We start from the raw sequence: 144,179 nt of genomic DNA on the forward strand, positions 1-144,179 counted from the left end.
TTAGATTAAGATATACTGAATATCATCTCATTCTTCAAATATCGATAGCGGTCTAATTCATTTGCTTTTTTTAAAAAAAAATTTAATATTTTTTTCTTGGAACTCTCACTTGTCAAAGGGGTAAATTGCACTGTTACCTCCTGAACTTTTGGCAAGTTTCACTTAACCCCCCAAACTTCTAAAATATGCATCTAACACCCTAAACTCTAATATTTCATTCCCCTTTCGTTAGTTTCTGGTTAACGGAGCTTGACAAAAAACTGACGGAATGGGTAAAATGAATGAAATATTAGAGCTTAGAGTGTTAGATGTTCATTTTAGGAGTTTGAGGGGTAAAGTGAAGCTTTCCCAAAAGTTCAGGAGGCAACAATGCAATTTACCCAAAAGGAGGAGAACTAGGTGGACTTCGAGGAGAGTTTTGACGCTGACGAAGGAGACTTGACCAAAGAAGGAGATGACTTCATGAACCAAATGTTAGATGTATGCCCTAGAAGCCAACCAGGCCGACACATATATTCTTTCTAGGATATAAATTTGTATTTGATTTTAAAATATTATGAATATATTTGGGTTTTTATTTCTATTCATGTTGTGTATGTGTCTATGAATCGTCTAAGGAATTAATAAGATGATGACATATATTCTCAAGAGTTGAGAATTTGAGACATGTGTCATTGGTGGTTAATTCCTAAATGCTCTCGATCAATGGATCATCACGGGGACGGTGATTGATCCGGAGAGATTGGTGCATAGGTCGCTTCCCTTTTGGTTAGACGGGTCTCGAGTCAACAGTGTGGGGACACTGAAGCGAATATGTAGGTGGTTGTTAGAGAACAAAGGTACCGAGCGTGACCAACGCGAGAAGTCACTTGGATGTCTATTCACTCGTCAGTGACTTACTCATGTTGCAGTAGCGTGACTGGTCCTTTGACCTGCGGTGCCTCAACTATTCACAATGAGGTTACTGTAGTTTGACTGTACATACACTTGGTCCCTAGCCATTCGGATCCTTGCAGTGCATGTTGGCTGCAGTAGGTTCATTGTAGGAATAGGGTGCACACTTAGATGGAATCTATCTTCCTTAGTAGATAGGGGTGTTAGTCCTATGTGATTTATGAAACCGAGTTTAGAAGACCTTGGCCAGGGCAGAATAAATAGCGGAAAAGGGTTTCCGATATTAGAAACTCGAGTCGAATAAATTTAACATATGACAGACGATGGGGTTTGACGAGTTATTCGATAACCTCCGTCTAGTTGGGACTCATGATAGAAGGATTGTATCACACGGTAACTACACCAAGAGGTTCAATATTCCATTCTACTGGAATGTCACTACATGCTGCTAGGCGTCACTGGTGGATTATGAGACTCATGAGAATTATCTAGATGATCGATAATTCTCATTAGGTTGAGTTGGAATTGTACCGATCCACTGAAAGGAGTTTCAGTGATATTGTTGATAGTGATCAAAATATATCTCACTACCAGATAGAATAGAACTTATAGGGTCACACACATAAGAGGTTGTGATTGATCGGATAGCTAGATCGCGATTATTGAATTGCCGGAGGACTTAATTGTCAATATGTTGATAATTAGACTAATTTGTAATTATTACAAATTAGTGGTATTAAAGTGTAAATGTTACAAGAGAGGACTTGCTAATAGTTAGTAAATTATAAGAGGACTTATGTGCAAATATTGCATTATTAATTTGATATGATCCTAATTGCGTGGTTTTTGAGATTGGATCTCAAGAGTTTTCAAAATCAAATTTGTTTGATTTCTTTTTCCGCTGCGTTTTTACCGTACGCAATTTTCTAAGGGAGAGATTTGACCTTCATGAACCAAAGGGGGAGAGATTTTAACTTCTAATAACTTTTCTAACTTGAATATTTATACATGATTCTGTTTGGAGTTGTACATGTGACTGTTGCATATTTGATTGAAAAAAGACTTCAAGACTCCAAGTCCTAAGTCATAGAGTTTGTCTTAGGAGTTTATATGTAATTTCATTTTTGTTTGGATCTTACACGAGAGAGTTTTGATGTTTTGGTGATGACATTGAACTTCATTTTTTTTTTGGTTTTTAGGTTTTGTCACGAAATTGCCAAAGGGGGGGATTGTTAGGGATTGTATTGGCAAGTTTGGTGATTTGAGTTAGAGTCTTGAAAGGTTCAGTTCGTATTGTCAACGATTGAAGAATCCGCGATTCCAAGAATAACTCAAAAACATCTTACAAAGTGGAATCACGATGCTCAGGTATGAATTAGATGTTTTCCATAGTGATTCATTTGGATTTATGACATTAGAATCATATAAGTAATGATTAGTGGATTAGAAGTGATTTTTGGAACTTATGAATCATTTATAACAATATTTTATATTGAGTTCCGGTACCAGGTTCCAGTTCCTCAAAACCGGATTGAAAAACTTGAATTTTTATACTGAGTACCGGTACCCAATACTGAGTTCTTCAAAATCCGAAAGCAACAATTCTGCAAATTGAATTGTGTACTGGTACCAGATTTAGTATCGATACTGCATCGGCCGAGTACCGATACTCAGCATTAGGAAACTCCTGTTGCATCATGGTGTACCAGTACCCACATCCGAGTACCGGTACTCAATGTATAAGTTTCCTAGTATGACTTTAATCCGACTCTAATTGATTCTAAAGTCTATAAATACAATGGTAGGGTTCTCTATGATGGTGAAGCACTAAGAATTCATGAGAGAGTAACCCTAGAGGCTAGCTTTTTCGTTCTAAACAATTTTCCACAAAATAGCCTCTTTAGGTCAATTTGAGATATTGGAATTCAATATGTATATGTCGAATTGATCTAAGTTTTGCTTAGATACTTTTCTCTGATTCTTCAACGACACTCTACGTAGGATCACCATAGAAACATGAATTTACTCTTTATAAGCAGCATCGTGGATTTGGCGTGATCAAGGCGAGTCGTGGATTCGAATCGCGAGTGCTCGAGGATTCGAGTGGCGTCCGTGGATTCGGACGTGGGGTGTGGACAACCTGATGACGTGCGCAAGATCCGTAGGATGTAAAAGAGAGGTCGAGTCCGTGGAGTCGGTAATTACCTTGTAATCTTTTTCTTTTAGTGGATTGTTTTTTTCCGTGTTGGTCCCGTGGGTTTTTCTCCAAATTGGAGTTTTTCCACTTAAATCTCGGTGTGTTATTTTATTTTCCGCAGTTACTATTATCGCATTGAGATTTGCGTTTTGGCTTACACACCTATTCACCCCCTCTAGATGTTTGAGAGTATCTAGATAGATCCTAAGGTTTTCATAACTTAACACGCGGCCGATCTGGTGCGAAACGACACAAAATCGAGCCATTAGTGGGTTAGTAGTGCGGTTTTTTGTTTTGTTGCTCATGTAATTGATACTATGACTATAAAAAATGTTGTTGAGCCTTGTTATCTGGTCTAGCCTCACGTTTTGTGCCTAACATGGCAACGAGCGCGTTGTGGGTCGTTCGAATACCGAAATAGGTATCACGAGACCCACTTTGAGCCACTTTTGGAGCTACAGCTCTAGTTTTGGTGCATTTTGTTTGCAGCTGTCCCAACACCTAAAATAAGGTGTTTAGGGATAGTGGGTAAGACTTAGAGATGTTTGATTCGACTTGAAACACTTCATGGTCGAAGTGGCATGCCAGTGTACTTATGCGGAAGTCGGCGTACTCGGGAGATCAGTAAAAATGTCCGATATTCTGTTTGTGTCGTGGCATATTGTGGGTGACCTTCTATCACCAATTGGTGATGTCGTGTGGTGTTGTTAGCACTTAGAGCTATTTACATAGCGCATGCATCGTTTGACACCAAAGTGGTGTTCGGATCATCGAAACGATACCTATAGGTTCGGTTATAGCCTTATACGGCAGTTGTCGTTCGGTTTGGCGAACACTTCATGTGTAGTTGTTCCAACACCCAAAGTAGTGCGTCTTGGAACAACAGAATTGTTGTTGTGACATATTGTTGATCGGTTCATCGTTGGGCTTAGTTCTATAAACCGGTTCGTGGGACTATTGTTCTAGTCGTGTCGTGTTATACACGTGAGTATAGGTTGAATGTGTCGGTTGGTGTAGGCGAAATGTATGATACTAATTATGACATTAGTGTTGTTTTCCTAGGCACAGGTGACTTCTAGAAGCATCGATCGAGTCGAGGACTTGGGTACTTAGTGAGGTGGGTGCTCCATTCCAAAGTTGATAAAGTTGTGCCTTACTCTGCCTTTCCCCTTGCTTGTTCTATTCTATATATTGGTTAAGTAGGATGAATTCTCTTGACTTTATATTGGTACATGCTTTCACTCTACATGCTTGTTGCTTATTATGTTGGTTATCGTATTGATTCGCAATCCCTTGATTGAGCTCTCTCATGTAGCTCGTGTGTGACATGTAGAGTAGGTGGTGATATGGTGAAATATCCACCTATTTATGATAGGATCTGATAAATCGGTGTTTACTCCTTGTTGAGTTATGACCTTGTTAGTCGGTTGATCTATCTTCAGTGAGATTGACTTAGTTGATTGGCGTTTACACCATCAGATTTGACCTCGGGGTCGGATGACATATTTCGTCATGATTGGTCTTTAGCATGCTCACCTCTGTTATTTGCATTATCTTTATCTTCCTTATGTACTCATGTAGTGTAGCATGTTAGTTGACCGGGAGAGTTTGGTTCTCAATGTCGTCGTTGACATCCCTTGAGGTTACCTCTTTGCTTCTACTGTCGCCTACGGGCAGTGATTTGACTATTGAGTCTAGATTGTTGGAGCTTTGAGCATACACATATGACCATAGCTTGTATAGCATTGAAGGAGTCTTAGATAGAGATTCTAACCCAGGGTTCTTTAGTTGCCAGTCCAGTGGGAGGTGATGTTTCATAGACAGGGCTCGTCTCTTTGAGTTCTCACCCCCAGACTTGATATACACCGCGCTTAGACAGAGTTAGCGACTTTGGGTGCGAGTTGATGTGTCCCTCCAAAGTGGTATTTGATTTCGGTCTTCGCAATCTAGTGGGAGAGCTTAGGCCGAGTCTTTATGAGTAGCCACAGCGATTGGGTATACTTTGGACTACTCACACGTCCAGTTGATGCATAGTATCTTTATTTGAGTTGTGCATGGTATCTGGTAGCTGTCTAGCTTACAGTAGCAACATCCATCATTTAGTGGGTTATGATATTTGTTATTCATCATCTTGGTACTGTGTTGGCATATGACTTTATTTACAGTAGCGGTATCCCTTTGTATGATTACTCATGACAGTTATTCGCTAATCTTTCTTGCTACTGTGGTTGATTGTGTACCTCATGGTTAGTATCCCAATTCATGTTACAGTAGCGGTATTATTTTGTATTCTAGATCATGACATTTATCTATCTATCTGTGATGCTATTGTAGTTGACTATTTTATTTTTGCTCTTATTTGTTTATCATACTCCTTTGTTTGCCAGTGAGTGCGGCTTGCCTCGTCGACTGATTGCCTCACTGGAAAACATATTTATATGTTTCTCATCCCATTGTTTTTATAGGTGCTACTGACAGTGCGAGTCAGGGCGCGGTGTGAGGATGTGGTTGTTAGCGCTTAGATAGTTCGTGCTGTGGATCTCGATTCTTAGCCTCAAATTACTCCTACTTCATTATGTTGCTATTATGTAGGAATTTACATGATTGTGGTTTGAGTTTAGTTGTATTTGAGTTTTTCCTTTGGTAGTGGTTTAGTCGATTCTGAATTATGATTTTGGATTTACTAGTAGTTGTATAATTAAACTACCTTGTTTTGATTACTTGTAGTGGTTATTTATATGTGCTTCCACGCCGTACATGTATAGAGGAGACTTTGTCCATGCGGACAACCGATACCTTGTGCCTGCGGCGGGTCTGTGCATGTCTCGGGCAAGGTTTACAAATATATATATATATTGATATATATATATATATGATATATATATATAAATATATATATATATATATATATATATATATATATGAATTGAGCTCCTATGCTTTTAAAAGTACCAAGTCATCGGTACTTGTAAGTTTTGGGCCCTTGGATTAAGTGATGTGCGGTTAGGATGATGTGGGCCCCCTAGGGTTGAGTGGGTAGTTGGTTGAATAGTATAATCTAACGGATGAAAATGATTAAAGACGTAGATCTAACGGTAAAAAATTTACAAGTACCAAGTGCTTAGTGCTTTTACAAGCACCATAGCCGGACTCATATATATATACACACTTTTCCACAAACTCTGTTTTCAAATTAGAGGATTTCTCAAAATTAGCTTTCCAAAAAGAGCCCGAGGCATGACAAAGACGATGTGGATAAACATTTTCATTATATAATTCTGAATTCATAGGAATATATTCGTCATAAAGAAAACCAGCGATAGGAAGACTACTAGGCTCTTTAATCTCCCATAAGGAAATTCTATTTCTCCATATGCTAAATGAAATGTATTCGTCTCTGAACACCATAACTCTATAAGCGCTTTAATTATGTTCATGTTTTTATGGTACTTTCCTCGGGAAGCAACAATACCACCAAAGATTCCTGCATGCTATAGTTGTGAGGTGTATCGTAACAAAATATAATTAGCCCAACTTTCAAAACCATCAATGTTGTCTCCCAGTGGCCTATCTTTACACCACCACCACCACCCCAACTTGGATGACTATTCAATATTTTGTAACTTAAGGATTCCAATGTATCCCCTTATTTCGGTAAACCTAGAGGTGGAAGAAGTATAACATCTTCCTCATCGTCAGATGTATAATAATGAGGACCAAAACGACCTAGGGCTTGTTTTTGTTTAAATATCGCCCATTCCTTAAACACGGATCTGTTGTAAGAAATAGTTGGACCCGTTCCATTATTATGAATAGGAGAAGCCCGAACTAGAGAATTACCTTTTGCTATGCCTAAGGTTTTGTCACCAGGATGAATCAAATACTCCATCTTTTATGTGAAATACAAAAAAAAAAAAAAATCACAAAAAACACTAATACTTGCTATAAAAAGAAAGGGAAGGATGACATGATTACCAAACTGAGCCTAGTGTCGAAGCAAATACGATCAGAAGAAGGATACGGCAAACTTTGTGAGGTGAAGTTCATTTTACCAATACGAACAATACTTTGTTTATTTTGCACAAGGTAGCAAGCTAAAAAAAGGTGGGGGCATTTGTTTGAGTGTAATAAAAAAAGGAGGGGGTGGGATGTGTTGAATTTAAATTTTCGAATTCAAATGTGGCTAAGTCAAAGTCAATTCAAGTCCAGTCCAATTCTGAACCTAAGCCCAAAAAGTAAACTTAGACCAAATATATCTCCATATTGGTCTTAAAGAGATGTGAGCCCTCACAATATTTACGTTTTTTTAGAGCCAGAATTCAAAAAAAAAAAAAAAGTTTAGTTGGGATTCTTCCATATCTCCTTTTTAAAAGAGATGCGGCCCCACCATGTCTCTCTTACATATCTAAGAAAGACGTGGGGTCTTTCTCTCTCAAAAAAAAAAAAAAAAAAAAACTCGGGTCCTCTCTAATCTACATCAATTAACAACACATCGGCAATCACAATAGAGGAGATTGAAGCCGATGATCTTTCGCTTGGCGCTTAGCCATCGGAGGAAGAAAAGTACGGCCTCCTTCTATCTATGCATTGAACCATGATGGCAGAGTTTTATCCGCCAGTGCTTAACCATCAGCGGAAGTAACGGCGCAACGGTAATCACGACGGAGGAGATGGAAGACGATGATCTTCCGCTTGGTGCTTAGCCATCGGCGAAAGAGAAGAACAGCCTCCACCCATCTACGCGTCGACCATAATGGCAGAGTTTTATCTGTCAGCTCTTAACCGTCAGTGGAAGTAACGACACATCAGCAATCACAACGAAGGAGATGGGAGTCGATGATCTTCTGCTTGGTGCTTAGCTGTCGGCGGAAAAGAAGAACAGCCTCTACCCATCTACGCATCGACCATAATGGCAGAGTTTTATCTGCCGGCGCTTAGCCGTCGACAGAAACAACAGCACATTGGCAATTACGACGGAGGAGATAAGAGTCCAGGATCTTCCGCTTGGCGCTTAGCCGTTAGCGGAAGAAGAGAACGACATCCACCTATCCTTGTATCAACAATAAGGGCGGAGTTTGCAGCCATTTCTGAATGCATCATCAACAACAATAGTAAAATATCGAATATGAGAGACATTTACTATAAATTGTCATTCCAATGCTCACATTAGGGAGGTGAACGTCACCTTATGTTCGCTATTTTCATGCTTGTTCATCATATATACAAGATTAGAAAGAAAGATCATGAGGTTGGACAAGTCCCCTCACATTCATGTAAATTAATTACATGTAAACTAACTATGATGAATAGAGAATGTGGCCGCAACCTTTGTTAATGAAGCTGGTGCGTTGCTGCTTCGACTTCGAGACTCCTTAACTTTGAACTCCAACACTGCTTTGTGAACTTCCATCTAATAATCATGTGCCCTATGCCGACGACCGGAGCTTTTTCATTTTCTTTTATTAAGTTTTGAATTAAGAGTTCAAAATCTAAAATTAATTTGAGCTCTTTTCAAAAGAGTGTATATAGACTTATTAATTCCACATGAGAAGAGCGTGCTTTGATTATTTTTTATAAAAAGGGTATTTTTTATTTATATATGAGAACTTATATTTGGATTTGAAACTCAAATTTAAAAAGGCTAAATTACAGAAAATTTTCCTGTCAAAATCCGATTTTTCACTCCCCCCTATTATTTAAAAACATACACTTTGTCCTCTTGTAAAATATAAAATGTAAAATGAAAAATGTTCACAGGGGGTACGGTGTGAATTGTGATGATAAAATGACCATTTTGCCCCTCACCATTTTGCCCTTCACTATGTTCACAGGAGAGAAGATTAAGGGCATTTTTGGCATAAAAAAGTATATAATAATATTTTATAAACGGAATCCTAACGGATTACTAACAGCAGAGGGCGAAGTGAACATTTTCATTTTACAAGGGGGTAAAGTGTAGGTTTTTAAATGATGGGGAGGAAAGTGAAAAATTGGGTTTTGATAGGAGGGTTTTATGTAATTTAGCCATTTAAAAATGTGATTTCGGGACATCAAAATATATATTCAAAGCCTACCATTTGAATCTCAAGTTTGAATACAGCCATAAACTAGAAAAATCGATTCGGTAGGAGCCTAATCTTAACCTTATTTTTCATTTTTAGCATTATGAATCAGCTTCAAAAAGTTTGAGCCTTATGAACCCAAAGCCCAAATACAGATAAGTCCAAATTTTAGCTGTGTGAACTCAATTCAAAACCTTAGCTACACCATATGGGCGCCTAAACAAAGCCTATAGCCACATCCGAAACTAAACCCAAACCACTAAACCCAAGCCATATAGGCCTAAATTCAGCCTAAATTCAGATTCACTGCCAATATGAACCTTAACTTGAACTGTTGTAGCCCACATTGAGTCCGAGCCCAAATATAGCTTAAATCTAACTAAGATTTAATTCCAAACCCAAACAATATGGGCCTGAAGTCCATAGCCAATCTACTATGTGAGCTCATACTGCCGCACACCTAAATCCAACCTAGACCTGAGCTATGTGGTCCAAGTTCAGCCCAAAATGTAAATCTAAGCCCGACCCAATTATATCTTTGAAAGGGTTCAAGTTCATGTTAAAGACCAAATATAAACCCAATCAAAACCTGGAATTAATCCGGATAGGCCCAAATTGAGGCCAGTCTTCAATTCCAAATCTAACACAAATTTGAGCTTGAATCACATAAAGCCTAACCCAATCTAAATTTGATGGGCCTTATGTGAAACCCAAACCGTATTAACCAAATCAAAGCCCAAACCTAACCTCAAGCCCAAATCATATCAATCAAAATCAAAATCCCAGTCTAACCCAATCAAATTATGCGCAACCTAATCTAACATCTTCTCCTACCAAGTCCTTAGAAACAAACCATTTCAGCCCAATTCTCTAGCATATAAAATCAATACAAATACATTAAAAGGCGAACCGAAAACCTTCTCTACAGCTCTTCCGTGATTTCGGAGGTGGGTCTCAAATACCTCCTCTCTTTCTCTTTTCCTCTGAGGCGTGGGTCCTCTCTTCACAGGATCCCGCCGATACCCCCAATCCCACCGTACACCAAATCGCGCGTCTGTTGCCCCAAATCACGCCGGCGAATCCCGGAAATCCCGCGCCATCTGTCGTCGCCTCAAACCGATCCGCCATCCCGTACGCGTATCCCGGAGATCGCGCCCGCCGCCGTCAGTCTCGTCGGGAAATCTCGCAAATCCCGCATATCCCGCCGGCCATACCTTCAAGTCCCGTCGAGCCCCTTAGATCCTGCCGGAAATCCCGCCACTACGAGCCATCATCGTCGTCGTCACATTTCGCGTCTCCCATTCCCGTCGTCGTACATAGATCCCACAGATCCAGCCGCGGATCGCGCCGAGCTAATCACAACCATATTCAAACTCGATCAAATTCTAAATATATGTTTAGAATTGATCAAACCATTTTTTTTATCTTAGTACACGTGACTGAGGTAAAAAATAATAAATTAGGTTTCACCTATTTAAATTAAACTAATTGGACTCTAATACATATACTTAGAGTTCAATTAAATTAATTAGACTCTACTATGTATAATTAGAGTTAATCTAAATCAAATTCGACTAATCCTAGTACATATATTTAGGACATAGCCATCCTTCCCTTTAGGGTGAACTCAAATCTGATTGCGCTCTGATATTTATAATTAGAGTCTAATCGATTCAAATCTGACTAAGTCCTAATACATATAGTTGGGGTTTAGTTACTTCTACATCTTAGGGTGGACATATTGAGCTCTAAAATATATATACTTAGAGCCCAATCAAACCTAATTGGATTAAACCTTAACATGTATACTTAGGATTTAATCAATATCAGCATCTTAAAATATATAATTAAGGTGCAATCAAAATCAAACTCAATTCAATCGTCAAGCTCCATTCGTGTACACTGGGGGTATTAACTGCGCAATAAACAATGTTATAATATCATCTTTTATTTGATTCCAGTCTATCTCATTATTAGCATTTCAGAGGTCTCTTAATCGAAAGTGCCCTAACATTTTATGGGGTAATTAACAGTGGACGCTTGCGTTTACTGAAATCTATGGATCCGCGATACTTGATACCCATACATATTTAAATACCAATTTGAATAATGAATACCACTCCAAGGAAATCAAAAAATAGATTAACTATGCAAGCTGAGTCGTTCGTGGTCACAGATAGAAACATAAGGACGCATTCCAATTTTTATAAGGGAAAATATGCGAGGCACCTATCCTTGCATTGCCAAATCTGTAACGACCCTTCAAGTTGGATGGACGCGTCAGGATACTCCATGGGGGCTGTTTTGATGCAAGATTGTCACGCCCGGGCTCCAGCGGAAGCCTACCCGATACGCACACAAACCCGCCATCTACCCAGAGTATACAAGGCGTCTACAATAAACATGTTAGAAATAGCACAAAAAATAGAAACATCTAACATGATATAAGAGCATATGACAACTACTACACTCTAAAAACAAGTAGAACAGCAAGTAAAATACTAACATAAATAACTCCCAAGATAATACATACATCCAGCATCTCAAGAAACGACTAAATACATGTGGTGGTCTCTATACAATAAGTACAAAAACCTCTCCAGCTCACTCAAAAAGAGAGGTGATCACTTAGCGGTAACTCCGGCTATGTCTAGCTAGACGTGACCCCCTTACCGCAATCCCTAGCCTCTCCCGCTGTGGATGGTTCTGTAAATAAAACAATAATAAAGAGGGCATGAGAACTATTAGTCAATAGTTTCCAGTGGGTAAGCTGCTAACGTCAGCGAATTACACCACTAGGTCCCTGAGGCATTGTAACACACTGAACCTTTGCAAATTACGAGGTTCGAGTGTTTGGCTTGTGTTCTGAGGTCGTTGACAGTGTTCCGACCTATGGCCCGTATCCCGAGATTTGTAGTATTTTATATAGCGCTAAAGTCATCAAAGAGATGGACTTAGGCTACCCTCGGATTACTCTCTGCACATGGTAAAATCGGTGACAAATCGATGGCTGCACCGGTACAGATTTTGTACCGGTACACATTGATGGTTGTACCGGTACACTTGTGCCGAATTTCAAACCCGAGCCTTGGGTTTGCATTTTCGTGGAATTTGTACCGGTACACTTGCCCGTCTACCAGTACACTTTGGCAGAATCTGAATGGTTGGGACTGCAGGGGTGTGTTTGCGATTGTGGCTTTCTATATGCGTCCCCACGTCTCTAGGGCATTTTCCTGAGCTGGGAACACAGGGAATTGAGGTAGGGGAGCTTCTCCTTGTCCCTCAATGGTGATTTTATCCCTTTCTCTTGAATTTTAGTGGATTAATCGCGCTCTTTTTCCCTCTTGGTCATTTCCACCATGGTTGAAGCTTGAGGCTTGGTTTTAAAGCTTGGTTGAGGGAAGATCTTTGAAGTTTGAGGACTTAGAGCTTGGATTAAAGTTTCCAAGAGGTTGGTAACAAGTTTCTTTTATCTAGATTCTTATTTTGATGGTTTCTTTGAGATGAAATCCTAGAATGAGATTTTAAGGTTGATTTTGGGCATTTTTTATCTAGGGCTTTTGGAGCTTAATCACTTGGTTTAGAACCTTACTTTAGATTGGATTGGAAGGGTTCTAGCTCTCTTTTGAAGCTTGAAAAGAGATTTTACTCTAGAGGTGAGTTTTCTCCACCTTAGCTTGAGTAGGTTAATGTTTGAGTTTAGGGTTGATCGTAAGGTTCGTTTAACCCTTGTTCCTACATCTTTAGGGTGCTAGGAGGCTAGTAGACACCCTCGTTGGGGCAAACGAAGGGTTGCACAAGTTTCGGTGGGTTTGACCTAGCCTATAATATGATAAATTCTCATATTTGGTAATTTATGTTTCGTAAAGTGAATTTTCTTACATATTCATGATAAATGCATTATTTGTGAATTTTAGAATGCTTAACATGCCTATATTATGTACAATGAATTTTCGGACCTCTATATAGTAGAGAACTTGCATAAAGGACTCATGCATGTGTTGGGCATTCTATTTGGACTTGGAACCTTGATTTCCGATAGTCAAAATGAGAATTGTATTATGCATTCGAATCTATACCTAGATGGGACTTAAGAGATTTGGGTAAGCCATAAAGAGGCTTTGGACTTGTATTGTTTGCAAACTACTGAGCCAATGTCATAAAGGGGCATTGAGCTTGTAATGTGCTTTGGACAAGTGAAACCTAGTGTCATAAAGCGACATTAGTATTGGAACAAGATTTGGATATAGTGTGATATAATGCCATAAAGAGGCATAGATGTACATGATGTATAATATCGTAAGCTAATATCATAAAGAGGCATTAGGCTTGGAATACATATGGACTTAGTGAAGCTAAGGTCAATGACATAGAAATTATTGAACGGTTTAACCTTCACATTAAGACATTGAACTAGATCTTTGAGATGCTAGTGACTTTTACCATGTTAGAGACATGATGATCGAACTTTTGAGACGTTGACTACGCTTGTTTACCATTTGTGCTCATTCGCACATGCTTGTGAGGGTCGCTCCCTACAAGCCGGCACTCCGGAGTTGGCCTACGTGACTTATGCTCGCTCGTGCGGTATCGAGAAACCTACGGGGTCGAGATAGATAGACTCATTCCTAGAGTGGGAATGCTGGAGCTACCACCGACACTTAGGTGGCACAAGCTGGACTATATTTATGTAGGTCCTAGAACATTATTAAACAATGACATTGAACCGGAAAATGACAATCACTACTAGATAGGATTAGTAGTTGGATTACTTTGACATGCTTATAGCATAGTGTTGAGACATGTAGTATACTTGATAATTACCTGTTGCATCAAAGTATACTTGGTTACCATGATAGAGCACAATCATCATATATTGATAGAATGGATTATGTTATCTACTTGCTTGCCACGTTGGGACATAGTAGTCATGCATTGGATATACTACAACCTGATAGAATACATGCACAATACATTGACATCTTATGGTTTATGGCATAGTAGATTTAGCAAACGTTACTTGCTCTTACACTTACAATTTATTATTATTATTATCGTCGTTTTCGTATACCCTTTTCTTTTGGGGCCTAGTGGTGTAGGGACTGAGATTTTGACAGTGCAACTAAACTCTCTGTTGACGATGTTTATGTGTGTAATTTAATTACATAAGCACTCGTCAAGTTTCAGGAGAAAATGAGCTAAAATGGAGAAGTTACGCGATTATTAGTTTTCACTTAAGTGAATAGTAACTCCGGTTTTTCGGTGAAGCCACGGAGTAGAGTTGGCTTTCGGCGCTTATCGGACTCCGTTTATAGCGATCCAATAGCTCGTTTCGATCGGGTCAGCTATTCTGGAACCAATGGCACTGACGAATTTCAGATTCAATGCACGGTTTTCGAGAAAAAGAAGTTTTACCGAAAAGAGGGTTTCCGCTCTTTGCTATTCGTGCATTTTTTAAAACTCCTCGTGCTTTGTACAAGTGACCTGGAGATAGGTGAGAGTTGTTTCTGGTACCCACTGGTGGTAGGGAATTCAAATTTGAATTTGAATTAAAGATTTAGGGTTTATGCTTTGGTATATGTGCGATATACGGATTAATTAGAGAGCGGATGGGTTCCGTCGCGAATCCGTGACCAAATCGGACGAATCAACATTGNACAAGTGGTGTATTGAGCTGAGGTCAGTAATTGTCCACTGGGAACTATAAATTATAGTTCTCACGCCCTCTGTTTTATGTCTTATTTCAGAGGCTTCCACGCGGGGAGAGGCTAGGGACCGCGGAAAGGGTTTCGCCTCGAGTTAGCTTGCTATCGAGGGACGCGTTGATAGGTGGTCCACCTCTCGTTGTTTTCTTTTTGGAGAGGTTGAGAGTTGTATCCATGTATAGAGACCACCCTTTTTGTGTACCCTTTTGGAGATGGTTATTGTATAACTCTATGTTTTACCTTTATGGTTTAGTTACGCTTTATTTACTTTTGTTATAGATGATAGATGTATACTTGCTCTGATATCTCTAGTTGTAGATCATCTTTGGCTTTATTTTTCGCTGTTGTTGTAGACGCCTTGTATGTGCTGACATATGGCGGGTCTGGGCGCGGTGCCAGGAGGGCCTCCGTCGGTCCCGGGGCGTGACAGGCATAATCAGTAAACATGCACACTATAACATGATATGAATATTAAACAATTAATGAATACTAAAACTATTGTGCCTCCAATGCAAATAATAATATGCAACAAGTATAAAACTACTCTAAATGAGTAAGCATGCTAGAACATATCCATGAATGTACACTATCTAGTAGTGATCATTTAATTAACATATTTGGTTATTTTTACCCAATTTGCAAGGACCTACACAAGGGTAGTTCGGCTTGCGCCGTGCTTAATGGTCCTGCGGTAGTATACACTCCCCACGACAATCCACTTCGGCACTCAATCCCGCACAGATGAGCATGATGTCGTGTAGGCCAACTCCGAAATGCCGACTTGTGGAGAACGACCCTCATAAGCATGTGCGAATGAACACAATGGCAAGCAAGCATGATCCACAATACAACACTCTCAATCATCATGTCTAAAACATGGTATATCCTCTAATGACCCATAGGTCGGAGTCTAAGTCCCAACGTCAAGTACTAGTTATTTAACTAGGTTATATACAATAACATGAAGTCCGTGCTAGATCTATCATATCAATGCCTATTTTTAACTTGTCTACACAAGTATGCTAAATAATATATGCTTCATGAATTTAATGCATGCTATTCTTTACTACATAGAGGTATGACTTTGCCACATAATATAAGTACATCTAATACAGCCAACAACCCATTTATAATGCTACTAGCATAATTATGCATGATTTCCAATTTTATAACAATAACAAGAACATAGGGAGAGTTCACCCATTTCGATGAGGTCAAACCCACCGAATACTCGTCGACCCCCTTCACTTGCTCGAATGAAGATGCTCTCTAGTCTTCAAGCACCCTAATAACAATTTTAAATTAATTAGGAGCTCTTATAAAGCCTCCTACCAAAACCTCAAGAATTCACCTAAAGTAGGTAGAAACATACCTTGTATAGAGCAAACTTGAATCCACACTTTACTTCAGGTTGGACACTCCAATACCAACCTAAAAGAAGGTTTAACATCACCATGTGAGTTCTACAAGCTCACTTGTACACAATCCCAACATTCCAATTCCAAACCACAACCAAAACACCTACAAAAGTAGAGAGTTAAGTAACTAACCTTTTAAAGCTCCAAACCCAGTCAATTCCTGTGTTGGGATTGAAAATTTGTCCTCAAAACACTCTCTTCTTCACTTCTACAACTCCTCCAAGAACCTTAAACCGGCTACCATGGAGAAAAGAAAAGAAAAGAGATCAATTCCATCAATTCTATCAAGTTTCCTTCAAAAGATTGAAAGAAAACCTAGAGAGAGAAAAAGAAGGGCTTATCCTGATTTTCTCAGCTTCAAGCATGAGGAAGAACGTCAGCTGGGCGGTTTGGAGGTTAATAAGGATAACTACAGCTGCAAAATTAACAAAAACTTCTTTACCAACTCAAACTGCCGCATTGAGTACTGGTACTCGGGTTGAGGTACCGGTACCCAGCACTTAAAGAGCTAAAACCTGAGCGCTGGATAGCTAGGTTTAATGCGGTGTACCGGTACTAGCTCAATGTTGTACCGGTACCCAGCTCCAATTTTTCAAACCCGAGAGCTACCAAATCTGACAACCCTCTGAGGTACCGGTACCCCAATCAGGTACCGGTACTCAACACTCAAAATCTGAAATTTACAGGTTTAGTGTAAGTAACCTATCCTGGTACTTAGAACACCTAAGTTTAATGCTTGTACACTCCCGACAATCTTCAAAATAGCTAGAATAGTTCCAATTACTATTCTAACATTAGAACCTTGCAATTTGCTAAAGTTCAGTATACTACAAAGATGGTCATCCCGTAGCGTAATGCTCCGAGATGTTCCAAAGAGCTCAAAAAAACTACTCGACCTATGACAAGGAACTTTTGTCACTGCACCAGGTGGTGACGCACAGGAGGGCCTACTTTCTAGACAAGGAAATAGTTTTGCACACAAACCACCGCCACTTCAGTACCTCCAGGCATAATCAAGATTGCAGTAGGCACACCATATGAACTGGATAATGTACTTATAGCAGTTCGATCTGGTGATCAAGTACAAGAAAGGCATCCACAACAAACTGGCTGAAATGTTATCGCAGCCACCATTGACAGCACTTTGCATGTTGGTATTTATACAAGTTCAGCCAAGTTTCTATAAGTAAGCTAGCTTGTATGCAGAAGACTTAGATTATCGAGTGGCGTTGGCTGACATCAAAGCAAGATGACTTACTGAGTTTGTTCTATAAGGCGGTTTTTATACAAGGGTGACTGCTATTTGTATCTAAAGATGGCGATAAAGTACAGTAGATTGAAGAAGCCCATACCACAAAGATGTCAGGTCACTTTACGATGAACCAAAATTTTACAGAATCTTTAGCGCTATGTCTACTAGCGATAAAGTACAGTATTTTGTTCTTATCTTTGTGATTTGTGAAGGAATGCCTTTTGTGTTGTACATCCAAGTCTGCTAATCGCAAAGTAACCCTCTATACCCCTCTTCAAGTGCCGACTCGTCCTTAGAAAAGTATCTTCACGAACTTCTTAGGAGGTCTCTTAAGGACTCGACGAGGACACAACTACCTTTACGTGGTGGTTGATAGATTCTCAAGGATGGTAGTTCTTATACCGTGTAGGAAGACAATCACAAGTGAGAAGCCGCATAGCTGATTTTCCAACACGTATGGACATATTTTGGGTTGCCAAGCTCGATTGTGTCTGACTATAACAGCCGTTTCCTAAGCATTTTTGGGTTGTCTTTGTGGTATATAATGAACACAAAGCGACAATAGAGCACAACTTTCCATCCTCAAACCAATGGTCTAACTAAAATGGTTCATCGAACAATTGTACATCTGCTGCGAGGGTACAATGCTCAACATCGTAAGACTTGGGATGAGAGTTCCCTACCCACAGTTCGCTTTCAATTAAGTTATGCATAATTCTACTGGAAGGACTTTCTTTGAGGTGTACTTGGGTTACTTGCCACAAAGCCCATTCGACTTGATATTCACGGTCGAGCAATCGCAGACCACCAAAGAGGAAAGTGAAATGGCGAAAACACTACACTTCTTGGAGGGCATTCAGAAAGCGCATAATGAGATGGAGCGATAACTTCAAAATCTCAGCAAAAAAATACAATGACCGACATCGAGTGAAGGGCAACTTCCAAGAGGGTGATCTTGTCTAGCTCTATCTCAGCAAAGAGCACTTGAAAAGCGAGGGCAAGAAACTTAAAACCATTTGCTATATATAGACCTTTCAAGATCCTATGAAAAATTAGTAAGAATGCTTGTCAATTAATGGAGCTGTTTGTCCACATAAAGATATATTTGGTTGACAATATAGAAAACATAAATTCCTTCGAGCCATCAATACTGGACAGTAAGCCTAGAGAAATATTGCCATCCGTTGAAGATCTGTGATAGAACGTGAAGAGAATCTAGCTAAGGATACTACTCTGGAATGAAAGGTCACAATGACACACAAAGATGAACGTGAATCCTTCCGTGTTGGACGGAAAGGTCAAAAGCCAAGTGCCACCAAGTAGTTCACAAGGGAACTTAGGAAAACTCAATGCCCTTACTTGCAGTTCTAGATCTACCAGGTGCTAGCTAGCTCCTTTTCAGAATTAAGGAGCCATGATCTAGGATGATCGAAATTCCGGATAAGATATCGTTTGTTCCAACCATTGTGGATAAGACGAAGGCGGTTTCAAAAGGATATGTATCAAGATGGTTTTAGTGAATTACTTCGGTTGGGATAAGGATCGAGGTGGTTTCAGCGGATTGGAAAAAAGATTAAATTGTTAAACCGACTTGGATAAGGATTAGGAGGTTAGGTGATTTTTTAAAGTATTTTGTTCTCATCTTTTTGTAAACAGGGGTCCTATTGACTCTTATAAAGGCATTCCAGTTAGATAGAAATATACAAAAAAAAATTCACCAAGTATTCTTTGTATTTTTATTTTCTAATATGGTTTTAGGTATCTACCATGAAGGAGTTGTGACATTGCTTCCTTCTTCTCAAACGGATTACAATTTCGGATTCAGATTCGGGTTTCTAAAAATCCGCCACAAATCCGACTTGTGGACATCCCTACTCTATAGTATAACGTATTTTTACTTTGCCATCCTATGGTTCAAAATGTTACACTTATTTATCCTGTGGTATAGCACATTGTAAATTGCCACCTCGTGCTTCAAAATGTTGCATTTAACTATTCTGTCGTATAGCGTGTTTCATTTTGCCACCCCCGTGGTTCAAAAAGTTATAATTAACTCCTATGTTATTTTATTTTTATTTTCATTTTAATGATCAATTAAATGGGATACCGCTCTATTATTTAAAAAAAAATTATTATACTACTCTATTTGACTATAGATTTTTTCATTGAAAAGAAAATTAAATTATAGGATAATTATGTGCAACTTTCTGAATCACATGGTAATAAAGTGAGAGTACGCTACACTACAATGGGAGCAAATTGAAGCCTTTTCTTTTTCTTTGATAAAATATAGTGTACAATGTAACAAATGGAAAAAAAAATTTTAATATATGGTGTACTGAGATGAAATTAAGCCTTCAATGTATATAAAATAAGTATCTAAAGTTTTAACATTACCATCTAATTTATTGTTGAAGTATATGCCTAAAATTTAAAGCATCGTTCGGTAATGGGTTTATCTTTTATTTATTTAGATATAACTTTTTATATTAAAAGGTAAAAAAAATCTTTTATTTATTTAGATATAACTTTTTATATTAAAAGGTAAAGAAATGGATAGTAGATTGCTTCTAAATTTTACCCAAAGTGTTTAATTACTTAGTAATTGTAATGTCCTTGAGTGTTGAAATGATTACAGTAATACTAGCTGGTCGACACATCTGTAGAGTATCGGGAATAAAAACATACTCGGAGCACTGAAACTAGCCAAAACTGAAATTTTGACAAGCTTCAGGTGCCCAGAAGATGGAACTAGGCACTCAGAATCCTAGTGTTGGACCATATTTGCTGTCACGCCTCAAGCCTCATCCTTTTGGCCGGTTCGAGAGCGTCGAACAGACGCCGAACGGACAGAGCCTCCCGTGTCCGCCCAAGGCTCAACAACAAGTATCAATAGAGTATAAAGTTTGCATAAGTGGAAGCATACACAATGGCTTGCACGAGGGCAAGCAATAGCCAATAGTGAAAGTAACAAACTACGCTTAAGAAATCAATTACAATTTTCGCATCATTTCTTTTTACATCTCATTTCTCCAAAATATAACATTGATATTAAATAAATTCTTTTACATCATTCATGTCCTTTCATTTAACAACTATAATCATCGAAATACAAAAGATGATATATCAAAAGGGTATGCAACTAGGAAATAAAACATCTCGGGCGGTCTCTACCTAGGGCGCGATGCCCTTACCGCGGTCGTCTACCGGCTCGCTCGGTCCCGGCTCTGTGGAAATAGGGGTGTGAGAACTACAACAAAGTTCCCAGTGGGTTCGGCAACCAACCACGCCGACTATCCCACTAGGTCTAATCAGGCATAATAGAATAGACGAAAGAAAGTAACCAACTAACAAATGCAACTAATATGCCTGAACAATATAAAATGCGATGCTCGATATAATGCTCATGATGAATGCAAGATTATAATTTCTTTACCCAATCTCTTGGCTAACCCGTAGGTTTCGCCATCAACAAACTCACCAACCCAAAATCCTATTAACCGGGAAGATACCCGCTACAACCCGATAGCACCATCCTCTGGAGAGATACCCGCTACGACCGAGTGATGTCGACTCCGGAACACATCGCCCAAGGGGGAGCTACCACACTCGAGCAAGGACTAAAGGTGAGTACGATCAATCCTACATTGAGGATTCCAAGTTCAATCCATTCCTTAACTTTAAGGAAGACCATGCTCAACGACCCTTAACTCTAAGGTTGAAATATCATAATGTCTCAATCATTCTTTTCTTCGCATTCTTTACTATCGCTAGTGTCATATGCACTACTAAGTTCTTGTACTCATGCCACACTTGTTTTCTAAGTGCTATATTCTTGTTCTCATGCTAAATGCCATACTTGTTTTTCTAGGTGTTCTAGACTCATCAATGTCACTCACTAGATCTATGTCCATGTGTCACTTTTGTTCACTAACCCATCTTGGTTCTTGTCACTTGTCATGCATAAATAGGGTTTATCATTCTCACATTCTTACAAGTATTTAACATGCATTTGAATTTATATCATGCTATAAAAGTTCACAATTTAACCCTATTATGAAAAATGCTCAAATATATACTTATGCTCAAAACAGGACACTTAGATATAAAAAGATTTCCGAGGTCCTTGGAATGCACCACCCACCTCGAGTGGTCGTGTGGACGCAGAATATGACGACTCCCGAACTTTACGAAAGCCGATATCGCGACCTACAACCAAAATAGTGCCACTTTAGGCCTTTTGTATATGAACCATACTTGAACATTTTCGTAACGTCGAACGGAGTTGTCCAACGCGTCGAGGACACCCCAAATTAGGTTTCTACGAGGTTAATTCGCCCTCGAAAAATCCTAGGGCAAAAGCCCCAAATTTGGTGCCCTAACAAAATCCATTGCTAAACCCTAGGTTTTGATCTCTAAAACAAGCAAAAGAGAGCTTGTCTAATCTTTAGAAGCTCATTTAGAACCATCCTATCTCTAGGGCTTAAAATGCAAATCCTAGAAATCCCCCATTAGAGCACCATGAAGAAAACTAGAGTTTCATGGTGTTCAAATCTCTACTACTCTTCTAAAGCCTCTAAAGAGATCAAAACTCCAAAATCTAAGGTTAAACTCCAAACCCTAGAGCTCTACATGCTAAAAACTTACCTTGGCCCAAGTTCTAGCAAGCTTCTTCTTATTGGAGAGCTCCTAGACCCACCAAGTCCACCAAAAATCCCTCCTCAAGCTTCTTCTTCTTCTTTTCCTTCAAGCCGTAGGTGATTTCTAGAGAGAGATGAGAGAAAATAAGAGGGAGAGGTGTGTGTGTGTGAATGGCTGTAGAGGGAGAGGGGGGTTGGGTATATAAGGTGTTGTAACATTTACAACAAGACCCCTCCACTTTATTCCTTGTGCACTGCCTAAACTGGGCATTTTTCACAGTGAGGGACCAGTCTCCCCGACCTGGACCGGTCCCCGAGAGCTTCTCCCGCGGACTGCGCAGGCTGCGCGCGATGCAACCGGTCTCCCTCGATGGAACCGGTCTCTGGGGACCGTTCTCTCCTCGCAAGGACCGGTTCCCGAGAGCCGATTTTCTAGGACTTCGCCAATTTCTCAGCCACCACGCTGCCTACGCGTTCGGGGACCGGTCTCTCCCACCAGGGACCGATCCCCGAGAGCACAAAACCTGCGTTTGCATATTTTGATTTCTAAAAGCTCTCGAAGATCCCCAGTAATGCATTTTGCATTATTTGACGCCTTCGGCCTCTCCGAAGTGTACCAACCTCGCACTTTGGTCAATTTGACCAAGATTCGAATTTAATTACCGAGGTTTCGGTATGTTACATTCTCCACCCCTTAAATTTAGCTTCGTCCGCGATATTTTAGACTTAAACTCATACCTCAATTCAGCTCGTTAAAGATGTGAGGATAATATTCTCGCATGCGCTCTCGAGCACCCAAGTGGCTTCCCGATCATCGTGATTGCACCAACGGATCTTAACATACGGAATCTCGCGATTTCGTAGTTTTCTTACTTCTCGATCAATGATATATGCCGGGAACTCCTCATAGGTATTGTCCTCTTGGATCTCGGACGATTCAAACGACAGGATATGCTCGGGGTCATGAATGTACTTGCGGAGATTCGATACGTGAAATACATCATGCACTCCTGCAAGCCTCGGTGGTAATGCTATTTTGTACGCCACCGCACCGACCCGCTCCAATACTTCGAACTGTCCGAGGTACCGAGGACTTAGCTTCCCCCGGAGCCCAAACCGTCTGATTCCCCGCATCGGCGATACTTTTAGAAAGACGTGGTCGCCAACTGCAAATTCTATGTCCTTTCTCCGTTTGTCGGCATAGCTCTTCGTCTCTAGTTTTGCAGCCCACTCTGTTGGATAGTATCCGGGAGAAACAGAGTGAAGATCCGTACTTGTTGAGGATTAGAGAGCAGCTAGACAGGGGGCAGGCTGAGGGTTTTGCTTTGGACAGTTCGGGAGTACTACGGTACAGGGACCGACTGTGTGTGCCAGTGGATTCAGATATTCGAGCAGATATTTTGAGAGAGGCGCATTGTTCTCCATATACTGTTCACCCTGGTGGAACCAAGATGTATAAGGATTTAAAGGCACAGTTCTGGTGGCATGGATTGAAGAGAGACATTGGTAGATTCGTGGCTCAGTGTTTGACTTGCCAACAGGTGAAGGCCGAGCATCAGGTACCTGCTGGCAAGCTTCAGAGTCTGCCAGTGCCCGAGTGGAAGTGGGAGAAGATCACGATGGATTTTGTTGTGGGATTGCCTAGAGTATATATATATATATATATATATATATATATTTCTTTCCTATGATGTAGGAGGGGGTGATTTTTTTCAAAGCAGGAGCTTTGAATTTTGTATGGAGTTCTGCCTCATAGCTTGTTAAGCCCTATCCTGAGGGAGTAGTGGCAGAGACCGAGGGTTCAGCGGAGGGCGAGGAGCACTAACGAGGTGACGTGAAAATGTATGCCCTACTGGGCCAACGCGTTAAGAAAGCAGAGTGCTCGTTCTTAGGCGTAGCCAGCGAGGAGCATAGAGTCCAGGAGCGGTTAGAGATCACTTCACTTCACTTAGTGCACTCTTCCTAACTTTTGTATAGAGGAGTTGCGGCTCTGCACCTTGTGTAGTACTTAGGGTCGATCAGCCCCACCGTCTCGTTAGGCCATTCGTTGACCAGGTTGAGCGAGGTTATGGAGTTTTCCCGGTTGCTTTGCACCTGACTCGAAAGGTGCGTGAGGTTTAGCCGCTTAGGGAGACCTGACGCTCTGAAATTCTTTTTGTACTAGAGGTTGGACCTTGAGATTCAGAGCAGAGGACCATAGCCGTATCGAGGAGACAGCCGAGACCCGACAGTCTTCCACAGCAGCTTGTTAAGAGTGGAAGAGGAGTCGGAGATCGTTGTTGAGTCCGGGTTCACAGGAGGAGAGTGGGTGTAGCGAGGTTTTGTTGCCCCTAGCTGTGAACGCAGGTATGTTGCGAAGTTTGCCTCGGTAGACTTACGAGCAAACTATCGACAACAACATGCGTTTGAGACGATCGGAGTTCACAGCTATGGTGGTAGGAGGTTTCAGGTCCTGTGTACGAGAGTCGTACAGGAGATCTCAGACTTACCAGGCGAGACTGACTGGTAGGCAGACACCCACTTTACGACACGACTTTACATTGACTCAGGGGTTTCGACAGACATTTGAGGAGGTCTTTACTCTGTGCTTGGAGCCCAGAGCCAGACTATGTTAGCTACGACCGTGTGGTACATCGGACTGTTAGAGTAGGTCTATTTCGACACGCTCAGAGAGTGACCTGGTCCACCAGACTTGACCATCCTTCACCCGTCTGAACCAGTCAGACAGGTGATAATGGGTTTAGCGTAGTATTGGTGGGACACNATGTCCTTGTTCTTAGGCACACACCAACGGTTTCTAAACCGGAGTGCGCCGTCGGTCCCAATGCCAAAATCATCGGGACTACCACTCTCGACTTCACCGCGCACCTTTTGGAGATACTTATCGGAAGCTTGCAGCTCTTTTATCCTCTCCAACAAGGTCGGTTGCACTACTAACGCGGCAAGTGTAGCCGGCACTCTCGGCTCCACTACTTCCAAACCAAGCCGTTGCATCTCCTTTTGCAATAATGGTTGGGGTGTAATTACCGAAGCCAAATTTTTCCCCGACTTTCTACTAAGTGCATCGGCCACGACATTGGTTTTCCCGGGTGGTAAAGTATAGTGACGTCATAATCTTTCAACAACTCTAACCACCGTCGTTGTCGCATATTTAACTCCTTCTGGGTGAACAAGTATTTAAGGCTCTTGTGATCCGTGTAGATCTTACAATGTTCCCCGTATAAGTAATGCCTCCATAATTTTAGCGCGAGTATCACTGCCGCTAGCTCAAGATCGTGGATCGGGTAGTTCTTCTCATACGTCTTCAATTGGCGTGAAGCATAAGCTATAACCCGCCCGTTTTGCATCAAGACATACCCGAGTCCTACGTAGGAAGTATCACTATAAACCACAAAGGTCTCCCCCGGCGTCGGTAGAGCAAGCACCGGGGTCGTGGTCAATCTTTCTTTTAACTCCTCAAAGCTCCGCTCGCATTCGGGGCTCCAAACATATTTCACCCCTTTGTGTGTGAGGCGCGTTAGTGGAGTAGTTATTTTAGCAAACCCCTCCACGAATCGCCGATAATAGCCCGCTAGTCTAAGGAAACTGCAGATCTCCGATACGCTTGTCGGGCGAGGCCAATCTCTAATTGCCTTAACTTTCTTTGGGTCCACCGAGATACCATCACCCGAAATTACATGGCCAAGGAAAGTGACCTCCGATAGCCAAAAGTTGCATTTTTTCAACTTGGCATATAACTTTTCTTTTCGGAGTATTTCCAACACGGTCCTCAAATGCTCCTCGTGTTCCTCCTCGGTCCGAGAATATACTAACACGTCATTAATGAATACCACGACGCACCGGTCCAATAGCGGACGGAAGACCCTATTCATTAAGTCCATAAACGCCGCTGGGGCATTAGTAAGCCCAAACGGCATCACCGTGAACTCGTAATGGCCATACCGCGTACGGTACGCCGTCTTGTGCACATCTTCGGGCCGTATCTTCAACTGATGATACCCCGATTGGAGATCAATCTTTGAATACACCCTTGACCCTTGCAATTGATCGAATAAGTCGCCAATCCTCGGCAACGGGTACTTATTCTTCACCGTAATCTTGTTCAACTCGCGATAATCCATGCAAAGTCGAAGTGTGCCATCCTTCTTCTTAACGAATAGCACCGGAGCTCCCCAGCGTGACGCGCTCAGCCTCACAAAGCCTTTGTCGAGCAAGTCTTGCAACTGTGCCTTGAGCTCCTTTAGCTCCGCCGGTGCCATTCTATACGGAGCCTTCGAAATTAGAGCCACCCCGGGTACCATGTCAATAACGAACTCGATCTCCCGGTCCGGTGGCAAACCCGGTAACTCCGTCGAAAATACGTTTGGAAATTCACACGCCACCCGAATACCACTAAGTTCCGGGCGCTCCTTCGGGGCTTCTACCACGGTCGCCAAATAGGCTTCACAACCACCTCTTATCATTTTCCTCGCCCGTGCTGCCGACACGGTCGCCGCGAAGAGCGAGCTTTTAGCTGCCCGATACACTAGCTCCTCTCGATTAGGCTCACGAAACGTGATCACCTTACTTTCGCAATCTATCGCGGCATAATACTTGGAGAGCCAATTGGTCCCCAAGATCACGTCGAAACCCCACATTCGATTCAACACCAACAAGTCGATCGGCATGACCCAATCACCTATCTGCACTGGGCACGCTACACACTCTTCGTGAACATGAAAAGTATGCTCGACCGAATTCACTGTCCAATAGTCATAATGATGCACAATCTTAATGCCATGAGTCCTAGCGAATGATGCATCTATGAATGAATGCGATGCACCAGTGTCGAATAAAGCTCTAGCTCTAGTGCCCCTGATCGAGATAATACTTGCCACGATGTCGTCGGGAACAGGAATCGGCTCCTCTTCCACCTGAGTGGCAAAAACCCGCCCACTCGGTGCCCTGATGACTCCGGCTGACGCGATGAAGACGAGCGTCCAGTCGACATAGCCGGCGGTAACCCCGCCTGCTGTCTTGGGGTATAAGGAACTGATGCCGAGGTCGTTGCAGATGAACCCCAGCTAGGGCACTCTCGCGACACATGCCCAGGTTGGCCACACTTGTAGTATTTTTCCTTCCGCTGTGGGCATGATGGCGGTTGATGGTTGCCGCCGCAAATAACACAACAAGATGGCCTCCAACCCCTCGACGTTGTTGGGGATATCGAGGGGGTTTCTTAGCATTTGGCCGGCCCCCGGTACCACCCGTTGTCCGCTTCCTGCTCTTCTCCTTAGCCTCGGCTGCGGACTCGCACTCCTCGCGTTCGTAGGCATAGCCATGCTCCGCCCACAAAGCCCGATCAAAGACCTCCGCAAAGGTCGTGAGCTTAAGGATTTGCACGGCCCTATGAATCCCCGGCACCAATCCTCCTAGGAACCAGTCCGCTCGGTCCCGGTCATCCCTAACAACATACGGGACGCAGTCAATGGATTGGGAGAACTCCTACTCGTAGTCTGCCACCGAGCGATCTCCTTGCCTCAACTTGCGGAATTTCTCTTGCAACTTACGCTTCACCGTATCGGGGAAGTAGTTGGCGAACACCGCCCTCCGAAACTCCTCCCACAACATAGGCGGAAGACCGGGCGATCGATCCCGCCTAACACGCTTCCACCACACCTTCGCCGCCTTCTCAAGGCAATGTGTGGTGAGGTACACCTTGTCCTTCTCCAAGGTATTAAGATCCTCAAAAAGTGTCTCCACGGAGTCGATCCAGGACTCCACCACCCCCCCTTCGAATGTAGGTGGGTTGAACTTCTGGAATTGAATAAGAGCCGCCAACGCGCGCTCCTGCTCCGCCTCCTCCGCCGCACTATCGGGGTTTGAGGTCCCCAACCTTGTCTGTACCATCGTAACTGGCACGGCCGCCGCGGCCACACCCTCGACCGCACTCGGCACCACTGCAGGAGGCGCAGGGTGCACGGCCTCCACCGGGGCCGCCGCCGCCGCCGCTTGCTGCCGCTCCAAGGCCTCCTGGAGCCTCTGGATCTGCTTCCCTTGACGCTGAACGGATTACTCCTGGCGCTGAACGGATTCCACCTGTTGCCGCACTACGCCAATAAGCGCGGCCATCTGCTCCCGAAGCTCCCCGTCGCCACCTGCTCCGGATTGCACGGGAGCCGTATTTGACTCCTCAGCCATAGACCTCGTCTGCGGTCGACCACGAGGCAACTTAGGTCGTCCACGAGGCGGCATTGCTTCCTGAAACGAAGCAACTCACGTTAGTTACTTAGACAACATACTCGATTATACCCAATCCGGCGAAAGCACAGTGTATTCATTTTCATTCCAAAGCGTCATGTCGTCGGCCGCCGATCACAACACAAGGAAAAGAAAACAAATAACAACTTAAGTTTAGTCCCTAATCACATTAGAGACATAATTACATCAACCCAATCCATGCCTTCGCTATAACTTGTTCAACGTCACTCACGTTTCCTACATCCTTAAGGTTTCCATTCCTAAGGGTCTCTAGGTCCATCCTATGCTTTCACTTTTTGGCTCTTTACGCTCTTAATACCATCCCTTATGCTGTTACGTCCCCTGACGCCTGATCCTGGCCGCGGTTCGAGAAGCGTCGACACAGATGAGCTCCCGAACGACAGAACCTCCCTGACCCGCTCAAATGCTCACAATAAGTAGCAATAGAGTTAAGTTTGGCATAAGCGGAAGCCATACACAAGGCTTGGCACGAGGGAATCAATAGCCAAGAGTGAAAGTAAAAACTACACTAAGAAATCATTACAATTTTCGCATCACTTTCTTTTACATCCCTATCTTTTCCAAAATATACATTATTGATTAAAATAATCTTTGTACATCATTCATGCGCTTTCATTACAACCCTATAATCATCGTAAATAACAAAAAGATAGTATATCAAAAAGGGTAGCAAACTAGACAAAATAAACATCTCGGCCGTCCTACTATTAGGCGCGAATGCCTTTAACACCCGAGCGGTCCTCTACACGGCTCGCCTGGTCCCGGCTCTGTGAAATTAGGTGTGAGAACTACAACAAAGTTTGCCCATGAGTGTTTCGGCAACCCATACCACGCGACTATCCCACTAGGTCTAATCAGGCATAAAGATAAACGAAAGAAAGTAACCAACTAACAAGTGCAACTAAATATGCCTGAACAAATAAAATGCGCATGCTCGATATAATGCTCATGATGAAATGCAAGATTTATCAATTTTTCCTTTACCAACCATCTCTGGCCTAACCCGTAGGTTTTCGCCTCAACCCCGTCACAACTCATCCAACGCAAAATCCGATTAACCAGGAGATACCCGCTACATGACCTGATAGACCGTCCTCTGGGATATACCCGCTACGACCTGAGTGATGTCGACTCCGGAGCACATCCCCGAGGGAGCTATCACCCTCGACTAAGGACTGAAGTTGAGTACGATCAATCCTACATTGAGGATTCCAAGTTCAATCCATTCCTTAACTTTAAGGAAGACTATGCTCAACGACCCTTAACTCTAAGGTTGAAATGTCATAATGTCCCAATCATTCTTTTCTTCGCATTCTTTACTATCGCTAGTGTCATATGCACTACTAAGTTCTCTGTACTCATGCCACACTTGTTTTCTAAGTGCTATGTTCTTGTTCTCATGCCAAATGCCACACTTGTTTTTCTAGATGTTCTAGACTCATCAATGTCACTCACTAGATCTATGTCCATGTGTCACTTTTGTTCACTAACTCTTCTAGGTTCTTGTCACTTGTCATGCATAAATAGGGTTTATCATTCTCACATTCTTACAAGTATTTAACATGCATTTGAATTTACATCATGCTATAAAAGTTCACAATTTAACCCTATTATGCAAAAATGCTCAAATATGTACTTATGCTCAAAACAGGACACTTAGACATAAAGGGATTTTCGAGGTCCTTGGAATGCACCACCCACCTCGAGTGGTCGTGTGGGCGCAGAATATGACGACTCCCGAACTTTACGAAAGCCGATACCGTGACCTACAACCAAAATAGTGCCACTTTAGGCCTTTTGTACATGAACCATACTTAAACATTTTCGTAACATCGAACGGAGTTGTCCAACGCGTCGAGGACACCCCCAATTAGGTTTCTACGAGGTTAATTCGCCCTCGAAAAATCCTAGGGCAAAAGTCCCTAATTTGGTGCCCTAACCAAACCCATTGCTAAACCCTAGGTTTTGATCTCTAAAACAAGCAAAAGAGAGCTTGTCTAATCTCTAGAAGCCTATTTAGAATCATCCCAACCATCTCTAGGGCTTAAAATGCAAACCCTAGAAATCCCCCATTAGAGCACCATGAAGAAAACTAGAGTTTCATGGTGTTCAAAGCTCTACTACTCTTCTAAAGCCTCTAAAGAGACCAAAACTCTAAAATCTAAGGTTAAACTCCAAATCCTAGAGCTCTACATGCTAAAAACTTATCTTGGCCCAAGTTCTAGCAAGCTCCTTCTTGTTGGAGAGCTCCTAGACCCACCAAGTCCACAAAAAATCCCTCATCAAGCTTCTTCTTCTTCTTCTCCTTCAAGCCCTAGGTGATTTCTAGAGAGAGAGAGGAGAGGAAATGAGAGGGAGAGGTGTGTGTGTGTGAATGGCTGTAGAGGGAGAGGGGGGTTGGGTATATAAGGTGTTGTAACATTTACAACAAGACCCCTCCACTTTATTCCCTGTGCACTGCCTAAACTGGGCATTTTTTGCAGTGAGGGACCGGTCTCCCCGACCTGGGACCGGTCCCCGAGAGCTTCTCCCGCGGACTGCGCAGGCTGCGCGCGATGCAACCGGTCTCCCTCGATGGAACCCGTCTCTGGGGACCGTTCTCTTCTCGCAAGGACCGGTTCCCGAGAGCCGATTTTCCAGGACTTAGCCAATTTCTCAGCCACCACGCTGCCTACGCGTTCGGGGACCGGTCTCTCCCACCAGGGACCGGTCCCCGAGAGCACAAAACCTGCAGTTTGCATATTTTGATTTCCAAAAGCTCTCGAAGATCCCCAGTAATGCATTTTGCATTATTTGATGCCTTCGGCCTCTCCGAAGTGTACCAATCTCGCACTTTGGTCAATTTGACCAAGGTTCGAATTTAATTACCGAGGTTTCGGTATGTTACATTTGCTATTGGAGTATTTTCGGGCCCTCATTTGGGCTCATAGTTATGAGCCCGAATTCGCTTGGTGGATAGCTTTGTGATTTTCAACCATTGTTGACACGTGGCAGACGACAGATTTAGATATGAGCACATAATAAGCATCTGGATCCCCTTGTGGTTGCGGAGCCCGATTCTGGGTCTGGACTGCATTTTGGGCAGATTCAGGTGTCTAGATGTTGGATTAGGGCGCCCAATTTCCAAAATTTTTGCAGTGACAGATTTAGATTCATTTATTCTTTAGGCTCATTATACCTTATCTACTCCTTTATAAAAGTTTGTAGACGTTCTCTATTGACCCTTTTTCCTTCTTCTTCACCTGGGAACATCGTTCTACAGCAAATCAATTCCCAAAACCTCTCCAAATCCTCTATTCTCCCTGCGAGCTATCAAGAACAGCAAGAACATCAACAATAATAGTTTGGCGTATTCGACTGGTTCGAAGCGTCCAATTGCTATCATGGGCTTGATTCGAGGATTTGATGGTAGAGGAGAGCTTGTTGGTCATTTCCGTCCATTTGATTTCAGGTAGTTAGCTTTTAATTGGTGAAATTGGACTTGCAAGCTGAATTTTGGAGTTTCGTATATTTTCTTAATTTTTTGATCCAATTCATGTAGCTGAGCCTTTGTGGAGTGAATTGGCTAATTTTTTTCCTTCCATTTTGTGGTTTTGGAACTACCCTTACTAGAATCACAAGTTAGTTATGCTGACTTTTGAGTAATTGGAGTGTTTTAGTACTTTTATTCTGAAATTGATGATTTTGGGCCTCCTTTTCATCATCCAAATCCTGCAGGTTGTGTTGGGGAGGATTTGATCAGTTTTTCTTATATATCCTGGGGTGTTGGTGTTGTCCACGGCTAATTGTTGAGATATGTTGGAATTAATTCCATCTGTTGTAACTAAAATGCATGTTGTAACTTGTTGTCGACCTTCATTGCTCTGGCTAAATTTTTCTATTTAGATTTCTGGATTTTTTGGGACTTCCACTTGATTCTAGGAACAGTAAGGAGTGGCCTTGAGCTATTGTTCCCCTTTTGTGGTTGGACTGACACCCGAGGTGGGGTTAATTTATCGAAATCGACGAAATTCTTATTATATTTACTAAAATTCTACGTGCATGCTATTTATTTATCAAAGTTGAATGTTTTAGCTTAGAATCACTTGATTAGCATAGGTAATGCTGAAACCTAAACCTTGTGCATGTTAAATCTGCATGTGGAAGATTTAAAATGCTGAAATTAGACCTCAACAATGTAGAAAACTTGTACTATGTCATTTTTATGCTCTGTTGGTAGTATTTAGCTTTGTTAGTTGTTTTTACCTATTTTTCACCCTAGTTAGAGGTTTGTGAGCATTTGGATTAGTGTAGGATGATTTTACGCTCGTGCTGAAGGGCCGAGTGAATTTTTACAATAGTTATTAAACCGAGTTGTATAGTAAGATGTATTAGATTTTATTGGGTTTGTTATGATTTAAAACTTGTTAAGGCTTCTTGAGAGCCCAATAATTGTTAATGGGCCGCTTGGGAGTCCAACTAAAATTTTTATGTGTGATGTTTAGTCCCACATTGGAAATCAAAAGGGTGTTTGTGATTTTTATATATTCCTTTGTTCTCAAGCTAATTACTTGGAAGAAAGTGAGAGTAATGCTCTCGTTTAAATACACGCACGCACGGCACGAGCACGAGCCGTGCGGCTAGTAGCGCGCGTGGTTTATACACCCGGTTATTTTATTTTATTTTATTTTTTCGGTTTTATCTTTATTTTAATCCTTATCTTTATCCTTATCCTAATCTTGATCATTATCTGTACACCCGGTTATTTTATTTTATTTTTTCGATTTTATCTTTTTAATTCTTATCTTTATCCTTATCTTAATCCTGATCATTATCCGTATAATCTTAGGCTTATCTTGTTCTACACGGATTTGACGCGTTGAAGCAAGATTCTCGCCTAGGTTATAAATATGGGGCGAAGTTGCACTAGTTAATTAATAACCCGAGCATACCTAAAGCCTTTCGTCTTTTTCTGCTTTCTGGATTTTCGCCGAGTTTTCTTTTACTGGATTTGAAGCTTGTTGGGTTCGTCATGCGCCACCTTGAAAGCATGCCGATGGGGTGGAACGTGGTCGTTGTATCGTTAGGAGTAATTGCTAGGAAGCCTCGCACGTGGAGGGGCAATTTCGCTTCTAGGACAGTGCTCTGCACGCTTCGATCCACAGGCCTTATCTAAATCTTTTTCTTTATAGTATTTGTTATTTAATTTCTTTTTCGGAATATTTCGAAACTTGTAATTAAATTTCCAAATTGGTTTTTAAAGAATATTGTAATAAAATATCATAAAGATTTTCCAACAAGATGCTGTCAGAGTTGATGGTGATCCAGAATCCTTGAGTTTTGCATCAGATTGTGCTTGGGACACATGCGTTACAGTTTTATGATATGATTGATTATTTACATCGACTACAGTCTGTATGAGTCAATTTGAGCTCGACAAATACTACGCTTTTTTGCTCTGCTGGGTAGCTCCCCCGAATGCCTCTCTAGAGTGAGACTTTATGCAGGCTTGACTAGGCCTTTTAGGCGATCATTTGGATTGGGTTTGAATAGTGAGTATCGGATAGTTAGTTGATGCATTCATTATATCTTGTAGTTTTATTTTGAGCTCTAGTAGTATAGAAATTTAGTAGCTGTAGATCATTTCAAGATTTTACTGCATTTGGCTCTTCTACTTACTCAGTTCTTTACTTTTCGCTTTCGTAGACATTGTGGATTGGCCGTCGGTGTTGGTAATAGTACCTATTGAGGACTATTTATTTTAGTAGTTCTCACACCCTTTATTGCTATCTTTTCTTGCAAAGACTTCCAAGCCTGTCGCTGCTATTGATCGAGGTAGGGGAGTCGCAAGTAAGATCCTTACCTGTTTCTATTAGCCAAACTAGAGGTGTACTCATAGTGGAAGTTTTTGAGAGTAGTCATTGTACATTTGTACATACTAATGTATTTACTTTCAGCTTGAGAGGTGTTATTTGTTTGTCCTTGATGGTTAGGTATTAGATGTACTATTTTCTACTTATGTATGCACAGTAGATTACTTTTTAGTTGCTAGTATTTTATTTTCAGCTCTCATACTTGCTTGTAATAGCTTTTGTATTGTATACAAGTATTTCTTTCACTTCGTGTATATAAGACTTCCTGTGCATGCGGCGGGTTTGTTGGCGAGGCCAAATTCGACTGCAATCTGTAGCATGACAATAGCGAACAAAAAACTTGAAAATAATTTTTTCGTAATTTCAAAACTTTTTTAAACAACTTGTCATTTATCATTTAGTTAGATAAATTATAAACTAATCAATTATAACAATAAAAAAAACTTCTTTCAACGCATCATATTATAAAAACTTAGTATTTAAAAAATAAAAAAAATGACAACAATGCCAAATGAGCCCTAAAAGTTTTGCTTTTGCTATCTAATCTTTTTAGAACTTATAAAATATGTAATATAACTATAATATATCATAATGTTACAAATACACTGATATTTAGTAAAAATATTCTATTATAAACTTCATCGTGCTCTAAGATTTAATTGTAGAATTAAAATTTTTATAATATAGATGCTCATTATAAAAATATCGTATATTTACGTAGTAGATAAATTATTCGCTAGAATATTAGACAGTAAAACTAAAATTTTTAAAGCTCTATATTGTTAATTTTCAGCATTTTAACCTCTTATGAGTTTTATAAATTAAACTTTTGAATGCCGCCAAATGCATTCTAAATCTTAAAATATTTGTAGGAGAATTTAAAAAATTATGGTGCATTGAATGTACGGATACGCCGGTTGCAGGCGATGATTTCTCACGGCACAACTTTTCGGACCGCTGCGCGAAAAGCGACTCCACCTTCACTTTTGCTCCCTCCTGTCCAACTCCAAAGTCCACACCAAGGAAGGGAAGGGGGACCAGCCAGGCCTCAGTCCTGAAGTTAAGCTGCAAGCTGCAGCAAGCTGCCTTCCCTCCCCATCATCTCACCAACAGCACCGTCCCCTCTCTCTCTCTCTCGCGGTACGGAGGAGGAGGAGGAGGAGGAGGAGGAGGAGGAGAGAAGGCTGCCATGGCTTCTGGGAGTTATAGAAATGGCGGCGGCGGAGGCGGAGGCGGCGCCGCTCCGAGGTTGAGTGCGAAGCTCGATCGCCAGAACTCCGGCGCCCACGCGACCCCCAAGGCCTCCTCAAAGTCCAGACCGCCCGCCACCCCTGGCGCCGCCGCTGGTGGCTTCCGTCGCAGCAGCTCCGGGCCCCTCACCTCCACCGCTGCCGGCCGGGGAGACGCCGGAGGTTATTTCCATTTCGTCTCTCTCTAATCTCCTTCTCTTAATTGTGCCCGAAATCTGACCGATCTCCACGGTCGGAGATGTGAGGGAAATAGATGTTTTTCTCTTTATGATCGTTAGATCTGATGGTTCTTGGAGGTGCATTATGCTGATGTTTTATGCTTACCAGGAAATTTAGTCGCTAATTGTTGTGGGAGATCTTGCAATGCCTAGGCTTACTAATGATGCGGAGAGGCATGAAATGCTTATGCTTTATTTACTGCACATGAACTCTCTCACACGCTAGTTAAAATACAATTTTGATGTACTTTTTCGTATCCAGTATCGATTGTAGTGTTCTCAGACTGGTGATTGATTTTGATTGAATTGATAATTTGGATACCACCGCTTTATTGCTATGAGTTTCATGCCGCAAACTTGAGTTATTTATTTGTTTTTTGATGTTAATAATGGAGGTTGCTGACTCTCTAGTTTTGTATCCATGGTAGTTCCCGGTAGAGTAAGAGTGGCTGTAAGACTTCGCCCTCGAAACGGAGAAGAGTCGGTTGCAGATGCTGACTTTGGAGATTGTGTTGAGTTGCAGCCAGAGGTCTGAACACCATCTTTCTTATATACATTTGACATGCTAATTCCGATATCAAGGTTTTAGAGCTTTCTAGTGGAAGTTCATTAGTTGTTTTTTGGCTAAACCAGCTCAAAAGGTTGAAGCTTCGCAAAAACAATTGGGAATCGGAAACTTATGAATTTGATGAGGTGCTTACAGAATTTGCCTCTCAAAAGCGAGTTTATGAAGTCGTAGCAAAACCCGTTGTTGAGGTACAATCTTGAGAAGTCTCATGCTTGATTCTGTTCATTTTCTCTCCCATCATTGGTGCAGATTAAATTATGTAAACTGGCGACTTTATGGATGTCAATTTTGCATGGATGCTTTCCTTACTCGTTAAGTTCAAACATTGGGTGCTATCTTATTTGCTTATTTAATAATTAGGCGCTTTCAAAGTTACATTGGTTATTTGATTCTCTACCTAAGAATTCAACAACATTGTCTTTCCATGATTCCATCACGAGGGGAATTGTCTGCGTTAAAACTTCAGTAACTTCTTAGCACATTTATCCAGTTATTGGATCCTTTTCTGACAAAGACACTAACCGCTCTAGTGGTGTTTCAGCAACTAGTTTTGGCTTTCTCAAAGATGTATGTAACCATAGAGTGCTTTCTTTGACCTTGTTGGACTTGCCGTTATAGGAAACTGATTTCCTATATTGTTGCATATGAAGTATTAATTTGTATTATTCAACCAACGCTGTTACAAACACTACTTGCTGTATCATTTTTTAGAAAGTGAAATTCATCACTATTCACTACGCGCTCTCTTATGAGACATCGCTAGTGACATGTTTTCAACTCATTCCTTAGTCCGTAGTATTGTGATTGTTTATGCTCAGTGGTGTCCATTGTAGCCTGAACCTTCAATTCTCAAGATGCAATAAATCAATGACAAACTGTGAACTTAGAGCAGATAAATTAAATGGTGCTGACGTCATGACTTACTATTTCAACATTGAATTTATTCATAAATAAGTTCTTACTGTCCTTAGGTCCTGTATTGTTGAGCTCTCTGTCTCTTGATTCCTTTTTTGTTGATTTCTAGGTGACATGTTTCTTTTGTCTTGAATTGGGGGAGAACTTTAGTTAGCATATAAAAGGTGGATTAAAGTGGGAAAAGAGAAAATGGCTTATAAAGTTGCAAAGAAGGTAAAACATTGGAGCTTCTATGCAAAAACACCTTGTTAACTTTGTAAGAAAAGGGCATTTCAAAATCTTCAGTTAGATGGCATGCTTAGTATCTATTGTATATAATGAATTCCCAGTCCTGTTGGCAACGTGGCGGAGAGGTGAGGGGGGAAGGGGGCGTGGGGGTTGTGGGTGGGCATGGGCCCAACCAGGGGGAGGTGGGCCTAGCCTTTTTTTATTTTTTATATTTTTTCCTTCACCAATTTAGATAGGAGAGATTGGGCTCTTTTTTTTTTTTAAAAAAATCAATCTAATTCTTCTATCCCATTTTAAAAATTTAAAATATATAATTTTTTACACGTAAATTTTAAATAATTTAGATTGTATGTATTAAATATAAATTTTGGTTTTATAATATTGATCACTTAGATATAGATTATACAATAAAAAATAAAAGATGGATTAGAGTTTAAGTTAATTATTTATTTTAATAAATTTAGTTGCGAGAATTATATGAAGTATATGAAGTAAATCTGCAAGCTAAACGATGCATTCAAATTTTGAAGTCAAAGTATTATTGACAGGCTCAAATCTAACATATAGAATGGTTGGATAGTAAAATCAAAATTTGAAAGGTTGGATAGATGATTCAAAATGGTTCATAGTTCAGAAAAGTTTTATATGATTTTATTTTGATTTTAATATCAAACTTCAATGTCATATTTATAGTCTGATGAGCGATTAATTTCACATTTAAAATCTTTTGGAATATCAAAAATATAATTGATCGACTTTTAATTTTAACAATTAGGTATTCTAAAATTTGTTAGATAGTTTAACATATTATTTCCTCAAATGAAATTACTAATTGAACAAAACTAATCGATACTCAACTTTGTCTTTATCTGGAATAATAATATTTTTGTCTTCAAATTATAAGACCCGTGACGCTATAGTCCTCGAATTTTAATGCGTTACATTTTCTTACTTAAAAGTATGGGGTGCGTAATGCTTTAAGCTCCAAACTTTTATTAGTCGCAATTTCTGGCTCGAACTATGAGGCATATGATATTCTAAACCTCAATTTTTACTGCTGCTATAAATAAAATTTATTATTTTTTATAGTTTTTCTCTTTTTTTTTTATCCTTCTTATACTGCAGCAGCTACTGCTTATTCTTCAGTTTCTTTTATTTGTATTCTTTTTTATTCTTTGACTCTTCTTTTTAATTTTTTTGCTTTTTTTAAACTTTATTTATTTATTTATTTGTTTCTACGGAATCAACCCGCTACAACGCGCGGGTGCCTTCACTAGTTTTGTATGTAATTTAGGATACGTGATAAGGTTATTTGTCATTAGCTTGTTGATTCCGCTAACTACCAACCTATTGATGACGACAAAAATACGCCTTTAATCCCAAATCTAACACAGTAACACCGTACCAATAGATAGTACACTTATTCTTCTATATTTCTTTCTTTAATATGGTGCTATGGTATTAATTTGCTTTTGTTTGATTGATTGATGATTTTATTCCATAATGTTCTAAATGTTTCTGTCCTATCCTAAATTCCTAATGTTTCCTTTTGAATTTCACTTTTGCTCCTCTAGCTTTTGATGAACTGTGATATGTTCTTGCAGAGTGTTCTAGAGGGGTACAATGGTACAGTTATGGCTTATGGGCAGACTGGTACTGGGAAGACTTTTACCCTCGGAAGGCTTGGAGAAGAAGACACTGCTGCCCGTGGAATTATGGTTCGTGCAATGGAAGATATTCTTGCAGATATATCGCCAGAGACCGATTCTGTATCAGTATCTTACTTGCAGGTTCTCTATGCTTTTTTAATTAGTGTACTAGCATATGCCACTTTATAAGTCAATAGTTGATTTTGATATTATTAGCTATCTAGATTGCAGCCACTTCATGCTGAGTATGCATCATTGCATTTGGTGTCGAGGTTTCATATTTTCTTTCTTTTTTTTTTTCTCACAGTTATATATGGAAACAATCCAAGATCTTCTTGATCCTGTAAATGATAATATTGCCATAATAGAAGACCCAAAGACAGGGGATGTTTCTTTGCCTGGTGCCACAATAGTTGAAATAAGGGATCAGAAGAGCTTTGTGGATCTTTTAACATTAGGAGAGGCTCACCGCTTTGCTGCAAACACTAAGTTAAATACAGAGTCATCTCGAAGTCACGCGATTCTCATGGTAATCATTCTTTTATGTTTGGTGTCTTTTCTTGATGGTTTTGGTTTTAATTTGATCTTCTCATTCACTCACTTTGTGCAGGTACAGGTAAGGAGAGCTGTCAAGGGTAGGCATGACACTGAGCTAAATTTTCATGGCGAAAATGGTCATACATCCCCCCTTGTGTCATCTTTTAGACCGCCAATTGTCAGGAAAGGCAAGCTTGTTGTTGTTGACCTCGCAGGATCAGAGCGAATAGATAAGTCAGGTCAGTTAGCATTGTTTGCATATTGATTTATGTATATGTATATGGGTTTTCCATGGGCAAATATCTTGCTTTTATTGTAGCTTGATACTTTCTTTATTAGAAGCATTCTTTACCTACCTAGCTAGCATGTAGCTATGCATGATATCTTTTGATGGCAGTTACATAACCTACTAATTTATCCTATTATTTGGAGCAGCTCATTTAACCAATTTTTGTTTCCTAAAACAGATTGTCACTGAAGCTAACTATCATTCATGTTAACAAAATAGATGATATAATTCCGTTTTGCATAAGTTGTACATGCTACCGCTTTATGACAGGACTCACATTGTATGGTTTTAATTAATCAGATACTTCGGTTCAAACATCTTTGATTTTATTGAGCACTATTACTCTTATGAAGCTATCTGATTCAATGTGTCTCTAGAGGCAATGCAAAGTTGTATGCATGAAGGTGCATAAATGACTATTTAGGTGGGGTGGGCTGCGCCTTTTTTGTGTTTGGTGGAGTGAAAGAGGAGGTTGCATCAGCTAACCCCCTGTCGAATCTCATGGTTGATGGCCACCATTGCTGTCTCTAAGCTCTCTCTGTTGTTTTGCCCTTTGCTTAGTTGTCTCTTACTGATGACAAGGGCTAAAATGGACAATTGACCAGCTCTCTCTTTATCCTATCATAAGCAAGGATCTTTATGACAATAGAATTCACCATACTGAAGCATGAATGTTATTTCACTTTTTCATAAAGTTTATAAATAATCCCATCACAAGCCAAGGACCTTCAAACTACATTAGTTCGCACGATTCACATTACGTATCACCTACATGTTTGCTTTGTATTCAAGTATGCTTGCCAATAATGGTAGGGTTTCTATTATCAGAATTATTGATCTTTCAGGAAGTGAGGGGCATACGTTGGAAGAGGCAAAGTCTATTAACCTATCACTAAGTGCTTTGGGAAAATGCATCAATGCACTGGCTGAAAATAGTCCACATGTTCCTATTCGTGATTCGAAGCTTACAAGATTGCTTAAAGATTCGTTTGGAGGTGAGATTTTTGGTTATTTATGAATATACTAAAATTAGTTTAGATAACATATTTGTTATTCACAGGTTTATGCTTGTAAAAAAACTTAATGACGCAGCCAAAAAATCAACTACAAAAATCAATTTTTTAAATTTATGAATTTAATATTTTTTTTAATATTTTAAGAGAGTATTTTTAGATTTTTGAGGATTTGTCAATATGAAATAAATCTATAAAAATTAGGGGTATGATTTTGGAAGCTTTCATTGAGAATTTGATATATTTGTATTAAGAAAATTTCTAAAATCTTGGGATTTGGTTAGGACAAGGAGTAGGGACAAACTTATGTAGAGATAGAGAGTTTTTGGTTAATAAAAAATTTGTTTTAGATTTGTGTGATATTTCTTAGTGTCAGTGTGGCTTGTATCTAGCCTATGTGGCTTATCCTTTGTATTCCTATTCTTCTTTCCCTCTATTCTTGTATTCTTTTTGTTTTAGCCTACATCGGTTGGTATTGGAGCATGCGAATAGCAGCCTATTCTTATTTTGGCGACGCCCAGTTGTTGTTAGAGCCTCCAAATAGCAACCTATTTCTATTTAGGCCAGCATCAAGTGGTATTAGAGCCGAAAGATCCTCCATCAGAGTCGAAAGATCCTCCATTCTTTGTATTCTCTGTTAAGAGTTGAAAGATCCTCTATCAGAGCAAGTTCTTCTTAGGCCTTTTAATTTTTTCATCATGGTGATGAGCGTAGAACTTGCTAAAAGATTGAAGAGCTTTCAAGCTGCAACTGAGGCGTGGTCCTAAAAACAAGAAACACTTAATGCGTAGATCCTTAAAAAGCTTGAGGAATTGATGTAAGCAGTTAAAGCGCTAACGGCTCAAAAAGTTCCTCTACAAGCGGAACAAAATTCCACTGCTTTGGAAGTGATAGATTCTAGTGGTTTGTAGTCTTCTACCATGCTGCAATAATCACTAATAGTGCAACAATGCAGAAAAGCGCTAGTAGAGAATTCGGGAACTCTGCCAGCTTATTGGCGATAACCACCTCAACGAATTATTGAGGCGCTCGTCGTCCCACCACCATTACTACCATTAGTACCTTTGGCTAAGGAGCCTCTTCTGCTATAAATTGAGCTTCAAAAGATACATGGTGATTGTCCTTTTCATGCTACTGCAATCTAGAAGCCATTGAGGAAGATTATTTGAGATGCTGGCATTGGACTACATCAACATATTATGCCAAAAATTCAATCTCTAACTTTACTTTTACTAATCTTGTTGATCTCAAGGACAAGATTATATGCAGTGGAAGTGAACGATGCAACCAAGAAATCAAATGCAAAAGTTCATTTTTTTTAAATTTTTGAAAATATTATTTTTGTAAATTTTATAAGAGAGCATTTTTAGATTTTTAGGATTTTTCTATATTAGACTAAATCCCTAAAAATATGGATATGATTTTGGGAGCTTTAAATGAGAATTATATATATACTAGTGTAGATACCCGCGCGTTGCAGCGGTAGATACTATTGAAGTAAAAATTTAAAATAAAATATCAACTATTAGTAGGCCAACAATAAGTATCAAGAATTGTAAACTTCTGGTATATTGAGGTGGAAACATTTGTGACCAAATAAAGACTACAATATAGACAATCATATATTAATCAACCCAATAGGAAAAATCTTTTTGCAGTAATATATAAGATATATAATTAGCAAATCTTACTCTTGAGTACACAAAAATATAATAATATATGCAATCATTCACAATAGACTATATATCTACCTACAGTGGAATTTTCTTGCCAATGTGTGAGTGGATATTGAGGTAATCAAACCAGAGATTCCCCTGTACTTCCACTTTTTCAACCTTCGTAAATAAGGCTTTTTGCTCAGGTGTCCGCTTTCAGCGTGCAACCTCAATTTAGAAATGACTTTTTGAGATTTACGCGTTGAACAATAAAGCAGTTCCGCCTGAGTTTGGAACCCAAATTCAATTTTTTAGACCTCCGAATTTGCACTTTTAGATTATTTTTAGAAAGTTTGTATTTTTTTCTATTTTTGAGTCCGGTTATTTGGTCAATTGTGGTTATGAGAGTGTGTGTGTGTGTGTGTGTGTGTGTGTGGCGTTCGACTAATGCAAGCTCTTTTCCAAGAATTGGTTGCTGTTGCTGCTGCTGCTGCTGATGATGATGATGGTGTTGCTGCTGACGCTGATGGTGCTGCTACTGCTAATGATGATGGTGGTGCTGTTAATTTCAGTGAATCTTCAAATCAATTTAGGAATTTATGGGTGTCAACAAAAAATAATGATTGGAGGCCAATTACAAAATGGCCAGTAATTGAGGGCAACAACATCAGCAAAAAAGTAGTGGCATAAGTAGCATCAGCATTTGCAGCATCACCATTAGTAGCAGCATCAACAACAGCATCAGCAACAACGTAGGGAGAAGAAACAACAGTAGTTATAGCACAATGATTAGTAGCAGAAAAATACCGAGAAGAAGAAAAGAAAAAAGAAAGAGAGCAAGAGCAAGAAACAGCAAAGCATGAGATTTAGACTACTTAATGTTGATAGATATTGATAACTTTAGTTGGTTAACTTAAAGATTATTATATAAGAAGTTATGATAGTCCGTAAAAAGGCCTTTAAAAACCACAAACAAACTACAATCCCAATTAAATAGAATCATTGATATTTACAATCCCATTAAAGAGAATCATTGATATTCATTGATATGTCCTAGTACACCTATTGATCAACCACGATAATTATAATAAATTCAAACTTATAAAATATTGAAGTATAGAAGAAGGCCTTGACTAACAAATATAACAAATAAGTTAAGTCCCCTTAATCAAATTTGTTATCTTGGAATAATCTCTAATGCTACTTCTTCTTACACTCGACTACTGTACTTTTCTGTTTCTAAGGTGTTCAACATGTGCATAGTGTTTCTATTTTGCTTTCTTTTTAATTTTTTCAGCTTGAACTTTTTTTTTGAACTTTTTTTCTAAATCTTTTCTTTTCTTTTTTCCTTTTCCACTTCACTGTTTCTTTTCTTTTTTCCTTCTCCACTTCCATCGCATCATTGTAATCCGAATGTAGCAATGTAAGTTCCATCCAGATTGAATGCAAATTATGGTGAACTCATAGAAATTTGCACTCTTTTTTTTGCATACTTTTTATTCAGCATGAAAACATCTAAGTTAGCAATGAAAAACAAAGAGAAGACAATATTAAGAAGATGCAAACAACAATCAACTCTTATATCGAAAGAAAGGGATGAAGACACAGATCACACAAAACTTAGCCAGTTCCTGACGCAAACAGAAGGAAAATCCCAAAAATAGGGAAAAGACGGGGAAACAAAGAAGGACGAAACAAAACAAGAGAAAAAAAAGGAAGAAATAAGGGAAATTTTAGTTTTGTAGTTAGAAGTGTGGTGAGTTCTGGACCACCTACTGTAGGAGAATGCCTAGGAGAAGGCACCATCACATGTTCATCGGGATTTGTCACCGATTCCTCATCCATTGGAACAATGTTGGGTCGATGAATTATTTCAAAACATTTATCAATATTTTTTCTTCATTTCTTCCAAGTCGGCAACAAATTGGTCCCTTTTTGCGACCAAAGAATTATACAACCTTTTGAGAAGGTCGTAATCCAACTTAAGCATCTCGTATTCGAACTCTTCATGTTCTGACAAATCTGATTGTCTAAACCTCTTAAATATTTCTTTCCTCCTAATTGGTGTCCTTTACTTCTAAGTCTAGCTCATTGCGAAGCCTCCCGATAACAATCCTTGCAGCATCCTCTTTGTTATGATTGGCTTCAAAGAAGGTGAGCCCCAACATGCAATGACTTCCATGATTTGGTTACATCCTCTTGTGCAATGGTGGTGCCTGTTATTGTCGACATTTGGCTGCAATCAAATGGAAGGTGAGGGAAAGTACGATGCATCACTCAGGGAAAAAGGGTGAGTGAAAGAAAATTTCAAGGGTTGGGATAAGAATTTGGAATCGAACAATATCAATCTACCATAAGGAATAGTATTTTTTGCTAACGTTTTTGACCCTTGCAAGGCAAAATCTACAGCAACGCTCTTTCATGTTGAAGTGTATTTAAGTTTTTTCTTTACCTTAATTTTTGCAATATAGTTCTGAATAACACATGTAAACGTCGAATGGCTCTAAAATTTGTCTTTGATGCAGTCAGACCAGTATTAACACTTGAAAAGCATCAGCTCTTCCCTGTTTCTATTTTTTTTATAGCTTAATAAAGATAACAACGTCATGAATTTGTACAAGAGAATTGATAAATTTGTTTCTTTTCCTTGTTTCAGGATAGGCAAAATGTGGGAAATGATGTACTTAGTGCAAAACACCGTAACCTTAAGCATATTAGTGAAGTTTAATTACCAATCATTCTAGAAATAAGAAATAGTTACAGGAGGCCTTACAGGTTAAGCATAGAGGTAAAAAAGGAGTAGAAAATAGAATGACTGCCACACGAAAAAGCCATCGGTTTCCTAAGGCAAAGACAAAAGCATTGTTATGTAAGAAAAAAAATTTCAATATATTAGGTAAGATGAAGCTAAGCAAGAGGAATACACCCATTCCTTACCGTCGTTGTACGTACAGTGTTTAATTTTGGGTTGGAGCGTTTAATTTTGGATTGCATAGATGGATTATATAGGCAAAAGCATAGCAGCGAGGAGGAGGGATGTAACAGCAAGTGGGGTAGACAAATGGGCATGGAAGGTAGAGGAATTGATCAAAAACGGATCGATCATCCATCATATGTAACGGATTAGGGTAGAAGAATGATGTGGCGAAGAAGGGAGAGGCCATACGAAACGGAGAGAGGAGAGGGAATGACGCTGGAAGAGGGGAGAGAAAACGCTCCAACGGAGAGGAGAGAGGAAACGGCAAAACGCTCCCTTTCGTGTGAAAAAACGAAGAAGAGAAAGGGACGATTCAATTCTTTGGTTTAGAGAAGAGTCAAATGGGTTTGGTTCAATTCATTTGATTGATGAGGGGGAGATGGGCAGTTTGGTTCGGTTTGGTTCATTGGCGTGGTTTGGTTCACAAAAAACGGAGAGGAATGGGCAGTTCGATTTATTGGTTCAAAGGAGGGTTAGGTGAGGGGGGAACGGATGGTTTGATTCGGTTCGGTTTGAGAGAAAAGGGTGGTTCAGTTTAAAAGAGGGGCTGGTGAAGGTGAAGGACAACTTGCCAAGTGGCAAAAATTATTTGGGATTCATATAGTTTAATAGATTTGTATAAGGAAAATTTCTAAAATCTTGGGATTTGATTGAGACTAGAATTGGGGTTTTTTCAATATAAATAAGGACAAAACTTATGTAGAGAGAGATTTTGGTTAATGAAAAATTTATTTTAGATCTGTGTGATATTTCTCTATGCTTGTAATGCATCTAACCTATGTGACTTATCCCTTTTATCTCTCAATTCTTCTTTCGTTCTCTTCTTCTATTTTTTTTGTCATCTTCTTCTGCACTGCATTATCTAGCCTGTATGGTTTATTCCTCTTATCCGTATTCTTCTTTCCCTCTTTTCATCTATTCTTTCTATTATCTTCCCTTGTGGTATATTATCTGCAGCTAAGGCACTTGCTACAGTACTTTCCAGCCTGCATCACTTAACAGCAAATATATTCATTAAATGAATTTCTGGTTTGTTTGATTTGTAAGAAATATGCAAGGTGTAAGCAAGTATATTCGGAGCTTGTAGACTAGGTATTAAGTGTTGTTAGAAAATATGCAGATTATACTTGATGCCATAGTGAAAATTTAATTGAGGATCGTCCTAGACACCTTGATCTCGTCTACGAGTACCTCTCGATCCTGTCTATTGATCAACTCCTATATATGGTACTCTTTCAAATGACCGGAACGCAATTATGTAATTGCAATGGCTATTCCTCTTACAAAGGTGGAATTATGATGGGTTTACAAGCTTGTATTTTTCACACCATCAAAAAGAAATGGACCATCCCATGTGTGTATGTCATTAATCCTCCATTCCCATCATGAGGATAACTACCAAGTAGTGGAAGGGGAAAACTACCAACTAGTGAGGTAGTGGATCCAACTCCCCATAACCGTTCCCACCGTTTTTCATAATCAACTTAATGGAGCGGGTAACAATACGAACCCCATCCAATAGGTTGCGGGTCGGTCAAATAGGGCCACGCCGAAATGGGTCATATGACTTAAGTCTAACATTCTCCTTGACCTATTTGACATGACCACAACTTATAAGTAAAACAATATACATATATATTTATATTTAAATAAACTATGGATGGGATTAGAAAGTTCATAAATCCAAATGTGGTACCACTTTAAAATGTTCACTCCAACAGTTATGAAAACTTTATACTTTGCCCCAAGTATTAATAGTATGAGTCATAGCGGCAAATACCCAAAACAGTGAGTACTTCCTTCCATGCACCACAATACTATCAACATCTTGTGCGTAGCATTTTATTGTGGAAAACTTTATGAATAGAATAATCTCAAACCTATTCAATGGTCCAAAATATTAAAATAGATAATCATAAAAACTAATGTGATCACATAAATATCATAATGTAAATCACTTACACAGAAAATGAACTGTTGAGAGCCATATTCTTTACATGTACTGCGTACACCCTGGTGCTAGCCCTTTAGTAAATGGATCTGCAAGCATATACTGTGTTCCAACATGATCTACAGATATTATATGATTATCAACTCGCTCAATCACATAGAGCTTTATATCCAGATACCGGCATGAACTAGAGCTTTTGTTGCTGTTGGCAAAAGAAACAACAGCTTCATTATCACAGTATATCTGCAGTGGCTTTTCTATAGAGTCGATGATTTTAAGGCCGGTAATAAAGTTCTTTAGCCAAATAGCCTGTGATGAAGCCTCGAGGCAGGCTATAAGCTCAGCTTCCATTGTGGATGAAGCAGTTGTCTTTTGTTTAATACTTCTCCATGTAATGGCACCCCCTGCAAGTAGGAAGATAAGACTAGTTGTCGATTTCCTACTATCTGGGCACCCCGCAAAATCTGCATCTGAGTAACCTATAACCTCGAGATGGTCAGACCTCTGATATGTGAGCATGTAATCTCGCGTTCCTTGAAGATAACGCATGACCTTTTTGGCAGCCTTCCAATGTTCTATACCGGGGTTGCTTTGAAAACGACCAAGTAACCCAACAGCATAAGAAATGTCTGGACGAGTACACGTGTGAGCATACTGCAGGCTCCTAACTGCCGAGCATACTGTATGTTCCTCATCTGCTTTCTTTCGATTTCATTCTTCGGGCACTGCTTGGAGCTAAGTTTATCTCCCTTCATAATAGGTGCAGGTCTAGAAGAGCAATTTTGCATTCCAAATCTTTCAAGGACTTTAGAGATATTAGCCTTCTGAGATAAATCGAGAATATCTTTATGTCTATCTTGATGAATCTCAATACCGAAAACGTAAGCGGCTTCACCCATATCCTTCATCTCAAAACTCGTAGAAAGAAATCTCTTTGTTTCATGCAATATCCCTAAGTCATTGCTGGCAAGCAATATATCATCGACATATAATGCCAATATTATGAACTTACTCCCACTGATTTTTAGGTATATGCACCTATCAATGTTATTTGGTGTAAACCCGTATGACAGGATAACCCTATTGAATTTAAGAAACCATTGACGGGAGGATTGTTTAAGTCCATATATTGACTTTCTCAATTTGCATACCATATGACTTTTATCATTTGCAATGAAACCCTGAGGTTGTTTCATATATACCTCTTCTTCTAGATCACCATTCAAAAAGGCCGTTTTCACATCCATTTGATGTAGCTCAAGATCATAATGACCTATAAGGGCCATAACTATTCTAAATGAGTCCTTTGAAGAAACCGGAGAAAATGTCTCATTATAGTCTATGCCCTCTCTTTGAGTGAAACCTTGAGCTACAAGTCTGGCCTTGTATCTTTCGATCTCACCTTTAGAGTTCCTCTTGGTTTTGTATATCCATCTGCATCCAATAGGTTTAACTCCTTCAGGTGGATCTACTAGATCCCAAACATGGTTTTTATCCATAGAGTCTAGCTCTTCCTTCATGGCATCAAACCACTTACATGAGTATTCACTCTCTATGGCCTGTGAAATGGAAATAGGATCATCTATGTCTTCCAAATCTTCATTCGGCTTTTGAAGATACACCTCATAATCTGAAGGGATAGCGGATTTTCTTATTCTTGTAGATCTCCACAATCTTGTACCTTGATCCGCATCTTGCGGCGGTTGAATTGATTGTGGCTCTACTGCAACAACTGGGTCAAGAATTGGTTCTAAAGCGATTGACTCTTCCACTTGAATCACACTCACAGGAATGTGTATTGGAGTTTCCATATCACCTGATGAACCTTGTGACTCCTCAAAACTAACTTCACGAGGTATGTCACTCCCATTGAAGTTGCTATTTTCAAGAAATCTAGCTTTTCCTGTTTCTATAATCTTAGGTGTATGTCCTGGGCAATAAAATCTATAACCCTTTGATCTCACTGGATAGCCAATAAAATATCCACTAGTTGTCCTAGGATCAAATGCCTTTTCATGTGGGTTATAAATCTTAGCTTTAGCAGGACAACCCCAAATGTGCATATAGTATAATGATGGTTTCCTACCTGTCCAGAGCTCATATGGAGTTTTCTGAACAGCCTTAGTAGGAGCTTTATTTAGCACGTGTGCTGTTGTCTTTAAAGCTTCACAATATTAAAGGAAGGGTAGAATGACAAAGCATAGCACGGACCATCTCTTTAAGTGTGTGATTTCATCTTTCTGCTACACCATTTTGACTAGGTGTACCAGGCATTTTCTACTGTGGTACAATACCTTCATCTCTAAGATATCGTGCTAATGGTCCTTCTCTTTGTATTTTTGTGAATCAACCACAGTACTCGCCATCTCTATCTGATCTAACTACCTTTATCACTTTACCTAACTGTTTCTCTACCTCCGTCTTATAATCTTTAAAGGCTTGAAGTACTTCTGCCTTATCAGACAATAGGTAAAGATACATGTAACGTGAATAGTCATCTATAAAGGTGACAAAGTACTTTTCACCCGTAGTACAAGGGGTGAATGGTCCACAAATATCCATGTGCACAATTTCAAGAATAGCATTGCTTCTTTTGGCACCCTTTTTGGAGACATTGGTTTGCTTTGCTTTTATACAATCAATACATGTATCAAAGTCAGTAAAGTCTAAGGGCGCTAACACCCTTTCCTTTACTAGCCTTTGAATTCTCTCCTTAGAGATATGCCCAAGTCTTTTATGCCATAGTATGGAAGATTGTTCATTTAATAAACTTCGCATGTTGCCAATTGCATGCTGGACGACCAAAGTTTCTTTAAACTGATATTTAAGATTAAGTTGATACAAGCCATCGGTTAGGTAACTGGAACCTACTATACTAGAGTTCTTATAGATAGATAAACTAAAATTTTTAAAGATAAAAGAGTAGCCAACTTTGTCTAATCTAGAAATTGAAATAAGATTTCTACTATAAGAAGGTACATAAAAGGTGTCGTCCAAATCCAGCACGTAACCCGTGTCTAGAACCAGCCTACAGGTACCAACTGCCCTCACACATGACGCCATCTTGTTGCCCGAAAAGACGTTACGTTCATATTCAGTTGGTTCCCTCTGGTTTAGAAATTCCTGCACGTTATTGGCAATGTGCATAGTAGCACCTGAATCAATCCACCAACTATAAAGAGGAACATTAACTAAATTACACTCATAAGAGACAAAAGAGGAGTTACCTTTCTTCTCCAGCCACTTTTTATACTTGACACATTCTTTCTTTGTGTGGCCCTTCTTACGGTAGAAAAAGCATTTGACTTTAAATTTACCACCAGAGTTAAATGTCCCAGCTGATGGATTAGTCTTTTGCTTCTTCATAAAAGGACCTCCCTTACCTTTTCCAACTTTGGAAGTATGGTGAGAGACCAAATGTACACTTTGCACTCTCTCTCCTTTAATTCTCTCTTTCTCTTGAACACACATTGACAATAGATCATTAATAGACCACTTCTCCTTCTGTGTGTTGTAGGAGATTTTAAAAGGACCGTACTCAGCTGGTAGGGAATTTAATATAAAGTGGACAAGAAAAGTTTCAGAAATAGTAAACTCCATCTCGTTCAACTGAAAAGCAATATCTTTCATCTCCATAATGTGCTCACGAATGCTCCCTGAGCCCGAGTATTTCATAGAAGCCATCTTAGACATTAGGGTGCTTGCTTTAGCTTTGTCAGAACTAACAAACTGATCCTCTATGGCCTTTATAAAATTTTTAGCTGTTGTGCAAATAGGAATAGAGCCACGATTATTCTTGCCAACATGAGCCTGCATAAGTAGAAGGCTAAGCCTATTCGATTTCTCCTATTTCTCATGAAAGGCCTTTTCAGCGTTAGTGCTTTTAGCATTAAGTGGAGATGGTTCATCCACTCGAAAAACCAAGTCTAAATCCATGCACCCTAATGTAAACATAATTCTTTCTTTCCATTCAGAAAAATTTGATCCATTTAAGTAAGAAATGCGATTGTCATTATCAATCACAGCAAATGTAGGAATAACTGCAAATAAATAAACATACCCACATTATGATCATAAACCATAACAGAAAATAAATCATTAATCTTTATGATTTATTTTATGAGCATGCTTAGGAGTCATTGCAGCCTCTCCTTTGGGCGAGATTGCAACACTCTAGAAGTTCTGCTCATAATTATAAAAATAGTCTCAGTATAGACTAGTAAGTCATACTTATTAATAACAAGTCCATGTTATACCTTTAGGTATAGAACACTTCATGCATTAATAAATAATCTTACTATCTATTTCTGCTTAAATTTGATAATAATAGCCCTCCTTTGGGCGGTACTATTATTCCATATTTTAAGCACAATTTTGATGTCACTAAACTTAAACGTAGCCAAAATTTCAAATTTTCATAATTAGGGTCACTTTGGTGACTACACTAATTATTCCAATTTGAAATTATTATACCTTTATAATGACATCATGATATCACACCCCTACACAATTTAGATCTATTTTTAGTCAATCAAGCCTTTTACATCACACAGTCAATATTACATCGCAATGGCAAAGTATAATTTACAACAAAATGGCTCATAATAATTACAACCCTTTTAAATTACATCAAAAATAAAGTTACAATGAACAATTGCATTTGAGCCAAAATTTTACACACATTGTGCACAAGGCATCATACAATATAGGCTTGATTGATCTTAATAGGTCTTATAGGGTGGATATAATACTTAAGCATTCAATCAAAACAACATATATCAAAAGATTACACACAGTATGCAAGATACTGATAATCTATCTAGAAAATAAAGAATGTAAATAATAGAACTATACAAGTTATTAATGGCTGCGAAAAATAGGTCTTTATTATGTTCAAGAACAGTTGGAGCATAATGTGATGATAGGTTTAGATAGTCATCACACAAATCTCACATTTGAGAAGTTTCCAACTTCGAACCTGAATAGAGATATTAATAAAATCCGTTTTATCAAAATAGATAAAACATTGCCATTTATGGGTTTTTTTTGCAAATAGCCCCCTGACAAATTTTATTTGAGAAAATAGCCCCGTCAAAAAATTATTTGCAAAAATGGCCCTGGCCCTGCCACGCCAGCGCCACGTGGGCAGGGCTGGGGCCAGGCTGTTAACTTGAACACGGCGATTAGTTCATCGTGTTTAGACACGGTGAACCAATCACCGTGTTCATAGTATTCACGCCCGCCTCAGGGCGTGAATAATACATTAGACACGGTGATTAGTTCACCGTGTCTAAACACGGTGAACCGTTCACCGCGTTTAGACACGGTGAACCAATCACCGTGTTCATTGTATTACACACGCCCGCGTCACCGTGTTCATTGTATTCACGCCCGCACTAGGGCGTGAATAATACATTAGACACGGTGATTAGTTCACCGTGTCTAAACACGGTGAACCGTTCACCGCGTTTAGACACGTGTCTAATGTATTACACACGCCCTGACGCGGGCGTGTGTAATACATTAGACACGGTGATTGGTTCACCGTGTCTAAACACGGTGAACTGTTCACCGCGTTTAGACACGGTGAACCAATCACCGTGTCCTTTACAAACACCTTCAATTGTATTGGACAAATCCAGATTAACCCAAAATCGATACAATATTCAATACAAGAATACAATACAGATACCTATCAATACACATCACAACATCACAACATCACAAATGCAATACACATCACAACATCACAAAATTAATACACATCACAACATCACAACCAATAGAATCTCAATAAATTATCAATCCCAAATAATCAAAACAGAATATACAAAATAAATGCAAGTTATACAATAATATATAAATATAATATCATGTTCTCCTCCCTCGACTCCCTCGACCACGTCGCCTACCACGTCCGCGACCACGACCAACATCATGCTCATCAAAAGGCTCCAAGATCTCCAACTGGTCTAGATGCTCTATAGCAGCACCCTCAATAACCGGCTCAATCACAGTAGTAGCATGTGCCGGTAGTATATCTGGCCGTGGAGGAGCTGAAGAGGACTGATCTGTACGGGTAGACCTCATATGTCGTCGACGCCTAAAATAAACAAGATCACCTGCTTGAGCTGGATCCTGCGGTACTGGTGCTGGTGCCGGGTCTGTAACATCAGCATAAGGTGGCTCCTCTATAGGTGATGATGGCCTCGGTGGACTATATATGGGTGCATGGCCGGACATCGATGCTCCACCATAGTCTGCTGGTCCTGGAGGTACATAGCGTGGAAGCGTAGGTAAAGTCTCCAAAACTGCTTCCATCTAATCGGTGACCTGTGATAGGGTAGTTAAGACTCCATCTCCTGAAATATTGGGCAGGACACGTCTGATCGTATAATATGATCTCTGCACGATATCGACCTGAAATAAAAGCACAATCAAAAAAGATTATACGAAACCTTCTTGTATATATAAAAATTAATATAAAAAGATATTATATATTACAATCATACCAATACTCTCTCGACGTGCCCACGTGGCTGATACGCGAGTGGTGGCCGCTGTACAGGTGTAGATATCCACCTCCTGGTGATCGTCTAATACCACTGCATGTAAACAGCGGTAGCTCGTATCGGATCTGGATCTGTCTCTGGGGCCACCTCTGCTATATCTATCAATCTATCATTCCAACGCTGAATGTATGAAGCATGGTATGCCGCCCAATCCTCATCTGCTCTACCTCGTGAATTGATGCGAGGTATGGGAAGTACTGCATCAGGTATATGCTGTAATAGCCCAAACTGTCGCAGCACACGATCGGGATGATGGAGCTCAATAATGTGGAAGCAGATTAAGGTAGTCCTCGATCGCCAAACCTGAGACCCAGCCAGACAAAAAGGTGGGAGCGTCTCTAAAACAGTGTCGTCATAAGGCCTCCATGTAATCTATTGTGAAAATTAAATATGATTAGTTATCAAAATTAAACTATATTGCGACTCGTGTTTCGAAGAAAAATTAAACTATATTGATCTCGTTTTTCGGCGCTACATTGTAAATGAACTAATTTCTTTTCATACAAACAACTAATTTCTTTTTATGGTGAAAAAAATTTTCAAACTAAAATAAAATTTCAATCCCAAAAACTTAGAATTGGATACAAAATTCGACAGATTGAGTAACTTTTATTTACCTGAGACTCTAACTGCTGATCCAGCTGATCATGATAAAACTCAATGTCAGTAGTCCTGACATTGTCCTGGAAAGCCAGCCTGGTATTCCACCTGATTCATTTATATCATATTAGTTATGAATAAATAGTATATACAAAACTTAAAATGAAAAATTACTTACCGACACCCTAGAGGCATGTCGACAAGCTCAGGCTGTGGTCCTACTACCTCAGGGCGGCCAATGTGCAGGTGGTCCCATGCCCATATCTATATAAAAATAACATTCTTGTTAGAAATGGAAACAATAACCATGACTTAAGTAGAAGTATTGTAAGGGTCCGTGTCGCAAATTGTACTTGAACTAATGTCCCAAAACAACAACACTCGACCTTTACCCTGAGGCAAGCATTTCCTAGGGCGCGATAAAGATGAGCTAGCGCGGCTCCACCCTATGCCAACCCACCACGAAGGTCAAAATTCTCTAGATGTGGCAACCATTTCAAATGCACCCTATTCCCGCTTGGATTTGGAAACAAACTACAACCTATTTGAAATAGTATATATGCTCTCGCCGTAGCTCTAACAATAGCGGGAGGTACGTCTAAGGGGATATCATGGAACTGCTGATATAACCAGTCTATCTTGATCTCACCACCCCTAATATCTTGCGGAACCACCCCGAGAAGTAACCCGCAGAGCTCTGCCCACTGATAGGATCCCCCTCTAGTCACAGCCCCACCATCGACGAGGAGTCTCGTAATAACTGCGACGTCCATCAATGTAATACTCATCTCTCCACGTCGCAAATGGAAACTCTGTGTCTCTCGCCGCCACCTCTCGACTAATGCTCCCAATAACGACTGATCGAGCTGTAGGCTGCGCAATCGTGAAACATAATAAAATCCTGCTCGTCGCAATAAGTCCAACACCGCAGGATGCTCGCACTGCCATCTGTTCAATTTACGGCCATGCTCCGTAAATTGAACAGGAGAATATCCCTGCATGATTGTGAAAGCCAGCTCAAAATTAGTACATAAGTTAAAGAAGATCTAGATAAATTTGAAATGTTTTAAAAAAATTCACTTCCTCTCTGATCAATGTAGATCTATGTCGTGGCTGCTCAGTCAGCACGGATGTATCAATAGGTCCCGGCTTGTCATGATCGTCCATCTGAAATTGGCTTAAAAAAAAAACCGAGTTAGAAACAACATGATGTAACATTAGTGCGTAAGTATAAAAGATTAAAGAAGTTAAGTGTCATATTCATATAGAAAAACCTATCGACGACGCCTCTCGGTTCTTCTTTGCTGATTTTCAGGACAAGTGCTTTTATAATGTCCAGGCTGTTTACACATACTACACTTGCCCCTTCTATTCCCACTGGCTTCATCCATAACATTACGGATACGCGTAGATCTGGGTCGTCCTTTTTTTCTTCTCCCGCGTGGTGGCACTATAGGGGAATCATATGACGCGATCCAATAACGACGATCGGGTACGGGGTAGAATTGCGGTTCATAAGCCTTACAATATGATTCGACAGTATACCAAGGAGAACATAAGCCATAATAATCTATGTTCATGTGTGATGAACTACAACATGACAAAATGTGTGAACAAGGGATTCCTGTGAGTTGCAAACACAAACATGAACATGTAGAACTGCTTCCATTGATAGTCACTTGGTATTGATCATCCCCGCCAATAAGTATGTTGAACATATGAAATGCAAATCGTTGAACGGTATATCCTCTCGCACTTCTCATCCGGCTATTGATGGTTTTTTCAACAGTCGTGACAAACTGCGTGGACATTGCAGCGCCTTCTGTCCGATGTTTTAGAAAAAATTCAACCACTCGATGAAATGTTGCCATCACAAAAGCTGTAATTGGTAAGGCGCGAACTCCCCTCAACACCCCATTTAAACTTTCCGATCGGTTAGTTGTCATAATACCAAATCGTCGACCACCATCAAAAGCTTTAGCCCAGTATGTCCTATCGTTATGAAGATTGTCAACCCAACGCCAAGCTTCTTCATCCATAGCCTTCAATTCTTCCTTTAATGCGTAATATTGCCGTTCTTCTGAAGCACTCCCAATTCGATAAAAAATTTTAAGTAAGTGTTTTCCTTTGAAATGAATATTCATATTGGCCTTCATATGTCGCAAACACCATCGATGAGCATGACCTTCAGATGGTGGGAATACAAGTGCAACGAGGTTCGCTAGGCCTTTAAAACGATCTGAAATTAGTGTAATAACTCGAGATCTTGTTATATACCTTCTTAGGCAACTTAAAAACCACTCCCAACTCGAGCCATTCTCCCCCTCACAAATTGCGAAAGCTAGCGGAAATAAACCACCATTCGCATCGACACCTGTGGCAATTAATGCGTGGCCTCCGTATTTCCCATACAGATGAGTAGCATCGATACTAAGTAATGGCCGGCAATACTCCCAACCATGAATCGACGGTCCAAAAGCCCAAAAGGCTCGTGAAAACATTCTCGTATTGCTCGCCACACTAATATACTCAATCTTTGTAATAGTTCCTGGATTTGTTGATTCCAACATAGAGAAGTATCGAGGAAGGTCGCAGTATGATTGCTCCCAACTACCGTATATAATTTGTAGTGCTTTATTCTGTGCCCGCCAAGCCTTGCTATATGATATGCTAACGTGTAACTCGCTCTGAACTCGAGCTTGAATTTCCATCGGACTCATTGTAAGCCTTGCCTTCAGTGTAGGTAGTATAAATTGACATATGAAAGATGATGTGCAGTTTCGATGTCTTGTATTTAGAATTGGAACCAAACAAGTGTGCGGACCTTTATAAGTCTTTACTTTAAAAAATGAACTACCTTTCGGTTGAGAGGCATGTAATCTCCAAGGGCAAGAATCGACCACACATCGCACAGTATATCTAGTTGTATTTGACTTAACAACTTTAAGCTGCACATTATGTGCAATGTGCCAAGCGTCCAAGGCCCTTACTAGCGATGATTTATCAGAAAAAGTCCGATTAGCCCATGCTTCATCACTTGGAGGACCCTGATCAATATTTTGTTCACTATATGCATCAACAACGCTTTGATTAATTAATTCATTACCCAGGACAAACCGTTGTCGTTGATCTTCAAATTCCACGAATTCCACCGGGTCCGGTACATCTTCGTTGTTGGCATTTGAGTTTTCAATCCATTCAACACCTTCATCTCGAATGGCGCATGCGAGGGCATTCAAGCCACCGTCATGATCAGGATCCAAAGAACACGCAACAAAGGACTCCTCGTCATCACTAGAATCAGCATCAATTCGCCCTTGATCCTCTTCATCAGTTTCACTAACATACTCCTCATCACTTCTACTTACGTCCAATAGATCAGTTGTAGTCACTCCCCGATTGGTCCATTCACGATGAGTACATGATGGATCTTCATTTTGATAAGGAGGGATAGTATTTCTTACTGGCCAAGCCGACCATTGATGAATACTAGATGGTCCTGGACCTTCATCTACATAAGGAGGGTTAGTATTTCTTACTTCCCAAGCCGGCCATTCATGAACACTAGATGATCCTGGACCTTCATCTACATAGGGAGGGCTAGTATTTCTTTCTTCCCAAGCCGGCCATTGATGAACACTACATGATGGACCTTCATTTTGATAAGGAGGGATAGTGGTTCTGACTTCCCAATCCGTCCATTCGTGAACATAAGATGATGGTCGTGGACTTTGATAAGGAGGGACAGTAGACCTGTAGAGATATATAAGATTAACTATTCACATTGATTTTTTATGTAACTAAATCATACAATCACCTACCACTCATTTTGATCAACCAACCGAGACGGATCCATCACAGCAGATGGCAATGCTGCACTAACTGGCTGAGATGGAACTCCAAACTCTCTGAAACACTTACAAGACAAAGTTATTAATTTCACGCACCTAAACTAATTGAGAAATCACGAAAAAGATTTATAAAGATCATTACTTTATACCTTGATGTACGACCTCGTTCGCGATTGGCGTAATTACTTTGATCATTGCGGGTACGACTCATTTCCATTTGATAAACGGTATTTGGATGGTCGTGTGCCGTCGATCCATCTTTCTCCACGTATAATTTTATACATCCATGGAACGGAAAAATACTCATCACGCCAGATGGTGTATTATCATTTGATACGTTAACAAATTTCCATTCGCCTCCCTTTGGACATTTCACCGTGATGCGTAGACGGTCTTCCACTCGATCATAATTAGTAACATTGTATATTTCCATCTCTAAATCCCGAAATGAGATTTATTTGCTCGAGACCGCAACAATTTCTTTACCGGCCACCAATATATCGTGGGGTATTTATTGTTCGACAAATTTCCTCCCAATGATATAGAAAGGGACATGTCGCATAGATATTAGAGTTCTAAAGTAATATGATTAAGCATGTTAAAAATTTTAAAATAAGACATATCACATTTCTAAATATTACAAAAGAGAGGGGTAAAAAAGATGGTGATTACCATTGTCAGGCACGGTCGGTGCGACTACTTTGCCAATTAAGGGAAACGCCAGGGAATGATATGTAGACACAAGAAATCAGAGAACAAACAGTGAAAGGGAGGGGGGTTGCCAGTGGAAAGGCTCTTCACTGTTGAGAGCCACTGTGGGGGAGTAGGCAATGGAAAGGCTTCTCACATGTGAGAGCTATGGAGTCCTTCTCACAGAGGGAGGTGGGAGCTTCTCAACTGTGAGAAACCTCACAGTGACTTTCGACTGTGAGGAAGCCACTGTGAGCAGTGCTGAGGGGGGGGGCGGTATGGTTTCTCACAATGAGAAGCCTCCCAGTGGTTCTCACTGTGAGGAATGCGCACTGTGAGAGATGCATTGAGCGGGGGGTGTTCTTACCGTTAGAAAGGGGGGTCTGTTTTCACAGTGGAAGAAGCCTTCACATGCTTCTTCACTGCTGAGAAGCATAGTGAGTGAATTGGGAGGGGGGCGGGGAGGGGCAAGAACCAGAGTGTTCGGGGGGGCTTCTCACTGTGAGAAGCCTTCTGACAGTGGTGGGGTGGGGGGGGAGGGGGCTTTCTCATGTGAGAGCCTCACAAGAGGCGGATGTGAGGGGAGCGGGCCAGCATCTGCGCGGCGGCGAGGTGGCAACAGAAGGGAGCGAGAGAGAGAGAGAGGCGAGGTCCCGAGATAGCTCTGTGTTTAAATGATTGGTGTCTGAATGGTCCATCCGGGTTATGTCGCATCCTTGATCGGTTCGAGCCCGCGCCGCTCTCATTGCGTATTAGAGATGATGTGAAGTCGGCGGGGCGCGAGAGAGAGAGAGATGCTTCTAGGGCTAGAGAGAGAACGAGGAAGGGAGCTACCTCGGGCAACAAAGGGCGGCGGTGTCGGCCAGAGAGAGAGAGCAAGAGGAAGAGAGCGAGAGAGAGAGAGAGAGATCGAGAGAGAGAGATCGAGAGAGAGAGAGAGATCGAGACAGACAGTTCGGGAGGGGGGGGGGTTGTGTTGAAAGAGAACACGGTGAATGGTTCACCGTGTCTAAACGCGGTGAACAATTCACCGTGTTCAGACACGGTGAACCAATCACCGTGTCTAATGTATTATTCAAGCCCTGACGTGGGCGTGAGTAATACAATGAACACGGTGATTGGTTCACTGTGTCTAAACACGGTGAACCAATCGCTGTGTTCAACTTAACCACCTGGCCCAGCCCTGCCCGCGTGGCGCTGGCGTGGCAGGGCCAGGGCCATTTTTGCAAATAATTTTTTAACGGGGCTATTTTCGCAAATTAAATTTGTCAGGGGGCTATTTGCAAAAAAAGCCCCCATTTATTATTTCTTCCAGAAGAAACAGTAAAAATTTATCATACATATGAGACCTTTAATTAATTTACATCCAAACACATGCATCCAAGATAGAACATAATATATGTTCTTCTAGTGTTGGACTAAAGCATTATTGATTAAAATGCCAAAAAAAAAAAATTAAAGTGTCGTCTCATTTAAAAAACTCATCAACTACTATGTGCAGCCATTGATATCTTATAAAAGTTCAAATAGGAAAAATAATTTCACTTTCTTTTTCTAATTCTTTCATTTTGAAGAATTTTACAGTAAACATATTAAAAGAAGAAAGTGACCGAATAAAATACCAAGACAATAACCTGGCTCTGATACCATTGTTGTTAGAAAATATGGGGATTATACCTGATTCCATGGTGAAAATATAATTGAGGATCGTCCTAGACACCTTGATCTCGTGTACGAGTACCTCTCGATTCTGTATCTTGATCAACTCCTATATATGGTACTCTTTCAAATGACCGGAACACAATTATGTAATTGCAATGGCTATTCCTCTTACAATAGTGGAATTATGATGGGTTTACAAGCTTGTATTTTTCACACCATTAAAAAGAAAAGGACCATCCCATGTATGTATATCATTAATCCTCCTTTCCCATCATGAGGATAACTACCAAGTAGTGGAAGGGGATAACTACCAACTAGTGAGGTAGTGGATCCAACTCCCCATAACTGTTCCCACCGTTTTTCATAATCAACTTAATGGAGCGGGTAACAATACTAACCCCATCCAATAGGCTGCGGGTCGGTCAAATAGGGCCACACCGAAATGGGTCATATGACTTAAGTCTAACATTAAGATCAAGGATTAAAGAGCCCATCGGCACCAGCTGTATCTACGGTGCCGTATTGTGCCAGCAAGATATTGGCACGATATAGCCCCCGTGCCAATGGCACAATGCAAAACCCTCTATTCTCAAAATTAGTAAGTAATTTTCTCAATAAAGTTCAAAATATTTGATAAAAATACATGATAAATAATTGGCATATTTTGTTGCTAAAGAACATAAATATTTCATGCCATTACGTGTCGGCGCACATATATTTTTTGTGATCGGCACGCATCGGCACGACCCTGCACACACCGTGCCGTACCATGCCGACAAGTTTTCGGCTCAATCCTGTGCCACGACACTTAAATCCTTGATTAAGATTCTAGAGATGTTTCATGATACTGTGAAATTGTAATGTTCTATATCTCTTTCCAACGTTTACAACATTGTTTTTCTATTTTTCTACTTAATTCTCCCATTAATATATTCAAGTACTCGATCCGACCCAATGGGGCCGTAAGTGGAAGCCAAAAATAAGAAAAAAAATACTCCGCCTCGATCCGCTAAGAAGTTGAGCGGGAGGCGAGTGATCCCTTTTTTTCGTTGATTGCCCCGATCCGCCAAAAACCTACTCCCGCCTTGATCCGCCAAAAACCTACTCCCGCCCTAATCCGCCCAAATAGAACGGTAAGTAGGGTAAAAAGAAAAAGATAAAATTCAACCCGCCCCAAATCCGCGCTAACCTGCCAAGGAAATAAGGGGAAGGCCCAACTCCAGCCCTAGGATTCCCCTGGTTTGCATCCCTAGGCATGACTTGTGTCCACCATGTCGTATAGTGCCAACAAGGTAATAACACGATACAACTCCTGTGTTGATGACACAACTCAAAACCATTTTTGTTCAAAATTAGCAAGTAAGAACATTAATATAGTACAAAAGCTTGATAAAAAAATATATTAAAATCAATTAGAATATACTGGTGCCAGAGAAAATAAAAACTATTGCAAAGTGTGTTGGCACATAGGTATTGTGTCGATGGCACACTTCGGCATAGCACTCATGACACTATGCCTTCTTGTGCTGGCAAGTGCTCGGCACAATCTCATACCTTGGCACTTAAATCCTTGGTTGAAATGCAATCTCCGTTGATGTGGTGAACTTGTTCCAAAAAGGTACAAAATATTCTCATTTCTATTGAAACACTTATAAAACCTCTTTATTAAGAGGAAAAATTCATGTTTTTTGAAATTTATTTTCTAGTGCATCAAGTGCCCACAAAATGGACAATGGAAATTGAACAACATGAAACTTTAGGATAGAATTCTTTAACTAATGATCAAGGGTGCTGATCTTTGTCTAGAAAATTCAAAGTACTTTCCTAAAGAAAATTCAACTATTTGGATTCTTCAACACCATTAGACAATAAAAACCTTATGTCCTCTGTTAAATTTGGTAGTTCTAACACAAATTGATCATTAGATAGACATATGTCTATTGATATTCTGTGTCATTCTTCCTTATCGTCTTCTTTACAAATTTTTCTTGTTATGCTGTTTCGTATTATGTTGGAAAATCTTGTGTGAAGCACTGCTTTCCAGAGGGGTCACCTATCCTAGAATTACTCTGGCCCTAAGCTTGCTCAACCTTTTTAACCTCTTGGGTCTAGCCACTACCCAAAATGTTATAGCCAGGTCAAGAGATTTAGCCTTGCTATACCTTATATATAGGACTATTCTAAATCTTGGGGGTGTCATATTTTCTCTCCCTTTTAAGCCCTGACATCCTCGTCATGGTTAAGCACACTCACAAATACAAGGCAATGCCAGACTCGTCTTCTTAGCCTTAGCCGATCTTGCAGGGAGCTACGCTCCACCCACAATGGTCATTAGTCGGGGAGCCGTGCTCTTGCCCGTTGTATGACTTGGCATGGCTGGTGATTTGGTCTGATACTAACTGTGACGCTCCGCTTTCCAGGGGGTCACCCATCCTAGAATTGCTCTAGCCCTGAAGCTCGCTCAACCCTTTTAATCTCATGTGTCTAGTCACTGCCCAAAATGCTATAATCAGGTTAAGAGATTTAAACCTACTATATCTTATATATAGGACTATTCCAAATCCTGAGAGTGTCACATCTTGTATGAGCGTCTTATTTAATTGATGTTTGTCATATGCATAGACCATGGAGTGACACAAATTTTAATCTGGCATGTAATCCCTGAAGGACTTTGGTACCATTTTTTGTTTCCAGTAGTTGATCTAGAGGTTAACAGCAATTGCGACTCTTGTTAATTTGAGTACTAGTAGATATTTCTTAATTTTGAGTTTGTCCCTTGTCAAGCTCATATTGTTGGTAAAGGCGGGCTTGTATGACAAAGATTATAACACATAACTTATCGTGCTCATAACTCCTGCTTCAACGTTTTGGAGGAAATAACTTGTATTTTACTTTTCTATTAGTGTTTTCTGAAGACTCTAAAAGATACTAATATGTTACAGGCACTGCAAGAACTTCATTGGTTGTGACAATTGGCCCATCTCCGCGTCATCGAGGGGAGACCGCAAGTACCATAATGTTTGGACAAAGAGTAAGTTCTAATGTGATGGTATTATCTGGTCAATATAGAAATTAATTTTACGATATAGGTTACTTCGTATTTCATTATAGTTGTTTCTTGAAGCAATGCTTTGTACATAATAGATCTAAAGACTTTGAAATTCGAAATGGTTTTCTCTACATCATTTGTTCGACTATATCTAAGTTCTCTCTGTACTCTGATATCCGCCTCTTTCGTAAGGTTAATAGAATTACAAGTTTTCACTGCAATGCAACTTACAAAAAATTTAGGTTGTTATGGTTAAACAATCCATATCCTCTATATAGTTCTTAAAAATAGTGAAGAATCCTTCATAGTACATGTATATATGAACAGTTTCCTCTTTCCTACGATTGCCCATACAGGCCATGAAGGTGGAGAATATGGTAAAACTAAAGGAGGAATTTGACTACAAAAGCTTGTGCCGGAGGCTTGATATTGAGTTAGATAAGTTAATTGCAGAAAATGAAAGGCAGCAGAAAGAATTTGAAGATGAGGTTGCGAGAATAAGGATAGAAGCTCAAAATCACGTTGCTGAGGCCGAAAGAAAGTATATAAAAGCTCTAGAGGTATGGTTTTTTCGCTTCATTTCGTTAAGCTATTCATGTGTCTTGTACATTAATTATCTAAGAATAACTCTTTTATATGTTTACAGTTAAAAAGTATCTATTAAGTCGTGATGCTTGTGGCACTATGAGTGCTTGACTTTTTGATCTACTTACGTAGATGTTATATAAGCTCTAAATTTGTTGTTTCCTAGAATCACTGCAACATTGCCTTGTCATGTAAGGTTTATTTTCTTTCTTCTGTGAAGAATTGACCATTTTCTTGTTATAGGGATAGCTAAGGGGGCGTTTGTATCCTCGTAAAACAGCTCCGAAAAAAAAATTTCGGTTGAAAAATTATTTTCCTGCTGTTTGGTTGTTGTTTGGTTGTTTGTAAAAAATTTTTGGGGAAAACTTTTTTTACAGATTCTCAGAAAACAAACCCTTTTCGTTTTCTGCTCGCATCGAGTGGAAAACGAAAACCTGGCGCTGTGAAAAATCGCGGCGCAGGAATGTTAACACGTGGTCCACGAGGTGAACTTCACCTCGTGGACCGCGTGAGGGAGAGTCCACGAGGGGTCCACGATGAAAAATCGCGGCTCATGCGCTCCTTGCATCGGGGTCACCGAGGTGAGTGGTCCACACTAGACCACTCACCTATATATATATATAATTTTATTTTATTTATAAATATATAATAATTTATTTTATAATATTAAATATATTATTATTATATATTATATTATATATTTATTATATAATATATTTTACATATATCTTGTTTATAAATATAAATTATAATAATTAAATATATTATGATAATTATTATATATTAATAATATATAATATATATATAACAGGAGAAAATATATATAATAATTTTTCATATATAGCATGATAATAATTATTATATATTAATAATATATATAATAAAAAATATATTAAATGGTTTTTTATTTTTTTTCTTTTCCTTTCAACTAAACAACTGTGATAGAAAACTATTTTTCTTTTCCTATAAAACAAACACAAATGATGTAAAACTTTTTTCCCATCGAAAGTTTTTTTTTCCACTGTAAATTTTTTTTCCGCAGTTTTACGTGGAACCAAACACACCCTAATAAATTATGTTTTCAATATGTTTATATGGCGGTGGTTGTCGTTTCAGAAATTTTCCTTTGGAGTTGTTGTTTGCTCATGGAAGCAGCATAACCATTTGTTTGACAAATATGCTACTTGCCTTTCCAAACTGCTTCCCCCAGAAAGTGAATTCTGCTTATCAGAAATCCATATTTTGACAAAACTCTATGAAATTTCATATTTTAGATTTTGTTCTTTGAAGGTTTCAAAATCTAGACAACTATACCTAGAAGTGAAATTATTGCCTGCACCCATTGTATCTTTATATCTCATGCACTGCACTACTAGTATCTTGCCATAGAGGCCGCAGAATGAGAATCTAATTCATTAGATGAGTTTGATGAAATCCAAAAGGCCTGCATATGAAAAATCATAAGTTTCAGATGCCTATTAATTGCTAACAAAATGATGACCCTTTCTATAGTGTTGAGTTTTAGTACTTCTTGATGCTTAGGTAAGAGGTTCTTAAAGCTTGCGATTTTTACCAACAGCTCTTTAGGTATTGTACATTACATTTGAAGATTAGATTTTGATATTTACATATTGATCATCAAATATTGGGTACGGTACATGACATGTAAGGATATCCTCGTGCAGGCAATAATTTCTCTACCTTGAGGGTGGAGGGGTTGATAGATTGTATATCAAGAAAACATGCTATCAGTAGTACTTGCATTCCCACAAATTTTGATACTTTATGCCACTTGGGTAGAGTCTTATACTTTCTGCCTAGAAATGCAGGGCTCAACGCAATATCAAAATAAACTACAAACTACAAATGTCAAAAGTGTTACTTAAAGTGAAAAAAGATGGGCTCACGTACAAAACTCTAAAAAGGGAAAAACTGAAGGACATTGATAGAAGGAAAACTTTTCATAACAAAGTATAATTCTTACTGACATATCATGGCATCAACTTGGGCTAGTCTTGTCCTAACACCTCTGTGATCGCACTTACAATGTATCGACTTCTTTCCGACCAAACCCTGTGATCTCTGTAAAAATCGACTCCCACCAGAATTAACCTGCTGTTTAAATTAAGGAGCAAAGATCATTCCATTCATGGTACACTTAAATCTATGAGCAAAGGTGCATGTAAAATCCAAGATGAAGGTGGCTAAAAGAAGTCTTTTGCTCAGGCGATGGAAAAGTAAAGTAGATGAGATCCAAGTGAGGAAGAAGAAAAAAATTTCACTGAAGTCTTAAAAGTTTCCGTGCTCTCGTAAGTTTTGAGAGTTTTTTGGCTCTCAAGAAACTAGATTGTGTTTAGTGAATGCCAGAAAATCTCCGGGAAAGCCTATTATATGCACTTACTTACCTCTAGATCAACAATTTATAAATGGTTTAAAATAAGGTTTTAAGTTTTCCTTAGGAGGTTGTAAAAGGTTAATATGTCAACTGGTCAATATACAAGTCTAAAAGTATGCTCAGACTGTCAAGAACACAAGGAAGATATGTCTAATTCGTATTCTTAAGCATTTGGATAGGTGAGATCGACCAATCGAATTTTAATTAATGCTCAGCTATTTTGATATTTTGTATCTTTGCTATTTTGTTTTTCTTCGTACTGCTGATACTAAGACAGTCTCATTTGTTATCTCTTTGTTGGGAAATTTATATCAGTATTTGTCATTGGGCATGTCTCTGCTGTTGTGGATTATTCTTTATCTTCATTGCACTGGCTGATAACATGTAGTTTTTCTTGCTTTTCATTTGTTTCATTCGAGACAGACAGAGAAATTAAAGTACCAGCAAGACTATATAGATTCAATTAGGAAGCTTGAGGAGAAGTGGATGGTAACCCAACAATCCAGTAGTAATAATAAGACTAAAGCTGAGCATCATCCCCAGTCAGCGGAGAAAACATGCGATAATAAGGTATATGTTGACTAATTTTTTAACTGTTGTGAGCTACACATGGCAAAGAGGTTTTATTTATTGCTCCTGCTATTTCGTTTTCGTGTTTTATATATGACTGAAAGAGAAAAAGATGTAGCTTGTCAAGATATTTAGATTCTTGTTTCTTTTTAGGATGAGAAGTTACTAGTTAGGTTTTTGAGCTGGATAATGGGCACCATCTCTGCACGTTATAGTAGCTTAAAGCCCTACATGTCAACAATCAACTTGCATATGTGTTCGATGAAGGTCTCTAAGGACATCCACTTTGAAATGATTATGCAACAATGACCTAACAATTTTTAATATGTCTGTATAGCTTAGCTTAATTGAATTGAAACGTGAACTTTCACCTAATCAAACTCATACAAATTCAAACCAAACATCAGTTGAAACTTCCAATAGACTGCTACATGGTTCCACAAAATCTAATTTTGATTTTTATTACTCTCTGTAATCAGGTTCTATCTATCAATAATTTCCTTGAAATGCAACTGCAGCTAATAATTTTTAGAATAATGTGATTGAGCAGGCGTGAGAAAAGTTTAATATGCTTGGCAAACAAGAGTATCACAAACATATAAGTTTTGATTGTTGCTGTTCAATTGTCTTTTTGGCAAGAAAGTGGCATTCCCATGTTCACAATGATTCTTATTGGGTTTCCTTGAAATTTTATGTGTTGTTGTAGACTTTTTAACAAAATAACCCTCTAAAATTTTGTAATTTGTGAAATAGCCCTGCCAAATTTATATTTGGCAAACTAACTCGCTTTTTGCCACGTAGGAGCCAGGTGGGATTTTCCCTCTAAAGACGGTGAATGGTTCACCGCCTTTAATAAGACGGTGAACAATTCACCGTCTTTGTAATATAACTATTTAAGACGGTGAATGGTTCACCGCCTCACCGTCTTTAGTGCAACCCCTTTGAAATTTTTGAAGCCTTGAGAGAATTTCTCGAAGTTCTCGACCATGCGCGATACGGTGAACGGTTCACCGTCTTTGTAAGATAATTGCCAAAGACGGTGAATCGTTCACCGCCTTTAGTGCATCCCTTACTGAGATTTTCCAAGTCCTATGATTTTGTCTAAGTCCTCGACGATGCATGAGTAATTGAAATACAAATAAGACGGTGATTAATTCACCATCTTCATAAAGACGGTGAACCATTCACCGTCTTCAAAACAACCTCTCCAAACCCTTTTTTCCTCAAGTCTTCAACAACAATTTTTACACATATAGACCAATAATTTTCACGAGAACAAAAATTTCGACAAGAACAACAATAAGACAAGAAAAACAACAAGATACAATCAATTTGGTCGGAATATCAACAAAGCACAGAAAGTTTATAAAAATATAATATTGCACATGTTATACAACGTGTTTGATCTAAATTATATAAATGTCAGTCTCGAGATCTTCCTCTCCCTCAACGTCCTCGGCCACGTCCGCGTGCATGCCCACGTCCACGTCTACGCCCACGCCCACGATCAATATTGAGCTCAACAGGAAGTACGTCATCAAGTGGCTCAATACCTGCCATCTGATCGAGATTCTCAATAATGAGGCCTTCACGATGCTCTGGAATCGTCCGAGTCTCCTCTACCACTGGTTGATCACTCTCGAGTCTCCATAGCAGCCGATGTAGATGTTGGTAGGTGCTGTGATGATGACGGGCCACGACGACGAGAATACATGGATCTAAAATATGCACACGATACTGGTGGCGGAAGCGAGTCAAACATTGAAGGGAATGTTGAAGGGGCGTCGGGCATAGCTCCAACGTCAGTGAGAGATGGAGACTGTGACACCTGATGGCTCAATGTCGAATGAGATCGAATAGGAGATGGAGACCATTACATCTGATGACCTGATGTTGAGGCGTGAGCATAATCTCAATCCTCTATATCTCTGACAATAGGTATAGCAGGAACATGCTCCAATGCCGTCTCAATATGGGTATAGATGCCCGTCAGAGTCTCTAACATCGTATGGGTCGCAGGGGGATCATCAACTAGTTGTCTGATGCTGTAGTGAGTCTGCCGTACTGCGTCCACCTGCATTATAGATAAAAACTCATTTTTTTCTATTTATATTAACTATAAGATTAAAAAAATAATTAGTATAGGGGTGATTATACCAAAGCTCTTTCGGTCTACCCATGAGGCTGGAAAGTCAACGATGCTGTTGTGGATGAGAAATCAATCTCCTCGTAATCGTCCCAATACCACTGCATATAAATGGAGGCCGCCTGTATCGAATAATTACCAACAATCGGCAGCTGGTTGAAAATATTCTGTAATCTCTCTTCCGAGCTCTCAATGTGTGCAGTGTGAAAGATGGCCCAATCCTTATTTGGCCACCCCTGAGAAGTCACACGATGGATGATCTTCACATTAATGGGTATATGCTGGAGCCTGGAGAAAACCAAACTGTCGTAGGACTCGATCCGGTGCATGCATCTCTACAATATGAAAACAAATCAATGTAGTCCTCGATCACCATACCGAACTACCCTGTACACAAAATGTCGGTAGTGCGGCTATAATAGCATCTGTGTAAGACCTCCAAATAATCTGTGAACAAGCCAATAGTTAGCTGGATGCATTAATACGTTTGTATAATATTGAAAAAGATGATTGCATTAATACGTACCTGAGACTTTCTTTGCTGATCTAACTCATTTCGAAAAAGTTCAATATCCATGGTCCTGACATTAGCTTCAAATTGTAATCCACCAGCATTTGCCCACATAAAATTTAAAAATGTGTTAGTTGCAATTATTTAAAAATCAATATGTATCAAATATATATGTCATACCGGCAACCCAAAGGGCAATCTGCTATATCGGGCATGCTCCAACGCCAGTCGGTCGCCCAATATAAATACAGTCCCACGCCCATATCTAGAAATAAATTACAAATAATTGAACACTAGAAGCTTAATCTAATAATTAAAATATTACTTATTATATCTATAATAATGTCGCAAAGCAACAACATTCGGCTTTTCCTTTTAATGAATCCGCTCTTAACTCCCGATAAAGGAAGGCCAAAGCTGCTGCACCCCATGCTAATCCGCCGCACTCATCAAAATCCTCTAAAAGTGAAAGCCACTTCAGATGAACTCTATATTCGGTAGGGTTGGAAAACAGACCACATCCAATTTGATATAACATGTAGGTACAACTACACCTGCAGGGGCATCCAAATGTATGCGGTGGTAATGCTGGTATAACCAATCTAGTCTAATCTGACCAGCTCTGATATTATCCGGCACAGCTCCTAAAAGCGCCTGACAAGTATCCGTCCACGGGTGCAGTGCAGTACTAGTCACGGGCTCACCATCCACACGAAGACCAGAAATAACCGTGACATCCTGAAGTGTAATTATTATCTCATAGTGGCGGAAGTGGAAACTCTGTGTCTCCCGCCTCTATCTCTCAACCATAGCTCCTAATAAAGCCTGATCCAGCTGCACGTGCCTAAGGCGTGATATGTAGTAGAACCCAGCCTGTCGTAGAAGATCGAGCATCGCTGGATGGTCAAGATCCCACTAGTTTAACTTGCGGCCATGCTCTGTGAACTGAACAGCATGATACCCCTATAGTAAAAGAAAAATAGTTAGATCATCATTTCTATTTATTAATACTATAATAAACTTTTACTTAAAATTTTTTGGCTCTCGTCTCACTCCTGATAAATCCAGACTTATGGAGATGCTTCTCTGTCAGGACTGACGAATCAACCGGTCTCGCATCCTCTAGATCTGCTATCTGTAATTTTAAAGGTTTTCCAATTAATAACATATTAGAAAAATACTCATTAAATATCGAAAATTTTGCAGTTACTATTATATTAGGTAACAAGTCCTATGTCGACGTTCTTGTTGTACTCTCTGTATTTTGTAGACAGGTGTTCCTATAATGGCCTTCTTGTTTACAAATGCTACATTTTTTTTATCGCCCTGCTTTTTCGTCCATTATATTACGAATACGTGTAGATTGTGGGTGACCTTTCTTCCTTCTCACGCGAGACAGTACAATTGGCGGGCCCTGGGGTCGTGACCAGTGTCGCCTATCTGAAATAGGATGGAAATGTGGTGCGTATGTCTCGTGATAACAATCAACACTATACCAATGGGAACAAAAATTATAAAAGTTTATTCTTCTCTGTGAAGTATTGCAAACTGCTAAAAAATGCGAGCAAGGTATTTCAGTTAGCTAGAATTTGCTGCAATTACAATCCGCATCTGTTCCATTCAGGAAAACCTTGTATTTGAAATCTCCAGTATTGACCTCAAATTTCACGAGCCCAAATCGATGGACAATGTGTCCCCGTGTCGTTTCCATATTCATTGTAATCCGAATTTGTATTTTAGGAGCTAACGTGCCCGTCATACTGTCACCATTTTCATGATGTTGTAAGAAATAACTATTAAGTTTGTAAAATGCCCCCGCGACAAAAGCTGTGATAGGCAGAGAACGAATTCCCTTAAGTACCCCATTTAAACTTTTTGACATATACGTGGTCATCAACCCGAAGTGTTGTGCTCCATCAAATGCCCATGCCCAATACTCTTTGTATTCTTCGAGATCATCCACCCACTTACAAGCATTCTGATCCAACGCAAGTAACTCTTCTTTAAGCTTATAATATTCTATTGATGTTGGAGCACTTCCAATAGCATAGAATTTGTTCAATAAAGAATTATTTTTAAAACGTTTATTCATATTTGCTTTCATGTGTCAAAGACACCACCGGTGTGCATGCCCTTGTCGAGGATGATATATCTCAGTCACTATTTTCTTTAAGCCACTAGATCAATCAAATGTAAAACAAACCTATCGATTGCGTGTAACATATTGATGCAGGTTCTATAAAAACCAACGCCAACTTCTACTATTTTTCCTTTTCGCAAATTGCAAATGCTAAAGGGTATATGCCATCATTTGCATCTATAGCTGTTGCTATCAATGCATGGTCCTCGTATTTGCCATACAAGTAAGTGCCATCAATGCTCACCATTGGCCGATAGCGTGCGAATCCATAAATAGAAGGGCAAAATGACCAAAAAACACGACCAAACCGACATATTCCGTCGGTTGGCCATCTATGATCAAGGCGCCATAAACTATCAGGATTACTTCTCTGCACCATAGTAAGATAACAAAACAAGTTTGTATATGACTGCTCCCAGCTCTCATAAATAATCTGTAATGCTTTTATAGGTTATGTCAACATGCAAAGTGGCCATAAATAATCTGTAATGCTTTAATAGTATGTCAACATGCAAAGTGGATTGCACCATTTCCTGTACTTCTTTTGACGTCCTTGCCTTCATTGTTGGCAGAATCTCTTGACATATGAGACTTAAAGTACAATTGTGATGCGACACATTTAACATTGGAATTACACGTGTGTTAACCTGCATATGTCTTAACTTTGAAGTATGTTGCATCTTTAGGAACCGAAGCGTGTAATCTCCAAGGACATCCCTCAACTGTGCATTTTACTATATAAGTCGTTTTTGTGGATTTCAAAACCTTTATCTGAACATTATGAGCAATGTGCCATCGATTTAGAGTGTCCACTAAAGATGCCTTATCATAAAAGATTTGACAAACCCAAGTTCCGTCAATGCTGGTAGACCGGTATTGGTCTGTCTAAAATCGAACTCAGTCGAATCCACAACATACTGATTTATCCAATTGTTATCTGCAGGAAAGTTCTCTAGATGGTCAATAAAATCAAATTCCTCATTAGGATTGTTTACATATTCGTTGTTTACATGCGGGTTGCCGTTTTTATAGTAAATAGTATACGCAAGACAATTTAACCCACTATCGCGATTATCATCAATGTTTACAGCTAGATCATTCCAATCGCCATCCTTACTGCTAAAATGATCATCATTATGAATAGGTTCATCCTCTTGATTAATGTCATTATCACCTCCTTCATCGACAATGTTAGTAGAAAATTCATTCTAATGTTCATAGGACATAGATAGCTTGCAGTAATCCCGAAACTTTACTATATTAGGTACATTTTCACAAACTATTAATAAAAAATGAATTTTCTTTATCCCCAATTATAAGGTTCCAATTGTATATGAGACATGGTAGGTTCTGCACAGGAAGTCATCGGTAGTGCATGGAATATCGTGGGTTCCACACAAGAGATTGTGGTTTGTCCACGTGAGGTCGTGAGTTGCACACGTGAGGTCGAGCGCACGTGAGGTTAAGGGTTGCGCACTTGAGGTTGAGGGTTGCTCACATGAGGTCAAGGGTTGCACGAGGGTTGCGCACATGGAGACTGACTTTGTCTGCAGTATTTATAATTTAGTATTATCAAAATATTTAATAATTAAAGAAAATACTCACCGAAATCTAGAGATGTTCACTTTGTCATCCTGATGCCATATTCGTTACCAACTCGCGGTCACCAATCGGATTGCCCGAAAAATCTACATCGATATCATTATGAAGCGGTCTTGTGTAATAGCCTTGCGATTGATATTGTGTCTCCGACGGATATAAATCTTTCTCGATATATACCAACACACATCCATAATGTTCAAACAATCCAATCATTCCCTTCAATGCTTCATCATCTATTTCGTGAAATATTCATTCGTTTCCGTAGAGTATCGAATTGTGAATTTGAGACGAAATTTTTCTCTATTACAATTTGCTAAACGATACATTCTCATCTCAAAATTAGTAAATATCGTATTTGAATGTATCGCGATCAATTTTTTTCGACCGTCGACATATTACGGACTATTTCCATCCGTAACTAACTGTCCTTTCCAATGAACACTTAGAGACATCCGATGACTAGCCATTTTAACTACATATAAAAACACTTTCAAATCTTCTCTAAAAATATTTAGTGAATATAATACAAAAAAATAATAAAGAAAAAAGGAAAGGGACCATGTCACGCCTTGGATTTCAGCGGAAGCTCACCAGTCACGTGCCCAGACCCACCGTGTATACCACAACTCAACTATACACCAGGCGTCTACAATCAATATAGTAAAAGCATTTGATTCTAACCAGGTAATCAGAGCAAAACTTAGAAGTATGAACTTATACAACCCAAAACCTTATTACAATATAACAATAAAGTACAATTACAAGATCTCAGTAAACAATACTGAACTAACTGCATAAACTTGTAAAGGTCGTCTATTTAACGTCAAGAAGGCTCTAGTTAGCCGCTGACCTCTCGCTAGTAACCCTAGCCTTTCCCGCTGTGGAAGGCTCTGTAAAAACAACAACGAAGAGGGTGTGAGAACTATTAAACAATAGTTCCCAGTGGGTAAGCCGCCATGAGTGGCGAAGTACACCACTAGGTCAACTGTGGCCAGAGTAAACAATAATAGATAAGCAAGTAATTGTAACTGAAGTAAATCAATCATGATATTTTCTCAAGATATGTATATCAACCTATAATAAGTACTAGATCATCATGATAAGTTCTATCATTCGTGTTAATTGACAATTTAACTGGTCATATAACAGATTGAATGCAAGATACTTCATTATTACAGAAATAACTGATGATGTCATGTAATTACTTCCTACACTAGCAAGAGTGTACCATACTGTCATTATGTTATTAACTAATCAAGATGTCGACCTTCTAGCTTGTTCATCACTAAGTCCACATGACCAATGACATAAAGTATTCTTACTACTATGTCCATCTAGGGTCAAAGTAACTTATCATAACCCAATTTACAATAGACTTACACAAGGTGCAGTCATAGCCGCGCCGTGCCTAATGGCCCTGTGGAAGTCAACGCTACCCACGGCAATCCACTTCGGCGCTCACTTCGTACATAAGCGAACAATCTGTCGCTAAGCTACTCCGAAGTGCTGGCTTGGGGGGCGCGACCCCCACAAGCGTGTGCGAAAGAGCACAATGGCATGCAAGCTGTAATCCATGGTACAAATATCACAACGTCATCATGTTTCTGACATGGAATCTCGACTCGACCCAAGGTTGACACTATAGTACCCAATTGTAAGCCACTATCAACTACTTGTTGACATAATTCTACCAATAGTTAGTATAACTCAGGCTAGTATATACTTTACCTCATAATGGGCTATATCCACACACACTCACATAGGGTTCTCTCACTACTCCTTATACAAAAGGAAAGTGGTTTTCTAAAGTCATACTCAATGACTCATTCTAGGTTCATATGACTCATGACACGTATTCTAAAGTTCCACATAAACCTCCACTACTTGGGGTAAATAGGTCACATGCAGATACTTTTGCTTGAGTATACAAATATACATCATGTTTATTCTAGTCTTTACACTAGATTATATTTAACCATGTACATTCTAGTTATGTCATAATGCCAAGTTCATGCTAATTTATCAGTTGAAAACAATAACTCATTGGTCAACACCAGTATATGAAACAATGTCCACTGCACTCTAACGCAGTTCCACATGAATGAATAAATAACCTCACTATATAAGATAGACTGATAGTTCTAGCATCAGATTTCGAACATGCAATTGCATACTGTATTATTCTCTCGTTGCCCAATAGAGCTAATTGATACCTTCATGAATAATGTCCCGCTTAACTTGTCGATACAAGCTACTAATATCATGCGTACATAACAATAAAGCAAGTGATCTATAAGAAATAAGCAATTTCAGAACTCTTTCTCTACTGCCTAGAGATGCTCTTATACCGATATGGTATGCAAGTGAATGCATGTCTCAATATCTTTCAGTACACATAAGCTCACATAAGTATATAATGAGTTCAACTCATAATGTCAAAGGAGACATAGAAGGGATTCACCCATTTCGGGAAGGTCAGACCCACCACTATGTCGATGACTCCTGTCGAACTCACCCTCGCAGGAAATCCGAGGCCTTTAAGTCCCCTAACATCGAATCAAAAATCAGTTAAGGGCTGAGCTCATATTCTAGTAGCAAAACTTCATATAAACACGCAATATGGACTAAATTCTCACCTAGGTTTAGTTTAAAACTAAACCTCTGCTTCAATTCAAGTTGAAGCACCTCAAGATCAGCTCAAATCAGCTCCAAAAGGTGTCAATACTCAGCTCGAGATGGTCTCAAAACCTGCTGCGAACTCATTATAAAAACTGTAGTGTAACTCTTATCAAAATATCCAAATTCGGCGAGATTCTCACCTTGTACAATGCTAAAGCTTGAATCCCTGTTTCGGTTTAGGTTAAAGCACCAAGTTTAACCTCCAAAAGCTCCTAAAAGTCAGCCGAGATCACTCCATCAATCTGTCGCAAACCTGCTGCGAATTAGCCTTAAAACAGCTTTAATACTCTTATAAATCCATTTAATATAAGCTAAAATCTCACTTAGGAGTATCCAAACTTGAATTTCTCTTCAATTCAGGTTGGAACACCTCAAAATTGATCTTCCAAAATTCACAATTCGCAGCCAAAGAGATCCAATAACTTGCTGCCATTCCTGCCACGAACATGCATCACAAACCTCTTTGTACTATTATCAACACATTGAAACTATAAAGGAGTTAAATTACTCACCTTACACAGCTCCAACCCAGGTTGGAGCGCATCAAAACCAGCTCACAAGGGTCACCAAAATTCAGTTAAAAAGTCCACATAACCTGCTGTAAGCAATTCCCAGAAGTATCACTACTACTACTACTAATACTATTACTATAGTATCAAGCTAGAGAGGGTAGTAGTTAATCACCTTCCAACACTTCAACTCAGCTTTTCTTGCTTTTAGAGATAATAAATCACCACCGAATTTCCTTCTATTGCTGCTGGAAGCATCCCCCCAAACCAGCTGGTATTAAGGAAACCAAAAACCATATCAACTTCATTATTATAGCTTAAATCTTGAGAGAAGTTGAATCCTCCATCTTACCAAGTTTCCACTCAGTTTCTTGCTAGGCTAGGGCTGCGAAATACCTCTAAAATCTCTCTCTCCAGCAGCAAAACATAGCTTCAAAGCCTTCCCAAAACTGCAACATCAGGCAAGGAGAAGAAATCAAGTTTACACCTTTGATTTCTATGTAGAGAGAGAAAAACCCTAGAGAGAGAAAGAGAAAGAACCCTTCCCTGAATTCTCCACCTCAGAAGTGATAAGGATCAGCTAGGGCTCGAGCTGGGGTGGATAAGAACGAACCTGGAGAAGGAAAAGGCTAAAACAGCCCTGCTGCCATGCAGCTGCTGCTGCTGCTGATGCTATCTATACCGGTACAGGAACTTATCTGTACCGGTACACTTACACAAATTTTGCAGGAATTAACCTTGCAATGCGCTTTTGCGCTTCCGGTCGTCCAATCACTCTCCAACTTGTCCAGAATCTCTTTACAACTCTTTAGAAAATATGGGTTAGCTCCTATTACCAATCCCCCTCTTAAACCTCATAATTAACCAAGTTCAAAAGACTACATTTGCATAATGCACTCAGCAATGCACTTTTTCACTCCGGTCATCATCATGCTTCAGTAACTTGCTGAAAGCCTCTCAACCATCCTTCAAAAGTTGTAGAATAGTTTCAATTACTATTCCAACACTTGAATTTCGCAATTTGTCAAAGTTCAGTGTGCTACAGACCACATGTAGGCTCCCCTACCCCACACAATAATCCAAAAAAGATTATTAGAAAAGTTTGTTGGATTCTTTGCTAATTGATTGCTGAACGGGAGATAAACATTTTAACATTTTAAGTTTCAACTCGTTGGGAGTTTTAACAGGGAAGAGCTCATATTTACCAAAAAGTTGCATCTGAGTAGAACTACTTCCAACAGAAGAAAAAGAGTTGGCATATTAAGAACCAGAAATTAAGGCCTTGTTTGGTATCGTCTTATCATAATGTCTAACTAAACATGAAGCAAAATCTCAAGTCTTTTACTATGATTCGAATCTTCATTATCAGGATAACATATCAGCTTATCTATGTCTTATCTATTTTCCAACTAAACCCTTCCAATGTGCTCAACATAACTCGTGCTTGATGGCTAATGGCTTAGCAGTTGGCATCCGAGGTCCCAATTTTAAAACCTAGTTTTTACATTTTTAGCCTGTTGCCATGTGGTGTGTCCACAATGCCAACAATGCGAAATAGAAGAAGAGTCCAGGAGCTACCTGCACGTCAGTTAGAGCGAGATCGGTGTACGTCGACGACGAAAAACACAGTCGCAGTCCAGGAGCTAACTACAATGTGGGCTGCAGAGGCAGGGGTGACGGCGATGGCGAGCGGCGAGCGGCGGGGGTGACGGCGGCGACCGGCGAGCGCTCCGGGAGAGGGAGGGGCAGAGAGAGAGAGAGAGAGAGAGAGAGAGAGAGAGTGAGAGAAGTTGGGAGGTGGGGTATACCTAATGAAGACGGTGAACCGTTCACCGCATTCATAAAACGGTGAACGTTTCACCGCCTCCATAATGCGGTGAAGGGTTCACCACTTTCTTAAAGCGGTGAACCGTTCACCGCCTTCTCTAGGGACTTTCCTTGTAATCAATCACGCATGGTCGAGGACTTAGAGAAAATCTCTTAAAGTGGGGTTGCACTAAAGACAGTGAATGGTTCACCGCCTTCACTAAAGCGGTGAACCATTCACCATCTTAAATAGTTATATTACAAAGACGGTGAATCGTTTACCGCTTTAGTGAAGATGGTGAACGATTCATCGTCTTCATAGGAAAAATCCCATCTAGCGTGGCAAAAAGAGAGTAGGTTTGCCAAATATAAATTTGGCAGGGTTATTTTGCAAATTACAAAATTTTAGAGGGTTATTTTGTAAAAAAAGTCCATTGTTGTTGTGTTGTTGATTGATTGTTTTTGTGAGCGTATCTATGTTACTGGTTACAATCCCCATTTGGCACTACATATAATACATGCATGCTGAATATGAGCACAAATGCATCAGAATTTAAGCTATAATCCTTATTTGATTTTAATTACTATTTCTCAATTCCTAAAAGACATTGGAAAAGTTGCAACTGAATTTGCTTCCTGTATGGTCTGTTATCCTCTGTTTCCATGCTTAAATTAATATAATATATGTATTGTTGCCTGCTGATCAGCTGTCCGAACATGTGCTTTTCCGAACATGACAGTGCACACCAATTTCCAAAGATTGGTAGTAGTTTGCATTGAACTTTGACAAACTTCCCATGAGCTCTTATTGACTTTGACTTGCGGAGCGTGGCTGACCATGTGATTGAAAGAGGTTGGATGATATTGTTGTGATAATAATATGGTCTTGCATGTAGTTTNCTTTGACTTGTGGAGCATGGCTGACCATGTGATTGAAAGAGGTTGGATGATATTGTTGTGATAATAATATGGTCTTGCATGTAGTTTATTGTGATGCAGGATAAATTAGTTTAATCCTAATCTTGCAAGCCATGAGCCCAAATTTATATAAAACTTAATTTTAGTTTTTAGAAAATTTTCAAAAAATTTTTAGATTTTTCAAAATTATGTTTAGAATTTTTTTAAATTTATTTCAGAAATTAGGAAGAAATATTAGAAAATAGCTGATGAAAAGGTAAAAATTCAGAAAGTTTGTTAAAATTTCAAGAAATAAGAGCAGAAAGTTTAAAGAGAAATAAAAGAAAAATGAAGGTGACGAAGAAAGGAGAAGATATAGAACCTTGAAGAAGAATAAATATTTGTCCGTACACACGACGAGAGGAAGAAGATGACAAGACCACAGTCAAAGCACGAAAAATTAAATTTTATTCCACCGCAATTCTCTCTCTAAAATTAGAGGCCATAATCTATATTTATAGCTGTCAAAATATATACCTACTCTAAATCAAATCCCAAGATTTTAAGGACTTCAATAATCAGAATATGACTAATCCTATCTTAAAACTTCTAAAATCATATCCCTAATTGTTAGGGATGTGTTTGATACAGAAAAATCCTAAAAATATGAAAAAAAATCTCTAAAACAAAGTAATAAAAATATAATTTGGAAAATTAGAAAAAAGATAAAATTTAAGTCCTAATCATTTTCTTGTTTGCATCATATTTGATTATTGCTTTCTGTAGAAGGGTTTGCAGTTTTTATCAGACAAGTTGATTGATCGTCCACTTACTGCTAAATTATTGATTGATATCAAGAAGATGCTCCTAACTGTTCTCCGATACACAGGCTCCAAGTGAATCTGACGCAGATGAGATTAATGAGGTCAAAAAGTTGCTCGAGAATGAAAAGTTCTTGCGGCAGTCCACAGAAGAAGAAGTTAACGACCTCAAAAACCAAGTGTTGCACTGGAAAAAGTTGGAGGTATGGTTGTTGGACAATATGTTATTAAATATTGCTTCCGCATTCTCAGACTTGATTGTCATGATGACATATAATTCTTCACTTTCCTTTAGGCAGCTGGAAGTGCTGAGGTTGCAAAGCTTCAGAAGATGCTGGACAACGAAGCCAGTCAGAAAGAGAAGCTAGAAGAAGAGATAGCGGCTTTGAAAAGTCAGTTGTTACAGTTAAGCTTTGAAGCTGATGAGGTAGGTTTTAAGAATTGTGTCAGTCTCTTCTCCCTTTTGAGCAGAACTAGACATGTGCTTTTGCACCATGTACTTGTGCATGTTTTTGTGTCGACAGTGGACAAATGATGTGCTAACATTCTCGCAAACAAGCACTTGCACAGGACTGTAACTGAAGGAACTTGAGTTTTGGACCTTACTAGCTAATTTCCACCAATATCTTGTTAAATAATGCAAAACAACCATTATTATATCTTGTTAAATAATGCAAAACAACCATTCTTCTTTTGAGGCTTAAGCTTTTACAGAATAGTAGTTGTTTCATATTCTTTATCATGGTATCATAGCTGAAGGTCCTGAGTTCGAGTCCTGCCAAGCTCCTAGTATTATTAATTTCATCCTATTTAATTCAACTCCACTTCTTGGGCCTATAAAAACCTTGAGTCCGGACATGAGGGAGAGCATTGCATATCAAATATAGAAACACCGTTGTCTAGTAGCTTAAGCATTTGGAGAATAATGGTTGTTTCGCTTTATTTAACACATGTTGTAGGGGGTTTTCTAGTGTTTACAAAATTAATAGCACAAAAGGAAATTGTTCTTTACATAGTCTGCTGTGTCAATTTAATGAGCCTTCTTTCTTAAAAAATTTTGTGAATCTCGAACCTATTGGGGATGCTTGTCCAAACAAACAGAGCAAACATATCTGCCTTGGCAATCATGTGTGGGGCTATTGTGGGTGCATGCATGTTTCTTTCTCACATTTTACACTTTTGTACTTGTATTTAAACTAGGGTAAGCTAGTGTAATCTTGTTTCTTGTTTATTGATTAGATTGAAATAAGAAACTCTGTAACTTCCTTTCATCAGACAAGGAGGAGTCTTGACAGAGGTGGATCTGGAAAAATATTCCCTGGTTTGGATTCACTGATGTCCCAAGCTAGGAATTCACAGCTTAGAGATCAGGGAAATGGACCTAAGCCTCCAGTTGCGAAACTTTTTGAGCAAGGTACTTCAGCAAACTTTTGTTACTTGAGAGCTGACATTATTGGCTTGATAGTGTTATACAGATGTACTAAATCCAAACCAATAACCATGCCGTCACCTTCCAAACATTTGGAGTCAGCTAAATGGTGGATGTTGTTATATCTAAGTTTTCCCTTAACATGGCAGTGGGATTGCAGAAGATATTATCGTTGCTTGAATCAGAGGATGCTGATGTACGTGTTCATGCAGTTAAAGTGGTCGCCAACCTGGCTGCTGAAGGTATGTTAAAGTGATTTATTCAGGTTCATCCTAGACATTTTCTCTGTATCTAAATCTTTATATTTTTTGGACAAGATGAGTTCTGGAACATAGCATAAGTTCATTGTGTATTGTGTTTATGGTACAAGATGCTTTCCACGTCTTGAATAACTGCTTAGATATGGACTCTTATTTTGTGTTTCTCTAGCCTCTACAACTGGATATCACCTAAAATGATGTATGGAAATGTATCTTTTCACTTGATAAGCTTAAACAATTGTCACATATCAAAGTAGCAATCTTAATCTGTCTAGAACCCCAAACTCCAATTTTCTTTACATTTTGTGTTGCACTAGCTTTGAGATCTGAGTTTGTTGTTTAAGTAGTATCATCAGTTTAAATTCCTATTTTGTACAAATTGTCATGAATAAATACCACCTTATGTTCAGAGGCAAATCAAGAAAAGATTGTAGAAGCTGGCGGCCTCACTTCATTGTTGGTGCTTCTGAGAAGCTCAGAGGATGAAACAATACGAAGAGTAGCAGCAGGAGCAATTGCCAACCTTGCAATGAATGGTATGCAAGAATTTGAATTCACTGGTGTTTTCATCTTGTCACTCCTGAATGTAAAACTATATTTCAAAGTCTTGACATAATAGATGCATAGGATAATTGTAAATTTGCGTTGTGTCCAAATGCTACTACTATGTTCATATTTCTTATTGTTTTTATCTGACCAGAAACCAACCAAGAGCTTATAATGAGTCAAGGCGGTATAAGTTTGTTGTCCATGACTGCAGCTGATGCTGAGGACCCCCAAACTCTACGAATGGTTGCTGGAGCCATAGCTAATCTATGTGGCAATGGTAAATGTTCCTAAATATACTGGTATTACCAATGGTGCCTGCGGATGCTACTTTATTTCAATTGCATTTCAATCTTGCCTTGTTTTTGGGAAATTCAGTTATTCTATAAAATCAATAAAGAACACTGCAAATTTCTTAGTTGTCTATTTAGTGAAAATGGCTTTTATGGAAGCATCAATTGAGGACATGAACAGAAGCCTCACAGTTTTAGGGACTTCGGGCAAAAGCAGTTTGTGTTCAGCTAACCTATTAGGGCGCGTTTGGTTTGAAGTCGGAATCGGAATCAGAATCGAAATCGAAATAAGCTGGAATCGGAATCGGAATGACTCATTACCTAATTCTGTTTGGTTCGTTACCTAAATCGGAATCGGAATAAATCATTCCCATTGTAGGTGTTTGGTTCAGGTAGATATAAAAAAACGTAATCAAATTAATATACTAACTTTATCTTTACAAAATATTAATTTAAATTCAAATAAAAAATTAAATATTAAAAATTTACATCAATCAAAATTTTGAAATAATGTCAAAATTTTAAATCAATTTTTTTTTTTTAAAATTAAACTTTAAAGTTGAGTGGATAATTCAAAATATAAAACTAAATTTCGATTTATTCAAATTCAAACTTAAAATTACAATTTAAATTTTAATTTGAATCCATAAATTTAATTTAAGTTTTAAATAAAATTCGAATAAAACTTTATATAAATTAAATTTTAATTTAAATTCAAATTTATAAGTTAGATTCAAAATACTTGATTAAATTTTAATTTTTAATTAAAATTAAAATTAAAATTTAAAATTATAAATTTAATTTCTAAATTTAAACTCATATTTTAATTAAAAAAATTGAAAAAATAAATTTAATCCAAATAAATATTCATTCCGTACGGATTCAACTTTCAATCCGGCCTCCTAAGCTGGATTGGAAAAAGAGGTGATTGGAGGATTCCCATTCCACTCGGAAATCGAAATCGGAATGGAACTCCCGCAGACCAAACACCCATAAACGAATTCACCCATTCCGATTCCGATTCCACGGTGAAAAAGAAGCGAACCAAACACGCCCTTAGTTTCTAGGTGTATAAAAATGCTCTGATGAATTACAACATTAAAAGCAAAAGGATGTCAGATTAACATGTGAAAACTACTACTCTATCTGTCTTTGATTATTTAATCAAGGTAAGTCCGTCTTTCTGAAAATAGATCATGGTAGTTATATATAGTCAAACATGGAGAATACCAGAGACCTTGGCAGCCGTAGCTTTTGCTATCCAAAATTTGAACTCATGATGGGGGCTGCTGGTGTTTTTTTATTTGCTAACATGTTTTGAGCTCTAAAACTAACTTCTATTGTGATAAGAACTAGAAACATTAGTCACTCAGAACTACCCTTTATTTCCGGTGATTTTCCAATTTAAATCTATCAAATGCTTAACGAAACGGAGTAGGAGAATCTAACATAACATAAATGGCTAAGCATCTGATTTTAGTTGTGATTTTGGAAAGAAGTTTTATGTTACTCTAGTTCTTTTTGAGTTTCGTTAATAGGAATATTTGTGCTGCCAGTTTTACACATTTGGTTACCAGGTGTTTTGGACTAAACAATAACATGCATGGCTTTGAACTATTCAATAATTGTCTTGTTTCTCTGCTAAGAAACAATGCGGACAGATTCCCTATGCTAATCAGATTTAAGGAACCATTTTTTAGGTCTATTCTTTTGTCCAATGAGTTTTTGTTTGCAACAGACAAGCTACAAGCAAGGCTAAGAGGAGAAGGTGGCGTTAAAGCATTGTTAGGAATGGTTAAGTGTGGGCACCCTGATGTCCTTGCCCAAGTTGCACGCGGCATTGCAAACTTCGCAAAATGCGAGTCTAGAGCGGCAACTCAAGGTGATACATTGCATTTGCTATTTACATAGTTCTGATTATGCAGATGTTTTTCCATAAATTACATGGGGTGAATTCTGTTTTCGTTGTTTGTAGGAAGTACTATAGTTTTGGGGGGTTGCAAGTAGAATCAGGCTTGGTCTTAATATTGGACTCATGAAACATGAGTGAACATCAGTTTCAAATCATTTTGAATGTGTATTTTGTTGATGTTGCTCTCTCACTCCGAGCCACCGGTAAGCAGTGCTCTATAAGAGTGATATATATATATATATATATATATATATATATAAGAAGATAGAATTCTTACAGGATGGTGATCAAACATGAATTAGGTCCTAAGTTTTAACCTTATATAAGAAGCAATTCGAATTCCATAATGCTATAGTCTAGAGATTGATAATTCAGAAGAATCCTTAAAGAAATTCCAGTCTAATCTAGCTGGAAAAGTGGGACTAAAGTTTCTCTCTGGCTTTTATTTGGAGTTTGTTCTTATCTGGCTTGTTGGCTTATATTCTTACTTTGAGATTAGGAAAACTCCTTTGTTCATAAGTATTAATCTTGATCTATTTGCACTCTTCAAAAAGGAGTTTCAGATGGTTGTTACTTTGTTGCGCGAGCAACATTGTGTAAGGTAGGCGAATTTTCCCGCCAACTAATTTGACAGATTTCTTTTAATCTTGTTTGGCCTCTCTCATATGATTGCCTCAATTAGAATTTCATTCTTATTTTCTAAAGACTTGGCGATAGGTGGTTCTGACGGCATAACTGTCGTGTATACCAGAGCTCCCCAATTTGATTTCTTGTCTAACCAACTCCCTATTGTTTGGGAAGGCTTGAGAGGTTGTGCTGGCGGTGATGATGAATGACTTGTTGAAAGTTTCCTTATCTAGTTGTGCTTGTGAAACCCCAGATAGTCCAATATATACGATATAATAGGGCTAAAACTCTTAACCCGGCTTAAGTATTTTGGGTAGTGGCTACGCCCAAGAGGTTAAGAGAGTTAAGCGTACTAGGACGGGAGTAGTTCTAGGATGGGTGATCCTCTGGGATGTTGGGGCGTTACAGTTGGCTTCAGAGTCAATTACCAGTCAGAAATGTGAGCTGAGTCTCGGCTGAGGCAGGATTATATAGCGGGAAGAGCGAGGCTCTCATGCTGTTGACTGTTGTGGGTGGAGCGCGGCTTCCCCACAAGGTCAGTTTAAGTTAGCGAGACGAGTCTCATATCGCCTGATACTTATGAGTTTGAGCTTGACGAGGACGTTAGGACTTAAAGGGGGGGAGAATGTGAAACCCCAGATAGTCCAATATATACGATATAATAGGGCTAAAACTTTTAACCCGGCTTAAGCATTTTGGATGATGACTAAGCTCAAGAGGTTAACAGAGTTAAGCATGCTAAGACAGGAGTAGTCCTAGGACGGGTAACCCCCTGGGAAGTTGGGGCGTCACAGTGCTCATCTTGCCTTCATGTAGAATTTTAATTATCATCTCAATTATAGACCTCTAAGTTCCTCTTAGTTTGAAATTCTTAAAACTAATTTGAATTGTCTTTTGACTTTCCTAACAACGAATATATCTGACCAAAACCTATAACAAGTCTCTTTCCAAGAAGGATCCGTAGAATTTACCTTAGAGATTAGAGAGAAAATCAAATTGCATGTTCAGCATAGTAGTTCTGTTGTGAAAACTCATAATGAATGATTGCTAGAGAAAAGTTGAATGAGAGGATATACAGATAAGTTATATATTAGAAAGCAATTGTCGTTTAAATTTGCTGTAAAGGGTCTTATTGTACTCCATGTACGAGAAACATTCTGATTGCTTTATGGTAGACATATTACATAGAAAATAGTGCAACAACTTTACATATTTTACTTGATAATATTTCCCTTTCCCTAGCATTAGCTAGTGACATGACGCTGTGCCATAATTGGATTTTTTTTTCTTTTTTTTTTCCCTGTTCAGTTTGGAATGGTTCTGCTGTGAAAGGTTTAGTAGATAGTTTGAAAAATTCGGTGTTCAGCAGAGCAATTTTGTAGACTTAAACAAACTCTTGTGGACATTGTTTCAAAGAGCTGCCACGGCGGTTGCAATGGCAGAAATGTACCTTAGCTGCTAGTAGGTAATGGCCCAAGGCACAGAGGATCAAGGCAGCCTCCATGCTTATAATAAGAGTTGCCCCACGTAATTTAATTGATCTAAATTCTAAAGATCCCTAAGGAACCATAGATAGATGTCAAACGACAGATAGATGGAGGGGGACTTCACAACTCTGACTGGAGCAAACTGATATCGATCATTGACAAGCAGACAACATCTATTCATTCACATTTTACTCTTCTAGTGAGCAGACAGCCATCACTAGTGCATGATGACTCTAGGTACCTGTGGCGCTAAGAGTGGCATGACATTTCATTTTTGCTGTCCCATTAGTTGTCATGCTGAAACCTTAATGCCCCGGCTAACCCAAAGTAGTAGTTGCAACCTGTTGGACCATACGAAGTGTACTAATACTAATGTCTTAGTCCTTATATGCCTATCTGCTCTCCCTACATTATCTTTTGTAGAATATTGGGGGTCTGACCAACTCTCCCAGATTATAACTCTCTTTTAGCCAGTGCATTCACATATATCCCAGTTTTCTCCGAGCTTACGTCATCGATCCAGAGATATGGCAGAAATCTCTGCACTATTACTAGTATTTAGTATTTACTATTTCCTACTCTCCAGTCTGAGGATAGCACCTATAGTGCATAATCAGCTGGGGTCGCACAAGTAGCCAATTAGTACTAGTTGAATGCTTAGGCCCAAATCGTTAATACTCTTCTCCTATTCCTTATATCTATCCCTTTCGCCTTATTATTGTTAGAAAATTGCGTACGGTAAAAATGCAGCAAAAAAAGAAATCAAACAAATTTGATTTTCAAAAACTCTTGAGATCCAATCTCAAAAACCACGCAATTAGGATCCCTCATGTTCTTTAAGATTAAAGGAGAAAAACAAGATCAAATATTTACCTTTTGCGCGGGTAGATCTTCATCTCAATTTGATGATCGTGGAATTGGGTTCTCTTGAAGCCGCACACGCGTCCGGCCTCTATAGGTATCCACACGAGATTGGTGATTTGATCGATGTCCTTATCGGGGTGTTAGCTCCCTTGCAAAGGACGTCCTTCTTGCTAGAAGATGGAAGAGAGAAGAAGAGAGATAACGACTAGGGTTTTCTAAAAACTCCCGTATATTATATAGAGGAATATAATTTTTTTTTAATAATATAATAACTATTAAGGATAAGTACAAATCTAGATTTAAATTTATCCTTTCCTTAATTGGTTAGATCGATCAAATTCTAATTTAATTCGACTCAAACTTTATCTTAATTTGATCATATCAAATTAATAATGCAACATTTGCACACAAGTCCTCATAATTTACTAACTATTAGTGAGTCCTCTCTTGTAACATTTACACTTTAATACCACTAATTTGTAACAATTACAAATTAGTCCAATTATCAACATATTGACAATTAGGTCATCCGACGATTCAATAATCGCGATTTAGCTATCCGATCAGTCACAACCTCTTATGTGTGTGACCCCATAGGTTCTATTCTATCTGGTAGTGAGATATATTTTGATCGCTATCAACAATATTACTGAAACTCCTTTCAGTGGATCGGAACAATTGCTACTCAGCCCAATGAGAATTATCGATCATCTAGATAATTCTCATGAGTCTCAAAATCCACCAGTGACGCCTAGCAGCATGTAGTGGCATTCCAGTAGAATGGAATACTGAACCTCTTCGTGCAATTACTGTGTGATACAGTCCTTCTATAATGAGTCCCGACTAGACGGAGGTTATGGAATAACTCGTCAAACCCCATCGTCTGTCATATGACAAATTTATTTGACTCGAGTTTCTAATATTGGAAACCCTTTCTGCTATTAACTCTGTTCTGGCCAAGGTCTTCTAAACTCGGTCTCATAAATCACATAGGACTAACGCCCCTATCTATCGAGTGAGATAGATTCTATATAAGTGCACACCCTATTCCTACAATGAACTTACTGCAGCCAACATGCACCGCAAGGACCCGAATGGCTAGGGACCAAGTGTATGTACAGTCAAACTACAATAACCTCATTGTGAATAGCCAAGGCACCGCAGGTCAAAGGACCAGTCACACTACTGCAATATTGAGTAAGTTACTGATGAGTGAGTAGACATCCAAGTGACTTCTCGCGTTGTTCACGCTCGGTACGCTTGTTCTCTAACAACCACCTGCATATTCGCTTCAGTGTCCCCACACTGTTGACTCGGGACTCGTCTACCCAAAAAGGGAAGCGACCTATGCACCAACCTCATCGGATTAATCAGTCCTCATGATGATTCATTGATCGGGAGCATTTAGGAATTAACCATCAATGACACATTTCTCAAATTCTCAACTCTTGAGAATATATATCATCATCTTATTAATTCTTTAGATGATTCATGAACACATACACAACATGAGTGTAAATAAGAACCCAAGTTTATTCATAATATTTTAAAGTCAAATACAAATTTATGTCCTAAAAAAAATACATATGTCGGCCTGGTTGGCTTCTAGGGCATACATCTAACAATTATTTGATGTGAGAAAATTGGAATGTGAAAACTAGTTTGCATTGACTTTAATTTCAAAATCTTCGCATAGTCCACCAATACGAGTATCAATTAGGGTGTCTTACGACTTGCATATTTTAGAAAATGCTAGGTTTTGATGATGATGGCAGATGCTGATTATGACAGTAATGATCCATGTTATGTCTATATATATTTTTTTCCCTCATGTTATCTTTGCATCCTTTTTCTATGATTAGCATAGAGTGATCTTGCGAAACATCTTGATGCATATTAATGTGGTTCTCTATGATGGTCACAGGAAATAAGCTAGGAAAATCTCTGTTAATTGAAGATGGAGCACTCCCTTGGATTATAAAAAATGCCAATAACGATGCTTCACCAATTAGACGCCACATTGAACTTGCGTTGTGCCACTTGGCACAGCATGGTAAGTTTGCTTTTAATATCTCACAGCTACCAATTGTAAATTTTACATGCTTCTAGTCTCATAACCTCAATTATTTCTTGCAGAAGTGAATGCAAAGGACATGATCAGCGAAGGAGCCTTGTGGGAGCTTGTTCGGATTTCACGGGACTGTTCACGAGAAGATATTAGGATGTTGGCCTACCGGACTCTGACTTCTAGTCCCACCCTCCAAGCAGAGATGAGGAGATTGCACATCGAATGTTGATGAACCAAGCTTTTCTGCAGGCTTCTTGTGTGGATAGTAAAATGCAGCTACTTGAGGTGCCATTTTGGGAAGAAATTTTGGTTGAATATTTGCAAAGGCTTGATATGCGTGGAAGGGTCTGAGTCTATCTAATCTCAGAATCGTCTGACAACGCAATGTTAATGGGCTCTACTAATTTTGATTTGAAGGGAGTTAAAAGAAATATTTCTCAACAATTCTTTTGTTCATGGCGAAACTCCCTACACAAAGGACCCGTCAACTTGCCTCTGTTGTATAAGTTTGTGTATAATGTAGAATAAGTTAAAAAGATGATGGTTAAAGACTTGTCAGAATCGGGTCATACTGATACTTATTATATAGAACTTGCTTGGCATTTTTCATGTCTCTATTTTCATGTGGGAATGTATATTAAACGTATGAGTCATATTTAAACAAGAAAGATACCTGCTTTACGTTTGAGTTTTGGCATGGAAACGAAGAGAAATGCATTATCCTGTTTCTTACTGCCCAAGCTGTTTGCACAGAGAAATTTCCTAATAAAGTGTTTTCCAGTTTTAGTGCAAATTAGATGCCAAATTTAGATTAAATTGATGGGTAAGAAATCCTTTTGTATGATTTGTTGGAGGACCCAACAACTCTTGTTTGGATTTACAATGACTTTTTATTGGATTTGGTAGCTTTAAATCCCCAGAATGGATGATCTCTTTCTATGTCTTTTCTTTCTTATTTGCAGTTGTTTTTTATTCTATGTTGCATGAGAAATGTTAGCTAAAGTGAAAACTTCGTGTTATTTGATGATTCATGGGCATAAATAAAAAATCATAGATCTTAAAAGTTAATTGTATTGGAATTCTTGTACTTTGCATGTAGTTGTTGGTTCATTTTCGCTCCTTGGTGAAACACACTTAGAAAAATGCTATGGTAGCATAGCATCAGTTAGACAAGACAACGTAACATGTAGAACTTGAACTTTTGAAAATGCCCATTATGTGTTCGATGAAATGTCAATGTTGCCAGAAAACCTTCATGTATTTTGATTGTGGCATAGTATGGATATATAATTATAGTTTGTAAGAGCCAAAGTGAACTCAACCTAGTACTTTAGCTTGTGAGGGTTGTTCCTTACAAGCCAATTAGCCCTTGTTTGGTTGGGGGTTAAGGGGTGGAATAACCCCTTAACCCCCATTTTATCCCCAAACACCCCAAAAAAAAGGTAGGGTTAGCTAACCCCACCTAACCCCACCTCAAATAAATTATCCCGGGTTAGCTAACCCCACCTAACCCCACCAAACTTCAACCAAACATTATTTTCTATTCATAATAACCCACTATCTTTCTTATCATACCTACTCCAACCAATCATTATCCTTCTTTATCAATCATTATCTTCTTATCCCACCTACCCAACCAAACACTATTTTTCATTATTCTAGACTAACTCCAACCCCCAACCAAACACAAAAAAACTTTAACCCCACTTTAACCCTGAACTTAACTCTATTCCTGAAATAGCTACTTTTTCCTTAACCCCGAACCAAACGGAGGCTTAAGGTCTCTTTGGAGGTAGCGAGGATGCGATTGTTTCTCTCATCCTAACTGTTGAGTGCCTATGTGGGTTCGTTTGCGAGGAATAGCCTAGCGATGATGCGATGTGGGTTTGTTTGGAGGTATAGTGTCACGCCCTGGACTTTAGCGGAAGTTCACCAGTCACGTGCATAAACTCGCCGTGTACACCACAAACTCAAATATACACCAAACGTCTACAATCAACATAATAAAAGCATACTATCTTAACCAGGTAATCAGAGCAAAACTAAAAATTCATATACTTATACAAATACAAAACCTTATTACGGCTTAAAAAGTAAAGTGCATTCTAAACAGTTTCAATCTACATCTATGAACTAGACCAAAATAAACTCATAGAGGTTTGTCTATTAATATCGAGAAGGCTCTAGCTAGTCGCTGACTCCTCGCCAGTTCCCTAGCCTTTCCCGCTGTGGAAGGCTCTGTAAAAACAACAACAAAGAGGGCGTGAGAACTATTAAACAATAGTTCTCAGCGGGTAAGCCGCCGAGAGTGGCGAAGTACACCACTAGGTCAACTGAGGCATGAGTAAACAATAATAAGTAAGCAAAGTAAATGCAACAAGTAAATGAAATAATTCATCCATAGCATGCCTCACAAGATATATTTTCTAACATATTTTAGATACTAATTCATCATAACAAGTTCTATAAGTCATGCTAATTATCAGTTAAATCGGCTATATGTCATGCTATATGTAAAACATCATCATTCTAATCTAACTAACTAGCTAATGACATCATGTAGCTATTTTTCTACGCTAGCAAAAGTGTAAACATTCAGACACTGTCACTATACTACTGACCAACAGGGATGTCAACTTCCTGGTATGTTCATTACTAGGTATATTCAACTAATGACATATAGTATCCGTACTGTAAGAAAATCATGTGTATGCAGCGGAAGAAAATAACACAATTAAAAATTTTCTTGAAAACCAAAGATCACCTTATATTTCGTTTTAGATCATTAATAATAGATCTAATTAATCTAATCAAATAGGATTTATATTTTATTATATTTTACCTCGCGGGTCGAGATCACCGCGAAGTCGACAATCGTTGTTAAAATTGTTCGTCCTCGGTTAGCCGCGCACATGCCCGGCCTTTACTCGCGTCCACACAAAATCACGCCCTTGATCGAATTAGACGACCGCTTCAATCCGTGATCCGATCACGAATTAACCCTTGTGTTGACTTGAGGAAAATGAATCAATCTTCTAGATGTGCTAGCAACTTTGAAGATCGAAACCGATGGATTAATTGTGGAGAACTTGAGGAAGAAAGAGGATTGACGGCTAGGGTTTTCTATTTCTCTTGTATTAATTTTTCTTAATTTTAATATGTCATATGACATATATTTATAATGAGAAAACCCTAACGTAATCCTAATCCTAATCAAAATCCTATTCCGATTAGATTATCCATTAACCCACAAGTTGGCTGTAATATTAACCGAATTCCGAATCCTAATTCTAATTCGATTCGTGTGTAACATTTACACATAAGTCCTCATATTATTTACTAACGATTAGTAAATACACCATGCAACTTTTACACATAAATATCTCTAATTTACAACAATTGCAAATTAGTCCTTTTACTAATAAATTAGTAAACTTTAGTATTTAACTATATTATAATTGTAATTAATCCATCCGATAAACTTCTTTTATCGTATCTTAAATATCGATCATGCGCGATTTCTTATGTGTGTGACCTAATAGGTTCAATTCTGTCTGGTAGTGGGATATGATGCGATCTCCATCCACATCATCATCGAAACTCTTTTCGATGGCTCAAACTCTTTTGATTCCACCCTTATAGAATAATTAATTATCTATAATTATTTCTATTGGTTCCCACAATCCACCAGTGACGCCTAGCAGCATGTAGTGGCAATCAGTCAGAAGTGAATATCGGACTGAACCTCTAGGTGCAGTTATCGTACAATACAATCCTTCTATTGCATAGTTCCAACTGAGTGGAGGTCATGAAATATTCGTCAAACCCCAGCACCCGTCATATGTCAAATTTGATAGGACAGAAGCTCTTATGGTTACTCTTGGAAACATCTTTCCATACACCATATTACCCCGGCCGAGGATTTCTGAGCTTTGCCTTACAAATAGCATAGAACTAATTATCTCTCTACCGAGAGCGATAGATCCCCTATAAACACACACCCATTCCTGATATGAACCGACCGCAGCCAACATATACTACTAAGACCCATGGCTAGGATCAGAGTTTGTTGCATAGTCAAACTACAGTAGCCTCATATTGAATGACCGTGGTGTCGCAGGTCTAAGGATCAGTTGTACCACTGCAACATCGAACCAGTTACTGACGAATGAGTAGACATCCATGTAACTGTTCGTAGTTGGTCACGCTCAGTACCCTTGTTCTCCAACAACCACCTGCATATTCGCTCCAGTGTCCCCACACTGATGACTCGAGATTCCTAATCCCAAAAGAGAAGCGACACATACATCAATCTTACCGGATTAATCATCGTCCCCATGATGATCCTCTGATTGAGAGCATTTATGAATTAATCACCAATAATATGTATATCAAATTCTCAACTCTTGAGAATACATATTATCATCTTATTAATTCAAAGGACGATTCATGGACACATTAAACATGAATAGAATAAAAGGCCCAATTATATAAAGATTAAGTACAAATATATGTCCCATAAAAAATAAAATGCGTCAGCCTGATAGGCTTCTAGGGCATACAACTAACACATACTGCTATGTCCATCTAAGGTTAAAGTCACTTATATTAACCCAATTAATGAGAGACTTACACATAGTAAGGTCTCAACCCGTGCCGTGCCTAATGGCCCCGTGGAAGTCAACACTACCCACAGCAATCCACTTCGGCGCTCAGTCTCGTACATAAGCGAGCAATCTGTCGCTTAGGCCAACTCTGGAGTACTGGTTTGTGGGGAGCGACCCTCACAAGCATGTGCGAATGAGCATATTGGCAAGTAAGCGTAATCCATAGCATAGATATCACAAGTTCATCATGTCTCTAACATGGAATCTCAACTCGACAAAAGGTTGATAGTTAACACTAAGTCATAACCCATTATCAATTACTTGGTGACATATTTCTACCAATAGATAGTATGACTTAAACAAGTACATACTTTACATCATATTGATGATTCTAATGATCTGTACCCGCATACTCACATATAGTTCTCTCACTACTACCTATCCATAAGGAATGTGGTTACTAAGGTCATACTCAATAACTTATTCTAGTGTTCATGTAACTCATGGCACATATTTTACATAAACCTCCACTACTTGAAGTAAACCAGTATTATGAAGTAATTCTACTTGACTACACAAGTATAACCTCATGTCCAATTCTAGTTATTTAACTAGATCATATATATATATAACCATGAAATTCATGCTATTGTTATCATGTAAAAACAAATACCAACTTGTCAACACAAGTAAGCGAAACATCATATAAAGTACTCTATACATGATTCATGTACATGTATATGTATGTAACTTCACCTTATATAATATGCTAAGAGTTCGGTCATCATGTCTACCACATGGAATTACATGATTTAACTCAAGGTACATCATCATAATACTTCAATCATTTAGTTGTCCAACTAAGCCAAATGTCATATTCATGACTATACAGCTATTCCCTATGGAATGATGTTATACTTAACTTATCTATACAAGTTTACTAATATCTTGAATACATGCTAACCAAGCAAACAATCTATGTAGGCTAAGCAATTCCATGATTCTTCCTCTACTACATAGAGGTTCCATTATATCCGATATGGTATGCATATTGATGCAGCCCCAATTCATTCAAATAAATATGTATTCACATGAATGTGCAATAATTCCAATTCTATAATGTCAAAGAAGACATACAGGGAATTCACCCATTTCGGTAAAGTCAAACCGACCTAATTACTGTCGACTCTCGTCGATTCTACAAACGAAGGTAATCCGAAGCCTCCAAGTACCCTAACAAACATTCTAAAATCAGCTAGAAGTTGAATTCAAACCTCTACATATAAACCTCACATAGCATCTAGTTTAGGCAAGCATTTTACCTAAAGTTAAACCTTCACCTCAATTCAGGTTAGAGCACACCGTATCTAACTTGCAAGGATCACAATTCTCAGCCCAAAGGGTTTCCAAAACTTGCTGTGAACATACACCATAAACCCCTTTATAACTATTATCAACACATCCAAACTACAAAGGAGTTAGATTGCTCACCTTACACAGCTCCAACTCAGGTTGAAGCACACCAAAACCAGCTCACAAGGATCACTAAACTTAGCTAACAAGGTTCACATAACCTGTTGTGAACACATACCAAACATCATCACTACTAACACCACTATAACAAGTATAGCCTCAAAGTAGCGAGAGTACTTAGCTAATCATCTTCCCAAAGCTTCAATTCAGCTCTTCCTTGGATTAGAATTGAAGAACTACAGCAAAACACCTCTTCTATAGCTGTTTTAATCCTCCCTAAAACCAGCTGGCAGCAAGAGCAAAGAACAAGCTCAAATTTCATTACTATAGCATTAACTAGAGAGAAGTTGAATCACTTGCCTCACCAAGCTTCAACTCAGCTTCCTACTGAGTTAGGCTGCGAAATACCTCTCCCAAGGTTCCTTTTCCACCTTTCCACAGCTTCTCCAAGCCTTCTAAACCAGCAAGTATCAAAAGAGAGGAAGAAATAGGCTCAAATCCTCCTTTTCCACTTCAAAATGGAAAAACCTAGAGAGAGAAAGAGAGAGAGAAGCTCACCCCTGTTCTCTGGGCTCCAATAGGATAAGAACAAGCTGAGGGGTCGAGCTCAACTGATAAGAACGAGTTTAGAAAGTGAAATGACCAAAACAACCCTCAGCCATGTAGTTGCTGTGCTGGGTACCGGTACTCGAGCATGTTGGTACCGGTACTTAGTGCAAAATACATATTTCGTCGCTTCAATGCACTTTTGCTCTTCCGGTCATTTGTTCGCTCAAGTAACTTGTCGAAAACCTTTCGACAACCCTTCAAAAGATGTAGAATAGTTCCAATTACTATTCTAACACTCGAACTTTGCAACTTGCCAAAGTTCAATGTACTACATATAGCCTAGCGAGCTGCGATTGTTCCTCTCGTCTTAATTGTTCTATTTAAACGAATCTTAATCTATTTCAAATGACCTTACTCGATTAAATCTAAAATTGATATAAATTTTCTTGACGAAAAGTGCTGATATTCTGGACAATTTTGAATTATAGTAGGGCGACATAATAGGGGACAAGCCGAACATCTTTCTTGCTTCTGTCGGCTAGTTTTAGCTACTGTGGAAATATTTGTTCATATAGTGCACTATTTACCACATTGTTGCACTAATATAAAGTATGCACTGCACTGTTTTAGGGTTGTTGTACTATTTCAATTCCATTTGCATCAATATTCCCGTCGCTGGTTGCGTATTCTTCCAAATCTTAGTGTCGAACAGCAAACATTGGGTTTGGTGAATAGCGTGCAGATTAGGTTCGCATACCAGTTCAGACTGAATATTTCGTTTCCTGCGTAGGTCACATTTAATGCTAGCGCCAGAATCCATACAGTTATGTGTACGTTCTACTCGATTAGGTGAGGTGAAGAGAGACCGGCAGGCATATCGAAGTTTCCTCAGGAAGTAAAAGTGGCTCGGGAAGTAAAAGTGGCTCTTCAAACGTTTTTTATTTTTTAAAATATGGGTTCTTCATATGCATTCCCCGTAAAGGCGACGAGGTTAAGGCGACACTACCTTTGGTCAAGAAGGTGAAGGCGAAGGACGGCGTTCCCCGTAAACGCGAGCGTAGCGACGGCGTAGGAGGGGGTCCTCGTATTCCTCGTTCCTAGTCGTTGTGGCGGTGCCGGCGCCAGGTTGTGGAGATGTAGACGTCGCCGACGGTGCCGCCACAATGATTGGAACGAGGAATACGAAGATCTTCCTCCTCCGCAGCCGTTGCGCTTGCGTTTAACAGGAAGGCCGTTCATCCCCTTCACCTCCTTGACCAAAAGTAGCGTCGCCTTAACCTCGTCGCTTTTACGAAGAGATGCGTCGCCGCCACCGCCACAACAATTGGAGATGAGGAATACGACAACCCCCCTCCATAGCCACCGCATCGCCTGCGTTTAGGGGAGGACGCCGTTCGTCGCCTTCACCTTCTTGTCCAATAGTAGCGTCGCCCTTTGCATGGAAGTGCAAAAGATGCCAGATGATTTATATTGTTTCGTTAATTGTTGGAGAACATTGTATCTTGTATGCAAATCCTGTCTTGTATGTTGTAAAGAATTATAAAATCGTATAATTTGATGCCAGATTAATGGAGATTGCATTTTCTATTTCAATTCTTCTTCTTATTCTTTTGGCTTCTAAAATACTTTTTGAGACATATAATTTTACATTGCTTAATGACTCATTGCACCATTTTCTTCAAACCATTGCACTACTTAGGAATTCGTTACACCACTTCATCATTTTTTTTGCACTACTACCTATGCGTAACTCCCTCATCCCTCCTCACTCTTCCTTCCTCTTTCCTTCGCATGCAAACCCTAACGCCATGTACCTCGGCCACGCTTCTTCCACTTCTCCTCTACAAACGCGTGCTAGAATAAACTCCCACACGCTTCTTATGATGTTGGACTTATTTTCAATAGTTAGTGACGACTTGCACTAATTAGAGCTACATATTGCATAATTTTATATTAGGTTGCACTTTTCTGTTACACTGTTTGGAACTGCCTTGCACTGTTACGGTGAATGTTGCACTGTTATTACGACCGTATTGTACTCTTACAAGCTTAGTTGCACTCTTTTATCCCGTGTTGGACTATTATTCGTGTTTTACAGACTTGTTTTTACTATTAATTGCATGTTATCACCGATTAAGGAGAAAATTTTATACTGCTTAACCACTCGTTGGAGCATTAATGTTAGGCAAATATTATACCATTAATAATGACTCATTCCAGCCAGTGTTCCACTCGTTATGTTACACTGGTTGGAATTGCATTGCACTGTTATGATGAGTATTGCTCTATTAGTAGGAAGAGCTGTGCACTCTGACAAGCTTTCTTTTACTTTTTTACCCCATGTTGCACTATTATTCGTGTTTATGTTGCATTATTATTATATGGTTGAAAGAATGAAGTAATCTTTTTTAAGAGATGTTACACTATTGTCTTCTTTAATCGTTCAGGCGTTATGTTGCACCTCTCGAACACCGCACCTGCCGCCGACCTTCCTGCCCCGCCGCCGTTTCGCCTGCATTTAGAGGGGATGCCGTTCTTCGCAGTAGAAAAATTATGGACTTATTTGCACTATTAACTTCAGATTATATCACCAAATACAGAGAACATTTTGACTGGTTATGGACTCGTTGCACCATTTGCGTTAAAAGATTGAACATGTTGCAGAATTTTCTTTTATTTATTGCACAAAATTGGAGAATTTTACACCACGTCGAGCATTTTGTTGAACTACTTCCTTTGAGCCTTTTGTTGAACTACTACCTTCCGAGGGCGTGGGAGGTTGCCTTGTTGAGGGAGCAGATTGAAGGTGAGCGTTGCTCATCTCTTTGGTGGAGATTGCACTGGAGCGAGCCGAAGGATGCACTGTTAGAAGGGCCGTTGCACTATTTTCCTCGCGTTGCTCGGGGCCATTGCACTATTATCCCTATTGTGATCCGCGCAGTTCTTGTCTTTTAGCTTCAGAAATTTTAAATTCTTAAAGCCGAACAGCAAATAGCGGAGCTGGGGAATAGCAGCGCGGATTTGGTCCAGGTTTCAAAAAAGAGCCGAGGTTGTGTAAAGCGCAAGGGGCGCATTTAATGCCCGCCAGGACCGTACGGTAAGATATACGTATCTCAGAGAATACGCAAGCGACGGATGTAGATGAGGGGCATTTTGGTTAGGCGGCTGAAAATTTGGCCTGAATCTGCAAAAATAAAAAATGTGGCCTCCTTTTGCAAAAGCGCAAAACTAGTGGATTTTTTATGCAAATTGGCCTTATTTGTATACTTAATCCAACTAATGTGGTTTATAGTTGCTTACCCATGTACCGAGACTGATTTGCCAGGCGCGGGCGGGATCCAGTGAATGTTAGATGCAGTTACTGTTTGAATTTAGTTTCTTTTGTTTTTATGTCTAGTATATTTAGATGTGAATTTTTTAGACCTCGTAAACGATCATTTGTTTATTTGTTTCTATTTTGTTATTTCTTCATACCCATATTTTGTTTTATATAGTATCTGTTGGACCGAATTTTTGTTTGCGTTTCATAGTAAACTTTGGTTTTATTAACCTCTAGTTTTATTTATGTGAGAATTAATTTGATTTTAGTTGAAATTCAATTGTTAGTCTCATCTTTTGATTCTTGGATTTAGTGAAAAATTTTGAAATCATCATTTTGCTTGTTTTCTCTCTTGTTCTATAGCCTTATATATTTGTTAATTTAGCATGTATACTATGTTTATTTCATTGAATTTCTAGATGTTTTTCCCGAGGCCCTCCTTGGGCTATCGCCGAATAGGGAGATTGAATTTTGTGTCGATTTAGCTCCAGGGATAGATCCAATTTCGAAGACGCCTTACTGGATGTCACCAGTTGAGCTCAAGGAACTGCAATTGCAACTCTAAGAACTTCTGGACAAATGATTCATTAGACTTAGTGTGTAAGGAAGTGAATTCTCGAAATAAGAGAGTTGAACTTCGGTTAGAATCGATTGATTGTTGACTTGGTGTGCTTCGGAAAATCTGAAGGCGTCAAAAAGGCCAAAAGTGCATTGGAGATGGCCTCCGAGAGCGAGTTGTGAAAATTCTTCAAAGTGCAGGATTTTTGCTCTCGTAGACCGGTCCCTGGTGGCAAAGACCGGTCCCCGTAGCTTGGAAAATATGGCAGAGAGCTTTGCACACAAAACTTGCTCTCGGGGACCGGTCCCTGGTGGGAGAGACCGGTCCCCGTAGGTATGCGAATTGGTCAGGGGGTTGTCCTTTGAGAGTGAGCTCTCGGGGACCGGTCCCTCATTGGAGAGACCGGTTCCCGTAAGCGTGGAAAAGGGGGCAAGGCCTCTTTTCTGTGAATAAGCCACTCTCGGGGACCGGTCTCTCTTGGAGAGACCGGTCCCCGTAGCCTGAATCTGCCCAAGTCGGGCTGTGTCATGTTGACAAAGTGGAGGGGTTTTTATGCAATTGTAGCATGAGTTAGGGGTATATGAGAGGGTGAGCTCTCTCTCTTTCTCATTTCTCTCCCAAGCTTAACCCTAACTCCCTCTCTCTCTCTCTCTCTCTATATTCTCTTCCTCTCTCTCTAGAAGGTGAAGAAGAGAAGGGTTTTGGTAGAGAATTATACAAGGAGAAGGATCTTCATTGTCTTCTTCTTCCTCTTCACCCTTGGAGCAAGCTTTTGGAGGTAAGCTTCTAGGCTCAACTATGGTGAACTTTTAGGGTTTAGGTCTTTAAGCTCTAGAATGGTTTAGTTGGAACTCTAGCATGCTAAATAGATGTTATAGTACATGAGTTGGAGGTTTAGCGATGGATTCTTGCATGATTGCAAGTTAGGGCTCCAAAAATGGGGTTTTGTGAATTGTTGGGTATTGATCTCAATTGATCAAGTGTAAACCTAACTATTAGGTATTTAAATGTGTAGGTGAAGACGGTTCGATGATTCGTCGAGCGGGTGCAAAGTTATTGGCAAGAAGGACCTTTCGAGCTTCGTTTTCGCCTGGGAGGCCGAGACGACGTCGTAAAATCGCCGAACTTCATTCCTAGAGTCGCGCCAATGCCAGAAGGTGGGTGGTGTCATTCCGAAGCAACCGGCACCTCTTTATGTCTTGGTGCATTGTAATCTAGCATCTCTTGCATATATGCATTGTAGGATAAATGTGCATTGCCATTTCCTTATGCTTTCCTAGATGATATCATAGTGTGAGTTGAATGCTTCATATAGTGGAAAGATAAGGATTGGGTCGAGACATTGAATCCTATAGTGCCGAGATAAGAGATGGACTCGATGGTTAACAAAAGACATAACGAGTGGCATGTAAATAATAATGACAACAGAACGAGTGGCATGTAACTTAGTGTATAGATGACACTTGACATGTGAACTTAGGGATAGGCGGATTCCCTAGAGATGAGTCATTGAATAAGAACCTAGTGTAGTTAAACACTTGCATGTGGACTTTGGGATAGGTGGATTCCCAAGTGACTGTTAGCTCTGGTGGATAGGGTATCCTCGAGTTGAGAGGATTGAATCATACTCGCTGTCTGTTCAGAACTTGTGTTGGTCGCTCCTCACAAGCGTGCGCTCCGGAGTTTTGGCACATGGGGGATAGCCTTATGGGGTCCCTGGGACAGCCTTATGGGGTCCCGCAGACGGTCTCGGGTTTGTGAACGAGTTGAGTTTCCCTACCACGAGATGCATGTGAGTCGCGGGCGAACCTCCGAGTTGGCCAAGGATTTGGATAAGCCAAAGAATTGATGAACAAGTAAAGAACATTACTTCTTGGACATAGTGACATGTTAGTAAACCATTTACTATATAATGCATGCATACACTATTGATGATTGGGCATAGTAGCATAGTTTTCCTACTATCGCCTTTACATCTTTGATATCTATCTATCTATCTATCTGCTTGTGCCCACTTGGACCTAGTGGGGAGATCCGCGGAGTCGGCGGTCGAACCCACTAGGAACTATGGACAATAGTTCTCACCCCACTTTATTGCAGGGCCGAGTACGAGCACTCCGGGCAAGGATCGCGGTAAGGGCCTAGCGCCCTAGCATTAGTATCCCTCCAGTTGCATTAGAGGTACCTACTTATATGAGAGTAGATGATGTATAGGTTGTGAGATGCATTTTGGAGAGATATGAATGAACTTGTACTTATGTTTTGGATGAGCAAAATGTAAATCAATTGTGATGTAATAGATAGAACTCTCTCTTTTTGCACTTGTATGTATACTTGTGTTACTTGCTCTTGTTGTTATGCACTTGTGGTGCCTCTATTATTATTGTATGGATCATGCATGTATTGAATTGTTTCCGGGCGAATTCTTGTACATGATCCCGCGGTTGAGCCTTGGGCGGATAGGGGAGGTGTTGTCCGTTCGGCGTCTGTTCGACGCGCCCGAACCGGACCAAATGGGTAGCGGTCTCGGGGCGTGACATGTGTTTATGGTATCAGAGTAAGTAAGAGCAAGTAAAGAGAGAAGTCTAGGATTGATCTAGGAGACCCTAGGATGGAAACCTTAAGGCTATAGGTGCGTGAGCGAGACGTGAACCTATGACAATTGCGGGAGTTGATCGATTGGGTAACGATTGAAGTATGTTTCTAGTAGTGACTAGAAATGGGTTCAAGGGGTATGAGTTCTCGACTTGTAGTGGTTGTGTTGGCGGCCGACAACATGACACTAAGAGCCGGGAATGAGTACACTTGTGTGCTTCCGCCTAATTGCGATGCCGAGTCATGTTATTTCGTAAATGTGATAAGGTTTAACGGGTTAAGGTAATTAACCAAGTTGGTTATGTTTCAGGAGCTAATGTCGCCAAGGCGCTACACGCGTAGGTCCGTTCTGGCACCTTCTCTTGAGGTGCCCGAGCAGGCTGGATCTAGCAAAGTGCAGAAGTTGCGGGCGCAAATGACTGCGCTAGTCGGCGTGGTGCAGCGCCAAGAGAGTCGGTTCAAGTGGCTCCAAGAGCTTATGGAGCGACAGGTAGAGGCGGCTACCGCGACGGCGATCGAGGGTCGTGATCCGCCCACCCCCTCGGCATGCGTACCTGAAGCAGCTTAGGGTGAGGGCATAGTGGTAGTCCCGGTGGTGGCACATCCCCCGCCGGCGAGTGTTCCTCTGGCGGCCTCGGGTTCGGCGACACTCGATACGGCGACCAAGGAGGTGGAATGGGAACGGTTGTTGGCGGCTCTCGTCAAGTTCAGGAAGTTCAACCCGCCAATCTTCGAGGGGGAAAAGGTGGAATCGGCGATAGTGGAGTCGTGAATCGACTCAATAGAGACACTCTTCGACGACCTGTACACTTTGGAGAAAGATAAGGTGTACCTTGCCACTCATTGTCTCGAGAAGGCAGTGAAGGTATGGTGGAAGCAGGTGAAACGAGACCAGTCCTCCGACCTTCCGCCGATGCTATGGGAGGAGTTTAAAAAGACAATGTTTGCAAACTACTTTCCCGACACTATCAAACAGAAGCTACATGAGAAGTTTCGTAAGTTGAGACATGGGGATCGTTCAGTAGCGAACTATGAACAGGAATTCTCCCATATCATAGACTGCGTCCCGGATGTTGTTCGAGATGATCGGGACCGGACCGATTGGTTCTTGCGAGGGCTTCGGCTGGGGATATATAGGGCCGTGCAGCTATTTAAGCTCACGACCTTTGCCGAGATATTTGATCGAGCACTGTGGGCTGAATACAGTGATGCCCACGTGCGAGAAGAGCGTGAGCTTTTGGCCGAGTCGAAGGACAAGGGGAAGAAACGTCAAGGCGGTGGTTCGGGGGGACAATCTAGTTCCAAGAAGCCACCGAAGTATCCGCGATCGCAGTCTTGAGGCCGTTGAGTGCCGCGATGTATCATCTGTGGTGGAGACCACCCCACGTTGCGTTGTAATCAGCGGCAAGGGAAGTGCTTCAAGTGTGGGCAAGCGGGACACTTCATTCGTGACTGTCCTGGAGGAGCCTTGCCTGCCCCGTCTGTCGCATCGGCTCCAGCGACTTCGACACATTATGGAGGAGCCCTACCGACAGCAGCATCGGCTGGACATGCGATGGTGCCGCGTCAACCTGAGATGACGCGATTGGCTCTGAGCGGACGGGTATTCGCCGCTCAAGCCGAGGAGCCAGTCGAAGGCGAGGAGCGCCATGTTGTGGCAGGTATGGTCTTAATTAACGGAGTTCGCTCCAGGGCTATGTTTGACATAGGTGCCACGCATTCATTCATCAGTAGATCATTTGCACAAATGCATGACATTGGCATTCAGTCGAGTCAGAGCACCTGGCAAGTAGAGGGCCCCGGGCGTGCGTTCGTTGTTCGCAAGGAATGTCCGACGTGTCCAGTTCAAGTAGACAACTGGATAGTGCCGATTCGAATGTTGATGCTCAAGAGGTTGAAAGACTTCGACATTATATTGGGCATGGACTGGCTTTCGAAATATTACGCGTCTATTGACTACAGGCATAAGGTGGTAACGTTTCGAGGGCCAGGACAGGAGGAGTTCACATATCCAGCGTGCAAGAGCTCATGCTTCGCCGCGACAGTATCTGCGACGAGAGCAAGGAAGTTGGTTAATAGCGGTTGCGTGGCTTATTTGGCCACCGTTGTGGAAGTGGACTGAGTAGTTCCGACACTCGAGGAGTTGTCGGTGGTTCGGGAGTTTCCGGACGTGCTTCCTATGGAGTTACCGGGGATGCCGCCGAATCGAAAGATCGAGTTTGTGAAAGACTTGATCCCCGGAATGGCGCCGATCTCAAAGGCCCCGTATCGAATGGCGCCGGTTGACTTAAAGGAGTTGAGGGCTCAATTGCAAGATCTCCTCGACAAAGAATTCATCAGGCCGAGTGTGTCACCATGGGGAGTTGTCCAACGCGTCGAGGACACCCCCAATTAGGTTTCTACGAGGTCAATTCGCCCTCGAAAAATCCTAGAGTAAAAGTTCCAAATTTGAGCCCTAACAATGCCCTATAGCAATAGCTCCTAGATTGATCTCATCCCTAAGCAAAAGATAGCTAGAATCACCTAGGAAGCTCTCTAATACCATTTCCAAGCTATTGGAACCATTCCTAGGGCATCTATTGTGAACCCTAGAAGTTCACCATGTGAGCACCTCAAGAAAACCATAGTTTCATGGTGTTCAAGGCTCCATTACTCTTCTAAAGCCTCTAAAGAGACCAAAACTCCAAAACCTAAGGTTAAAATCCAAACCCTAGAGCAAATCCTACAAGAACTTACCTCTAGTCCAAGTCCTAGCAAGCTCCCTCTTGTTGGAGAGCTTCTAGACCCACCAAATCCACCAAGGATCCTCCTCCAAGCCTCTTCTTCTTCTTCTCCAAGCTCTAGGATTAGCTCTCTAGAGAGAGAAAAGAGAGAAAGTGAGAGAGAGGGGAGTGAATGGCTGTAAAGGGAGAGGGGGTTGGGTGTATAATGTGTTGTAACAATTACAACAAGGCCCCTCCACTTTATTTCCAGTGCACTGCCCAGAGGCATTTTTCTCAATCAGGGACCGGTCTCCCCGACCTGGGACCGGTCCCCGAGAGCTTCTCCAGCGGACTGCGCAGGCTGCGCGCGATGCAACCGGTCTCCCTTAATGGAACCGGTCTCTGGGGACCGGTCTCTCTTCGCAGGGACCGGTTCCCAAGAGCTGGTTTTCCAGGACTTAGCCGATTTCTCAGCCTCCCTCGCTACCTACGCGTTCGAGGACCGGTCTCTCCCACCAGGGACCGGTCCCCGAGAGCACAAAACTTGCAGTTTGCAGATTTTGATTTCCAAAAGCTCTTGAAGATCCCCAGTAATGCATTTTGCATTATTTGACGCCTTCGGCCTCTCCGAAGTGTACGAACCTCGCACTTTGGTCAATTTGACCAAGGTTCGAATTTAATTACCGAGGTTTCGGTATGTTACATACTAATCATGTACACGAGGGTACTCTAATGCAAAATGGAAAGCTACTAGCTACTAGGGCGCTATGCCCTTACCACGATCCTCTGCCGGTATGCTCTCGCTAGGCCCTACAACAAAGTGGGGTGAGAACTATATTAATATAGTTCCCAGTGGGTTCGGCCGCTGACTCCGCCGATCTTCCCGCTAGCTTTAAGCAGGCATAAGCAACAGATAGATAGATAGGTATGAAAAGAGCTGCTACATAGTAATGGAATATACACATGCTACTATGCCTCTTTAATCATGAAATGTATGAACATAACAATGAATGCCTTGATAAATAATGAATAAGCTGCTACATAGTATGAATCTACACATGATACTATGCCTCAAAACGAAATACATGAATGAGACACTACATAGTATAAACCAATAATATGATACTATGCCTCAATGAACAATAAATGAGCTACTTCCTAGTATATGATCTACCACATGGTACTAGGCCTCAATAATCATATGAATGATGAGCTACTACATAGTGCGTCGTGCAACTATGCCTCGATAATCAGAATGAACGAGCTACTACATAGTGCGTCGTGCAACTATGCCTCGATAGTATCCAATCTCACAGCCAACCCGAAGGTTATTGCCCAAGGTCAACCCAAAGGTTGCTACCCTGACTTACATCTCAAATCTCGCTAGTGGGGATATACCACCCGAGACCCATCTGCGGGACAACTATGTCTGCCCCAATGCGACTACTACTCCGGAGCTCACTACTTGGGTGGAGCGACCACGCCAAAGTTAAACAGACTATGTGAGTATGATCCAATCCCCACGCTGGAGGATACCCTATCTACTAGGGCCACAATGCCTTAACTACACTAATGCCAAATGCATAATGTCCACAACTGTTAGAAAATTGCATACAGTAAAAACGCAGCGAAAAAAGAAATAAAATAAATTTGATTTTGAAAACCCTCGAGATCCAATCTCAAAAACCACGCAATTAGGATCCCTCATGTTTTAAGATTAAAGAAGAAAAACAAGATCGAATCTTTACCTTTTTCGCGGATAGATCTTCACCTCAATTTGATGATCGTGAAATTGGGTTCTCTTGAAGCCGCACACACGTCCGGTCTCTATAGATATCCACATGAGGTTGATGATTTGATCGATATCCTTACCGGGGTGCTAGCTCCCTTGCAAAGGATGTCGTTCTTGCTAGAATATTGAAGAGAGAGGAGAAGAGAGATAACGGCTAGGGTTTTCTAAAAACTCCCGTATGTTATATATAGGAATATAATCCTATTCCTAATAATATAATGACAATTAAGGATAAGTATAAATCTAGATTTAGATTTATCCTTTCCTTAATTGGTCAGATTGATCAAGTCCTAATTTGATTCGACTTGAACTTTATATTAATTTGAACATATCAAATTAATAATGCAACATTTGCACATAAGTCCTCTTATAATTTACTAACTATTAGTAAGTCCTCTCTAGTAACATTTACACTTTAATGCCACTAATTTGTAATAATTATAAATTAGTCCAATTATTAACATATTGACAATTAGGTCCTCCGGCGATTCAATAATCGCGATCTAGCTATCCGATCAATCACAACCTCTTATGTGTGTGACCCCATAGGTTCTATTCTATCTGGTAGTGAGATATATTTTGATCACTATCAACAATATCACTGAAACTCCTTTCAGTGGATCGGAACAATTCCAACTCAGCCCAATGAGAATTATTGATCATCTAAATAATTCTCATTAGTCTCACAATCCACCAGTGACGTCTAGCAGCATGTAGTGGCATTCTAGTAGAATGGAATACTAAACCTCTTCGTACAATTACCGTATGATACAGTCCTTCTATAATGAGTCCCGACTAGACGGAGGTTGTGGAATAACTCGTCAAACCCCATCGCCTGTCATATGTTAAATTTATTCGACTCGAGTTTCTAATATCAGAAACCCTTTTCCGCTAATTATTCTGCCCTGGCTAAAGTCTTCTAAACTCGGTCTCATAAATCACATAGGATTAACACCCCTATCTACCAAGGGAGATAGATTCCATCTGAGTGTGCACCCTATTCCTACAATGAAGCTACTGCAGCCAACATGCACCGCAAGGACCCGAATGGCTAGGGACCAAGTGTATGTACAGTCAAACTACAGTAACCTCATTGTTGAATAGCCGAGGCACCGCAGGTCAAAGGACCAGTCACACTACTGCAACATTGACTAAGTCACTGACGAGTGAGTAGACATCCAAGTGACTTCTCGCGTTGGTCACGCTCGGTACCCTTGTTCTCTAACAACCACCTACATATTCGCTTCAGTGTCCCCACACTGTCGACTCGAGACATGTCTACCCAAAAAGGAAAGCGACCTATGCACCAATCTCATCGGATCAATCACCGTCCCCGTGATGATCCATTGATCGGGAGCATTTAGGAATTAATCACCAATGACACATGTCTCAAATTCTCAATTCTTGAGAATATATGTCATCATCTTATTAATTCCTTGGACGATTCATGGACACATACACAACATGAATGGAAATAAGAACCCAAATTTATTCATAATATCTTAAAGTCAAATACAAATTTATGTCCTAAAAAGAATACATATGTCGACCTGGTTGGCTTCTAGGGCATCCATCTAACAACAACTAGGGAAACTCACCTATTCCCTATACTCAATGCCATAAGTGTTTCTATTACACTAGGTTTGATGCCATATGCCACAACTAGGGAAACTCAACTAATCCCTATGTCCAATGCCAAGTGTTAACCACACTAGATTATCATGCAATGTATCATAACTAGGGAACTCAACTAATCCTTATGTTTAATGCCAAGTGTCAACCACACTAAGTCCGATGCCACTCGTCATATTATTAACATTGTTTACATGCCACTCGTCAACTATGTCTTTAGATACAACACTAGGTTCATTTCGTTTAGCATCATAGGTTTCCAATGTCATCTCTCAATCCTTATGTCTATTACATCAAGTATTCATATCATAATACTATATCAACCATAGACATCATACAAGGAGTAGGAATGCATGTATCATCACCCTATAATGCATAATAATATACAATATGTTATATGCAAATCAACAAAGCACTAAGGCATCGGAAGAAGCTTAGTTGCTTCAGGATGGACACTCCCCACCTTTTAATGTTACCAGGAGGCTAGGGTTCCGATCTTATGTTTTTAGGAAGCTTTCGCCGCGAGCTACGGCAATCTGTACCTCAACAGGCCTTTTCTTCAATATCTTTGCACAGGCTCGACGAATCGCCGAACCGACTTCGCCAGCGCGTTAAAATACCTAGCAATTAGGTTTACAAGGGTTCAAATTAGATCAAACCCAATCATTTAACAAAACCCCATTTTGAACCCTAGGTATCAACCATTGCAAGAATCCACCATTTAAACTCTAGATTCGAACAATAACCATCTATTTGGCATATAGGAGTTCCATATAAACCATTCTTAGAGGATATAAGCAAAGCCCTAAGGTTCTACCATTAAAGCTCCATGAAGCTTACCTCTCTAAGCTTGCTCCAAGCACAAGAAGAAGATGATGAAGATGATGATCCTCCTTCTTATCTTCTTCTCCTTCAATCCCTTCCTCTTATCCCCTTCCTTGTAGAGAGAAAGAGCTAACTTAGAGAGAGAGAGGGAGTGTTAGGGTTGAGTTGGAAGAAAATGAGAGGAAAAGAGAGAGAGAACAAGTCTCTCTTTTAATCCCATCTCAGCACAATTGCTGGAAACCCCCTCCATTCTTCCATCCATGCAAACTATCCAAACTGGGCCATTTTCGGGCTCAGGGTCCGGACCTTGAAGCTAGGGTCCGGACCTCGGTCCAGAAAAACAGCATTCCATGACTTAGCCAAATTTTCAGCTTTTTCATCGTTTCTTCTGCGTTTTCGCTCGTTTGACCTCCGATTCTTTTCCAATCGAACCGAGACTCTCAAAACATGTTTTCGAGCATAATTTCATCATCTTTCCATCCACGCTAATGCCGGATTTAGTTCATGGTCCAACATAGCCTTTTGGGTACCATTTTCGTGCCTACGCGCACCGAAACGCCCAAATGCTCCTTAACTTCACCGAACTTCACCGGAACCATTCAAATGGCTTTCCAACCAAATGTAGACCGTAGCTTCATAATTTTAGAAGTCCGATACCTTATAGCATGCATACATTGTATATGATTTCGGCATAGTAGCATAGTTTTCTTACTATGTTGTTACTGTTTTCACATATCTATCTATCTATTTGCTTGTGCCCACTTGGACCTAGTGGGGAGATCGGCGGAGTCGGCGGCCGAACCCACTGGGAACTTTGAACGATAGTTCTCACTCCACTTTGTTGCAGGGCCGAGTACGAGCGCTCCGGGCGAGGATCGCAGTAAGGGCTTAGTGCCCTAGTATTAGTAGCTCTCCTACTGCATTAGAGGTACCTACATATATGAGAGTAGATGATGTATAGGTAGTGAGATGCCCTTTGGAGAGAGGTGAATGAACTTGTACCTATATTTTGGATAAGCAAAATGTAAATCAATTATATAAATGGACGAATTGTGATGTAATAGATAGAACTATCTCTTTTTGCACTTGTATGTATACTTGTGTTACTTGCTCTTGTTGTTAAGCACTTGTGGTGCTTCTATTGTCGTTGTATGGATCATGTATGTATTGAATTGTTCCTGGGCGAATTCTTGTACATGATCTCGTGCTTGAGTCGGCGTCTATTCGACGCGCCCGAACCGGACCAAATGGGTAGCGGTCTCGGGGCGTGACAGGTATTTATGGTATCAGAGCAAATATGAGCAAGTAAAGAGAGAAGTCTAGGAGTGACTTAGGAGACCCTAGGATGGAAACCTTAAGGCTATAGGTGCGTGAGTGAGACGTGAACCTATGACAATGGCGGGAGTTGATCAATTGGGTCAAGATTGAAGTATGTTTCTAGTGATGACTAGAAACGGATTCAAGTGGTATGAGTTCTCGACTCGCAGTGGTTGTGTTGGCGGCCGACAACATGACACTAAGAGTCTAGAATAAGTACACTTGTGTGCTTCCGCCTAATTGCGATGCTGAGTCACGTTGTTTCGTAAATACGATGAGGTTTAACAGGTTAAGGTGATTAACGAAGTTGGTTATGTTTCAAGAGCTAATGTCCCCGAAGCACTATACGCGTAGATCCATTCCGGCACCGCCTCCTGAGGTGCCCGAGCAAGCTAGATCTAGCGAAGTGCAAGAGTTGCGGGCACAAATAGCTGTGCTAGCCGGCGTGGTGCAGCGCTAAGAGAGTCGGTTCAAGCGGCTACAAGAGCTTATGGAGCGGCAGGTGGCGGCGGCTATCGCGACGGCGACTGAAAGTCGTGATCCGCCTGCGCCCTCGGCGCGCGTGCCTGAAGCGGCAGAGGGTGAGGGCATAGCGGCAGTTCCGGTGGCGGCACGTCCCCCGTCGGCAAGTGTTCCTCCGGCGACCTCGGGTTCGGCGACACCGGATGCGGCGGCAGAGAAAGTGGAGCGGGAGCGTGCGTTGGCGGCTCTTGTCAAGTTCAGGAAGTTCAACCTACCTATCTTCGAGGGGAAAAAGGTGGAGCCGTCGATGGTGGAGTCGTGGATTGACTCAATAGAAACGCTCTTTGAGGACCTATCCACCTTAGAGAGGGATAAGGTGTACCTTGCCACCCATTGCCTCTAGAAGGCGGTGAAGGTGTGGTGGAAGCGGGTGAAGCGAGACCGGTCTTCCGACCTTCCGCCGATGCTATGGGAGGAGTTTAAAAAGACAATGTTCGCAAACTACTTCCTCGACACTGAAACAAAAGTTGCAGGAGAAGTTTCGTAAATTAAAGCAGGGTGACCGTTCGGTAGCGGAATATGAACAGGAATTCTCCTATATCATAGATTGTGTCCCGGATGTTGTTCGAGATGACCAGGATCGGGCTTGTCCTGGGGGAGCCTTGCCTGCCCCGTCTGTTACATCGGCTCCAGCAACTCCGGCACATTACGGAGGAGCCCTACTGACAGCAGCATCGGCTGGACGCGCGATGGCGCCGCGTCAACCTGAGATGACGCGATCGGCTCCAAGCGGATGGGTTTTCGCCGCTCAAGCCGAGGAGCCTGTCGAAGTCGAGGAGCGCCACGTTGTGGCAGGTATGGTTTTAATTAATGGAGTTCGCTCCAGGGCTATGTTTTATATAGGTGCCACGCATTCATTTATCAGTAGATCATTTGCACAAATGCATAACATTGGTATTCAATTGAGTAAGAGCACCTGGCGAGTAGAGGGCCCCGAGCGTGCATTCGTTATTCGCAAGGAATGTTCGGCGTGTCCAGTTCAAGTGGGCAACTGGATAATGCCAATTCGTATGTTGATGCTCAAGAGGTTGAAAGACTTCGACGTTATACTGGGCATGGACTGGCTTTTGAAATATTATGTGTCTATCGACTGCAGGAATAAAGTGGTAACGTTTTGGGAGCCAGGACAGGAGGAGTTCGCATATCAAGCGTGCAAGAGCTCATGCTTCGCCGCGACGGTATCTGCGATGAGAGCAAGGAAATTGGTTAACAGCGATTGCGTGGCTTACTTGGCGACCGTTGTGGAAATGGACCGAGTAGTTCCGGCACTCGAGGAGTTGTCGGTAGTTCGGGAGTTCTCGGACGTGTTTCCTACGGAGTTACCGAGGATGCCGCCAAATCAGAAGATCGAGTTTGTGATAGACTTGATCCCCGGAACGATGCCGATCTCAAAGGCCCCGTATCGTATGGCACCGGCTGAACTAAAGGAGTTGAGGGCTCAACTGCAAGTTCTCCTCGATAAAGAGTTCATCAGGCCGAGTGTGTCACCGTGGGGAGCCCTGGTGTGATTCATGCGGAAGAAGGATGGATCGTTTCCGCTCTGCGTGGACTCCCGTGAGTTGAACAAGGTCACGATCAAGAATAAGTACCCGTTGCCCCGAATCGACGACTTATTTGATCAACTGCAGGGGTCGAGCGTGTACTCAAAGATAGACCTACAGTCCGATTATCATCAGCTAAAGATAAAGCCGGAGAATGTTCAGAAGACCGCGTTCCGCACACGGTATGGGCACTATGAATTCACGGTCATGCCGTTCGGGCTCATGAACGCCCCGGCAGCATTCATGGACTTAATGAACAGTGTCTTCAAGGAGTACTTGGACCGATTTGTCGTGGTTTTTATAGACGACGTGCTGGTCTATTCTCGCAGCGACGAGGAGCATGCCGAGAATTTAAGGGCGGTGCTTCAAATCCTTTAGGAGGAGAAGCTATATGCAAAGCTAAAGAAGTGCGCCTTTTGGCTCCGAGAGGTCGCATTTCTGGGGCATGTTATTTTCGAGGGTGGTATATCTGTTCACTCGAGGAAAGTGGAGGTGGTCAAAGATTAGCTGCGCCTAACTAATGTCATGGAGGTTCGAAGCTTCGTGAGTCTGGCGGGCTACTATAGACGATTCGTGGAAGGCTTCTCGAAAATAGTTATTCTACTTACCCGCCTGACTCAGAAGGGCACCAAGTTTGTATGGAGCGAGGAATGCGACCGGAGTTTCAATGAGTTGAAGGAGAAATTGACTTCGACTCTGGTGCTTGCCTTACCGGTGCCAGATGAGGACTTTGTGGTTTATAGTGACGCGTCTTATTCAGGATTGGGGTTTGTTCTGATGCAAAGCGGGAAAGTGATTGCGTTTGCGTCCCGTTAGTTAAAGAGCTATGAGAAGAACTACCCTGTTCACAACTTGGAGTTAGCCGCGGTGGTATTTGCTCTCAAGTTGTGGAGGCATTACTTGTACGACGCACGTTGCGAAGTGTATACGGACCACAAGAGTCTGATGTATTTGTTCACACGGAAAGAGCTGAACATGCGACATCGACGGTGGTTAGAGCTACTCAAAGATTATGATATTGACATCCTCTATCACCCCGGAAAAGCAAATGTTGTTGCTGATGCACTCAGTAGAAAGTCGGCAGAGAACCTCGCGATGTAGGTCACGAATCAGGAGCCCCTATGGAAAGAAATGGGACGGATTGATCTGGAGGTTGTTGCTCCGGAGGTTCCGGCTATGTTGTTAACTCTCGTTGTCCAACCAACCCTATTGGAGAGGATTAAAAGGTTGCAACCTGCAGATCCAGCTCTCCAAAAGGTACGGCGCGACATCGAGAGTGGACGTGGCGGCAATTTCAGTGTAGACGCCGAGGGTGTGCTTCGGTTTCGGAACCGATGGTGTGTACCAGACGATGAAGAGATTCGGAAGCTAATTCTGAAAAAAGCGCATTGGTCGCCTTATAGTATCCACCCGGGCGGCACCAAGATGTATCAAGATCTGAAACAGCATTACTGGTGGCCGGGAATGAAAGTTGATATTGGACGCTATGTGGCGCAGTGCTTAGTATGCTAGCAGGTCAAAGCGGAGCGCCGATTTCCAGCGGGAAGGCTTCAAAGCCTATCTATCCCCGCTTGGAAATGGGAGGATGTGACCATGGACTTCGTGGTCGGCTTGCCTCGTTCATCGGGTGGCCATGATGCAATCTGGGTGATTGTGGATCGTTTGACAAAGTCGGCACACTTTTTGCCGATCCACATGACTTGGGCAGGTGATGGGCTAGCGCAGGTATACCTTGATGATATTGTGAGGTTGCACGGGGTGCCGAAGTCAATTGTATCGGATCGAGACCCCCGGTTCACTTCGCATTTCTGGAAGAGCCTGCAGGAAGCGTTGGGTACACGGCTCGATTTAGCACCGCTTTTCATCCTCAGACAGATGGACAGTCAGAGAGGACTATACAGATTCTAGAGGATATGTTGCGGTCGTGTGTCATTGACTATAGAGGCAGTTGGAGTAATCACTTGCCGATGGCCTAGTTCACCTACAACAACAGTTATCAGGCTAGTGTAGGGATGGCACCGTTCGAAGCTCTTTACGGATGGAAGTGCCGATCTCCTATTCATTGGAGTGAGGTAGGCAAGCGTGCGGTTCTTGGCCCCGATGTCTTGCGAGAGGCAGAGGAGAAAGTCCACCTTGCTCGCCAAAGATCGCTTACGGCGCAGTCGAGGCAAAGGAGTTATGCAAACAAGTGCCGTTGTGATCTGGAATTCGTGGTGGGCGACCGTGTCTTTTTGAAGGTGTCGCCCATGAGAGGCGTGGAGTGGTTCGGAGTGCGGGGAAAGTTGAGCCCCCGATATATTGGGTCGTATGAGGTGTTGGAGTGGATTTGTGCGGTGGCATATCGGCTCGCGTTGCCGCCGAAGCTTGCCGATGTTCACAATGTCTTCCATGTCTCCAACCTCCGCAAATATATCCACGATCCCGAGCATATATTGTCATATGAACCGCTGGAATTGCACGAGGATATGAGTTACGAGGAGTTCCCGACGTTGATTATTGCTCGAGAAGTGCGAAAGTTGCGAAGTCGCGAAATTCCCTACGTCAAAGTTTGGTGGGCCAAGCATGACGATCGCGAAGCTACGTGGGAACTTGAGGACGCGATGAAAGCGCAGTACCCTCATCTTTTTGAGGAGTGAGTAAGGTATAAGTTAAATTCAAGTTTTAGTAGAGAATTCAGTTCGTTTCGAGGTCGAAACTCTTTTAAAGGTGGGGAGGATGTAAGGAAGTGAATTCTCAAAATGCGAGAGTTGGACTTCGGTTAGAATCGATTGATTGTCGACTTGGCGTGCTTAGGAAAAGCCGAAGGCATCAAGAAGGCCAAAAGTGCATTGGAGATGGCTTCCGAGAGCGAGTTGTGGAAATTCTGCAAAGTGCAAGATTTTTGCTCTCGGGGACCGATCCCTGGTGGGAGAGACCGGTCCCCGTAGCTTGGAAAAATGGCAGAAGGCTCTGCGCACAAGATTTGCTCTCGGGGATCGGTCCCTGGCGGCAGAGACTGGTCCTCGTAGGTATGCAAAATGATCAAGGGGCTGTCCTGCGAGAGTGTGCTCTTGGGGATTGGTCCCTCGTTGGAGAGACCGGTTCCCGTAAGCGTGGAAAAGGGGTAAGGCCCCTTTTCTGTAAATAAGCCACTCTCGGGGACCGGTCCCTCTTGGAGAGACCGGTCCCCGTAGCCCGAATTTGCCCAAGTTGGGTTGTGTCATAGTGGACAAGTTGAGAGGCTTTTATGCATTTATAGCATAAGTGGAGGCTATATGAGAGTGAGCTCTCTCTTTCTTCTCATTTCCTAAACCATAAACCTAAAACCTCTCCCTCTCTCTCTAAACTCTCTTCCTCTCTCTCTAGAAGGTGAAGAAGAGAAGGGTTTTGGTGGAGAAGCAAGCAAGGAGAAGGATCTTCGTCATCTTCTTCTTCCTCTTCACCCTTCGAGCTAGCTTTTGGAGGTAAGCTTGAAGCTCAACCATGGTAGACTTCTAGGGTTTGGATTTTATACTCTAGAATCGGTTTAGTTGGAACTCTAGCATGCTTAATAAGTGTTTAATGCATAAGTTTGAGGATTTAGAGATGGATTCTTGCATGATTGCAAGTTAAGGCTCCAAAATAGGGGTTTTCTGATTTGTTGGGTATTGATCTAAATTGATCAAGTATAAACCTAATTGCTAGGCGTTTAAACGCGTAGGCGAAGACGGTTCGACGATTCGTCGAGCGGGTGCGAAGTTATTGGCGAAAAGGGCCTTCCGAGCTTCGTTTCTGCCTGGGAGGCCGAGACGACATCGTAAAATCGCCAAACTTCATTCCTAGAGTCGTGACAACGCCAGAAGGTGGGTGGTGTCATCCCGAAGCAACCGGGCTCCTCTTTATGTCTTAGTGTATTTTAAATCTTGCATCTCTTGCATATATGCATTGTAGGATAAATGTGCATTTCCATTTCCTTATGCTTTCCTAGATGATATCATAGTATGAGTGGAATGCTTGATATACTGGATAGATGAGGATTGGGTTGAGACATTGAATCCTATAGTGCTAAGATAAGAGATGGACTCGATGAATGATGTGAGTCGTGGGCGAACCTCAGGGTTGGCCAAAGATTAGTTAAGTCAAGAGAATTGATAAACAAGTAAATGGCATTACTTCTTGGACATAGTGGCATGTTAGTTGATTACCCATCACATTGTGCATGTGTCACGCCCCACGACCCGCCAATTTGGCCGAATCCGGGCACGTCAATCAGACGGCCCGAAGGCCCAAAATACTCGCCCAAACTGCCTAACGCCATTTGGCAGGATTTTAGGATCAAGACGCCATTGAGTCCCGGGATTCACGCACTGTAGTATAGATAGGAAGCGACCAAGGTCGGTGTATGACTCTTCCTAACCACCATAAATGATCTGTAGTGCTTTACTTCTAGCCTGCCACGCTTTCGAATAAGGTATGTCTACATGCAATTCATTACGCACCTTTTCTTTAATTTCCGCCGGTGTCAAAGTAAGCTTTACCCTCAATGATGGGAGAATATGTCGACATATAAGAGATGAAGTACAGTTTCGATGTACAGTGTTAAGCACCGGCACTAAATATGTATGTTGCCCGGCGTATTTTTTAACTCTAAAATAACTCATATCCTTTGGCACCGATGCATGTAATCTCCAAGGACATGAATCTACCATGCATTTAACTGTATACGCCTTTGTCGTCGACTTTATTACTTTTATTTGCACGTTGTGAGCAATATGCCATTTCCCTAGAGTGTGCAATAAACTTGCTTTATCAGGAAATACCCGACCAACCCATAAGTCATCAATGATAGGAGGGGGCTGTTCAATCTGCGGACGATCATGCACATCGTTATCAGCCACATACTGGTCAATCCAATCATCATCTTCTACAAATTGCTCTGGATGATCTATGTACTCTGCACCTTCATCTGGATCATCAACATATTCATTATTGACAATTGGATCATCATCCTCAGTATATATGATATCTGCGAGGATACCCAGTCCACCATCATGATCTGCATCATGATGATGAACTTCTGTCACAATGTTCTCATTTTCGTAGAGTTATTTATAGAGTGGGCTACTATGCTATCGGAAGCACGGAGCCTTCCATGCTTCCAGCTCGTTTTCGATGTTGCGACTTTCGAATCGTCGATCGGCTCCGTTAAACTTGATCTAGAGTATTTGGAGTACCTAGAAAATAAATTTTATTATTTTTTGATATCATTTGCCTAGTGATCGAATAGGCCAAAATCAACAAATTTAATGGCCGAGTGAGCCGTTTGCATTTAACGATGTAGATAATATCCAAATCACTCGAAATTTTGATAGAAAATTCTTTATACTATATAACAAACAAGACTCAATAAAGTCTTTGATTTAAAATTTTATTCATATTATTACATTTGTCAAGATTTTTATTTTCAGCCGTTGATTTGAAGGCCCCTTTGGTTTCACTTAGGCAAATGATATCCGTAAAATCATATAAATTATTTTCTAGGTACTCAAATACTCTAGATCAATTTAACGAAGCCGATCGACGATTCGAAAGTCGCAACATCGAAAACGAGCTGGAAGCACGAAGCTCCGTGCTTCCGATAGCATAGTAGCCTCACTCACTCACTTCTCTCTCCTCCACATCGGCAGCTGCATACACCAGGGCACCCCTCTCCTCATTCGTCTTCCTCTCCTCTCTCCTCTCTCAATCACTCTCTCCTCTCTCTATATTATAATATATATATATATATATATATAATTAAGTCTAGAATACTACGATAAAAACGACCCATTGGCCACCCATTTTGTTTTTATGATAGAGCCTCCACAATCGAGGGGGGGGGTGCGATCGCCAGCCGTTAAAATGATTTTAATACACTTGAAGGGTTTTTATAAATCAAATTGCAAATCTTTTCGACATCATTTGCCTAATGATCAAGGTTTGTCAAATTTGTCATTTTAAAAAGGTCGATATGAGGTTTTCATACATTTAACGTGTAAAGAATTCCAAATCAATTGAAATTTTTGTTAGATAATCTTAACTATTTAAAACAAGATCTAATTAATCTGATCTGATACAAGACTCTTAATCCCAAAAAGAAAAAAATCCCCAATTTTTTTTAAGAATATATTTTCAGCCGTTCATTTTTGTGTCCACTCGATGGATAAGAGAACAATATCGAAAATGTATGAAATTTAATTTCTAAACACTTCAATTGGTATAGATCATGTTCAACGGTGCCGATAGTCGATTTGGAAGCTCCATCATCGAAAACAAATAGATGGCAACGAAACCCGTTTGCTACCGATAGTATTCTAGCTCAACGAAGCCCGTCTGTTAACGGAGAGAAGAAAAAGTTGATTGCCCAAATTCCTTTGAAGCAAAGTTTAGAGAGTTGATATTTTAATATTTTATTCTGGTGATTTCGTTTTCGGGTGTTGAAAGATTCTCCATCAATTTCTTCCGCGTTCGTGTCTGTAGGAGGAGGAATTTCAGTCGTACCTTGGGACGGTATTTTCGGTTAATTCCGCATGAAGGACGGAAATATACCTTAGGGCAGTGCCTCGCACGCTTTCTGAGATAATTAATTTGGATTTCCTTTTCACTGATTTATTTGGGATTTAGCGATCATCTGTAAGTTGGAATTTATTTATTTTATCACAAAAATTAATTAGATTTTAATCACAATTATATTTCATTGCGGTTTTCTCCAAGAAGAGATAAACTAATTTTGCAAATATAAATTTTATAGGACTATTTGCAAAAGAAAATTTTGTTAAGTTGCTACGACTTCGTTGGAAATTGTGGAAAGATTATGTTATCTGTGGTGAGAAAGTATAATAAAAAATATTTTATTTATTTTTATAAATAATATTATATTTAGTATAGGCCTTTTTGCATAAAAAATCCACTTATTTTGGGCTTTTGCAAAATCGGGTCACCTTTTTCGTTTTTGCAGATTTGGTCCGCTTTTTCAGCAAACTGGCCAAAATACCCTTATTACTTTTTCTCTTTCCTCTTTCTCTCTCCTCTTCGTTTCTGTCGTTCTTTTTTTTTTTTTCTCGCCGAAAAAAAAAGGCGGACCGTCGCCTTCTTCTTCACCGGCGCCTCCCTCCTCACCATCCTTCTTCACCGTCGCCCCCCTCCTCATCCTCCTCTCCACCGCTCGCGACCCCCTCCTCCTCTCCTCCGCCGCCGCTGACCCCCAGCCCGATCCCGTCGCCGCGGCGGCAGCGGCCGCGGCGAACGGGGTCGGGCTGGATGCGGAGAAGAAGACAACGGCGAAGAAGAAGAAGGGGAGGCCAAGCGACAGGGCGCAGGAGGGGGAGGCGGAAGCGCAACCGGCGCCAGCACCAGCGCCGCGCGTGTTCTTCTCCATCGGCGCTGCCCCTCCTCCCGCCGCCGCGCAGAAGCCGCCGACCAACGCCTCTGCTTCTCCCACGACGACGTCGAGATAGCCGGTGTCCGACGCGGGAACCCAGCCCGATCCCGTCGCCGCAGCTGCAAGCGCGCGGGAACGGGGTCTTTTGTTATTCTTTTTCTATGGACTGTTTTTTTTAAGATGCACTCTTTAACAGATATTTATATGCTTCTCTCTTGTTGCACTGGTTTCTCTCTTTTGTTGCAACGTGTTTCTCTTCTTTAAAGAGGAGAACAGAGTGCAAAAGAGGAGAAACAGTATAAATATCTCTTAAATGGGTGCGTTTAGATAAATGGGTGCAGTTTTTATTGTTCTTGTTGCACATTTTTCCTCTTGTTCATGTTTTTTATTTTAAACTATACATCTTTAATAGATATTTATAGCTGCTTCCTCTTGTTGCACTGTTTCTCGCTTTGTTGTACTGTTTTCCTCTTTGCACTGTTTCTCCTCTTTAAAGAGGCAGAAAACAGTGCGAACAATGAGGAAATAGTGCAATCAGAGGAGACAGCGAGTATAATATCTCTTAATAAGTCCAGTTTAAGATAGATGGGTGCAGTTTTTTTTTATTTGCACTATTCTGTCTCTTATTACACTATTTTTTATTGTAAACTTACACATCTTTAACAGCATATTTATACTGTTATTCTCTTGTTGTCATTTTCTTCCTCTTGTTGACTGTTTTAATCTTTAAAGAGGAGAACAGTGCAACAAGAGGGAGAAACAGTGCAACAAGAGGAGAGCAGTTAAATTCTCTTAAATGGTGCAGTTTAAGATAATGGGGGGGGATGCAGTTTTTTTCTTTGTTGCACCATTTTTTCTCTTGTTACACTGTTTTTTATTTAATGCTATCTTTGACAGAGTTATTTATACTGCTTCTACTCTTGTTGTTACTATATTCGTCTCTTGTTGCACTGTTTCTCCTATTGAACAGTGCGAACTAAGAGGAGAAAAGGTGCAAAGCAGGAGAAGCCAGTAAGTTATAAATATCTCTTAATGAGGCAGTTTAAGATAAAAACAGTGTAACAAAGAAGAAATTGATGCCAACAAGAGGAAGAACGGTGCAACAAGAGGAAAACAGTGCACTTTCATTTAAAGAGTGTAATTTATCTTAGTGGGGTTGCGTTTATTCTTGAAGAGTGTGCAATAAGAATAGAATGGTTGTAAATATCTCTTCGAGAGTGTAATTGTTTATTTAAAAAGTGTAATTTTTATTATTTTTAAAGCTGCAGTCTTACATCTTAAGTAGAGTGAACTTGTAATTTTTTTGTAGTTAAACGATACAATTTCATCTTCATCTTTTTTTTTATATAATTTTTTATCTTTATTTTTTTTCTGTTTTTTTTTTTGTCACCCTCTCTGTCAATAGCCACGGTGTCGGTGACGACGCCGCTAAAGACCCCCCACTCCGAGGCTGCAGCGCCGCAGTGATCTCCACGGTGTCGGTGTCGGTATCGGCGAAGATGCATCGTCGTCGGAGGCAGCAGAGAAGGAGGGAGAAGGAGAGACGGGAAGGGCAGGGAAGAGCGAGAGAGACGCCGTCGTCGGAAACTGTGGAGGAGAGTCAGAGAAGAAAAGAAAAAAAAAATGCAAAAAAAAAAGTCACAGCCCGGCCTTAGGGCGATCGGAGGCCAAGAAGGTGGGGGCGACGCCGCTCTGTCTTCGCAGCTCTCTGGGAAGAGAGAAAAAAAAGAACGAGAGAAAAAAAAGAAAAGAAAAAGGTATAAGGGCACCTCCGCTCCGTCTTCGCCGCTCTCAGGGAAGAAAAAGAAAAAAGAACGAGAGAAAAAAAGAGGAGAGAGAAAGAGGAAAGAGAAAAAGGTATAAGGGTATTTTGGTCAGTTTGCTGAAAAAGCGGACCGAATCTGCAAAACCAAAAAGATGGCCCGATTTTGCAAAAGTCCAAAATAAGTGAATTTTTTATGCAAATTGGCCTTTAGTATATCGTGATGTGTTAGTTGAGATATATTTTATACAGTCTTACGAAAAAACGGCTGAAGTATATATTGCTTTTATACCTACTTCATTTTATCTTAAATGCTATAGTTCTGGCAGTGGGCTCGCGGTATCGCTTCCTAACTAGTTTTACAGAAACCCTCGTTCGGCGATACCGGCGAGTTTTATCCTCTCACATCCGTCTTCTCTTCCGCACTTCTCTCTCCTCCTCCTCCTCCCCATTTTTAAGGCCACAAAGCCTGCCCATGGCAGTGGTCTCTCTGCCTTCCGCCAATCCTCCGTCTTTACGCCTTCTAAGCTCCGACCCCAAGCCTCCTGCGAGGTACAATTTCTCTCTCTCTCTCTCTCTCTCTCTCTCTCTCTCTCTCTCTCTCTCGCATATTTTGGATCTTAATTGTTCCATATTTCTGTATTTCTCTTCTTCAGCGTGTCTACTAAAGTTTTCGTGGGGTTGCGGCCCCAGTCCTCTTCAGGTACGCACATGCTCGCGCTTGATAGGCATCAGTTACTGTTCTCCTTGGTAGATTGGGGATAGAATTCTGTAACTTTGCAATTAGGGTTTGATTTGTGTCTTTTGTTTCGATTTGGGTAGGTTCTCTTGGGTCTGGATTACCAAATGTTTGTGCTGGTTTTCACAGTAAGGTCCATCAGAGCCTCTCATTGAGGTAACATAATTTTTGGAGAGAGATAACTCAAGATTACGCGAGTAATTTCACTGATTCGTGTTCTTGGTTCGTCGATCGAATCGTAAATTTTTTTTTTTTTTTTGAGAAACATGGTAATTATGGCATAAGCATGTTCACACAGACATGAATGAAATGCTTGTCCTTGCAAATGGCATATTATGCTGTTTATTTATTTGTTTATTTTCTCATCATTTATGTCTAAAAACATTGAACATTTTACATTAACAGCGCACAAGCGTACGAATTGATAAGGTATATGGTGCTTGCTGAGGCGGCAGCAATGCCAGTGAGAACAAGCTGACTATATTCTAGGCATCTGTCTAAGTCCCTCAATCAGTATTTGTGTTGTGCTTCATACTTCATTCGTTGTCTTGGTTGATTTTGTTTCGTCTGGAACCTAGTTCCTTTATTCTGACGGTTGTTGACATATGATGTCCATGCACATGTATATATGTCTAGATGATCTGTATTTGTTTTTGTTTTTGTGGTATTGGAATTGTAATTTTATGACAAGAAAACTTCTAGTAAAGTTGTTAGAGCAATACTGGAATTAGTAATTACTAAGATTCAACAGAGGAAAAAGGATTTACATATAAACTTTTAAGGTATTGTAGGATGAGTTTCAAATTCAGCTTTCCTACAAATCTATTGATGTGACTAACCAATATTAGTTTTATATCTGTGCAACTTTTTCTTCAAATTTACTTAAATTTTCGGACTATTCATCCCTAGTACACTGACAACGAGGAGCTACACAAATTGAAGTTGTGAAGTAGGGCTAAATGACAAATTTATATATGTGGGATGTCATGGCTGCTGTAATAGAGAATAGGATAATAAATTAGATAGAAAAAAGGAAGAAAGAGGATATGAGATTCAAATGAGTAATAAATATAGGGTAGGGGGAATGTGATAAGGGCTTTATTCACATATATTTTTCCAATTACATATCTACCTTGAACAATGCAAACCTATGATTCGTACTCCCTGGAAATCATACTGCTAGATTCGATTCAATTACATCATACATCCTGGCAGTAACCTAGATGTATCAAGTTGTATTTGTATCTTTAGAGTTTTAGGTTACGTAATCAGATTTTTGGAAGTTTAATCTGGCACCTTTTGAAGCATCCACCGTGCATAATACACCAAAACAACTACATTGTTGAAGTAACCATGCCACATACATCTAGTATGACAGTCAATATCTGTAGCAATAAGTAAGCAGCATCTTGTGCAAAATCAGTCGATTTAGTTATTTGGCAAGGAACAATAATCGAGTCAAAGTGAATACTTATAACTGCATCTTGAGGAGGAGGATTGGATTATGGGTTAGCATGAAGGAACATGTTGACAATTCATGCTTAGCATGAAGAAGTAGAAGGCTTTCTGTAGAAAGCCGATAAGAAGCCATAGACTCTGGTTTTTTGAATTACAGCTGCTTTGATAGAAGACTTGTTGATAGTTTTTCTTTTGGGATTCGGGTGACTATTAATGAGAAGTGTCTATATGACAAGGGAGAGTGATGGAGGTGGTATAGGGTATGGTATAGATGAGGCATGTTAAAGTTAAGAAAGGGAAGAAAGGAAGTTGTTGGTGAAGAGATAATGTGTAACAATCAGTTGCTCAAGTCTTTTGTGAGTCGTTGTGGGAGCTGATATGGACTCACATTTAACGAGAGATAGGAAAGGATGTTTGACCTAACTTTTAAGTAGAAAAGAGGGGAAATAAAGGGAAAAAAAATTCAATGGTGCTGGGGCTCCAACAAAACAACATTTTTGGAGCCCCGAGCTCTGGTGATTGTCGGCGCCCATTCAGGAAGGAAGTGCATGCTTCCTTCTCCGATGGTTTTTCCTTTAAGGAATATAAGTAGAAAAAGGAAAAAATATTCAAAAAGAATGCGAAAATGCGCTATATTTTTTTAAAATTTAGTCGAGGATGAAATAGTTTTATCTCTCTCAAAATAATTAATTAATTCTTTCTTTGAAGTTGTAATCAAACTCTATATTTCCATATGCCCTTTTCAAAAATTTTATTTTCTCAGTTAAAAGAAAATTGTAAGAAAATTGTGAAATATAAATTTTTTTCGTAAATTTAATTATTTTTTAACTGTTATCCTTTAAAACAAATATATCACGAAGTGAGCTCTTTATGCATGCACTTTCTCCTAGTATTCCATTTTTTTATTTTTTATTTTTTTCTCTTTATTCCTTAATTTTTTTAGTATTTTTTTTTCTCTTTTTTATGCTTATATTCCTGAAAAAAGTGAAAAAAACCATCTAGGAAGGTAGCACAAGGGAGCGTGTCCTCACTTCCCAGATGGGCACCGCGTGGGAAGGTGCTTGTGTGGTGCCCATTGGAGCCCCGGGGATTTCAACAATTTTGTTTTGTTGGAGCCCCGACTCCACAACATTTTTTTTCCGGAACAAAATATTAGGTTTGTAAAGAAAGAAATTAGAAGAGGAATAAATGAATCAATTAAGGATATCTTTTGTCTTGAAATATATCCAACTGTTAAATGATTGGCCTCTTAACGTAAATATTAAATCTTATCAAATGTTACTAGAAAAAGATCAACAGACTATGAACAAACTTAGAGCTCTATGCCAAACTTGATGATTTAGTAATTGTGTGATCACGGAAGCTTATAGCGTGTTTAAAACTTTCTAACAACAAATAGCAGTGTCTTAAAATCTTCCGCAACCTATAACAGGACTTAGGCCTAGTTTATAATGCAGTTCCAAATACGTCATCTTATACTTTTTAAGTTAAAAAAGTTCAAAATCACTTTCAATCTATCCTCCCCCAATGCTATAAAATTGCCGTGGCAACGATCATCGGAAAAACATGTGGTTACACGTACATGCTTCTTCGGTGGTGGTTGTCTCTGCAATTATCTAGCATAAATGGAGGGAAGATTGAAAGCAATTTTGGACTTTTAGAACTTTCAGAGTATAAGATGGCACTTTTCAAAGCGCATTACCAAACTAGGCATTACTAAATTACAGTCAAAAGGGCATAGATTTTTCTTTCGATTCAACTATAACCTCAAGTGAGCCACAAAGTAGCATAGCATGTTACGAGATTTTGTGCCGTCCTCAATCTTCTCAAGACTTCAGATTGTCTATCATAATTCTAATGTTCCAATAGCACCAAAGTTGGATGCTCAGGAGAAAAAGAGCGAGGAGAAAAGGGTTTTTTTTTTTTTTTAATTGTTTTTTGTTTTTTTTTTATTGGGGGGGGGGGCGGTTGATAAATGGCCAAAAGACAAGGAGGATTGTGGGAACTTAGAATCTAGATAGGTGTGGTAAACTAATATTATGTATCCTAATGAGGGAAAATCTATTACTTATGAATCAAGTTTGACATGTAGATCTAAGAGTACCTTTGGATGCTTCTATTATATTCATGTGTTAACGCTAGAACTAACAAATTTAAACTGGATTAAATGAAAAGGCTGTTAGGTGCTTGACTTAACCACGAATTTTGACTAGCTTCATCATTCTTATGACTTTTTCTTGGACAATACCACTTAGATTGTTATCATCACCATTGGACTATAAGATAGTGGCAATCATTCAAAGACTGATCAAATTCTACAGCATTCTCATGCTTTAATTTTATGTTTGTTTTACTTGAAGTTAGCTTCCAATATTTCAAATGCATGGAGCATTTCTTTTAGTTGAACTTTCCATTTGAATGCGGGCGTTGTATAAAGTAAAACATGCTTGTCCATGCTTTTATAAACAAAGTGGAATAGCTCTTGCACAAACATTAGATGATAATCGCATTGATTATGAATTACTCGAAGTGAGGGAACTTTAGAAGCTTTACTCTAGTTTAAGCCAATTTTCATCAACTTGGTTGGAACTTGTAGCTTTTTCTACCATAAACTAATCATTGAATTCATATGCAAAAAAATTTAACAATCTAAACACATTTTTAGATCATTCCAATTGATGATCCACTTTGTTTGTTTTTAAGTATGTGAATCAAACATTAGAGATATTGAACTTGTTATCGTTTGGGGGCCATCTTATTATGCATAATGAAGTAAAAAAATGGACGGTTGGTAGAATACTGATTGTTAAAAATTATGAAACAATCATTGTTCTCCAAAAGTTTAAGCTACTTGAGAACGGTGTTTTTATATTATCTTAAACACTCCCCCTCACGTCTAGGCTTATTGAAGATATTATAAAAATATCATTCCCTGATAGCTTAAGCTTTTGGAGAAAAATGATTGTTTCATATTCTTTAACATTGTGTCGGAGTAGGAGGTCTTGAGTTTGTGTCTCACCAAGCAAGGATTAAAATGCCATGGCACGGGAGCGTGCCTATTGTTACTTGGCATGGTACTACACTAGCACGCTTCCGTGCCAACATGTGGCACGCTTGCGTGCCGATGAATACTCATGACCTCTTAGTAGCACGCTTTGGCACTGTCTTATTTTAGTTTTTTTGGTATTAATAATATTGTTTTGAAAGATTTAGTAAACTAATTATGAATACTAGCTATGTATAGCTTACTACAGTCATAAGTTAATATAGTGATAAATTTTTTTATATGTAAAGTACAACTATACTTCATAGAGAATGAAAATTAAAATACAATAATAAAATTTACAACTACAATAATTATTTAAATTTAAATTTTTACAAAGAGATGACTGTTTAGTTCCATATGGATCATCGTGGTGGATTATATGGCATATTGTCATCTGGAGATAGAAGATTTATTTGCCAATTTTGGTATAGATATTGCTGGTATTGTCAAATTAAATTGGTTATATAATCTACTATAATCAACTATACTAGTGTAGTGACTCGCGCGATGCAGTGGAAAAAAAATATTTTAATAAAAATTTACAAAATAAATAAATAAATAAAAATGTAAATAAGAAAAAAAAAATATAACCATATTTGATTAGACTTAATAATATGAAAAACACATTAAAAAATATTTAAAATGGAATCACAACTCAACGAAAAATAATGAAAGAAACCGAAAAAAGAAATTAAGAATTATATGAGAAGAAAAATTGTTACATAGATATTATAAAAAAAAATGTTTGAAATCTAGCAAGTGAAAGATACAAATATTAAAGACACACTGAAAAGATTTAAATTAACAATTTAACAAATCAAATAAATAGATTCATCATCCGATTCTTTTTTGACGCAAATCAAATTTTCTTAAAATCAATAGTAAAGTGACCAAGTATTGTAGCAGATAGATACTATTAAAGTTAAAAATTTAAAAATAATAAATTATCAGTAAACAAATAAATATATTTATTCTTCATAAATTAATCTTAAATATACGCATCGAGTCCCGAATAATCAAAAAATATAAAACTCACATAATAAAAAATCATAAAAACTCCAAATTATGCAAAATTTGAAATTTACATTAGTACTCATATTATTCCCTTCGCAATTAGTTTTTATTTATGGACATAGAATTTGGAGCAATCATCTATTGACTTAAAATCAACACCAGAGCAAACAAAAAAAGAATAAACTAAAATTTATAAATAAATTTAAAAAGTAGTAAATAAAGGCCTAATAGAATCAGGATTGGATCGTCGGGAAGGAGTGGGAGTTATCGAAGGGGGGCTTCAGATGTTTGATCGAAGAGGTCTTCTTGTGGGGGGAGTGAAAGGCGAGGAGTCCGGGTGGAGCGAAGGCGGGCGACGTAAGGTGCTTGCTTAGGTGGGGTGAGGGGGATGAAAAAGAGATGCCTATACGACTTTCTAAATGATCATTTACATTTGATTTATCTTATATTCCTTTTTTTTTCTCAATATTTATCTTCCCATCCATTTCTCTTATTTCATTTGTTATTAATTCTCCATATTAATCACCCTAATTAAGTTCAAAATTTAATTTTAGATAACGGAGTGACTTTACAATTATGCAGATTTAGCAATAATGATTTATGAAATGTGTAAGTAATTAATGTTTTTTTCTTTTTTAGCAATGTTTAATTAGCAATTGTTCTCATTTATATCTAAAAATAAAAGTAAGAGATATGATAAGAGAAGGCGTAGGAAGAAGAAACATTTCACATTAATTAAAAAATAATGAGTCCCACTACTCACAAATTAAGATAACTTTTAAATATAACGTAAGAGAGATGAAAAGAGAAACCGTAGGAAGAGGAAGAAACATTGTGGATTTATTATGTTTGGTTCGGTTCAAAGTGGGTTATTATTTTTTAGAGAATTGATTTGGCTCAAAGTGGGTTTTTATTTTCTATCTATTAACCTAAGAATGAAGGGTTTCTTGCCATGTGGCAAGAAGCATTGTGGATTCATTATGTTTAATAGATATTATAATATATCTAATAATACTAAATCAAAATTATTTTATATTTATGCTAATTTACAAATTATAGATTGGAATAGGAACATCTTAAGTAATTCTAGACTACATTAGCTTGTTCACAAGATTAGATTAGACTAAATCAGGTTACGAAACTTAAATATAAAATGAGTTAGATTAGATTCAATATTAGATTAAATAAGATAATTTTAGGTTAGAATTTTTATACTAGTTTAGCTTAATTTAGGTAATTTGGAATTACGTAAATCGAATTTAAATTAGTTATATTCTATTAATACTCCAATTGATAATTGTAGATTAGATTTGATTAGGTTTTGTAATTATAAATTAGAATAAGATAAATTTAAATATATGTTATATTAGATTCTAGATTAGATTAGATTAGATTAGATTTTGACTGGATTTTATAGATTAGATTAGGTAATTCTAGGTCGGATTAGATTAGATTCTAGAATAGAGAAATTGGAGTCATTAGATAACTAAATTATCATTAGATAACTAAATTAAAGAAAAGGGAGAAATGGGAATAAAAGTTGACAAAAAAACAAATTAGTGATAAGATAGTGTGATTTAGTTATCATGAACTCTAAAACCCTAAATAACAAATCACAACAAAAAGAAACCAAAAAAATCCTAATTACCAAATTAAAAAAAACCAAGAAAAAAAAACGCGGCATGATACCGTGCTGCGATACCAGTTGGGTATTGCGGCACGGGGGTTCTTGCGAGACGCCCCCATACCATGCCGCCCTATGCCATATGGCACGGGCGGCTGTATGGCAACGAGCGGCTCTTGAAACCCTGCCACCAAGCTTCTAGTTTATTTAATTTCCTCCTATTTAATTTAAGTCCACCTCTTGGGCCTATTAGAAAAAGCTTTGAGTCTAGACGCGAGGGGGAGTGTTGAATATAAATATTAAAAATACCGATCTCTTGTAGCTTAGCTTGTGGAGAAAATGATTGTTTCTTATTATTTAACATCGAGACTTTTTGATAGATTCAAGACGTGAACTTGAATTAAATTGAAGGAAATTAAATGAGACTAGGGTCCCGGGGGATTCGAACTCAGGGTTTCCTGTGCTGATACCATGTTAAATAATATGAAACAACCGTTTTTCTCTAGAAGCTTTAGTTACCAGAGAACGATGTTTTTAATGTTTGTTTTCAGCACTACTGCTGTAATACATGTAATTGACCTTCCGATTTAAATTGTGATAAACTTCCTTGTTCGTAATTATGCATCTATGCATGCCTGTAATTTGCTTAAAGAATTGGTAAGTGTGCATCCGAGTATCGATCAACATTAAAGATGCTCAAGGGGTGTCGAAAGAGGGACATAATAGCCATTAAAATGCATGAAAGATCATTAAAGCTGTGTATTCCTAAATAAGGCTTCAGAAGGAATCTGATAACTTGAGCATCTTTAATATGTTTGGGATTATGATCCAGGGAAATGGTGTTGCTCATTCAATTTGTGTATTTAAAATACTCAATTTAAACTGGCTAGTCCAATCTGTGTTTGGCTTAAACTAGTCTCAATAAGGGCAGGTTTACTTCAGTCAATTTGTTCATAGCTATTGTGCTGGTTGATTTGAAGCTTAGTCATCTTACTTTACCTACAATTTCCGCTTCCTTTGATCTTATTTTTATAGTTGTCCAGTGTCATGCACTATTCTGCCATCTAGGGAAGGATTTCCACAATGATTATTGGCCATACATCATGAGGGCAGTTACCTTGTTCCTAATGTTACCCTGGCATTTGACTGCGGTTTGTTGGTCCCTCAAAGCTACTACCATGAACACTGTGACTTATGCTCCTAAAGCAACCTGTGATTAGCTGTGGCCTTTAGTAGCTGTCACTAAGCCCCAAGTATGTCAACCTTCAAGCCTATTAATGCTGAATGATCAGTTGTTGGTGTCACGCCCCGGGACCCAGCGGAAGCCCACACGACGCATGTCCTGACCCGCCATATGCCTACAACATATAAGGCGTTTACAACAATGCGAAGAATAGAACGAGGAAAAGAAAGTATCTAGTAGGTTATCAGAGCATACAACAACTAAATTCTAATAACAAAAAGAAGAAATAAAACTGAACAACTATCATAAACCATAAGTAAATCATACATCTATGGTCCAAGAACATAATGCTAGATACAAAAATGGTGGTCTCTATACATAGGGTACAAAAATATCTCTCCAATAAATACAAAAAGAGAGATGACCATCTAGTACAATCACCACTCTGTCTAGCTAGGGGCAACTCCCTTGCCGTAGTCCCTAGCCTCACCCGGTGTGGAAGGCTCTGTAAACAAAAACATCAACATAGAGGGCGTGAGAACTATTAAACAATAGTTCCCAGTGGGTAAGCCGCCGACATCAGCGAAATATACCACTAAGCTATAGAAGCAAAAGTAATAAAAGGAGACTGAAATAAACAACATGAATAGTTAATAATTATAATTTGCTAAGCTACTATGCCTCAAATAAGCATTATGTTCATCAAGAAATATTACTACTCTAGCATGAATGAGTATGTCCATTACATGTCCACTAATATGCACTAGGCATGTCCAATATGTCCAATAGTATGCACTAAGCATGTCCAGGGAATCCAACTACTATATACTATCTAGTAGTGATTGTCACATTAATGGTTTAAATGTCATTATCCAATCTCAACTTAGGACCTACACAAGTATAGTCCAGCTTGTATCGTACCTAATGGCTCGTGGTAGTCCAACATTCCCCTGCAAGGAATGAGCCTGTCCCACGCCAACCCAGTAGGCACCGAATCCCACACGGGCGAGTAAATATCGCATAGGCCAACTCCGGAGTGCCGGTTTGTGGGGAGTGACTCTCATAAGCATGTGCGAATGAGCACAAATGACAAGTAAGCATGATCAACATCTCAAGTACACGGTCTTCATGTCTCCAACATGGTATGAATACTAGCAACCCAAAGTCTAGTTCTATGTCATAGTGTAGAGGTTTAATTTATGAATACTAGCAACCCAAAGTCTAGTTCTATGTCATAGTGTAGAGGTTTAATTGTTTACTAAGTCCAATGCCCCTTTATGACATTATGGTTTACTATGTCAAGTATATGTTCTATGTACATAAGCATACAAAAACTTGTCATTTTACAAAAGATAACATGATTTCTAGCATAGAACAAGAATGCCACTTCACATGCAAGCTATTGTGCGTTTCTCTCTCTACTACATAGAGGCTATGAAAACATGATACATAACATATGCATTTTAAGCATTCTAAAATTCATTTATGCCCTATCTAGCATGAATATACATGATTTTCCATTTTACAATAAAGAATATAGCATAGGGGGAGTTCACCCATTTCGGTGAGGTCAAACCCACCGAGAACTCCTCGTATCCGTTTCGTTTGTGCGAACGAAGGTGTCCACTAGTCTGCTAGCTTCCTAAAGAAAATTCTAAGAGGGTTAGGGGCAATGAACGAACACCCCATAAGCTAATCTTTAATCAACCCATAAAAAGGTCAAAATTCACCTTGAATGGTAGAAAACCCTCCCAAATTTCAAATGAGAGCTAGAGTACTTCTATTCCAACCTAGAAGAAGGTTCTACACCTATCAATTTAACCCCAAAGGCCACAAATCAAAAACTCCCAAAAGAAACCCTAAGTTTCTTATATCTAGGTTTCATCACAAAAATCCCACAAAACATGATCTAAAGAGTACATTAAGGTTACTAACCTCTCTACAAGCTCCAAACCAAGCTTGAAATGAGCTAGGGTTGAAGATCTTTCCTCCAAGCAAGCTCCAATCCTCAATCCAAGGCTTCTCCAAAGTGGCCAAACCAACATAAAGTAAGGAGAAGCAAAAAGAGAAGATCAAACCAAGCTAAATCACAAGAAAAAGGGAGAAAATCAAGAGAGGGGAGCTACCTTTCTTCTCCACGGTTTAGGGCTCAAGAGAGCCTTCAAAGAGCTATGGGGATATATATAGAGATGTAACAATCTCAAAAAGACCCCTAGAAAATGTGCAGACTGCATCTGCACTGCGTACCGGTACGCAGGCTGGATTACCGGTACCCCGCAGCTGCTCGCGCAAACCCGAGCCTCGGTCAAGCGAGAAAACACTCGGTACCGGCACCCGCGCGATACAGTACCAGTACCAGGTCCAGTATCGGTACTCGGGCGATGCAGTACCGGTACTCTGGCTCGCAGAGCTCAAACCCGAGAGCACTCTTCTCGGGTGCACGACGCGGTTCCGGTACCCCTTCCCTGGTACCGGTATCCAGCATCCCAAAACCTACAATTTGAAAGTTTTGGTCCTCGCTCCTCGAGACGCGAGTTATAGGTCGGAACACAGTCAACGACCCTCCAGAAAACCTGAAAAAGCTCAGAACACTGATCAAACACTCGAACCTTGCAATTTGCTAAAGTTCAGTGTGTTACAGTTGGCAATGTCCTTTGCTTGTTAAGGAACTTAAGAGTTTTTTCTGCGATAGTTGTATTTTGGTCTCTTTCTTCATGTCGGTCCAATTTGTCCTGACTGGACCAGGTCAAGTTGGAGAGGTCTGAGTCCTAATTCTAGATTCCTATAGTAGACCTATACCTAATTGGAGAATGAGCTGCAGCTGTGAAAACGAACCAACAGATTGGTTGATAGCGGGCTTGTGTTTCTAGCTATGCAAGTTTTCTGGACTTCATCCGTTTTACTGAAATGTCTAAATCAAGCTAAAATTGTAGGGGGGTGTTGCTACGCAAGTTTTCTGGACTTCATCAGTTTCCGTGAAATGTCTGAATCAAGCTAAAGACCTATAGGGAATGCTTAAGTTTTTATGTCGCTTTAGCATGTCTAGTTAGTTTAAAAAGTTGTTTTATCGTTATTTATAGAATTGTTCTTTGTGTTTTGAATGCTACATTTTGTATACAGGAATACAATATTCATGTCCTCTTTGGGAAAAGGGTCTGGTTGATACTTCTTCACTAGAAATTGATTGTTACAGCACTTATGTCCAACGTAAAGTGATAATGGTTCTTTTTTTTCATTGTTGTTTTAATTGCATTATTTTTCTTACTAGTTCTTTTTCATTTATTGGTAGGCCGTCAAACAGGAAAGCTACATGTGGGCGTATATCTATGATGCCTATTGGTACACCAAGAGTGCCATATAGAACTCCTGGTGAAGGAACTTGGCAGTGGGTTGACCTGTGGAATGCCTTAGTAAGATGCGAAAATCTATAATAGAATATCTGTTAGTTATCTCAGTGTTAGTGTACATCAATGTCACTAAAGATCTTGATGTGCAGTATCGAGAACGAGTTATCTTTATTGGGCAACATATTGATGAAGAGTTTAGCAACCAAGTGTTGGCAACGATGCTCTACCTTGATAGTATCGAGTCTTCAAAAAAGTTGTATTTGTACATCAATGGTCCAGGAGGAGATGTGAGTACTCCAGTGTTGTCTTAGTTCTCTAATCTGATTTTGTTCTATGCATTGTTTGGATACTACAGTCATTTGGCTTCAAAATCCTTTAAGCGCTTTCAACGAGCCTTTTGCTAGTTAGGGGATGTAGTTTCACTAAATTTGTTTTCTAAATTTTTACCTTATGTTTCTAGTTTTTCTCCATGTACGAATACTCTTCACATGGTTTCTATTTTTAAATCCTCTTTGTAACTTATATATATATATATAGAGAGAGAGAGAGAGAGAGCTAGGCTGCTATACTATTGGTAGCACGGACGCCTTCGTGCTACCAAGTTGTTTTCAATGATGCCGCTCAATAGTGTAGATCAAGTCTAACGAAGCCGCATCATCGAAAACAACTTGGTAGATCAAGTCTAACGAAGCCGATCGTCGATTTGGAAGCCGCATCATCGAAAACAACTTGGTAGCACGGAAGCCTCCGTGCTACTGATAGTATAGCAGCTGGACTCATATAGAGCTAGGCTGCTATTCTATCGGTAGCACGGACGCCTTCGTGCTACCAAGTTGTTTTCAATGATGTCGCTTCCAAATCGACGATCGGCTCCGTTAGACTTAGATCTACATTATTGAAGGTATTTGGAAACTAAATTTCATAATTTTTCGGTATCATTTACCTATCAAACGAGTAGTCTAAAAATGAACGGCTGAAAATAAAAATCTCATAAAAAATGATGATAGAAGACTTGAATTTAAGATCAGAGGTACTAATCTTACTCCAAATAGTAAAAAGAATTTTCTATAAAAATTTCATTTGATTTGGATTGCTTTACACCGTTAAATTTACAAATGCATCACATCTACCATTAAAATTGTCAATTTTGAGACCTTTTGATCACTAGCCAAATGATGTCGAAAAATTCTGAAATTTAGTTTCCAAATACTTTCAATAGTGTAGATGAAGTCTAACGAAGCCGATCGTCGATTTGGAAGTCGCATCATCGAAAACAACTTGGTAGCACGGAAGCCTCCGTGCTACTGATAGTATAGCAGCCGGACTCTATATATATATATATATATTCAATTTTCCTATATTTTCAGAATATTCGAACGTAATGCTGTTGGATTCTCAGGGTCTAATTTTTTACTATATGACTAAAATATACTAACATCTAAGGCATCCGAGATGATTAACCATTGAGTTACAAAATTAATATAATTTAAGTTGCCGGCTGCCAATATAGACTTTGGTCGGTCGGTTGGAGGATATGTAACACTGACGAGGGTTCTTTGGAAGTCAACAAACAACTACTGTCTGCTATTTTTGAATCTGCTTTAGTTTAATCTAAGACATCAATCAGATGGGAATTCTAGTGTAAGAAATGAGTCAGATGGCAACTTGCCATGAAATCCATAGATGAATAGGAGGCTTCTTGCTAATTGGACTCATAACCAAGTTGCAATTACTCTAAATATGAGATTAATCTAGGTAGGGAAGAAAGATGATAGCGTCAGTGTTGCTTGCTCTGTAGCAAAAAAAAGCGCCAGATGACCAAATATCTATTATATTGCCATCTTTGATTTTCTCTGTTGAAGATCATACCTTTGTGAATCTAATCATTCACTTAGCTTGACATAATAATTTTGTAGCTTACACCAAGCATGGCTATCTATGACACCATGCAAAGTTTGAAAAGTGCAGTCGCCACCCAGTGTGTTGGCTATGCATATAACCTAGCAGGATTTCTTCTCGCAGCTGGAGAGAAGGTATGTGCTTTTCAATTTTATTTGTAGACCTTGTGCTAACTAAGGCTATCTTATTTGAATCTATTATTTCTTCGAATAATATATTTTTTTTCTTGTGTCATATGAAGGGTAGCCGTGTTGCTATGCCTCTTTCTCGGATTGCACTGCAGTCGCCTGCTGGAGCAGCTCGTGGCCAGGTTTTTATTCTCAACTGCAATTATTGACCCAACTCTTTCACAAGTTGCTGTATTTTACTGATCATTTCTTTTGGATGCACTATTTGGTATGCCTTTTTTTTTCGTAGGCTGATGATATTCGTAATGAAGCAAATGAGCTACTTCGAATTCGAGACTACCTATTTGGTGAATTGGCAAAGAAGACTGGTCAACCTGTTGAAAAAGTATGGTTCCATAGTTCTTAGGGCTAGTTTGGCATTGTTGCGTTTTTTTTTTTTTTTTTTTGAGAAAACTTCAAATACCACCCCTGTGGTTTTGCAATTTCTCACTTTGATACCCTATGGTTTAAAGTGTATCGATTTAGTACCTTGTGGTTTTATTTTTCTCTTTTTATAATCCCTTCCACTAATTTTTTTCGTTAAATCAATGACAAAGTTAAAACTAAAAGGTACTAAAGTGAATATTTGATAAACCTAGGTGGGGTATTTAAAGTTTTTTATATATAATTTAATGAAATATTAACGGAGGAACTGATGAAAAGAGAAAAATGAAACCACAGGGTACTAAATTAATACACTTTAAACCATAGTAGGGTATTAAAGTGAGAAAGTGCGAAACCACGGGTGGTATTTGAAGTTTGCCCTTTTTTTTTGTTTTTATAAACGAAAATTATTTATGATGTGAAGTGTCGGTGTGGACTTTTCCTTCGCTTGCATTGGTGATTAGCTTGGAGTTGCAGTGCAATAAAGTCAGATGCCAAGAAGCAAAAGAACTAAAATTAAAATAAATTAAAATAAAAGTTCCTTATATATTTTCATTTTCTATTGCCAAACATGTCCATTAGATGTATATGCTGCAATCACTCCTACCATCCACATGTCCACTTTGTTTTATAGAATATGTGTTTTAAAAGAAGAGTTAAAAGGGTGCAGTACCACCTTGTACTAGTATGTTAGTTTCTTCGGTATGCTTTCTATCTTCCGACTATCCAGTGCTCATGAAAACCGAGGTTGTTTGGTCATGCCTGGTTCTTGTTCAGCATTGTTGATTCACCACTAGGACTTTCGGTTCTAATGCCACTCCAGAGAAGTTTCTGTTGCATTCAATTTGTATTCTGACACCTGTTCATTTGATTGTCTTAAACTACGTTTATGGTCATATTGCTTTGCCCTCGGCTTTTAATCAACATGTATGTCCTTGTGATGCAGATCAACAAGGATCTGAGCCGGTTGAAACGATTCACAGCTCAAGAAGCCCTAGATTATGGACTTATTGACCGCATTCTACGACCTGCTCGTATCAAGGCCGATGCCCCGCGCAAAGAGAAAGCCGGGGCAGGGCTTGGCTAGTTTAGTTTTTTGCTGCTGCATAAGCTCTCTTGATTCAGATAATGTTACTACTCTGTGCCAGCGCCACCCGACGCCGTCGATGAACTTGTGAGAGACAGCATGTTTTACTTGCATGTAATTTGTTACTTCATGTCCTTTGACTAGTTTAGGAATGTGAGATTCTTGATGCTGTAATAGGGGGCCATTTATGAGGTTATAATTTACTGCAATTGCATTTGTAACCATACGAGAGGCCTTTAGTTTCTTTTTTGCCTATCTAGGCTTTATCTCCCATCCTTATTTTAGGATTTGCTAGAGTAATTATTATGGAAGAATCTTGGTACAGCCTCTGTGTTCAAAATTTATCTTCTTCTTTCAATTATATTTATTATTATTATTATTATTATTATTATTATTATTATTATTATTTTGAGTTGGTAGACATCCTTTTTTTTTTTACTTTTTTTTTTTTTTTTTCCTAAGTTTCAGGTCATGCCCATAGGCACAGGAGGAATTTTAGTTAGTGTTCTCTAATCCACGTTTTTTCTGTTTCTTCTGAAGACGAAGGGAAAAAAAAAAAAAATGGAGAGGCAGTTATTTTGCTAGGAGTACGACCTTCCTACCATTCTGCGTGATACTTGAATTATCCTGTAAGCAGTGGTACGTACTTTGCAGCAAATCTTCTTCTTTAATAGAAATTTAAGATAGGATTTGTACTGGACTAATCTAATTAAATCATATACTTACGTGGAGGTAAGGTAAAAGCAAGTAGGGTGATTTTAAAATAAAAAGATAATAATAAAATTTAGTAATCAATTAGCTTTGCTGTTGTTTAGCATACGGTCACTTTACCATTTTGCACTTCTTTGTTCACCATTAAGACCTGCGGCTTTTATTTCACCATATCTATATTTTTATTTTAAATTAATATTGCTGCTTGCTGTCGCTTTTCACACACACATTTCTCTTGCCTTTTTGCATTCCTCTTATATTGGGAATTGGACACATTGTCCCAAGTAGAGGGTAAGTTTGGTTTTTGATATGGCTGTAATAAATGCAATATAATTGTTAGAGATGTATGCATGTATTTGGAGATCCAGTACGTACATGTAACAAAAGGGCTAAATAAACTTTTGTTATACCATGAATTTTGATTGAAAAAAGAAAAGACTATGATCCTGTTTGGATGTGTAGTAAAAAAATTTTATAAAATTATATTTTGTGATTTTGGTCCGAATGAAATAGAGAATCCTGTGACTATAAAAAATTTCATAGCTTAATTATTTTAAACCGTTTGGATACACATTATATAATTTCACATAATCTCCAACAATTAAAATTGTAAATTATAAATTTTAAAATTTTAAAATTAAAACTAAAATAAAAATTTTAAAATTTGAATTTTTAAAATTTAAAATTTTTAGGTTAAAACTTTAAAATTTAAAAATTAAAAATTGAACAATAAAATATAAAATTTAAAATTAAATATAAATTTTAATTTAAAAATCATAATTTAAAATATAAGTTTTAAAATTTTAAAATTTAAAAACTAAAATTTAAAGTTTAAAATTTAAAACTAAAAGTTAGAAATTCAAAATTAAAATTTAAAAGCACACACATGTCATTGATTTGGTTGTCTTCAATTACTCGATCTGGAGCTACAACTTGATCTTTTGTATATCAACATGTCAAAATAAAATAAAAGCCATCTCCAATACAGAGTCTTTAATTTAAATAAATTTAAAATTATAGATTTGTGCATACACTTTATATATCACATGTCAAAATAAAATAAATAGGTTACTATCCATAATCATCATCCATATGTTTCTCATACATCACAAGCACAATAAATCAATTTTCGGTATTCAAATAAATTATTTACCAATAATTCGAAAAACAACCATGTGATCAAATCACCAAAACGGATCGACCATATCAATCACTTATGTTAATTTATTAGTTCATTCACATAATTTTGATAAAAATTTAATCCGCAAAAAAAAGCTACTCAATCCCATCAAAAATTCACATCTCATGTGAAAAAGTTAAAAAAGATTAAAACCAAATTGATCTCACCAAATTGGTATTTTAAATAAAATTTGATCTCATCAAAATTTAAAATGAAAAAAAGAAAAAATTAAAAATTTTGTACAAACTGCTATAGTAGCATTTGTGTGGGCTGTACAGTAAATTGTTTTGGAATACAATAGATATAATTATAGAAAAATTAATTGATCAAAATTTATGATTTTTCAAATGTGGTAAAATGATCTATTAATTATTCAACTAATGAAGAATGATTTAAAATATCTAAATATATAATTTTAATCTTAAAAACCATAAGGGTGGATCTAATACCACTGTTAGGATTGTGTACGATAAAAACACAGTAGAAAAGAAAATCAAACAAATTTGATTTTAAAAACTCGAGATCCAATCTAAAAAACCACGCAAAATAGGATCCCTCATATATTCACTACAACAGAATTAGGTTATAGGGACACATATTTGGGACACTTTTATGTAAGTGTCCAATTTATGCCAAAACTTAAAAAAATCTACTAATGCCTAAATATAAAGTCCAATCCAACCAAAAATAAAAGATTACTCTACTCAACCCACCCCACCTAGCCAATTCTGTCTGATTACAAACAGAAAAGAAAAAGAAAAGAAAAATCGATTACCATTTTCCCTTCTCCCCTCACTCAATCAACTGAAATACTAGACGAAGATTCCTTCCTCTCGTCCTCCTCCGCCACCGCAGCCAACGAGATAGAGTTCCGGCGGCTGCTAAATGCTTAAATAAATATTGGTAAATTAGCAGCACTTTTTTAGGTTATAGCGGTACTCTTTAACTGTCACTATATACCTAGCGACCGCACATATAGCAACACTTTTTAAAAGTATCGGTAATTTAGCCAGCATCACTTTTTTTGATCTGTACCGACATTTAAAACTGTTGCTATAGACCGTTTTTGCTGTAGTGATTTAAGATTAAAAGAGAAAAAATGGAAGATCTGATCTTCACTTTTGCATTGGTAGATCTACACCGCAATTAGATGATCGTGAAATTTGTTTTCTTTAAGCGGCACATGCGTTCGGCCTTTATAGATATCCACACGAGAGTGCTGATCTGATCAATGTACTCATCGAGGTGCTAACTCCTTTGCAGAGAAGGTCTTTTTTGCTATAGGATCTCTACTTGAAGAGAGAATAAGAGAGAGGAAGAAAAGGAAGAGAGGGATGAAGGTTAGGATTTTTCTCAAAAACTTATATATAATATAAAGATGGATATATTTCCTTCTATAACATATTATAACCATTAAGGATAAGAATAAATCTAGGATTAAGTTTATGTTATCGTTAATTGGTAAGATCGATTATACTTTAATTTAATTCGACTCAAACTCAATCCTAATTTTATCAAATCAAATTAATAATGCAATATTTATACATAAGTCCTCTCAGAACTTACTAAGTATGTAACGATCTAGCCCACTAGCAACAATAACTCGTTGGGCCCAAACTACCGGCCCAAATGCTTAAGCCTAGTTATTATTATTTGTCACGCCCCGGAACCGATACCAATTTGGGCCGGCCCGAGCACGTCAAACAGAGGCCGAACGGATAGAGTTTTCCCTGTCCGCCCAAGGCTCATCACATGTACATTTTCAGCCATAGAGAAAAGCACTAGCGGAAACAAGCACAATTGGCTTACACGACGGTAAGCAGTGGCCATGAGTGAAAGAAAGAAAAACTAACATTCATTTTGTACTATGATTCACTTTAGATCATATACATACATCCAACTTGTACATTTTCGATTCTTTACATTTCATTACAATATTTCATCATTTCTTTCGTACATCACATTTACCTCAAAAGAGAGCTTTACATTCTTTTCTTTATATCATTAATCATCAAATATAAAAGATGAACATAGGGTGCTGTATTAGCAAAATGTAAACCGGACTCAACTCTGGTGGCCTCTGTACGGTGCGATACCTTTACCACGGTCGCTCGCCGGCTCGCTCGGTCCCGGCTCTGTGGAATAGTGGGGTGAGAACTACAACAAAGTTCCCAGTGGGTTCGACCCCAATCTCACCGACTTTTCCACTAGGACTAACTCAGGCATAATAGAAAGGATAAGGAGAAATATAGTAACCAATCTATAACATGATGCTAATATGCCTGAATAATAAAGCAAGGAGTATGCTTAACATAAAACTCATGCAGATTATGCAAGTTTCTTTTGTTCTTTCTCATTACTCTTTGTTCCTTGTTCTTTATTCTTTGTTCTTTAATCTCACGACTAACCCGGGGGTTTCGCCACATTAACTTGCCCATATTAAGTCCATCATCACGGGCCCTCAGCTGCCTCCCGCTAAGACCGTCCTCGGGTTTACTCCAACCTGTGATGTAAAACTCCGGAGCGCATCGCCCGAGGGGGAGCGACTGCTGTCGAGCACGGAACTCATAGCAAGTATGATCAATCCTTAACTCTAAGGATATATAGTTCAATCATTGTTTTTACACTAACTCTAGTATTCTTTACATCACTTTATGTTGCTACTCTAGCAATCATGGTTCTTTACTCTTTGCATGTTCTTTATGCCAAACTTCGCATTAACTTTAACCATTATCATTTTTCTTTTCATCACATTGATTCTTTGATGCCACACACTAACTCTAGTGTCGACTATATATTCTTGAATGCCACTCAATTTATGCTCATTGTGTCACTTTGTTCTTTTGCCTCACTTAGGTGCTCACATTTTATCTCATGCATACATATAGGGTTAAACATTCATAGGGGTTCTGAACCATCTCATTAGGCAAATTGTACTCACACATGCAACATTTACATAATTGTCATCACATTTTACCCTACAATGCATGCAACAACATATACATAAATGCTCAATTAAATGACACATTAGGCATAGAGGAAATTCCAACAAGTTTGGATAGCACCACCCACCTCGTAGGTTCTCAAAGGTGCTCCGACGATTTTCTTGGAATTTTTAGACTCCTTGTTCTTCACCTGCAGCAAAACGAAGCCAACTTAGGCCATTTTGCCCATAACTTTTTACAGACTTTTCGTAATGTTAATCCGAGCGCACCAACGCGTCGAAAATACTCCCAATTAGGTTTCTAAAGGGTCAATTTCCCTTTGAATCCCTTACAAGAAAAAGCCCCAATTTGGGTGCCCTAGCGCCATAGCATATATCAAACCTAGGGTTTGATCTCACTGGGAAGCAAAAGAAGCTTCAATCTACTCTAGGAAGTCCATTAAAACTATTTTTTGCTTAACCCAAACCCTAGTTTGGATCCTACCATGAGAGGGGTAAAAGCTCACCTTCAAGCTCTACCTTCTCCACCACTCCATGGTTTTGATATCAAAAGGAAGCAAAAGAAAGCTTCAAATACTCTGAAGGTTCTATAAAAACCACTCTTAGCTTAATCCAAACCCTAGTTTGGGTTCTACCATGATTAGGGTTCAAGCTTACCTCTAAGCTTGCTCCAAAGGGGAAGAAGAGGAGATAGCTTCACCCTTAGCTTCTTCTTCACCTT

At 39.6% G+C, this 144,179-nt stretch overlaps 5 protein-coding genes across 6 annotated transcripts in view; 4 read left to right on the top strand and 1 right to left on the bottom strand.

Annotated features, from left to right (window-relative positions):
• Nucleotides 1–5,749, top strand: part of LOC109727525 — a 22,114-nt gene extending 16,365 nt beyond the window's left edge. The window contains exon 10 of the mRNA XM_020257668.1: nt 5,557–5,749. Within this exon, the coding sequence (XP_020113257.1) occupies nt 5,557–5,613 (57 nt within the window). The 3' untranslated portion in view covers nt 5,614–5,749. The remainder of the gene's footprint in view (nt 1–5,556) is intronic.
• Nucleotides 35,410–90,895, top strand: LOC109727206 (kinesin-like protein KIN-UB). Of its 2 annotated transcripts, XM_020257207.1 has the most exons (19): nt 35,412–35,693; nt 36,178–36,278; nt 36,383–36,505; nt 39,065–39,250; nt 39,417–39,638; nt 39,720–39,885; nt 40,781–40,930; nt 63,849–63,937; nt 64,312–64,515; nt 67,359–67,505; nt 80,685–80,819; nt 80,912–81,043; nt 81,892–82,030; nt 82,195–82,287; nt 82,716–82,841; nt 83,006–83,131; nt 84,883–85,026; nt 89,959–90,087; nt 90,171–90,895. In XM_020257207.1, exons 1-19 carry the CDS (start codon nt 35,471–35,473, stop codon nt 90,329–90,331), a joined length of 2,796 nt encoding a protein of 931 aa, XP_020112796.1. In that variant the 5' UTR covers nt 35,412–35,470; the 3' UTR covers nt 90,332–90,895. The 2 variants fall into 2 exon arrangements, with proteins under 2 accessions (XP_020112797.1, XP_020112796.1); XM_020257208.1 differs by lacking the exons at nt 89,959–90,087; nt 90,171–90,895 and adding an exon at nt 85,120–85,264 and having other exon boundaries at nt 35,410–35,693.
• On the bottom strand, nt 53,347–55,050 carry LOC109727207 (serine/threonine-protein phosphatase 7 long form homolog). The gene is made up of 4 exons (XM_020257209.1): nt 54,882–55,050; nt 54,721–54,811; nt 54,044–54,475; nt 53,347–53,951 (listed from the first exon to the last, which is right to left on the bottom strand). The coding sequence occupies exons 1-3, from the start codon at nt 54,896–54,898 to the stop codon at nt 54,128–54,130; spliced, it is 456 nt and encodes a 151-aa protein (XP_020112798.1). The 5' UTR covers nt 54,899–55,050; the 3' UTR covers nt 53,347–53,951; nt 54,044–54,127.
• LOC109727527 lies at nt 112,684–113,502 on the top strand. Its single transcript, XM_020257669.1, has 2 exons — nt 112,684–112,789; nt 112,922–113,502. The coding sequence occupies exons 1-2, from the start codon at nt 112,684–112,686 to the stop codon at nt 113,500–113,502; spliced, it is 687 nt and encodes a 228-aa protein (XP_020113258.1).
• On the top strand, nt 122,978–138,947 carry LOC109727407 (ATP-dependent Clp protease proteolytic subunit-related protein 2, chloroplastic). The gene is made up of 9 exons (XM_020257532.1): nt 122,978–123,227; nt 123,332–123,378; nt 123,498–123,570; nt 135,029–135,149; nt 135,236–135,373; nt 137,003–137,119; nt 137,227–137,295; nt 137,403–137,498; nt 138,483–138,947. Exons 1-9 carry the CDS (start codon nt 123,151–123,153, stop codon nt 138,621–138,623), a joined length of 879 nt encoding a protein of 292 aa, XP_020113121.1. The 5' UTR covers nt 122,978–123,150; the 3' UTR covers nt 138,624–138,947.

The sequence above is a fragment of the Ananas comosus genome, linkage group 22 (assembly GCF_001540865.1).
Source record: "Ananas comosus cultivar F153 linkage group 22, ASM154086v1, whole genome shotgun sequence".
In the NCBI taxonomy this organism is placed as follows: Eukaryota; Viridiplantae; Streptophyta; class Magnoliopsida; order Poales; family Bromeliaceae; genus Ananas; species Ananas comosus.

Bases quoted from the DNA above. Each gene is read 5' to 3' on its own strand.
- LOC109727206 (XM_020257207.1), top strand. From the start codon at position 35,471: ATGGCTTCTGGGAGTTATAGAAATGGCGGCGGCGGAGGCGGAGGCGGC. The intron at 63,938-64,311 runs GTAAGTTCTAAT...TTGCCCATACAG, and splicing joins CCATAATGTTTGGACAAAGA to GCCATGAAGGTGGAGAATAT. The intron at 90,088-90,170 runs GTAAGTTTGCTT...TATTTCTTGCAG, and splicing joins GTGCCACTTGGCACAGCATG to AAGTGAATGCAAAGGACATG.
- LOC109727527 (XM_020257669.1), top strand. From the start codon at position 112,684: ATGGCGCCGCGTCAACCTGAGATGACGCGATCGGCTCCAAGCGGATGG. The intron at 112,790-112,921 runs GTATGGTTTTAA...CCTGGCGAGTAG, and splicing joins GGAGCGCCACGTTGTGGCAG to AGGGCCCCGAGCGTGCATTC.
- LOC109727407 (XM_020257532.1), top strand. From the start codon at position 123,151: ATGGCAGTGGTCTCTCTGCCTTCCGCCAATCCTCCGTCTTTACGCCTT. The intron at 123,228-123,331 runs GTACAATTTCTC...TCTCTTCTTCAG, and splicing joins GACCCCAAGCCTCCTGCGAG to CGTGTCTACTAAAGTTTTCG. The intron at 123,571-135,028 runs GTAACATAATTT...ATTTATTGGTAG, and splicing joins CATCAGAGCCTCTCATTGAG to GCCGTCAAACAGGAAAGCTA.
- LOC109727207 (XM_020257209.1), bottom strand. The intron at 54,476-54,720 runs GTAAATAAAAGT...TTTTCACAATAG, and splicing joins ATCAGCAGTTAGAGTCTCAG to ATTACATGGAGGCCTTATGA.